This window comes from Xiphophorus maculatus, chromosome 16, assembly GCF_002775205.1.
Source record: "Xiphophorus maculatus strain JP 163 A chromosome 16, X_maculatus-5.0-male, whole genome shotgun sequence".
Lineage (NCBI taxonomy): Eukaryota > Metazoa > Chordata > Actinopteri > Cyprinodontiformes > Poeciliidae > Xiphophorus > Xiphophorus maculatus.
Window position 1 is genome coordinate 8592504 of NC_036458.1, and position 144179 is coordinate 8736682.

Below are 144179 nucleotides of genomic sequence, written 5' to 3' on the forward strand. Positions count from 1 at the left end.
ACAATGCATCACAGTCCTATATAAATATATTTTACACACACATACACGCACATATACGTATATATATACCTATATATATATATATATATATATATAGATATATATCTATATATATATATATATATTCACATGGAGTTGCCCCCACTGGGAGAGCACATGAAGGGCAGTTTAACATGTCTTTTATGTATTATAATACTCGCAGGATGTACCCCGGTGCCCTGACTGATTCTAAAACAAGCCGAGGGTATATAAACCCAAAAGGTGTACGTGCATATATGTTTTTCTTAATGAGAGGTTGGATTCCACATTTCACTTTGGAGAGAAATTCCCTCAAGCGTGTAATCCTGAAAAATGCAAATGACAGCAAAAGTGCATATTCATAGAACGAAAATGAAGTCCTCATCTTTCCTAATAACACTGTGGGGGGCCTTTTGTGGATTTCTTTGAGCATATTTACACTGAGTAGGAGGGACTTTCAGGGTTAGAAGGTGGTTTGTACATGCTCTAAACCACAAAGAGACACTGTTATTGAATAAATTATGACTTTTTTTTTTTCTAAATGTATGATTAATATGTCATCCTTGCAACTCGGTTATCTTCACAGCGAAGCATCTTTGTGAAGCTGTATTCCCGCATGCAACACCAGCTACGAAGAGAACGTGTGAGCAGAGAGACAGGAGGGGGAAGAGAAATGGGAATGAGGTAAAAGTGCTGAGAGATTGTCAGGAAAACACCAAGGGAGGGCTGCACAGAAAAGCCTCAAAGTGGAAGTTGTAACTCTGCAATGGCGCGACTCCGAGGTGAGTGTTCAGGCTTGGTGCTGTAAAGGGCAGCGCGGAGCTTACTTTGATTGAATCAATTGCTCTGTGTAAGTAGCTGCTGGTGTCGGCCTCCCCGGGGTGACAGAGAGGTCTGCAGAGAGTGAACCAATCCAGCCATCCATGGGAAGAGAACAAGAAGAATTAAGAGAGCAATGCATCATAGCTGTAGCAACCAGTGATGTGAAGCAGACTGTATTTATTGACTCATTGACTGTATTGATTGTCTCAATTGATGAAAAGTTCAGAGACAAAGCACAGACACACAGTGAGTTATGCAAAACAAAAAATAATAAGGTGATGGGTTATGGTGCTTCAGTGCTTGGGCAAATGGCTAATTTCACAGCAAAACCCTGTTGATCATACCTTTGCTAATAAACTTCATGTTACACCACATTTACCAGGCAGAAACTGTCTTGTTCAAGTTAAGCACATACAGTAATGGCTTGGTAATTTACCTGGGCCTGTATGTGGCTTTACCTTGACAGCAAATTCTGTCTGACATTGACTTTGTTCCAGCGGCAGCAGTTTATTTAACACACCATTAATCTCTAATGACAGAGGACCGTGCTGCAGCAGATGTTTGGTAACAAACTCCTGCTCGGTCCTGCGGTGTTGCTTTTCCCTCTTGTTGACATGTATTATGTGACAAAAGAAGGGTCATAAGGAAAACAGAAGGATAGCAGTTAGCTGGCTAGGTTCTGGCAGATGTGCAAGAAAAGTATGGACTCATTTCTAAAATTAAAACAGGGCAACAGAAACTTTTGCATTAAAGTGTACGGTCATCAGTATGCTAATGTTTAATACTGCTCTGAAAAAATCCAATACTTGAAAGATGGCCAGTGTGATCTAGCTAGTCACTTGAATTTTTGTGCAATTATTAATTGCCAAGCAACCAGAGCAGTGGCAGAACAGAGTAAGTGAACACTTTAGTAAACTTACAAGGATTGTTTCCACTCACAATATGGTCAACATGAAGGATGAGCTCATGTCAAAGTAAAATAGTACTTTATATGTTCTCCTTTCTGTCTTCCAAAGCAGCAAGACCTTGTAAAAAAAATAATACAGGGCACTTCATGGCCTTGATAGTTGAAATAGAATATCTTTTTTGTGCTGGATGCTGGTGAGTGGGTGTGAGGGCAACAAATAGCAGGAAAGTAAAGGGAGAAGAAACGGGCAGAGTTTACCCTTAGGGCTTATGAGGTAAGGACACTTAACTCATCACATGCATTGCCATAGTCAATGTGATTTTTATCAATTATATGCTTTAAAAACAAAATGAATAAATCATCTCATTTACACAAATATAAATATATTTTATGTTTAGTATACACAATAATGATTTGCCAACTTCAAGAAAAAGCATGTCAGTAAACTCTTGCTAATGGATACACAAACTGCAAGGAGAGCCATGATTGATTGGGGCACTCAAGTACTCTCTTAAGATGAAGTGGGACAATGGTTGTTTGAGTGAGAAGGCTGGTGGTGTGGCTCAGCGGTGCCATGCTAGTCCTGAGAGCTACGAGAAACACTGTCCTCCTCTAGCTCCCATTCAAAGTTCTGGCCAGTCATTTGGTAGAACATCATGTTAAAGGGTTTGTAGAACTTGTGCAGCCGCCGAATCACATCCGGGTCTATTTTGGGGTGAGTTCTTCCTTTGGACTTTCCAAGGCACCTGGGGGTGCTGCTGTCCTCTGGCTTCTTTAGACATGGGAATCCCTTAGTTTTATTGAAGTAGAAGTGTTTATCTGTGACAATCCGCTTTAAGCCCAAGAAGTCCTGCACTTTAGCCATTTCTCCGGCAGGGTCCACGATCAGACGCTCCCCACTTACAAAGTGCATCTGGGAAAGAGGGAAATACTGCATCCAGCTCTCCAGGTGAAGTGCATATATTCCAATACGCAAAGCACTCCAAGAGGCATCAATAAGCCCCAGCGTCCGGTTCTTAAAAGCCAGAACCTCAAAGGTGGGGATCTCGGGTTTCTTAGATAAGGTCTGTGTATAGTCTGAAATGGCTCTAGTGACAGGATTACGCACAACAATAATAAGCTTGATGTCCTTGGCCATGGAGTGGATGCGCTTGGGGGCATGGTTAGTCACAAAATAGCTGGGTGTCTTCTCCATGGTGATCTGCCCCTCCAGCGTAGAAGGCATCAGGTCTCTGGGAACAGAGAGAACACAAAAAAGAGCAGCTTAGGATAACATTATTCCCAACACCTCTCGCAGTGTAAATACAACACCCAAGGACATGGTGAAAGCAAATTTTGTACATTTATTAGCAGAGTATTATTTGAAATTACAAGGGGAAAAGAACTGGTATTATCACTGGACATTATGTTGTAAGGAGAAACATACAGCTAATTACATCCATGGAGTAATATGCCAGAGATAAAAGAAGGAAGATGAAACGGCAGGCAAGCAAGTATGCTCATTGCTTAATTGACTCCATCTGTGTTACTCCAGGAGCTGTTTTGGAACTTTAATAATGAGTTCACTGCATATCATTAATACTGGGGTGCCTGGGGTATTGTTTTGTCATACATTTATTATGCATGCCAGGCTCAAACTCCGTGCAGGCAGTTTTATTTCTTACCCACATGTACTTCCATTGCAATAGGTGAAAGCAGCTCCTTCTTCCCCCCTGTACTACATATAAGGTTACATGGAAGGCAGCTATAATTAATTATCAAATTAAAGGAAATGATTCCTAGTTTGCTGGCAATGGCCTGAAGTTGAGATATTTATTTGGGGGGTAATGGGAAGCTATTTGCAGTTGCTCTAAATGTTCTGTTCAGCTCACCAGGCCTGTAAAATGATATGTACAGCATGACAGAGCAAGGGAAAATGTTCTTTCTGTGGTTTACATTTTTATATCAATAATAAAGCATAGCGATTGCCATGGGCAAAACCTTATCAAATGTTTACACTCATGTTCGTTTCAATCCGTGTGGTTTTCTTTGTTTGTAGGCTATGTGATTTAGTGCTAAATTGGTACACTAAATCCTATGTGAGACATGCAGATTATTTAACAACTAACACATATGAACACAGCTCCTGCTTCATTTTTTGATGTGGTGTAAAATGAAGCAGGAGCAAGGACTGTGCTTTTGAAAATGTGTGCACAACCAGCCAGCCATCCTGAAAGTCTGCAAGAACTTCTCCATCATTCTAGTATTAAAGCTCCCCCCCACCCCCCTCTTGCAGGAGTATGTTTTTTCCATTACACTGCCCTGCACCACAAACCCACAGTTGTTACCATATAGTCACATCAATCATTTGCATCTTGGACATATTCTAAATTAACTGTTCTCCAAGAAAGAATCCAATTTAGTCTGCTAAACATAAGAGCTGTTATGCACATATCGACCCCCCTCACACACATTCATCCATGGACACTGGGCTGAAAGTCTCACAAGTGGCCTGGTAATTGCATCTCAGTAGCAGTATTGCCTTCCTGATGGGTAATTTCCCTCTGGATTATGTTTGTCTCTTGACAGTATAGAACTGTGGTTACTTCTGGGCCTGTAATGGGATATCAAACATATCTACAGATAGCTTGGTGACTAGAAAGAGTATTAGTTTTCATTATATTTCCTCACTCGCCACCCCCTTCCCTCTAGAGTAATGAATGGCTAAAGATTTTTGTAACCTTTCAAGGACTTTGGCGCTGTCTGCTATTCAACTCCAAAGTACAGTGGGAGGTCTGAGGGTGCAACATCAACATGGAGTGGAAAAATAAATAAAACTCTAATATATCACCTCAAATCACCTTGAAGCAACCAATATGGACATGAGGTGTAATATCTCACTGGCAATCTTTGGAGCATGTCCAATTGACAGGACAGATGTGCACTGTTCAAGGTTATTTTTTTAAAGCATGTACATAACAAGGCCCTTTTCCTAATCATGCTCAGTGCTTATCGTCAAACATTTAATTATACAACAATGGAAACGGCACAAGCAAAGTACTTTGTCATTGTGCTTTTGATTGGGAATCAGTCATGGATCATGTACGTCTAAAATGTCAGTGGGATGGTGAGGCGGGATGGAAATCAAAACGCTGATAAACAAGCTAATTTCTTCATGCATGGCAAATGTCTCCTCTGGCCTTGCAGTCTAGTGGAACTGAAGTAAACACGAGCAAACAGTTAACTCTCACTTTTTTCCTCTCTCTGCATCATCTGCTCTGCTCAAGCACAGGTCATTCAGGTGGGTAGTTAGATAAAATCCATAGCACTAAAGAGGCCTTCGTGGCCATCTGCTGTTTACTGCTTCACATTGAGAATATAACACACAACATTTATTTTCTTACATTCACATGTCCATATATTTATTTACATAGCAAACAGAAGTGTGAAGACACACTTATGGAGCCCCATGCTCTTTAATGAGTAATATTTAATGCTCAGTGCTTTAGAAGCATGAGTCATTCATCAAGAATTGCTGGCAAAAACTTTATTACATTTAGGAAAATAATAACCTAAGCAATACATTAATATTAAGACTATGTTACTCTTTTAAACTATATTTCCCCTGTTGAATTAGGGTTGTGTACAAGAACTTGGCTGGAAAATCCACTTCACACCTACTGTTTGTACAATTCAAACCTGGAGGATGCCCAGTCATCTCCAAAGGCTGATTCATCATTCAGAATATGCAATAACTGCAATTATATTACATTTTTATGTTTGTTAAGAGAGATTTTTGGTAGATAATCAAGGTTCCTCCATGTCCAAACACCCACACCAAAAAGGATTGTGGAGGATGCCCAAGTCCTTATTTACAGACATGCATAAATTTGTTGGTACCATTCCACAGTAAACAACAACAAACTACTTCCTCAAATCACAAATCACATTTAGTTGTTTTTTATTACTGATTTGGTTGCATATTATTTGCATACAAAACTACTGGTGTCACATTTTCCAGTTTATGTATTTGTATTTATGGGTAAAAAGCGTATATTGAGGAAGATCACGTCCTGTCAGGTTTTTAAAGTATGTGTGTCATCTTTGATACACTGTAGGTTTGAATAGTTTATGTATATAAGGATCAAGAATGGAACATGTAATATTTCACCGTGTCACTATGGGATACATACATTTTTCCTTAATCTTAATGTTTTGCTATTTTAATATTGAAGGATCAACTGATGGAGTGCAAATAAAATTAACAAAATGGTTTAAAATGACATAGATAGTGACAGGAAGTGACCTTGCTGCTAAGCTTAGAAGGTCTTAGATGGCTTGCTTAACTCTTTTTTTAACCATCCACATTATGCATCTCCTCAACCTTGCTCCATGAACAACATAGCTTTTAATAATAACACCAGCTGTGGCAACAGGAACATGAAGCTGCTTCGGATTCCTGAAGTCTTTACCTTGTACGTATATGGACATTTAGAAGCATATTTCTTATGCCCTCGCAGAGCTCTCACCTAGACTTTCTCTAGTCCGTCTTCTATGATCTCTATTGATGCCAATAGCTCATATTTACTTGTGAGTAAATGATAAAGTAAGACAGGGAAATAAAAATCCCCCTCTAATTTGTATTGATCAAATTTTAGCTGTTTAATATCAGTGGGTTTAAGTTCCTCTGTGTAATGTCAACTAGAATCCACTTTTCTACAGGAGAACACTCATAACAAGCCTGAAAGTTCATGAAGTGCATAACTTTGAGAAAGTTTCACTGAAATACAAGCATCTCATTTTAGTAAATGTAAATAAAAGTAAATATATACTGACTCAGTAAAAGAGAACATCTTATTTTTAAAGATAGAATTACATTTAAGCCTGTAGTATATAATAAGATTGACGTGATGAAAGACATTTCATCAAAAATGAAAAAAAAAAGACATTTCAGCAATTTTATATACAAAATATGTTTCTTTCTAAGCTACACTGTCAGTAATTTTTTTTTCTTTGACTGCAGGCAAACAATTTAGATTTAAGGAGTATGTGAATTTTTTATTGTATTATCCAATGTAGTACTGACAGTATCAATTGGGTTTGAACATCCATTTCTAAACAGAAGTCAATGTGGACATTTGAAGGGAAAGATATGGTGGGCAGCTTGCAATGAATAACACAAATAATTTCCCAGGAGTGACATGTTTGTGATTAGAGCAGCATACGTAAACAAACAAACAAAAAAAATCATTTCAGGGCAAAAAGGAGAAAACCCCTCTCCCCCAAAACCTAGTCAAATGAATCATTTGTTCCTTAGCTCTCGACGATGGATGCGTACATGTTTGAGGAGGAAAGTTATCAGAGCGGGGTAAAGTAACAGCACATCTGACCTCAGCACTTGAGCATTGTGTTAGTATTTCTTTGGGGGTCAAGACTTAAAGCTACTCACTAGATATAATTCTGTAGTATTCTGAAAGGAGGAGAGCTATTGAAGATTATTTATTTGGTCAATCAATGAATAAAAATACTCTTGTGACTCCAGGAATGAAACTTGGACCAGAGGGAGGTTTTCCAACTCTTGCATTACCAAGATTAAAAGGATACTGCCTCGCCGATATTTACATTAAGTTTTTTTATCCTTATTTTCCATCGCAATCTTTACACACTGTCAATTTATTTCTTGGCTTTTTTAAAAACTGCATCTTCTATATAGCATCCTTTGCCTTAGTAGTTTAATCCTATGGCCTTTCAAACTAAATATGTGTAAAAATAGATGCAAACACTGTTTCTTTTTTCTTTATTTGAAGACATGAAAAGAGGCAATATGATAGAGCATATTAAATATTTTATCAGCGTGCTACAGCTTTTGAGCAGCAGTGAGAAAGAGGCAGAAAAATCAGGCCAAGACCGCTCGTCATCCTTCAAGTACAGGCACTTTGTCTTACACTATATATATATATATATGTATATATATATATATATATATATATATATATATATATATATATATATATATATATATATATATATATATATATATATATATATATATATATATATACTGTATGTTTAGTTTTTCTGTGTTCCATTAATTTTTTATTTTACATTGGAGGCCGAATAAACTCAACTGATCAAAAAACAATACCACTCTTGTGCATCATCATTTGGGCAATGAACGAACAGCAGCAAACCAGTTCTCAAATCACATGTTTAGGACATACTGAGCTTGCTCCTTTGAACATATGATCACAAAATCATTGGTATATGATCCTAGTAACAATGTAGATTTCACTAGAAGCAAAGAATTGTTATAGGTTTTCAGTTCCATTTTATTTCCTTGACCTACTTGTTTGCAATTAAACATGATTGCATTTGCTGTGTTTTAGACCTTCATGCAGTTTCTCTCCAGTCTTGCAAAAGATTCTCTGAACAGTGCAGCAAATTATTTTCACATTTATGCAGATTACTGTTCTCAATGGTGTCTGGCAAAGCTGTGTTATAATAGCAGCAATATTCCTTTTAGCACTGCCGTTTCTCTGGAGTTGACGTCATTAACGCTTTGAAAGATGCAGAAGACATGCAGTTACTGTCTGCACTGTGACATAGCTGTAAAAATTACAGTTCAGTTTTAAACCACATTTTTTCTTCCCAATAAAGTCACTTTTTGTTTGTCTTTCATATGAAATCCTTATTAAATGCATTGAGATATTGGGTATTTGACTTAATGAGAAAAAAGTTAAGGCATATGAATATGTTTGCTATCAATGCATGTATTGCATTTCTTCTTTTTTTGTAGGAAAAAAGAGTGTCAATCATACTGGCATAGACCTTTAAAACATTGTTATTTTTTATTGCATTTATTTTAGCAATGTTATACACGTTGCACTGCAGAAAAAATAAGAGTATAACAAATTAAAACATCAAAAACCTTCCTCTCTCTAAATATGCTCATAATCTTGTACTTCTGCAGAAACTGTGGACTTGAATATTTGAGGACAACAGTGACAGCTGGTCCTGATCAAAACCTTATTCCCTACTCTCTTCCTGAGTTTCCCCCAAAGACCTTCCCACTTCCAACAGTGGATAAGCCAGGTACTTCTATGCTCGCATCACCAGACTGTAGTGCTGAGATCTGAAGCTCGGCTCAGATGGCCATTGGAAGTAGAAGACTGATATAAATTAAGACAATTGGGGAAATAAAGCGAATGTTTAGGAACATGCCATTCATTTCCATTGTTCTGTTCTTAATAGTATGAGCCAGGAATTATTGTATTATGCAATCAAATCCAGATAGAAAATGTGAACAATCTTATCTTGGATTCCAGACCGGGAGATTTCTTCCTTTTTTAAACCCCTGTTTCTAATCTTGTCATCATTGCCTACAGAAGAGCTCTGATTTCTCCTCATAAATCTAGAAATAAACATAAAGCACAGATCCTTATATAATAGTTCATCTGTGCAGTAGAAGAACTTCAATGTGTCATTTTTCTTGAAGATTATCTTCTTTTTTGTTCTTTACTTGTTTGCCTCTTACTTTATCCCATGATGCCCTGATGGGAGCACTTCAGGATAAAATTCCCCCTGTTTGATCTGCATTGACCTCAATACTTACCCACTGATAGTCACAGCTAAAACGAAGGCTTTCATGACATCTTAGTTCCCTTGCCAGAGGATCACAAAACAACCACATTTGCTAATTTTGTGGTCAGAACAAAAACAGACACCTTCCAAGGACACATTTTAAAGGCTATATAGAAAATGAAATAGTACAATTAACAGGCAAGTCCATACAAAATACAGATTTTAGTTCTTTTGTTCTTTACACTGATTACAGTATTCCCAGAGCTACTTTATAGCATATGAAGGACAAACATTTGTTGTTGTTTTTTGCCTCCTCCAGTGATATTCACTTACAGCCTTATCAAAATGCATATTAGTTGAAAGAAAAGCACAAAAAAGCTACTCTAATTGAAAGTCACACCTGAGTACATCAGAGTCAAAGGCTGAAATTTACATCCTGGAAATGTAGCAGATCCTGTTCAGTTGAGCAGAACCAATTAATATGACAGTTTGGACATGATAGATTTGCTAGCCTGAGAAAACTGGCTGAATCCAATCATTTAAGTTGGCCGCTGACAGAACTCTGCACCTGTTTAACTGCAGCATGTGGGATACTGGTTCAAATGAACAATCGCGCAAACAATGATTTATTTATTTTATTTTTTTATGTGCTACCTTCATATTAGTTGACACTCTTGCCAATTAACTGTTATAACGGCCTGAGATATAAATCTTTAACATAAGAAGGTTTCTGGTATTTCTAAGGACACGATGCTCTGTTACAGAATTCCACATTACAATAAGATAAAAGATCAAAAATTGTGTATAAGAAAACTAACAAAACCATTGCACATTGCCAAATTAATTAAAATGTCCCCAAATGACACATCTGTGATTCACATTGTTTCTTAAAGCAGGTGATTAATTTTAAGCGTCACATGCAGATAAATATTAATTATTTGTACAGTATGTGACTCTACCAATGTACTCCTCATATTAGGTGCATCAAATGTTGGTAAAACTCTTTAAACAATGAAATAGAAATCATAGTCACTATTTTCCTATCCTTTTTGTGTTTCATTACTGTAGGTCAGTGTGACACTCAAAAGGAGAACGCTTCAGGGCGTTTTGCGGACAACAAGTGAAAATGACTAGAAGACAGATGGAATTATTTTAGCTGTCTTTGCCTTCACAAGAAGTATACAGCAGCTCACAAAAATACTAAAATCTCTATCACCATTACAGATCTTTCTCCATTTCCATCTCACATGGTTCTCTTTGAACTTCTATTATACTAAAGCCCTGACACCCCTTAAGTAAGTACTTTTACTATATATAAATATAATGTAAGAATATTTTTATACCTGGCATTAGTAGTGTAATTTAAATGAATCAATAATAAAACCATAAACAGTTTTATTACAGGAAGTGCTACAAATGTCTTAAAATTGTCCATAAGAAGACTCTGTGCACAGAGGTTTATGCATAGATTAAACTATTTCACTTGTGTTGCAGCTTTTCGTTCTCTGAAATAAAATGTAAAACAAAAAAAGGGTGTGAGATGTTTTCTCTGTGATTTTTAGCTGTTAACTGGTCAGCAACTAAATGTGACAAAACAGAAATGATTTTCTCTCCTGAGGAGGGGAGCCAGTCACTCTATCTGGCAGATTGCTGGTGTGTGGTGTTAGATTTTGATCATATTTATGAGACTGCTCTGATAGTCCTTTGTAAACAACATATTTCATTTTAAATATGGTGGGACTCGAATGATAAGTGCCAGTGTATCATGTTTATGTTGTCTTATATTCTTGCCACTGATGTGCTCACTTTGCTTTAACCTTTTTGATTCTTTGAATGCGATTTAGGGTTATGGTTTATCAAACGTAAGGAACATATATCTCATATGTCCTTGAGCACATGTTTTGCATTCAACAAATATTAAGGAAACTAATTAAGAAAAATAATAACAAAGAGTATTTTAACAATAAATACCTTGTTCCCTTGTTTTCTTTTTACAACATGTGCAGCAGTGCCAATTCACCTTCAGTTCAACTGTTTTGCACAATCCCAAGATGCTTTTCCAGAGGATTTAGTTCATTGAATTATTCACCTTAAATTATTGATATCCACTGTGCTGCCAGTAGTGGAATATAGTGAGGTAGGATTAAAATATTGCAAAAATGACACTGGGAAGAAAGTCTTTGTCAGTGTGTAATTTGGTATCCTTATCAACTTTATTAAATTTAGATCTCTGTTCCTAAACACTTTAAGTCATTGACCACTAATGGATTTGCACTCTCTGTCTCGATTGTTGGCTCACGCTGATAAGCTTTTCACATTAGTGACAGCATCAGCCTTTCAAGCTCTTAAGATCGACAGAACCAACATTAGGGAAACGACTTCCTTCCTAAACAGTTTTTATGGCAATATAAATGTTGGTTAGACCTTCATAAAAATAAATTTCAGAACTTTTACAAAAAGTCAATTTCAAACTCTTTACAGTTTTCTTCCATTAGACGTTTGATGTGTTATTAAGTCCAGATGGTATGTGTAGTTAGCTGAATCGAAGAGTGTCACAGTGGCATGAAGTCACCATTTATTGTTGCAAAATCAGCAAGAAGTGGAGCCAGATTACTCAGATTAAACAATAATGCTGGATAATCCCAGTTTTCTGATCCTAAAGAATTACACAAAGCATTCAACAGCACAATATTTATCTGTCTGCAGCCTGCTTTCACAAAGCTCTTGGCTGCCCTGCAGCATCTGGTTAGAAAGGGGTTGCTGTCTGTTTGTGCTGCTGGTGTATTCAATTAGCACCCAAACCACCATACCTCTCTTTAGCACAGGGGTCACCAACAGTCACAGAGCAAGTTCTCAAAATAGCCAATGTCATTAGGGAGCACTGCCAAATAAATAATTTCATTTAATGTTTTTACATTGAAGTAATAACATTTGTTTATATTTAGAATAAAAAAAGTAAATTATAAAAAAATTGTTTAAAATAAATTGCTTTATGCATAAAACTCTTTTCTATGGTTAAAGTTCAGAACTGTGCGCAGACGCCTGCAGGATATTATCGGAGGGCAGCAGCGCCTGCAGCTGTACGGCTGCACCCACTCTGCCTACCTTAAGATTTTCTTTAAAGTAAAAAAAGAAAATAATAATTTCTGAAATTTTTATTACCAAACCCTCTTTACAATTAACAAAGTTGTGGAGAAAAAAAAGACCTTATGTATCAAAACATCTTGTACCTAGCGCACATCTGAGTCTGTGGAGGTCAAAGGGCACGCCAAGACTTAAATCTTATTGGTCAGTTTGCTTTTGTTTATTTGGCGGCTTGGCGCTTTTTCTGTAAGCCAAAACTGAATGAGCAGAGTTTGAACCTCCCGTAGTTCTAAGAGCGGTTTGGATCCCGGCGGAACTTTTTACCGTGTTCGGTTCTGGCGGGTCGCCGGTTTATTAACTTGTTTGATGTTTCCCGATCTGGAGAGCTGATGGGTCACCCGCTAGCTGACATTTGCCGCTCTTCCTGAGCGTCTCAGACAGCAGGTTAAACAATTTAATTTAGTCTTAATGTTCCCCAAAAGAGTAAAAATTAAGCAAACATTGCTGCTTCACCTTCTCCTCCTTTGAACGTCTGATACCACCTGAACCTAGGAATCAATGTCCTCCTCTTTCCGTAGATCACACGAGTAGGCTTTGCTTCCATGTCTTTATTATTTAGCGTCGTTTGTGTAAAAGAAAAAAAAAGGGTGCGCTGCTTTAGTGGTTTAGGTTTGTGCTGGTTTTGTGCGACGCGCACATGATGCGCATTGGAGAGGTAGTTGTGCTCCTGTAGGTCAGGTGCAGTGATAGTTTTGTGCCTTCCGATATGTCGGACCTTTTTTCTCGACATCTGCTGGTGTCAGCCAATAGGTGACCCGTCTGCTTTTAAGTTCGCAAAACCACAAAAAAGCTAATAAATCGGCGACCCGCCAGAACTGCGCTCACTGTAAAAAGCTCAGGCGGGATCTTAGAACAACGGGAGGTTCAAACTCCACTCATTCATTTTTAGCTCACAGAAAAAGCAAACTGACCAATAAGATTTAGGCTTTGGCCCCCACAGATTCACATATACAAAATATTTTGGCACAAAAGATCTTTTTCTTCTCTCCACAATTTTGTTAATAGTAAAGAGAGTTGGAGAATAAAAAAATACAATACAATAACTTTTTTTTTATTTAAAGGAAAATCTCACAGTGCATACAGCTGTACAGCTGCAGATGTGGGCAATTTAGAATCACACAAAAAAGCTCCAAAAGGGAATCAAACTTAAAACTCTGAACTAAGAACTTCTGATCACATAATAGCAATTAACCATATCTGCCATGGTAAATTATTACTGATAACTATTTTCAGTAGTCCCTAACATTAATATGATCAGGCAGCATGTAATCATATATATGTACTATTGTTATAAAGGCTGAGCCAAGAAAATGTATGTCTGTATCAAACAAGTAGCCCTTCGTGTTACTCTGTACCCGTGAAGTAGCTCCCAGTCTCAAAAAGGTTGGTGACCCCTGCTCTAGCACATGAACCCATGAAGCAAAAGTGTGCTGTGTGGAAGATACACCCTAATTACAAAAAAGCAGATTTATTTTTTTTCTGTCAAGAAACCTAATCAAAGTTTTTAGTCAAAGTGATTAAGAAAAGTGTTTTAGGGTGAGAGTTGAGCTAAAAAAAAAGGTCATTGAAAAACCCCCCCACTATAGTTTGCATAAATTTCAGACCATCACATGCAAGAATAAACTATTGATTTTTCAAGTAATCTTCCTTTCAACTTATTTCCATTATTGACAGCACCATTTATGAACCTTTAACATCTCTAAACGTGTCCTGGCCTGTTGCACAGCAGTATTGATTGTAGTGAGGATCATCACATTGTGCTGAGAGGAGAACCATGTTCAATTATATTCAACAACAACAACAAAAAAAAAACACCCTTGAAACTTTAAGCAAAGGTAATTTCATTAAGTCCTTTCAAACCATCACACATGCATACACACGTAAATTCCTCCTGAAAGCTATGACACATATCTTGTTTTTGAATTGAATCCAGTGCAGAATGTGACCGAAATGTTTAAAAAAATTTTTATGGTGCTTTGATTCTGCATAATCAAATTGTAAACATGGTTCAAAGATAATAATATTTACATATTTGTAAAAAAACAGAAGCGGCAATGGAATCATAGCAAACAACACACTCAGTTACAATTAGCTTTTATGTCAAACTGTGTGTGACAATATGCTGTATGATTTTTATGCCCCTGTAAACTAAGTGATTTTGTTGAGACAGGGATGTTTGGGCTGTAACATCTGGATGTGAGGAAATAGGCTGCTAAGAATGTTATAATCACGCAGACAAGGACTAAGCTGCACCATTAGGAGCTAAGCTGACCTATCAGTCGGGCTTTTGCTAATCCAAATTGTGCTTTAGCTGGCAGAGATTGCTACAGTTCAGACAGACTGTTGGGAGGGGTGGAAAAAAAGGAAACAGTTCACCTGCCATGTGAGCTGCTATCACAGATGAGATATTTATCTTTCAGCATTATGCAAGCACATGAGCAGGGGGTATTTTTTCCCCACTTAGGAAAGCTCATTTTCGTGATGGATATTACACTTATTCTCCGTGTAAATACCGGCTATGGCCAGTTCAAAATGCCTAAAGCTTGCTTTTGCTTTATGCAGATTAAATGGCCTTACTTGTTGTAGCATCATGTTCCAATCAGTTGAGTGACAGTTTTATTTACAGCCGTGACATGAGCACATCTTATGTCAGATTGTGAGTATTTTAATCTGTTTCTGCAATTTAATGAATATGAAAGGCCAGTTCGGCTTGAGGACATCTTTTTTTTTTTTATCAAAATTGGACTTTTAAAAAAAGGCCAGCCTATAGGATAACTACTTTATCACAATTCTATGTATGACTACACCTAATATAAGCAGCTCACAGTTTGTTCCATACATGAAACGTGTTACCCGAGCTGACATGGCACTGGGGAAATTAATTTGCCACAGTCATATAATGGTTGGTTATTCAATCACTGTTAGATTTAATCTAACACTATAATCTCTGCGGGCCATTCCTCCTCGCGGAGCGTCGTAGCTGTAAAGACTGAGGGGATAAAAGAATGGATTAGACAGGGAGTCCACTATGAACAGGACCTAACTCTGCAGCACGAGTGGGCTGCTGTCAGAGAGAAAATATGAAAACAGCTCCTAAACAACCGCTCCACTAAATGCCTCTCTTTATAGCAAGAATTACTTCATATCATGGCTTCTGAGCTTTCTGGTTTCTGTCATCTATATTTAATAATTTTCAAGATCAAAGCAAGGCAAGTCCCTTCCCACTCTTCTCACTCAAAAACTGTTTTACCAGCCGAACAACATTCAAAGCTCTCACTGCACAGAACCCCTCTGCTAGACCTCTGACCTATTTATTATGGTGGTTCTGCTTTATTTCAGATGCTTGCAGCTGCAGCCCCCCAAAAAGATATTCTTTATCACTGAGGAAATGGACAGAAAACACCTCAGCTGTGAAATGGCTGTTATAAGTCATTGAACATCTCACTTGTTTTTAATACTCAAGATGGTGGGTGATATGAGGATGTAATCCTTGAATGGTTCTCGATATACCCCTCAGCCCTTTGAGCAGCTTGTTTGAGCACTTTCAGTAAACCCCGGTACACACCCTTAATCTCCCCTGCAGAGGTAGTTTTACACAGCAAGTGAATCTGCTATAAACACACAACAAATGCAGGATAATGTTTTGGAGATATACAGATTAGCTTCTGTAATCCAGACTGCCAAAGGGAGAGCTTAAAGAGAAAAGTGTCAACTGTTTATATATAGAATAAAACCTAGTATTAAACCTTAATCTTTAAAAGCTATTTTCTATTGTCACATGTTTAGGTTCATTCTAATGGAAGAATCAGGTTCATTTGTTCAAATTTAAGTGATACAGGCAACCCCAAGCTTCTTTTTGAAGATTTTCAACTTTGTTTAAGCTAGTTTTTGAATAAAACTTAATTAGTTTTTATTCTGTAAATCACACAAAAAATAAAACATCTGGCTTTTAAACAGATGCAAAAGTACGTTTTTTTTTCTTTTTTGCGGCACTCCCACCCAAGTTATTCTTTTGGGATCTGCTGAACTGCTAATTTAATTGGACAAGTTCATGTGAAAAATAAGAGTGAAAAACACATATCACTTCTAATAGTTATATTATTAAAGCCAAAACAAAACACTGTTTGCAACTACTCCTACTTGTGAAAGAATCCTGTTCTGTTTTGAAATGTTGTTATATTCCACAATGACAAATTAGAGGGGGTGTGTGCGAAGATTGGAGGCTAGTGGGTGATAGATTTTAAAATTTACTCTTTGATTAAATCCCGGCACAGAAGTTTTACTTTATTGTTCCCACAAACTGCTTTGAGCGTCACAAGACCTCATTTCACTGATTCATAAAAGCAAAGGCGGGCACAAAATAATGTCTGAATTTCAGCACACTTGGCCCACTTAACATGATTTATTTGCGTTGTTTGAGATGGTGGGTATTTTGACTCATGTATTAAACAATATTCATGCTGTCAAAGGCTGTAGGTTCTAAAAGGTCTGTGCATGAGCAGCCATGCAGTATGTGTAAATGGGACGGGCTCTAGCACCGTGGGATCAGTTTGCTGTTTGATAACACAACTGATATTCTGAATATGACAAAATAATTCTTTCTGGCATAGAAAACAAACTGTATAACTTTAGTTCTGCTTTAACCGCAAAAACAAAGACTATAGATATTACTTAGAGTTGTGCTCTGAAGGCTAGAGATTCTCCTGAAAAAAAAAAAATCTCATTGGGAAAGTTTGTGGCAAGTGACCAGGTAAGTGCACATCATCTGAGTAAATACTATAAGTATCTGGTTTCCCCCCATGTGTGACAATAATGTAGAACAAATGATGCTGTTAGATTTCTTGACATATTCTGTCAATAAAAGTGTTTAAAGTTTGTCTGTTTAAAAAAAAAAACGTAATCATGGTGCAGGGATTTTAAGTAAGTAAGCCACAGACTGCAGTTTTTAGATTTTCCTGTTAATGGGTGCATTTTATTCACAGACCTTGGACCTTTAGCTGCTCATATTAATATGTTTACTTGTAGCTTCATAATAATAACTTTATAAATATGACTTTAGATCATTAAGAAAAAAAAGCTAAATAAAAAACACATCTTACCTCTGGCATCTTATTCAGTCACAGTTAAATTAGTGTTTGTCACAGTTCACAGGAGTTTGTGTTTTGATTTTCGTTTGCTGTTCCTCTCTAATTACTTCCAGGTTTATTATTGTTAGAAAATGTCTTGCCATTTTCAGCTGTTATTACCATTAAAGTGTCACCATATTTGTCTATTCAGTTGCATTCAGTTTCTTAGTTGTACATCTGTTTGCCCTATGAAGTGTTTGTCTCACTATACCGTATTTGCAGTACCTGGAATCAGATTTTGCTATTTTCTTAAAACACAGAAAAGAAAAAAAAACAAAAAAACAAAGTGCACATTTACCTTTTGTTTATTCAGAGTTGCAGTCCAAATTTTGAACCATAATTGGGTTATTAATTGTGGCCGTATTTGGATCCTATCTCTGCCAAAGACAACTTGCTGACTGGATAATGCACCAAAAGTGGTACTGTGCTCCACAGTACCTGGATGCATGCACATATTAGCTGATAAATGCATATTTGCAAATTGATTTTGTGTGTCAAACTGAAGGAAATGTTGCCATCGAACCACTTCTGTCAACATTATCTGTCTTTAAATGCAAATCAACAGTACTTGGTTGAATCCTGATTACTTAGAAAGCAAAACAGGTGCAGCTTTATTGAAAAGTTGACTGCATGCTAATTTTCCTGAGAAACAAACAAACTGCTGACGTGAAAATTCTTTATCAATAGCTACTTCTTAAAACAGGTAAACATCTAACATGGTGCATAAATGAGTTAAAGCAATTTACCCACATAGGCTGAGTAACATGTTCTAATTACTTCGAAACCTGCTTCACTATTTCCAGCCTTCTGCATTTCACATCAGTATTCAATTAAGTCTTGTGATCAGATGATTTGGCAGAGCAAACTGCACTGCAGCTATTCTGAGCTTCTTCTTCTCTTGTGCAGGGACTCTTCTATTGAAAATACCCTTAGCTAAAGACATATTCTTCAACCAGTCCCAGCGCATGGAGATAAAAGCAAACAAAAAAACGTTTCAGACATCCCATTTACATAAAAAATATGGCATGTCAAGTGTTGGGATCGCTTTAATTCAACACCATTTTCTAAAACTGAAATAAAAAACCTTGTACACTTGTACTGTTGATATTCAGCTTTCCTTCAGTTCACTGATTTTTGTGCCTCTATACATCATTAAACCCTCCGAGCTGTTTACCGATTTATCATCCGCATAAAACAGTCCTGGTATAAACACCAATCTGACCAATCCTTGAACTCTTCATGTTGCGCTCCAGTGAATATGGACTCTCCCTTTTTATAAAATAAAAGCTCAGCTCATTTGAAGAATCTAATTTCACAATCATTCCTAGCTCATAAATTGAATAGGACCCTGGGGTGTGTAATGTTACACAATAAATTAATTTCCTAACGACTCTTGTACATACAAGCAATATATTCTCATAAAAGCAGTCATAAAGCAGAGAGCCCCACGTTTTATTTGAGAGCTTACAGAAACAGGGAACAAAAGCTCTTTGTAGCAGACATGTATTGTAATACTCAGTTGTCGCTCATAACATGATATATTATATCTCTAAATTCTTCAATAACAATCTACTTAAGCGATAAGTGTTAAAGGAAATAGAAAAATCGCTTCATTAGAGGAAATCTCGAGAGATTCTGTCACTCGAAAGCTAAAAATGCGTTAAAGAAAACTGTCATCTCTGTTTATTTACATCTGTTTGAAGCAATATTTGGGATAAACTGGGAATAGGCAATGCAGACTCAGAGAAAATTGCAACACTGGTCCCCACTGTACACTTTCACTGCTTATTTCTGGATTGTTTCCGTACTGTATTAGGTCTTCCTTCCCTAAAATCTGTTTCTGTCAGCGCTTGCCTGCACAATAGTCGTGACCTGCAGAAAACAATTACTTCAGGCTATTTTCCTCTGATATAAAACAAATGTAGAAATTGGTTCTGTGACTAATGGTATTAGTTTGAGGTTGCTCATAAAAGTTTTGACCCAAATGCTGATTAAAAACAGTCAATGGAATATATACAAAATTTTCAGGAAATAACAATAAAATCATTGTTTTTCTCAGAATGCCACTAAAAGTATTTAAATTCCAAGAAAATTGTGGCACAGGGGCAAAAGTGGAAGCAGAAAGCAAAGAGATTACAATTTCTTAGCAAAAATACAGTAGATGAATTCAGCAAAATGTGAACTGACCAAAAAGACAGAAAGATAGAAAATAAACATAGAAAAGTTGAGCTCAATCTCTAAAGCACATTTGGAAGCCCTCTGAAAATATATAATCTGTGATATTTAGCAATCCAGTGTATGTTTTGTAGCCATTGTCAAGTTTTAATTTTAAAACATCTTTTGCACGTTTAAGAAATCCAAGTGATTTCCCACAGTTTTTGCTACATCTTAGTACATTTGCATGGATCTTCATTAAGTTGTGTCATCTTTCTGGACAGATGCTGGTGTTATCAGCAACACGTACCACTTGGATTATTGCATCCAGTTTTCAAAGTGCAACTATCAGCTGACAGCCATTCGAACTGCTTGGAAGTTATGGAACCTATGGAACTAAGAATGCTTTCAGCACAGATAATCTCAGATAAAGTGAAATGGGTGCGGGATTATGTATGTTTTTAGTGGACAGTTTCTGTTTCTGGGTGGTTAAAAACCTGTCTGGATGAATTTTCTGCATTAATCCTCTTAATATGAACATGGTGTTAAAAACCTCAGCAATTTAGACGATATATTTTAATGTTCATCAGCTGCCCCGGAATGCAGTGTGTTTTTCTAGTTTTAACAAGCTGAGGAAGAGCAGCGACTGATTTTCAGGGGCATAAGGTTTCTAAGCCAGGAGAATTTCAGGATTTATTATGAGAAACAATATTATTGCAGACTTCACCTGATGATTGCCTCATTATAAATTGTCTCCGCATTGACTTTTACCTCACTGAGACAGAAGGCTATTAGAGAATGCTTTATTCTCTCTCTGCATGTTCATTATTTGTCAGCTCTCAAATAAAAATCCTGAACTGACCGGCCCCGGGCCTGTTAGGGAAAATTCAGATAAGCCTCGTATGCATATATTTGTTGGTGTTTTCACTTATTGTAAATGTCCAAAAAATTATGATGCATAATAATGATAATGACTTTTTGCAAACAATTGTTGTTCTTTTACATGCCTCATTTCTTAAACAGATCTGCAGTGTGCAGTAAGAAAAGGGAAACAAGGGCTTTGTTTCAACCGCTTGAGACATTTCTGGGACAGAATGATGAAATCTGTGAGAGATTTATATAATTAAAAAAGATGAAGCACAAAGCCATTTGAGCAGCTCTTTATTCATGACAATTTAATGTGCAGTTTGTGACAGGCACCAATCTCATGACCACAGTCCTGGACGTTTTCATTGAAACTTGTAATTATTCATGTTGTTTAAGTGCTTAAAGGGAAAGTAAAGTTTAATTTGACTGGCATTACAAAGATTTTCTTGAAGGCTATTAGGTGCGTTTCCTTCTCAGCAAAGCTTTGTGAGGTTTATGTGAAGCTTAAGGTTAGGGTTAGTGCTAAAGTGTCGGCAGGTGTAAAACAAATGCTTTATCTCTGAAAGTGCCAGAAGAAGCTGGTAATTTGTGTCTCTTAAAGGTTCATTTTGTTCCCGAAGATCAGTTTTTTTCTTGTGCCTGACATGCAGCTAATCAAATCAAACATTTATTAAGGTGATTTGATTACTGTATTGCAACATAGCCTACCCATAATAACAGCTATCACCTGAACAGCTGTTGGTGAAGTACAATATGGATGTTCTTACATTATTATTATTATTATTATAGAAATAGTTGACAAAATGTTTTGCACCAATCTGCTTTTAGACATGCGCCCCATTGTGCTGAGTCATGACTGAACGAACACCTTGACATGAGGTGAAGTTTCAGAGAAATCAGATGGATCATATCTCTCAGCAAATAAACACCAACACTCCAGACATTCCTGCATCATGATTTTCCTTACCATTAACTGGGAGATTATGGTTGCTCACTCATGCCAAATACGTCTTATACTAAATAAAAAGCAATGCGTTCAGCTCAGGCAGTTCTACACTCAATATGGTGCATTAAAGTTTAGGTGAATTATAGCGTCTCTCAAAAGATTGTAAAAAAACCCCCCAAAACAATCAAATCAAAATCAACCATAGCAATGTAATAGTTTGAGACTGCACATACAAATACAGCTTTTAAATTTTTTAAAAAATGACTTTTTGGTCTTGATATGATCTGTACATGATATATGTCACAAAAACCAATTATTTGCATCAGGTATTGCTAAGGTGGAACAAAATATATATTATTTACTAAGATGGTACAGAATCACCGGATTCTGACCGAATAATGCTGCTGCTGCGTGTTCCTGTGAATATGGTGCAGAGGTTTATTTTGTTGTTAGACCATATCAAGATATTTACACCTGCTCAGAAATAGAAGCAAACTGAGTGGTTTATTTGGATCTAGAATTCTCACACTGTAACATTTATGGATGGCACTATTTTGCGTTTCACGATTTCACACATGTTCTAAAGATTGATTATGACAATCTAAGGTTAATATTTAAAAAACATTCCACAGTAAATCCATGCATTTATGCATATTAGCTGCATATTGCGTTAACTTGTTCCAAAGTGATCAGTTACCAGTATTGCTAGGTAATATTAGCTAATGTTGTCATTCCTTTACAATAAAGAATGCTGTTGATGGTGTGAATAATGTGGCAGTTTCTACAACTGTTAGGGCGACCCATTGCCAAAAATATTTTCCTTTAGTGATACACCATATTAAGATTTAATAGTATAGCCAGTGGGCTGTCTGTCAGTAATGTTGTTTTAGATGCTTATACAAAAATGCATTGTCATAAGCTTTTTATTGGTCAATTTGATGCTTTAAGGTTTGTTTCATGACAATTTACTTTACTTAGAAGAAACGCTAAAGGCTGTACAATTCCTCCATTTTAAAGCATACAAAAATGTTTTATTTAGACCATAATACATATTGTCTAAATGCATTCCCTGTTGCTTTAAAGACATCACATTTCCTTGCAGGCATAGTGTTTTGATGATATGACACTCTCTTGCAGTGTTTTCAAGTGCGTGTTTATTGGCCCCAGACAATCCTCCACCTCTGCTGCAAGCTGATGTGACAGAGAGTCCCGTCTGGCTGTCATTTGCCCTGACCGTGACAGAGGAGCACATGGCTGTGAGCTGCATACACATCCCCATGCGCTGAATCTGCGTAAAACATTGACATTTTATCTCAGCCGGAATGAGAAGTGTGCAAACCCCGAAAGTCAACACCACTGTCTGTAACAGAAATAGTTTTGAAGTGGCTCTGAATACCTGTCAAGACGTATCATTGTTGTTCCTTATGGCCATTTTAACTGAAGCAGCAGCAACACACGCACACACACACACACCCACACACACACAAATCACAATGGAAGCTAATACAGCTGAGCTAAACTCCTTGCCCCAAAGCTGACAGTCTCGTCTGCCGGTACGCGTGTGTATATTTTAATAAAGACACAGTAATATCTACATAATACCAGACCTGAAATTACTTCCAAGGTCTATATTTTCTAATTAACCAATAAGTCATTGACTTAATTGCTTTTGCCGAAGCATTTTCTTCATTTTATCTAGACCTACTTTCACTACTGTAAACAAGGGCGTAAATCACATCTCATTATTGGGGGGGGACCATAAACAGGGAAATTTTTTAAGAGCAATTTTTTGGAGGGGGGTGGGGTCGGCAAAGTTACAGTCAAATGTAACGTAAAATGTGGTTTAAAATTCCCGTCCCCCAGGGATGTGGATTTTAATTAATTATTTTCATTCCACTTTCTTAAGTATTATTTATGAACATTAGATTTAATTAAATTTTTGAAAATTTTTAAAAATGTTTCACAGATTTATTGTTTACTTCTAGTGTGCTGTTAATGACTGTAAATATGTTTTAAGTTTAGTGCTTCATTTGACAACGCACACTGCTGTAAGCAGTCACCCTACACCAGGTTATTTGTCTCTGTTTTATAATAGTTATATGAGAAAATTCTTTTCAAAATTACTTAAACCTGCAGTATGTAACATTAACAAAAAGTGTCAGAAGGCTAGAGGTGGTGTGAGCAGCACATACATGAGGATTATCGACCGTGGTAAGACCTCCTCATGGCTGTTTCTGATTGAGCTGTGTATTTCTACAGATGGCTGCTGGACCCCCAGAAAAAGGCAACACAGATGTATTTCTTCACAGAATATCTGTCTCACAATCTACTGTCAGGACATTGTTAGAGTTTTAGCAAAATGCTTTTTTTTGCACATACTGAAGTTACATACTTCAGCTTTGACCAGTGACAAGATGTGAATTCTTGATTTTTTAAATTGTATTTAAGAAGCATTACATTAATTTTATTATTGTTTCAGATATTATGATATTATTTCTAAAATTATTTCAAAATTAAAAATTTGGGACAAGAGAAAAGCTACAACTTATCTTCTTTATTCAGTTTTGCATGGATTTCAAATATCTTTATTCACTGCTCTTACTTATTTTGTTTTGCTGTGATTAATGAACTTTCATACTTTTTTTATTGAATGTGGATTTTAATTAATCATTTTCATTCTGCTTTCCTACGTATTATTTATTATTAGATTTAATTAAATTTTTATGATTTTTAAAAATGTTTCACAGATTTATTGTTTATTTCTAGTGTCCTGTTAATTATCGTTATGAATTGAAGTAATTTTTTTCAAGCTCTCACTTCTATTTTCTAACTTCAGCTGAATACGTATTTTTCTTTAGTTTCCTTTTTTCATAGACTCTTCTTTTGTCCCACTTTGTGTTGACCTTGTTGTATATAAAAGTGCTGTGTAAATAAAGACTAGCAACCACCTTGTAATAAACATACCACTTTTGCTACCACAGGGTAATGGCAATGCACCAAGTTGTTTGCAATAGTGGAAATAGGTAAATATTGTTAGAGAAAAAAAAAGAAAAAGAGAAGAAAAATTCACTTTCTTTCCATATCTTTATTTTGATGCACTTATCTTGTAAAAGAAAGAAAAATACTTTCCAGGTAAGAGTGGGATTTTATTTGACGTTTTTGAATGTTTTATTCAATAAATAGCTCAAGGAGACCTTATCCATTGTCTAAAATAAATACTGTTTTCAAATTCTTTAATTTCATTGCACTCAACATTATGATGACAAATATTGATATTTTTGTCCTCTAATCCCAAAGCCAAAAAGTATTTGTAACTGTAATAAAGGTTAAAATCCCCGTTTAGTTTTTATTCAATCAGTTAGTGTTCATTTAATAATGTTCTATAGAAACAAGACGGCCAGTGAGATGCATCAAAACATTGTTTTAAAGGATCAGAATAAATAGAATACACAAGATGAATGTTTATTAATTTTAAGTTATTTATTAGCTGTTATTTTATTAATTATAAAATAATCTGATTATTTATCACTTTCCTAATGCAATTAGGAAAGTGATAAATACAATTCCACAATAATGGAAATGTGAGTTAAAAAAGAAGAATATTGATTTTGCTCTCATTTAAATTTCCCCAGAACAATGGCTGAGATTGAATTATTAAACAATAGCTTTACTATTTAGTGTAAACATCTCACTCTTTTTCCACGCTGGCTGATTTGTGGATGTAGTACAGGGTAGTGATCAGGTATTGTTGCAGTTGAGGGGTCTGCCATAGTAGTTCATGGTGACATCTGCAAAGTATAGATGTGAGCTCTGTGAATATGACTCATTTTAGTCTACACAGGTAGCATACATTACATAAAAATGAGAGAAATTCACAAACATTATAAGAACTCAGTTTACTGAGGTAAATGCATGTAGGTCAGCTACATATAAACATTGACCCCCATACAACTATTGAGGAAAAATTCTTACCGTGATGATGATTACATTTAGCATTGAGTGCTAAAGTTACTTGCTTTCACCTTTATAACTTTTCTGACCTTTTAAAACTGACAGGTCACTAAAACTATTCACTTGTAGCTAACACACATAGCAGGGCATGTCTTTTGTAGTTGTAGACTACTGTGGTTATGGTCTTCATGTGACATTCAAGTTATGTTTGTTTATGTAGAAAAACAATATATATGTTTGTTAAAAAAAAAGATTTTTGTGTGTAGAGCATATTTTCAACAAGCAATATGCGCGACTGTAAAATGAGACAGTTTTTTGACGGATTGTGCTTTTATGCTCCGACATACCTATCCCTTTTCAACTTCCTTTACAAAGTGCATGAGTGTACCGTTCTTCCTTATCAGATTAAGGTTGTATTCACATTGACAACTTTTCAACAAATATAGCCAGCTGGAGACACATTCTTTACCGTCAGATCTGCTGACGGCAACCTTCCTCCTTTGTCATCTGAGTGTAAGATATGCACCTTTCTCTTGTTAACCGTGTTATAAAGGTAAGGAATGCTGTGCCAGAACTAGTCTTTCACATTACTTGTATTCAACGGCAAGTTATTTCAACGGGTTGACTGCACGTCATGGAGATTCTTTGTCATTTAGAACAGCAGTCAACTGAGACTGATCAACTCACTCAGGATTTCTTCAGGGAATAGCGTTCTGAAATACCATGCTTGTTCTGCTTACCATAAACAAAACGGGAATATTTTTAGATTTGTCAAGACATGGCACAGATATGAAAATACAAATATTTGTGGGGTTTTTTCTTCCATATGAGCGACTTGAAAATGTTGTCAGTCTGTCTTTACCTGACTGACTCCTGGGTTATTCTGCCTTTTTCTTCTGTGAACCTGCATGAACTGCTGTTGTACCTTAACACTGGAATAAATTTTAAATAAATCTTGTCTAAACGGCTGTCATTCCCTCAGAGTACAGCTCTTTCAAAGGTTCCACAAAAGAAGATGGCGAGGCTATTACCCTCATAGGCAGAAGTGTTTTGATAGCTTTCTTGATAGGGTGGCCTTGTGATATGTTGTGAAGGAAAATAGGAAGCAAATGTCAGTCATTGTAGTTAAATGCTATCGAACGTGCAGCATGGATCAAGGCCTAAAACCTCACTGCAGCCAATTAAATATAACTCTGCCTCAGACTGATTTAAGAGATGTTAGGTTATCAGGTCACTCCTATTTTCAAGCAATTAGTCCGCTGCACTGTCATTGTGCTTGCAAAGGCTGAGTTTCTCACGTAACATTAAGAGTTTAAGACTGAGTGCATTACATCAGTTAGCTCAATTCAAAACGTTTGACCTTTACTGCCTCAAATACTATCGTGTTTTCTGCTCAGTGCATTTTACAGTTAAGGGGTTGTACATATCACAGTGAGAGCTGATCTGTCTTGACCCCACTGTGTGGCGAGGGGGGACTTCTCTTTAATAAGGACCTCATGCTGCCAAAGTTGGTCTTTTTGATAGATATAAAACAGAAAATACATTTTGAGATGTGAGTAATCTTCCTATATAAATGTAATGAATTAATTTTTTTAGATAATAATCATAATGATGATTATGATTGATATTAGTAATGCTCGCAGGGTTAGGTTTTGTTTATACTTTCAATTACAGAAAAACGTGTCACACTTTTTTTTCTTCCTATTTTTCTTGCTTATTTGCATGGGGACAATTATTTAGTTTAAGTTAGCTAATTTGGAGTTCTTGGCCCCAGATGGCCTTAGCATAAAACAGTTTAAAAGACAGCAAAATAATATAGCAAGTTACAATATCATAAAAAACATAAATCCTAAAATTAGCTTAAAACAGACCACAATGAAACAAGAAACATCATGAAATCGTTATGGGCAGGTTGTTAACCATGACTACAAGATTGATCTTCTTTAAGAAACTGCTTCAGTCTTAATATAGAAATGAATCAGTTTCAAGTCCTCATGTAAAGAATTTCACATATTCCACGTATTAACGGCTCACACAGTTAAAATTGTTTGTTATAATACAGCTTCTATTTTTATGCTTTATTACGCTTGTTAATGACTGTCACAATGTTTGTATCCTATTTCCCCGGATTTCTAAGTTCATAAAACGGGGAAAATAACTAAACAGATAATAATTAGCTGATGGAAATCCAAATCTGACCAGACAACAACTCGGGGCAAGCAACAGTTTTTAAAAAGATTGAACAGATTGGCTAATAAGCAGCAAACTAATGGCTGGAGGACTGATCCTGATAAAACTAATGAACCCTGACTGTTGGAACAGGAAGTGATGATCATTTAAATGTTAATGTGCAGACTCAGATGGCTGTTTTGCTTAAAGATATACAGATATAAAATATTATTTACTTTTCATGTTGCCACATAGAATTATTCAATGCTCTTAAATCTTCCTGTGAAACCATCTTTAACCTCACATTACTGTTAAAGTATCATTAGAAACACAACTGCTAAGAAAAAAGTAGAAAAGAAAGACTTTGTCTTCTTTATGTGACTTTGTGCATTATCACCCCTGTGGCTCTGAAGTGGATTTGTCGTAAAGTTTGATGTTCCCTGCACAAAATCAGATTTTATGTACTGTAGCTACAACTAAACAAAGAACGCAACAGTTCTTCTTCTGCTTTTGGCTTGCAGCTCACCAGTAACTGAATTATTGATGTCTTCATGTCAGATTTGTGAGGCAGCCATCCAGCTTTGTCTGAAGTTTACCAGGTTAATCAGTCTGCAACATTAAAGAACAGATTTTCACGCATTGTCACATAAAAATTACATTTGAACTGGGAGGATTCGGTTCTACCGGTGTAACTCACAAGACAGAATGGCACTCAAGAGAGAACAACAGACTCAGATACAAACAATATCATTAAATATGGATGCTTGTCTTCTTTTTGAAAACATTGTATTTGACCAAGTAATGGATTGTTCACACAGCAATTGAGGCATAAAAACGATAGCTATTCAAGCAAAACAATGCAGCCCTTTGAGATTATATGATCGCAGCAAAACAAAACAAAAAATATTTATATGTTGTGTTTTACTAGTACAACAGAAGTGTAACTTCAAACACTATTATGATTGTTTTTATACAGATTTTACATTTTAAACTTCTTTGGTTTCCCTATTATGATATTCAATATAATTGTCTACACTGTTGAAAAACGTCTGTAGCCGTTTTGCCTTTCTTACTGGAAAGAAAACCAACTTATTTTTCCTCTCTGTTCCTTTCAAGTTAAAGGATGAGCAGGCAGTTTTTGGGAAAGGAACAAATGTGATGTTGTTAAATGGATTAACATATGTGTCACCTTTAAACTTCGCTAGTAACAGTGGGTAATAGCTGTAGGAGAGAACACCTTCGCTAACACTGACTGAGCCATTTATGTTGGTTTGCTCTTCTCTCGGACAATTTATCTATGTATGTGAACTAATTCGCTGACAGTTTGATGAATTTTATTTCAGTGTGCAGTGAAGTAATTATTTTATGCCAAGAATCCTGTAGAAATGGAAACTCAGTTTGTGGGATTAACATGTCAATGATTTGTTTTCAAGCAGTAGAAGGAAATTCAGAGTAAGGTAGCACTTTCACACCTAGCAGGGAATCACAATTAATAGAACAATTTATTGCAGTTTACTAAAAGTATTTATGTAAACCTTATCATGTCCGCTAACTTCTACTGAACATGTGTCTTTTACATCCAACAGGGCTTCCATTACTGTTAATGGACGTAATGCTGAATGACTGACTCTTTGAGTAATTTGATTTCACAGTTGTGATGAGATGTAAATATAGACATCTGCTCAGCATAAAAGAAGGTGACTTCCATGTTGTAAAATAAAACTAAACAACCTAAGCAATTTCTGTGAGGAGTAAATACTACTTATGTATTTTTGTATTAAATTAGAATAAATGATTTTCATTTTTTTCCTTAATTTTGTCTAAAATCTGTTTATTTACATTGACAGAATAACATCTGTTCCACTTTTTTTTTGTTTGTTTGTTTTTATGTTAGCCAGCTGAAGCATTTCCTTACTTTTTTTGATAATAATTCTCATGTTAAAGACATTTATGTCTTCATGGAAAGATGAAGAAATTGAAGGAAAAGTGGAAAATGTGCTTGCCAATGACACCTACAGCAGCGACAGTAAGATGTGTCCAAATAAAAAAGCAGAAAAACATCTACTGGCAAGTGTGGGTGTATTTAAAGAAAGAAGCATGGCTTCTTTATATATCTATCTATATATATATATATAGATAGATATATATGTATATCTATATATATATATATATATTTTTTTTTTTTTAAAGAGCAGTTTATGTTTACATGATTTATTTGAAAAGGCTTGTGGACCTCATATCCACTAAGACCTGGAAGAGAGATAAGCTTGCCCCTTCAGTGTGTAGTTACCATGGGAACAATAAGTAAGGATTATACTGAGGCCATGTTTTCATTGGAGGAAAAAGTCCTGAAGAGAAAGAATGAAAAAAAATGACTGCTTTATATGCTTTGTATAAGTTTGACAAATTAATCTCATAGGTTCAAAACTTAGCCAATGGCACTCGGTTTAAAAAAGGCTCTGCTAACATCAAGAAGCATATTGACTATATATCAGTTTTAATCTTAGTAAGATTTTAAACTGTGAATGTTTCAGATTCAGTAAATCTCAGTTGTAGTAGCATAATTATGAAATTGCAGTAGCTTTTTGTAAAAGCGATAAGACATCCTGTAGTTATTTTTATTTTTTAATTTTAATTTACATCATGAAACATACATACAATTCAGCAAACATTATAAGGCGTTTTTGGCAACTGAATACCACAATACAGAGCATAATTGTGACGTATCAGAGGAAAATAATGTATAGTTTCCATTGTTCTTAAGCAAAGAGAAATCTGAAAAGTGTGGCATATATGCAGTTCCTGAGTCAATGCATTGTAGATCCACATATTTCTCCTCTTGCCGCTGCAAGTCTTTGGTCTCTATCAGTTTTGCACATTTACATCTTTCTTCTTACATATAAACATGAATTTAGAAATCTTGTCACAGATTCTTATGTGGATTTAGACTTGGTAATTCCAACACTTGAATATGCCTTGATCTATGTTATACCTTTGTATCGCTGGCTGTATGTTTAGGCTTGTTGCCCTGGTGATGGGTAAACCTCTGCCAGCCCTGTAAAAGTATATAAAAGCCTCCAACAGGCTCTCTTTGAGCATTGACCTATATTTAGCCAAATTCTTAAACTCTGATCAGTCACAACCATGTTTTAAGGGGAGAACGATTTTAAGGGTGTTTTTCCAACGCACACAGAGTTTTGAATGTAGGGTAAGAAGCTACATTGTTTGATCTCATCTGAGCATCTTCCACATGTTGGCTGTGTCCTCAACATGACATGCAGCGACTGAATAGAGAACCTATTATGGCTTTCTCTTAACAATCAAAGGATCTTGCACTCTTCAATAAAAGTAAGATTTGTAGACTGAACAACTACTAGTTGTTTTGATGTCATATTTTCCCAGCTGAGCTTTGTAGTTGGGTCATACTAGTCATTCTGTCATTTAGATGTTCATTGAATGTTTTTAATAAATGTACTCAACAATAAACATATTCACATCTTAATCCTTAACATGTCTGGTGTGTTTTTGAGGATCATGATGCTTTTCTCACTAACATTATACAAAATACCATTAAAAATGTAACAGAGCAGTGGTATTTAAACTGAGATTATAAAATAAACAGATGAACTCTGATTTCTTGAAGCAAGTAAATTTTATTTAGGCAAAAAAGAGTAAAAGAGGCTGAATACAAATGCACACTACACTTTTCTGATTTTTGCATGTAAAGACAAAATTGAAAATCACATTTTTTTTGTGTGTTCACAATTTTGCAAAACATTGTGTTATTTTGTCAAGAAAAAAGTCCTAGTGAAAAACGTTAATGGGACCTGGAGGTGGGTATTGTGTATTTTTCAGGCACATTTCATTGCACAATCAATTGTGTTAACTTCAATTGTTATAAGAAAAAAAAATATTTAAAAAAAAAATCTGACTTCGCAATTTGATGCCTATAAACCATTCTTAGGATCGTTAGACTGAGAAGCAGTAGTAGTAGTTTTGCTTTTAGTTTTGACTGTAAAACAAATTAATAAAAATTATGCTATGAGCAACTTTTGACTTTTCAATTTATAAAGTTGTTACTGTGTGACAAATCTTCACTCAACAGAACATGTTGACAATTTTCTCTAAAACTCAAACACAACTTTGAATTTACTGAATCCCCAAACTAATGTTGGAACATTCATAACCTGAGGCCTGTTAGTTGTGCCAGTCCCTGCACAGCTCTTAATTACCAACTGATGCCTAGATGTGAAATCCATAAATTTTTCAGTAACTACTAATGAGAAGGAGTTAGTGATCGCAATTAAAAGGTGTTATTAAATTCTTCTCTGAACCTTTATTACAGCTTGTATGAAATATAATGTTTCTCTGTACCTACTGTTACCTGGCAAGCTGATTTATTTCCAACAGCTGAAAGAAAAATATATCGACAGTAATTACAATTTATTCAGCTGGATGAAAATTATTTTTGCTGTTAATCTTAAATTCTTTGTTCCAAGAAAATTGTCAGGGGAGATGGTGCTAAATTTCCATTTCTTTTCTCATTCACAATAGGAGTTGGTTAACTAACTTTCTCTCTTCCACCTAATATACTGTGGTGTTGTAAATTGCAACACATTTAAGTCCATCAACAGATTCAAAACAGGCTTAAAAAAGATCAGCCATTACAACAGCAAAATCTGGAAATGGTACAGCGTCGCTAAGCCACATACTCTTTTAGTAATCCTTTAAAACCCAACAAATTCAGGGAATTTGGGAAACTAATGTCACGCTTGACCTCTCTCACATGGCTGTGCTGCTTTAGTTTAACAGGATATAGAGATGGGCTTTTGATGTCTAAATCAGTGCTTGGCACAAGTTGCAATGTGCAGCTTCACCAAGTTAAGCTGGTAACTGGTTGCTGGTGAGGATCACTCAGTCATTTGGTCTGCTGAATCAATAAAATAATGGTAAAAAAAGACAAACTAATTGAGAGTGTTAAGTGTTCTCAGACCAAATGAGGCACGATAAAATGCATCCTTAGAAAAATAAAACGGTAGCTTTTGGAACACAGAATGTCATTACATTTTTTGGGTAACCAAAGACATAAAGGCCCATGGTTGCATGCCCAACACAGAAAAACCATCAACAGAATCCCATGATTTCTAATTATACTGGAGAAATTCTAAATTTGCCTGTCTGCCATTCTCATTAAACTATGATGTGTTGTCTATTATGTTTCAAACCAGTGACAAATGCAGCCAGACCGAGAAAATCAAGATGAAAATGTTTGTTTGCAAAGCTTGTGTCAGACATCCGAGATAAATTTAAGATGCAGTCACTAAAAGAGTATTTTCTATCAGAATTCTTTGCTGCAAAATACAGCTTCTCTTGATGCATTGTGTTAGTTTTGCTTCTTGGTGACAATGAAAGACTGTAAAAAATAGACAATGATCAAAGGCACATCTGGGACTGGTGAGAAGAAAAAGAATTCATCAGCAGTCGGAGAAAGTGGGTCTGCAGTACACGCCGTCTAAAAGCAAAGCAGAAACTGCAGAGTCGTTCCTCACGCATCTCCTCTGAGAGCCAGGTGCTCAAAATCACCTGAGGTCACCAACTGTCCTCCCACGTGGAAATTTGTGCCCTCTGCAGGCACTATCAATGTTTAAAAGCTTTGTAAGCGTGGAGATACTGAGAGGCAGAGAGGTTTGTCATAGAACACTAAAAGCAAGAGAAAAACAGTGCTAGAGTGACAATCAGAAGACAAAAAAGCTGGGTTTGGGGAATGGAAGCTGAATTGAGAAGAGGTGGTCATTTTTGCTCACTTTTCAGTAACTATCTCTAAAACCTCTTATTGCAATACCCCACAAAGTGGACCATATAATTTGGCCAGTTTGTCTCTTACAAATCGGCTAATTGAAATCTGTAGTTGACAGCTGACCAAGACACAAGTATGAAAAACTGACAGGAGACAAAACAGACTGCTTCAGGAAAGCCAAATAAATCTATAGAATCTTAAACCTGCATCCACACAGAAACATAACTCAGCCTTTCCACTAAAAACTCCATAATAGAGTCTTCTAAAATTATTTTGCACTTAAGAGTCATGCCTATGAGTTAAAGGCTGGTATAATTAAACACTTAGTGGCAACATATGCACCAGATTTAATTATTCCCCATAGCTGCAGAGAAAGAAAACCTGATGCCTTTTTCAGTGATGTGGCACTTTTAGGGATAATGCTCAGCTCTGGTAGTCAGCCAAGTCACCATGTTGTAACATCATAATACTCTGTGTGTCTGCGTGCACACGCATCTCACAGGGAGTCACTTTCAGCATGACTGAGATCCAGAAACCTGGCGTGTAAATTACAACTACCTCAGCTACCGGCTAGAAATGGGCTTGTAGGGAAAGTCTTGAGATGATCCGCGTCATCACTTTGTGTCAGGTTATTTTTGGGAGAAAACAGCAGGTATGTGAAAGGATGTCCCTGATTTTGGAAATCTGCATGGACAAGTGTAGCGAGGTTGACGCCTGGTGAATGTTTTCTTTGACTAAGGCTGAATCTTTGTACTGCTGCAGATATTGAATTGATGAAACTCTGACACTTATAGATAAATTCACAAATCTGTTTGCAGGAACTAAATGCGTGTAGTCCAGAGCTGGCACACTTTATACTCTATTTAGGTGGTTTTATGATACCTTCAGCTTTGGATTCTGAAAACCAAACACTAGTTAAACTAGTTTTTTGCATGACACAAAAAACTATAGTTTTCTGTATCATGCAGACTGTATGAAAAAAATATAGTTTGTTAAAAATTGGTAGTAATTCTGATCTAGGAGACTAATAAGTGACATTACTAGCTTCACAAAAATAGAGCATGAATGTCAGCAACAGTACAGCTGATCCTGACTATCTTGCAATTGCAAATTACAGCACTGGACTAAATAGAACAGACTGTTTCTGTGAAATGTGAATAGTTTTTAATTATACTGAAAAAAAATCTTCATATTATGTATCTTTGTGGGCTGCACAGTGGTGCAGTTGGTAGAGCTGTTGCCTTGCAGCAAGAAGGTCCGGGGTTCGATTCCTGGCCCGGGGTCTTTCTGCACAGAGTTTTCATGTTCTCCCTGTGCACGCATGGGTTCTCTCCGGGTTCTCCGGCTTCCTCCCACAGTCCAAAAATATGACTGTTAGGTAAATTGGTCTCTCTAAATTCTCCCTAGGTGTGAATGTGTGTGTGCATGGTTGTGTGTCCTGTCTGTTTCTGTGTTGCCCTGCGACAGACTGGCGGCCTGTTCAGGTTGTACCCTGCCTGTTGCCCGGAACGTTACCTGGGATAGGCACCAGCACCCCTCCTGACCCCACTAAGGGACAAGGGTGTAATTAATGACAACTAAATATATTTTTTTGATTTCCAGATTTAAAAAAAAAAAAAAACTTAGGTAGACATTCAGCTTAATGACATATACAGTGCTTTTTTCCTCTCAGAATAAACCCTAAAAAACATTAAAATGTAAGCACATATGCAGGGCACCCTGGGGTTCATTTTATGTGATATCTACATGCCCAAACTAGCTCAGATTATAGGAAATAATAAAATAAGTTACCATAATTACCCTTTTCTACAGCTCTACGTCACAGTTTCACCAGGTGACTATGAGGCCATTCAAGCAATCATTGAGCTGACGCTTAGAACAAATCAATGAATAGATGTGGCATAACGTTCCCCAGGTGAAGAGAAAATAAATCGAAGCAATTATTTTTAAATCAAAACAGTTACAATCAAGATTCCACAAACAACTATTACAGCTAGAATCTACTAGTCAGGCCTAGAATCTGGGAATAGTGATGGACTCAAATCTGAACCTTCAGAGTCAGTCTTCTAACACCTGAAGAATATTTCCAGGACTAAAGGAATAATGTCCCAACAAGATCTTGATAAACTCATTCATGCATGTATCTTCAGTCACATTGATTACTTCTACAGTGTCTTCACAAACCCACCTGAAAAGTCAATCAGACATGCAACTAATCCATAATGCTGCTCAGTGAAACTAATAAAATAGAGCACATCATCCCAGTTCTAAAGTCCTTACACTGGCTTCCTGTAACTCAAAAAATGGACTTTACAATACTTTTGTTTGCTTATATATCACTGAATAGCTGAGCACCAACATTTATCAGATACTTGTTATAGAACCTTTTAATTCTCCAGAATAATCAGGTTTTCTGGTTCAACACTGCGCTCCATTCCCAGAATCGGAACCAAATATAAAAAGAAGCAGCATTCAGATTTTATGCTCTTCTAATCTGGAACACAATTCCACAAAACTGCAAAACTGCTGAAACAAAGTTGTTGTTTTTTAAATCAAGGTTAAGAAATTGCCTTTGATTAAAAAAATTGGAGCAACTTTAGCTTTACTTTGTGTTCCAAGTTTTCATATTTTGCCTCTGCGATGCAATGTTTCCTGTTTGTTGTTCATGTTTTCAACATGTAAAGCCCTTTGAACTGCCTTGTTGCTGAAATATGCTAATAAACTTGACTTAATAAAAATACATGATATCTAAAATAACATTTTTTTAATGTTTCTGTTTTCATACCATGTCTATAAACTGCATGTGTTGTGTGTTCATATTCAATAGATGTTGAGCAGTGTGTCATCAAACACTGCCTCATTAACGGCAACATCATTAGGCTGAACGGTGTGTGAGTGGCACTCAGCCATGTGACAACGCTGTCAGGAAAAGTGAGGTGTAACGAGACTTAATGAAAAATTTGCATCTCAAAACAAATCTTTCAGTGGGCACGATGGAACGCCAACTCTCACTGCGTCTTATGTATGTTTCAAGCAGTCACTGTTGGCCAGGTCACATTTCTGAGCGTAACACCGTGAAAGCCACCCACTGTGCTGTAAACGAGATGAGATGATTCCTGTTGAGGGGTGGCTGTGTGATCAGTCTCTTGTTGTGTGGCTTCGACCTTTTAATAGTCAAGCCATGTGGCCCAGGACAGTAAACTTGCCCAAAAACCACAACTCAAGCCCGAACGAAGAAAGGAAACATGAGCTAAGGCTAGAGCTCACTGAGGCTCATTTTATAGCACTTTGGGAGAGTGATAACAAAATCCCTTTGACATTAGAAAAGTAGCTGCCCACCCATTTAATTACTTGAGAAGCTGCAAGCCAGACACTATTAGCAGAGTCTTCTGATTCTTTGATGGCATTTATCATTTTAGAAACAGGGAAAATAGTCTAGTCACGCTAACCCTCTCCAGACTGATTTACAGCTAATCCAGGTGGGACGGAGTAATCAAATTGATAAACACTAAAAAGAACTGAGCAAGCAAACAATTTTAGCTGCGGCTCAGATCATGTCTTAAAATAAACATTCCTGTCAAAATACGATAACTGTTTTTAAATGGCTGTACTCCATAACACAAACTGCAATGAAGAGGTTTAATAAAAGAAGCATAGTGGACAACAGCATGAGGTTTTATTTATATGGTAAAGTCTTCATACCCCTTTAGCTTTTATACATTTTTTCATCCTTATAAAAATGTATCTGCATTTAAATAACATTTTTATTATCCAACTGATCACGTAAAGCCTTAAAGTTACATTCACCAAGTTCCATTCAGGCAGCATTAAATTCATTGGTGTAACATTTGGGGTGAAGACTCTTATTCAAGAGTACGTACTGTACATCAACACGTAGCAGAGGAGAAAACTGGAATCAAACCCACGATGTTCCAGTCACAAGAGAACAACTCTTCCCACTGATGCAATCAGCCACAACATTATTAGACAAACACAAAGTAACACATAGCTGAATCAAATGAAAAAGGATGGTTTAAAACACAAAACCGTGGAAGTAATGTATCATTTTGTGATTGAGAAATAGTTTAAAAAATATTCTACTACTGTAAATTTTGTAATCTGAGGCATGTGCTACATATGCATTCAGTCCACTGGTTCCTAAGAAACGGAGGTGGCCACCAATTGACTGTATGCCTAAATAAGAACCTCTGGCCTCATCTCAGGTGTTTCGCAGCCTGCAACTGGTTTTCAACCAGGATTGTCCAATATTCAATACAATCTTCACATCAACTATGACAAGCCACAGTTATGCACTGCTTTGTGTTGGTCTATCACATAAAATACCACTAGCACTTATTTAAGTTTGCGGTTGCAATGTGACAAAATGTGAAAGATTTTATCTTTACTTCTGTAAGATACTGTTTTTTTTAATAGTTGTTGCTGTTATTTCATAAGAAAAACCATTTCAAAGAAACCCCTGAAATAGTGAAACGCTGCACATTTATGATAGAATCTTTTCTGGCTCAAGTATTCTGTTCTGCTATTGTAAGTGATATGCCTGGGGTGAAAAGGCGCTAAAAGCTAGACTTTTAGCTAAGATAAGGTCTCCTCAAAGATCTTGTCCATTCCAGTGCATGTTTACTGGCATGGAAACACTTAAGGTCATATGTTTGTATAGTAAATGGTCTGGCATTTCAACTCATACATGCTTGAGTAATTAACGAGGTCATACTTTTTCAGTTTGTGAGGTTTCAAAATCAAAAGAAATATGAATCAATCTGTGTTTTGATGTCAATTTATGGGTTCATAAAAATAATGTTTTTCTTGTGGCAAAGCCAATTTTTTAATGTTATGCCAACACCCACGCCTGCTCCTGTCCCTTGGCACTACATTTAAAGTCACAAAGAGCAACGGTTAAATATTTCTGTGTAAAATGGGGCACTGCAACTGGTGCCAGTTCACCATTAATTATCAATTATTTCTTGTACATAACAAGACAAGTGGTCAATATGTGTCGTGTAAATAGTTAACAAGCTCGTCACAGACTACAGAGAGATTTTTAAATGATTTTTATGGAAGAACAACTGTAATGGAATGAAAGTGACACAATGGAACACATCAGAATAGACAGCAAGAATAAAATATTATTTTCCTTTTCTAAATTACTAAAGTATTCTAAAACAAATTTGGATGTATGCACTCATACATCGGTATAAACAAAAACTAAGAAGTGAGATACAAGATTTATGTTTCAATGTTTTCAATATTTTTAAAGGCAATTAACAATTGGTCAAAATGATTTAAATTTGCTCTGGTGTAAAAATACAGTAAAATGAGAAAATACTCATTTTTGTGAATCTATTTGTAAGTGTAGCTTCTATAACTTTTTTTTCCAAGTGTGCCCCCGAAAGAATTTTGAGTTCCTGAATTTAAACCAGGAAGCTCTGGAACAAGACTGTCTGAGTTGATGGAAAAGATATTAAATGGCGTTTGGGTTTTGGTAAGAGTAAGGACAAGATTGCACAAAATGTCATTGAAATGCACTTGAACTTTTAGTGCCACCAGGATGCTACACCTCACCAGGATATACAATTTAGAATAAATAAGTCCAAATTAATGAACTTAGCACCTCATAGTTCACATCTGCCTAGTTCTCTTTTTAACTGTTGAGATAAAAAGGAAAGTTTTGATATTTCTAGTTGAAAAAATTTAAATCCAGCAGAAACATTAGGTTGTGATGATGTCCAATTAAAAATAAAGAAAATAAATAAATAAAATCTCTCAACAGATGATACCTTTATATCTGTTACATTATGTCTGCCTTTGTCAGTCAACATTCATTGAGTGTGTAAACAATCTCACACCTCTCTGGCAGAAATAAAGTAATTTATAAAGCTTCTTCCACTGATATATTAATTGACAGTCTTGAGAATCCAGTTTTTTTTAACAGTTGTGTCTTTTAGTCTTTTTGATGTGGTTTTTGCTCTTACTATAAATCTTGTTTATTTAGATTATTTTTCTCAAACATCAAAGGTCTAAAGACACGGGTGCTCACAAGTTTTTTCATAATACATTCAATGAAGAAATACTCTTGGAGCTTCGCTCAAACATCATTGGGTCATTCGGTCAACAAAAAAAGAAGTATATACAAGCCCTTCTAGTTTTCATACAGGTTTTTTCAGAACAAATCATTTCTTTCAAGACAGTTTTCCTCCAAAGCAGTGTTTATTCTGCAGTAAATAACAGCTTGAAAGCCTCAATAAATCTGTGATTTTCAGAAAACTGAAGCAAAATGTGTCTAAGAAGAGAAGAAAAACAGAACCACAATCAGCTAATTTACCGGTCGAGACTAGAAAAAACAAAAGAAAACGAAAACTTGAAAGACGCAAGTTTGCCAGAGTGAAGCAAAGTGTTCTTTAGCACACAATAAATTCCATCTTTCACTTTGAAATGTGGAAGCACAGGTGGAACGAGGGGGAAGGATGGACATCTGTTAAAGAATGATCTATTTATATTCAGAATAAAAAAGAATGTTTAGATGCCAAGACTTTTATTCAATGTTCTGCATATTCAAGTGAAAGCCCATGCAGTGATACATGGCTATTAGTTTTCATAGTGTATGGTTTATTGTTTTACAGCTTTTGTGTATCTTCAACATTTCACTGTGCTTTGAACCCTTCAAAAGATTTACTTCAACTTACACTATGTTACTATGACATTTCAGTTGCCTATTGCTTTAAAAGTGTGCTCCGAATTGTGTAATTTGTGTGCACATCAGCAATTATTCAAATCGCCTTGACTAATTACAGGTTTGCAACACTAATTTCAGAACCATGTGCTTTTCAAAGATGTAACATTAAACCATACCTTGCTTGAAAGGAATTACATCCTCTCCCAAATGCACAATTTTCTGTCGCTGATAAAGTAGCGGAGAGCCTTCCAGGCATAAAGCAGAGTTTTCTCACAACTTCACATGACATGACAAGGTATTGGTGTTGCAAAAGGTATTGCAAAAAAGTGGAATAAAGCTGGTCCTAAAGACAAGCATGCATGTCCTTATATGTTGAACGATAATTTTTCTGAATATTTACTAACACAAATATGAAACAGAGAACAATCTAGTAATAGTTAGAAATAAATCAAATATACTGTATATACATGTCTACTGAAACACACTTTGCTGTCACATGTTCCATTTTAAAAAAATGCAACCTGTTTATTTTCCATATTTTTAAACAAATAAATTCAGTAAATACAATCTAAATTTCTGTACATATACTGCAAGACATATCAGTAGAGAGCTGTGCATGTTTTTGCAAACAATAATTGTTCAGACATTTCTATTGAAACCAACCAAAACCAACGTCAACCTTACAGAGAAAACATATGAAAAGCCAGATCATCTGTACAGTGCTCAGGACTCAACATCCAGGCATAATGAATGCTTCCATTGTTCTCTGTTACCAACTTTGGACCGAAGAATAAGATAGACATGGAAAAACAAACTCTACATTTTCTGGAGATATGGAGGCAAAAAGTATAATTTCAATTGACTTTTATGATTTCTTTTTATGTATTAGTATTTAGTTATTACATTGTTTTGTTGTGTGCTATGATTGATGTTTTTCAGTTTATTTAGATTTTTGACATTTGGCTACATTACTTTTCAAAAGATATTTTTCAAACTTGGAAGTCAAGATAAATGTGTATCCAAAAAACTACTATGTAAAATCTATACTGTTTTAAAATAGAAATACCAATGAAAAACTATCCTTAAATCTTTTCTTTTTTTTAAGTAAAAAAGAAAATAATTAAAATAGTTATTGTACATTTCTCTTTCTGCTAAATCGGAAATATATTCCAAATGGATTGAATGCCTTAAATTAGAAAAGTCTTTACCTATTTGAGAGAAATTCATTTAGCTCGTGTGTTTGAGAACGGTTTGAAACTTCAAATCTAAATTAAATGTATTTCCTGAAATGAAGTCATTTTTTTAATATGAGTAACAAAAATTGGAGCATTTTCACTACAGTCAACCTTTTTGCAGATGAATGGTATGTAAGTTGCATACATACAACCACCAGAACACATCAACCTTCAGTTCTTTGAGTTTTCTGAGGAACTATAAGATGTTCATACATGAATTCTGAAGAGGTCTGAGTTTAGCTGATGGAAATAGGTGCATAACAGATTCTCTGATTACTGTGCTGCAGTTCTATAATTATTATTTAGATTAGGTTAAAAGTCCCTGTTCCTTTCATAATGTGCAAATGTAGGTGTGATTTACTAAGTGCCTGTAAGTAAATGACACTAAATGCATTTAGAAAGACATTGACAGTGAAAAGGGTTGTAACTGTGATCTTGAAGCTTGTCACATATAATAGTAAAATACAAGAGACTCATGCAAGCACCTAGAATAAATATAAAATTTTGAAGCAACCAGTTTTACTTTATTCCATTAACTCAAACTCAAGATAATTATTTTTTTTGTTTATTAATCTCCTTCACATTTGCATTCAATTTGATAGAATGTCACACTCTGGGGCGGGGGGTGGGGGGGGAAGCTGAGCTGAAAAAGCCTTGTCATTCCAGGATGCAATAATTGTCAGTCAGTTTGGTAATTCAAACCAGGAAGAGTGAGACAGAGTACATGTAAACAGTATAAAGATGTATCATAAACAGCTCATATTTTCTGTTGTGTAAGAGTGTAATTAATTGTCACAGAAAACCATCTTGTGTGCCTACGCCCCTTGATGGGAACAAAAAAAAACACAAAGGCATAACAGAGCTAGTTGTCTCCGATATTGGATATTACTCGCCATGCACACAGAATCACTAATGAACTTCATCCTCTTTCATGCTAATGGTTATCAGGGTGAATTCATTCCCTCTGCCTTTGTATGTAATTATTGATTTTTCCAAGAAGGTGGGGTGTTTAAAGCCCAGTAAACAGCAGGTAATTAGTATTTCTGGACCTTTGGCAGGATAATGTCCTGTGTTACTTCTATTTGTATGCATGAGGACAGAGAATGTAGGAATTCTTTTCACACCTCAAGATAACTGCGCCACAAAGAGCTGCTACCTGAGGCTTCACTTTATCTCCACTCTAACAATTTGAATTTACAGCTGGACATTAGTGCTGTTTTCAATTAAAAACCAAGAAGCAAAACAATCTTTCACGAGAATAGCTGTGCTGCAAGATAGAAGTCTCCCTTTATTCCTCAGTGGGTCTGTAATGTGGGAAGGAATATTATTTCATCCTTTCCCAACACACTGACATTATTCTAATGATTCATCTGAAGCTTTTCAAGAAATACAATGTCTGAGTCCCTCTATCTCCTTGGATAAATGGTACAAATTAAATGTAATCTAGCAAGTTGGCTCTCATATTCGTGCAGCTCCTTGCAGCTTCAAGATCCAATGATGGTTCATGGTATAAGTACTGCTGGTGAAAGGATATGTAGATGGAAAAGCAAATACTCACTTTCCCCTTACTACTTTATTTCAGGATAAAATCTGAACATATGACATAGTACAAGTAATTCTGTAATGAGTGCACTTTTGCAGACATTCAAAAGGTGGTTATTAATGAGGAAAAGAGCATTTCCATTCAATTGACTGACAGAGCAATTGGCAAGTGTGATTAAAGTTTTTGTTTCATACTTTGCATAATATTTGTAGATATTTTGTTCCGTATCATAAGTAATCCACTTGCAGTGTGCCTTAGAACACGATTTCTTCAATCGTTAATTAGTCTGTTAATGAAGTTAAATCTTAATCAATTAAACATTTTTTTTAATTTGTGGGAAATGCAGAAAAATTTTAATTAATCTACAAATAATTTCTAGAAGCTCAATAAATCATCACAGATATTTTGTCCAGGACCCATTAATGTTTTTTATTAAATCTTTTCAGATCAACAAACAGGATTATAGCCATGTGTGAAAATGTAATTGCCCCTTTTGGTAAGTTGTGAATAAACTGATATTAATAACAAAATCTGAGTGCAATCCAAAGAATAAATCAATTATTTAAATGTAATCTAAACAGTATTAAGTAGGCAAATAACTCGTTATTTGAAAAAAATCTTGGACTTCAGTGAAGTTTCAAGAGCACACAGGAGACCAGAACAACATCTAAAGCATTGGGTCTTATTTGCCCCAGTTAACATTTGTGATTAGGACTCAACACTAGAAAAAGAGACAAAAATGCAAAAATATTATCTACAAGAGTGTTTCAAGGCAAAAAACCCCTTACTGAAAAAAGTAAATGTAATAGTCCATGTGAAATTTGCCAAAAAATGATCAAGACTTTTATGAAAATACTCTGGATTGATAAGACAAAAGTGTAATTTTTAGGAAATGTCTGTTTCATTATGCTAAAAAATGGCAGTACCTGACTGAAATCTACATAACACTGCTCCTTTAAAACTAATGGCTGTGGGCAGGAAGGAATTCTTGTAGCAGTCTGTATTACAGCAAATCTGATGAAGCCTCTGATTGAAAATGTTAAATAAAATAGTGTTTTTGTATTATCTTTATTTAGAAACTGGGGGATCTTCTTTGTTGATAATAGTCGGTAATGCTTCTGGTGCATTCTTTGTATTTCTTATGTTGTGCACAACAAATTTGATCCGTTTCTGCCTGAAACTGTTAAGTTTACAGGATCAAATGTTGTGCCTTGTTGTTGCTAGCTTATGACTAGCTTTAAATTGGTTGGGTGGGTGTGAGTAATTTTAGACTGTTCGTCAGATATCCAAGATTTGTTGCCTTTTCCATTTTAAATTTAATGTATAATGGAGGCACAGTTGCATCTAAAAACACATTCCAGGAGGTTGCTTGTATATTAACCCTAATTTTCTTGTGGAACACAAGGGCACTAATAATGTCTTGTTTCTTATCTATTAACTTTAATGACTTTCTTTCTTCCAATTCTGAGCACTGACTACAAAACACTCTGTAGGTGGAAGGCACAAACACAATAATACTGAAAAGTAAGGCTGATGCTGGAGGAAGTGTCACTTTCATTCCCATCAGAGAAACAGGTACTTATAAACCAAAATCCGATTTTAAACAGCATTTCATGCAAAGTGAAACAGGAAACTGATTTGTGCAGCTTGGTGGAGCGTCACCTTCGCTGACTGAGTTGGGATGACCTGTGCCATGCTGGAAGAATGCAACAGACTTCCATGAAATGGAACACTCCATTAATGGACATTCGTTGTGGATCACTCACTCCAAAATGTCACAACACACTTCTAGGCCTTCCTTCTTTCCTTTCTCCCTTTCAGTCCTGGGAGTGAAGCAACACAGGGTCACTGTTTGAGAGCCCCTGCAGCTCTGCATGTGTATGCATCATTCATGGACTAGTGGCAACACACACACACCCACAAAGAATAGTAATAAAAATCCTGAAGGCAGGAACATTAAAGCAGCATGTGAAAGCAGACTTAAGTTTAACAGCAACAGACGTTGGTACTTCTGACAAAACAGCTAAAGTGAATGTATTTCTTTTAGTGAATAAATGTTTGCTGTAGTCTCTCTGATATTGTTTGTGATTGCTTAATTTTAAAAATGAAAAACTGAACCTGCTCCAAGTTCATATAAATAATTTTTTTACTAATTAATTTTTTTTGTTGGAATCTTCTAGAAGGAAGACACATTGTATACATATTTATCATAATACTCTTTCATTTTCAGTATTTGGCTTGAGACCTTAAAATCGGTATTACAGAAATTTTAAATAAGCACCGCCGTAGCTTTGACAACATCACTTGTTGAGTTTTCCTTTCTAGCCTAAAGGTGTATGAAAGAAGCATTTAATCAAATTGTCTTTGTTGTTACTTTAATTTGTGTTTGTGCGACGCCAACAAAATGAATAATAAATTTGAATGAAATTAGTTTTATAGGCCTGCTGTTGGACACCACCTGCAGTAGCATATGTTGTTTCTATTCTTCTTCTACAAGACTAAACAAACTGAACTAACCTCAAAATGGAACCAGTATGAAAGTTTACATAGCAAAGGTTGGACAATATAAATATTCTAAAATGTTATGCAGAAGTTCTCTGGAATGAACCTTGGAGAAGTTTGTTTTCTTTTGTTGCAAAAGTTAGAATATTTCATGTCTTATTATATTCCACTAAATAAAGTTTACCTTGCATTAAGACCCATCAAAAAAAGAAAATCACATAGGGGGAATAGAGACAATGCCAATGAAGCCTATGGAGGCATATTGCTGTCACAAAGAAAAATACGTTTTTAAACACCTGTTTTACATGATAATTATATTGAACAAACATGACAATATCTTGTGTTAACATGATAATATATTGTACAAACGTGATAATTATATTGTATAAATGTGATCATTCCTTCCAGATGACAGCGGTATATGCTTTTAGGCTGCATTGAAAATGAGACTCAACAGTAGGGAGAAGTTAGCATACAATTTTAATTTGGGATACATGTAGTGAGGAATGATTGGCTAAATGTATGGCTGGCGCTTTGTTGTGTTTCCTATGGAAACCATACTCTCCAGCTGGTCAGTGAGAAATGTCACCACATCTAGGGGATCACACTGTTTTGTCCTTCTCTACGGTGCCATTTTGTTTAGGATCCCTCACAGAATGTGCATAATAATAATGATTTCACCCACAATGTGGAGCAGCATCAGTATCTCTCCATGTGTTAGACAAAATTAAAGTAGAAGTTGACTAACTCATGTAAATTAGCCACCGTACTAGCCTTCATTATGCATGTACTAAAAGCACCTTACTGCCCCCATCTGGAAGAGATTATTACGTTTATACAATTTAATTATCACATTTTTGCAATTATCGTGTACACAATATATTATCTTGTATGCACAATATATCATGTTTGCATAATATATCATCACACTAGCACAATATAGTTATGTTATAACGTGATAGCATTTAAAACATATTTTCATATGACAGCAATACGCTGCTGTACAAGTTGACTTAAAATCAGTAAGAAAAATTAGGCACAAAAAGTGAAATATGTCATACTATTATATTTGGTTACTAGCTAAGACTAGGGAAAAGGCTCACAACAGGGTTCATGTTATTTCATTCAACATGAAAAAATAAATAAATAAATAAAAAGTTATACTGATTCACTTAAAAAAGCACATGTCTCCATGAGATTCCTTTGACATTGCCTGAACCCATCCTGATGTAAAACGTTTAGATCCCTGAACTATTTCATCTCTTAGGCATAAAAGCTCTGAGTTGGAGCCTGTAAAACCTTTCTCGGTTTCTGCACCTAATACATAATTTAAGCAACCTCAGTGATATTGAAAGCTTCATAAAACTAAAGAGGCATTGCACTGGCTAATCTACACAACCTATTTATTTGCACTTGTGTACTGCAAGTGCTTCAGGTGCCTTGTCCAGTAACCTGGGGTGTCTTCTTCACTCCCAGATTAACAGGCCATCTCTGGTCTTGTCTGTTTTCTTCTGACAACAGATGACCAAACTGATTACAGCTACTGTCAGTCTCCCTGAGAACCGCTGTTCAATGTCCTGCCAAAATAAAAGCATCAAATGTGTCTCTATAGTTACAAAGTTTCAAATATTTACACATTATTTGCAGATAACATTCAGTGTCTAAAATTTAATTTACTGTGGGTTTTACCATTCTCTTAAATTTTGTCTCTTTAAGATTAAGGTTATCAGACACTTTGATGCTGCTTCAGCTACAGTTAAGAAAGTGCCAGATGGATGGAAATATAATGACTGATCAAGGCAACCACAGAATTCAGATAAAAAATAATAATAATAAAAAAAAAACCTGTTCAGGTTTGCAAGATATATGATAATTACACCAGCGAAGAAGAAAATACTTTTAAAAGGGGAAAGCTGGAAGACATAACTGTGTCTTAGACTCATCTAAGAGCCACATGAAGGTAAAATTAAAAAGACAAATGTCAGGAGTTGTAAATTAAGACCAGAAGTATATATGAAGACAACCCATTTTTAATCAAACAGTTTCACTCTCCTGTGTCTAGTCTAATGTAATTGGGTGCTAAAAGTTAGACAATTATGTCTATATTTTGTTCTCCACAGTAACAGCTACATAATCATATGCAAATTAGTTTTGATTACTGTTATCACTTAAACATCTGAATGGCATGTGCAAATCACCGAGAATGCAATTCTCAGCTTACTTATTCACCCATTAGTGATAGAATAGGGATTATGTACAGGAAACAAAAACCACAAACTTAATATTAGAAATAATTGGAATAATTGTCTTGATTCATTCAAATTTGCTTCATAAAAGATCGTCATGATATCTTCTGTCAGACTGTGTACAGTAATTTGCAGGAAAGCTGAAATGAACAGAATCTCAATAGGCTTTTTAAATGTTACCATAAATTTGACAAAATACAGTGAAAAACCCCCAAAACATTTTATGGCTTTGAAGTTGTTGGTTTCAAGCAGCTTGACCAGTGACCAGAGTTCCAAAGCAATCCAAGGCAAGGCAAGTTTATTTCTATAGAAAATCCCACAAAAAGCATTAAAAGGCGTCTTATATGATAAAAACATTAACAACAAACATTTCATTTTCACAAATATCATCATCAAACTAATCAAAAATCATAATCTTGAAATATTGGAATGAAGGTTAAATAAAATTTTTGAAGTGTTTGAAATTAATGAGCATTACTACACTTAGAGGAAAAACAGGAAATCTTCCTGAGAATATTATCCCAATAGTGCAGTAGGGATGATATTGGGATATTGATAGTAGGATGGCGGCATCATGTTGTGTGGGTGTTTTGCTGCGGGAGGGACAGATCCACTGCTCACAAATAAATGGCATCATAAGGAAAGAAGAGTGTTGGGACATACTGAAGCAACATCTCAAGACATAAACCAGGAATGCTGGGCACAAATGGATCTTTTAAATGAACAATGACCCTTAGCATGTTACCAAACTGGTTACAAAGTCAATGTTTTAGGGTCATCATCACAAAACCCTGTTCTACAACAAATAGAGTATTTGTGGTTAGAAAAAAAGCAGTCAGTCTACAAGTCAGTTCTTACAAAAGGAATGGCCCAATGATTTTTTTCTTCTTTATTTTGTTTCCTGAACATTTCAGCCCTGAACATATGCGAGATATGTTCGGGAGTGGGAAAACATCACTGAAGTGGGAAAACATCTTTTTTCCTAAGTGAAGGGAGGTTGAGAGTATCCTGGCAAAGGAAAGACTTCTTTTCAGTTGCTCCACTGCACCTCATGGGGATCACTTATCAGCAGGCAAATCAGCTTAGTCATTGACCTCATGCCCTCTGGCACTCATTAGTGCAGCATGTGACAGTGATGGAAGGGTGGGCTTGTCCTGGAATACACTACTCACGCAGGGAATACATGGTTCACAACTAGTGGGTGGCCAGATTAGTGTGTACCATGGAGAGCTCTCTGGTGTGCTCTGCCCCAGGCAAGCTTTCTCGTTCTTTGCCTCCCTCTGCCAAAACCCCCTATTCTACCTTTTTCTCTTCCAGTTATTCTATTCTTGTTAGTCTGAATATCGAAGGAGAAGCTAGAACTGGAGAATGGCTGCACTGAGCGATGTCATGAGCTCAGGCAAGCACTCAAGGCATTATGGGCCCAATGTGCTGAGTGCACTGAAATGAGAGCGGATCATCTGTGGCTTTCTAACTTTTTCTATAGCATCATGGGTTGTGCACAGTGCCATCTTTGGAGACCCCCCAGGGTTCCGGTGGCAGAACATTTGTGATGTAGTTGCTGTGAGCTTAAGCCTGGCATGCGCCACTGTTTACCTGTTAGTCAGGCAGCAGATTTGAATAAATTATTTCAGACACCTATAGCACCATACATGTAAAAAAAAAAACTTAACATATATACTTAATATCTTCTGTGACATTTTGAAGTTAGATTTTGTGTGTCAAGTTTTTTCTGTTTTTAGTGTATTAAAATCTGTTTTATGATGAAGTACATCATTTCTATTTTTGTACTGGTTTAAAGAGAAATAAAAACCAGGAAAAGAGTAAATGTTTACATTTCGCCAGACCTAGAAAAATTATAATCTGCCTCTGAAGCTGCACAACCTCACCCTGCTGCTGTTGGAGGCACAACCTTGAGGCCTTCATGTCATCTAATGTCTTTGGACGCAAGTATGAATGTTTACGGTAACGTGTAAGGAGGCAGAAGAACTGTTAAACCACCCAAAGACTTTGTGATGGTTAGAAACACATGCACCTCATGTCTAAGGAGGACAGTGTTACCTGTTTGGCTTGTGAATTAGGCACAAGGAGAAAAGGTAAGGGGTTGCTTGTCAGGTGCTTCATTTCTCTTAGCTCATCAAGTTTCATCCACTGATTACCTGTCCTTCAACAAGACTGGGACTGAATACAAGAACATGAACAAACACACATTTTGAATGAGATGATGATCTTTTGTACAGTTTTTGATACAGTTTGTTGATTATTTTTAGATTTTTTTATTTAATTGTTTTTAACATCAAGGTAGAAGTAAGGAATGAAATCACAATGAATTTTACATGTGTGCAGTTTGTGTATCATTCTAATTTTAATTTACACCAAACGAAGATTTGCCTACAGTAACACCTCTGTGCAAAATGTGTCTGTAAGTGATAAAGTCTCTAAGTGAGTCTTAATTGGTATGGCAACAAATTTATCCGCAGCAACCACCAAAAACTAAGAAACTTACAGTGATTGCTTAGAGTAGCAAAGAATATCAGTAATAGAAAAGAAATAATGATATATAATAATATATTAAACATAACCTACCCACAATGCTTTGTCCGGGCAAAGATAGATAAAGATTAAACTGGATTGATTAAACACATGGGTGACATGAATCTAACTCAGCTTGGCTTCCTGGCCGAAGTCACATGACATGCAGCTGGGCTGCACCTCTAAAAGGGAAAGCCCCACACATACACACACACATAAATCCCCAACAACACACCCTCAAAAAAGTGAGGAATACGCTCACTTTTTGTAAAGCTGATACGAGACATTTCAGCTTTCTTTCAACAATGGCTTTCATTTTGCCAATTTTCCATGGCTAATAATTTTCCTCTCAACAGTTTTTCTGTGTATTGTCTGTTTTCTGTATTTCACGCTGCTGCCACCCAATAATTTCACAGTTCTGGGACCAATAAAATACACCTTATCTTATCTTTATATTCTTTTCCCATCATGTTCATCAATCTCTGCAGCTACTCCAGAGTTACTATGGGCCTCTTGGCTACTTTCAGTTCGATTACGTTCGGTTCATTTTCAGATGATAATCCTTGGTTTTTGTGGTGCTGTTTGTTCTAATTTATTACCAAAACAAATCTTAGAGACATTCACATAGCAGCTATATTTATATTAATTTACATACACACAGCTGAAGGTTATTCTCTAACATGACATCTAAAGGCAGTTGGTTTTATTGAATTAGCAATGTCTCAGTAAAAAGGGATACAAACAAATACATGCCACACTAAATAGATTTTTGTTTTAAAAAATCCCAACAAAAGTATGTTTTTCTTTCACTTTACTGTTATCAACTTTTTGTCAAACATTTGTCAAAGTTTGTAGTTTTAACCACATAAAATGGGGAAAATATATAGGGCATGAATACTTTTGCATGACATTGCACCTATAAATATTCTTAGATTTGCTCAGTTGTGTTTTTCTTCCGCCCCAAAATAAAAACAAACAATCCATCCAGCTGGATTTTTTTATTGCTTAGGGACAACAACTGAAACATTTGAATAAGTCTTCATTTGGATTTCGCATTGATGTAAACTGTCTGCTTTGAGAAAGATTTCTGCAATGGATATAGTTGCTGTTTGCAACTAAAAATTGCAGAAGTAAATTGCAGAGAAAGAAAAGGCTTGAGGCTGTGGGATGTGTGGCTACTTTCATTCGTTAGCATAGGCGGGTGTTAGCACTTTGGAACACTGTGCACCAACTTACTATATTTCCTGATTAAACTGGTTGGACAGCTGCTCCCATGATATTTAATCGGCTTCCTCAGACCATAACCCCAGAATGGGAGAGTGCAAACACCCAGTATTGTCTTTTCTTGAGCTCAGTACTATTTCTTATTCAGCTAGCATGGCAAGAGCAGACATGGGATCAGCAGCAGTGCTGATGATAGTGTGTGAGTTGTGTGGGGGGGTGTACGTGTGTGTGCTTGCAAAGAACTGCTTTCATGCAAAGCTGTAAGGAATGACAAGAGCATGGAACTCCTGAGAGAGAGGATAAATAAAGGAATATCACAACCTCTAACAAGGATTTTAATTAGCAATTCAGAGACATAATTACAAATACATGACCTTCATTTCTGTTAATGGTATCCAAATTGACATTGCAACTATTCAGTTAGGGTGCCCTAATTATTCAGTAATGGAATTAAGCTATACCAGAAAAATAAAGCATTGTAAAGGACAAAATGTGAAGAGGTACAAAGGGTGCCCACTGCTTAGCATCACTTAGACTTAGTTTCACTTTGCTGCTTAAATGCCAAGAGCTTAAAGCAACTGTATTAGTTCTAAGTAAGAGACCTGTTTTTAGGTATTTTTTAAAATAAATTTAAAAAGAGGGATCTCGAGAGCATCAACTCCCTTTAAGGTTTTAACACAGAAAAATCCCTCTGAAATCCATTTCTATTACCTCATTAAAATAGAGAAGGACGTCCAAATGAAATCAACCTTACGCTGTCTAATTGGAAAGTCATCACTATTTGCCTCTTTGAGGATAAATATAAATTACAATGAGCAACAGGGTAAAAATGAGTTGGAAGATCAAACTGTCATCAAAGCGAAGATGAAGTGATAAACTTCACCTCAGAATATGCATTTTGCCTACAGCGGTAGTCAAACCTTTGAGCTATTCCTTGGCTCTTTGTAAAACAAGCACATATCCGAGCTACACAGAAGACTCAGGAGGAAAAAGTCTGAGGCAGTTAAGATGTTCTGGCAGAGCTCACTCCACAGATCAAAGTGTGAGGCTTTGTCCAGAGTGAGATCAGTCGGCGAAAATGGGAGCAGGGACGGGCAGACTCAGCTCTTTTCCTCGGTAATGGGTTAATGCAGTTTTGTCACTAAACCTGTCAGAGCCTGTAGCAGCGGGGAAGATGTACAGCCAGTTGTTCATATGTGCTTTTGTAACGGTAGTGCAAATGGCCAGAAAAATATTGTTGCAAACACAAACTGATTTAATAAACCGACTGTTCCAATGTAGGCACTTAAAATAACTCTATATAACATTTCCTTGTATATATTAGTATGAGTTAGAGTTGCTGCTGTGCGACACCCTGCTTTAGAGCACAGTGTTTCTCGCGTACGAGATGATACTCTCTCACAAAAGTTACATCCTGGCAGAACTGGCACTCAGGGTGTCAAAAGGAAATGAAACGAGAAAGTTCCCATTATTCCCATTAGAAGTCGGTACATCATCTGATAATTTTGAATTTGTTAAGTTAAAAATACAATACAGTCACATAGATTCATTTAAAATGCAGTGTAACCTGCAGCATGGATGTTTTCTCTGCCATTATTTTCAGTTAGAATGATTGCACTAAAACTGTATCTGCTGCTGGTGATTGTTGAGTAGTACATTAAAGTTTTTTGTTTTTTTTGGAAAAGTTCTGCCATGCATTTGTACCCCTTCTCAGCTTTGTAAACCTAATCATTGCTGGTTGATGTGAAACATATTATGGCCTTATGAAGGTTACTGCAGTAATAAGATATACGGACAAAAAAGAGATATTTACCTGCAGTTAAAAGTCATAGTACAAAGTCTGAAACTTAATGCCAAGGGCTTCAATGTAATAAGCATGAAAATACTGCTGTTATTTGAAAATCATTTTAACGTTCAATACTGCAGTTTAAAAGTAAAATGTGTTTCAGTTTTGAGTATAAAAGACTGACCTGTGATTTTAAAAGTTGAATAATTTGAGGAGACGTGATTGTTGTGGGTTAAATGTTTTAGCAGCAATTTTTGGTAAAAGTGAAAAGAAAACGTTAGTGAATATAATTTTACACTATTTCTTTTAGAATATATAAGCTTTATCTTAATGATTTCACACATGTTGGAACTGGGTAATTAAAAAAAAAATTATGCTTCTATTTTCTACGAAGATCATGGAGTCGATTAGTTTTTTTTCCTCCTGGGGTATGAACTTACACAGAGGCCAGTTTCACTAAGCTGCTGTTTAAAATCTGAAAAACAAATGACATGCCATTCAAGTTAGGCAGGTATGCTGATCTTCTTAAATCAGGAAATAAATAAAAAGCTACTGACCTGAACTTGCCTATGTTTGCAGTTTGAGCAACAATTACAACATTTTCAAACAACTGGAACTGTGACAAACAAGGCTGGATAAGCATTCATTTACATTTCAACCCCGTAGAGTGAGGAGGATGGTAAGGACCATTAAAAAAAATAAAACAGAAGCTGTCTTTTAAAGTAATAAGAGCAAGGAGCAGTAAAGAATGGGATATTTGTTTACATATCTTTACCATCTGTACCAATAATTTGGGAGGGCCCTTCATAAAGACGTCAGTTTTACTACAGAGTCCTGTCATATAGAGCTCTCTACAAAGAAAAAACTCACAATGCAAGTGTTGTGTTGTACAATTCTATCTCCATGTGTAAAACAAGAAAACATGGTTTTAAATATAATACAGACAAACGGAAAACAAAAAGAGATGCACAGCAATACTATTTCTGTTTGTATTCATTATGTTCAGATTCAGAAATTCTCAAAGGAGAAAATAAAGAAGATTTGCTTTGTTCAGTAGAATGTAGGTTATAAGCCTCAAAGCAAGGGTCAAGCCCCGGAGAGTATTATCTGACCTGCTCTGGAAGAGAATCAGAGAAAACCACTAAACCTAGACTTATCTAGTGGGATTTTGTACACTCCATTGTTATTACATGCAGTGGTAAAACAAACAAATCCATGAGTGAACAAACATAATTACATTATTTTGTTATGTAAGGCATGCTTCTTTCTTTTGTTTCACCTCTGGCCTGTTTTTACATCAACTCTAAGCCAGTTTTTACAGTGAAAGGCTTGTTCTTGCTTTTACAATTTCAAATCTGTGTAGTGGGCAGTTCTAACTGTATTTATAACATTATCATATGATAATTTTGAAGACAGTCAGGGATTCAATTGTAGCATTTTTTTACTTGCATTATTTTTGCATTCAACAAGAATACATGGAAGTGAAAATATCTTATTAAGGGACTTTTAAGTATCTTGAAGAACTGGAATATTCCTAAATATGGTATCGGGACCACACAGGATGTTTAGTGGTGCTTTAATGAAAACAACAGAGGCCAGAATACCTAGAAAGAACCCACATATGCACAGAGGGAACATGCAAACTCCATGCAGAAAGACCCCAGGCTGGCATTCAAACCCAGGACCTTCTTGCTGCAAGGGAACAATGCTATCAATTGTGTCGCAGTGCCGCTCTGTTTGTAAGACACACATATGGCAGGGCTCTGTTGTGATTTCGATAAAATTGATAGGCAGGTGCCATAGTTCACTTTAGATGGTGTTTATTGTGCTCATCTTAAGGTGAAAAAAGTTGGAGAAGCTGTGCAGTATATTACAATGGGACACAGGCATGTTTTTTTTAATAAAAATAAATAAATAAATTAAAAACATCAGTACCTTCATACCTTCAAAGATCCATCACCTTCAGCGTAACCTCTTGGGAATCTAAAGTCAAACTGCCTCCCTGTGGTGTAGAGCCCCTTTTATATTTACAGGCTCTGCCCACAAGACAAAATAGAAAATACTTCTAACTCAAGTAGACACCTACCAAAATAAATAAAATAACATGAATACGATAACCATAACACACAAAAAGAAATCTGTAACCAAAATAAAATACTCAATTTAATAAATAGGAAACACTCAATTAATACAACGTTCTGATGATGTCACTCGTACGACAATACGAGTGACTCCCTAGCTTCAATCCAGAAACAGCATGGCTTGAATACGTAAACCGGGGAAATGTTTGACACTGGAAACTAGAAGCTAGGATAAACACCACAACTGAAGCAAGAAGCAATTTGTGCTGAAACCAAAAAGTAAGTTATGTCGGGTGTGTGTGTGTATGCGTGCCCAAGTGCTTGCATGTCAGCACGAACTGTGCTGTAGGGACTATGTCCCAGTTTGTGACGGCTCCTCTGACACACACGAAAGACTAATTTAAAAAAGACATGACATCAGAAAATGTATTTATTTCAGTGTTTTGACTCTAAAGTAAAACACATTTTATATTGATTACTTAGAGTGATATACAGCATGTTTTTTTCAAATATTTATTATTTCAAGGTCGAAAACCAAGAATTCTGTGTTGTACAGACGAATATTACAAAGAACTAAAAAGTTTATATTTTAAACAGAAATAAAAGCCCTGTATGGTATATGCACAATACCTGGTCCAGATTTCTTTTGCATAATTTACCACATGGATGCAATCAGCCCGTCTCTGGTGAAGAGTAAAGGAAGCCCAGGTTGACTTAATAATTGTGTTTTTTTGCCATTTTGTTTTCCTCCTGATAAAATCCTGGAGATGCACTGTGAAATTTAGGTCAGGCAAATTTGCTGGCCAGTCAACTACAGTGATACTATGATTATTAAGCGAAGTATTGATATTTTTGGCAGTGCAAGAAGGTGCCAAGTCCTGCTGGCAATTGAGATTAGCATCTCCATAAAGCTTTTCACTAGGGGTAATTATGAAGTGCCCTTACACTTCCTGGTAGACGGCTGCCCTTACTTTGGATCTAAGAAAACACAGTGAACCATCATCAACTGAAGCAAAATTAATTAATTAACTCACTTCAGACCTTTCTGATAGTGTCTCTGATTGAGGAAGGGTCTAACACAGCTGCAGTCTACCTCCTAGACATGTTTGTGCTTGGTGATTACGAAAGCAATGTTTTTCTGCACAGTTCACACCAAAGGATTCCCCATCACTCTTGAAAAGAATTTTGATCACAATCCTCTCAAAGCTGTAGGTATCCTTTTTGGTTGTGCATTTTTACTGTATTGACTTTTTCTTTTTACTTAATTTTCTAATAATATAATTGGATATATCACTTTGTGAACAACCAACTTCTATTGCAATGACATTTTTTGGCTGATCCTACTTGTGGAGGGCGTCAGAGACTGTTTATTGAACAACTGCCAAGTCAGGAAAATGACATAGTTAGTAGATAACATCTCTTTTAAAAAAAAAACAAAAATAGTTTTTATTGGTTACATGATTTGGTTTTGATTAGCTTTTTGCTTCCTGAACTGAAAACTGAATAAGTAAAATAGACCTTTTGGTAATTTCATGCTTAAAATATAAGTGGTTCAAAGTCTTATACTGTAGCTGATCATTATGAAGGGGAGTACCATTATTTAATGATAGCTTTGGTTCATATCATATAGTTTCAAAATAAACTAATGAACTGAGAAGTAAAAGCTCCTCATGTCCACAGAGAGGTTCTGACCTGACAGGAATTTTGCAAATGGTGACCTGGCTGACCAGCCCTCATCAGGAGGCATGCAGCGGACATTAACATGGACAGGAATCACCACAGCCAGGATGAATGAGGAAAAGAATAAAAGTGGACATTACCATATCCTCTCATCACCACATTAACTGCGTGCATGAAAATGTGCCTCAAGCACATCCCTCAATTAAATTATGGCAAACTTCCAAGGTCATACCCACATTACCTCTAAATCTCAAAAAAGAAAACAAAGATGTCAGTTTTTTGTTGATGGGTTTCAACAATTGCATCTTGTGTTTTTAGCTTGTGCTGTGATTAGTGTCAGGTTTACTTGAAGACTGAACCTCAGCAGACAGATTTTCTTGTAAATTAATCAAGGAAGTGAATATTTAAACAAATTGCAAATTACTGACTATACAAACAGTGCACTTTAATCAGACTCTTGCATGACATATAAACATAGCTTGAGTAGACGATGCGATGGAAGCTATGTTAAAAGACACACCTGCTATCCATTTACTGGAAATGGCATGTGTGATTGCAGTGTGTCTGTCATGTTCTAGTGAATACTGAGTAAGCATATTGTCCTGTAAAGTCCAAACCAAACAAAGAATAATTGGCTAAATCAAACATTAAATGGGTGTAGATGGATGTGTCCAACAAATTAGCATCAGTGAGTTTGCAAACGACCTTAGATTCAGGCACATATAGAGCTCTCTTCCTATAGAGAACCTATCTATTCAAGGTAACTGAAAGGCAAATAATAAGATGCTTAGGGGTAAACTGTTACACCGAATCTGTTCATAACAGGTAGCATGATGAAATTTCTCATTGAATATGTTCTTAACCTAAGAGCCTTTACATTCTTTGAAGTGGGATTATGTGGTGTTAAAAGGAGTCAGTATTTTGTCTGCAGTGGAGGGTTGTCTGAACAGCCTCTATTTGGAGATACACATTACTGAGTGGAGCAGGTTCCTACACCATTAGCTAATTTTCTTCTTGCATTCATTACCAGGCTAAAGTTACTGAGAGATTGGTTCCTGTTTCATAGGCATAGCTTAGTTTAATATTTTGGTTTAGCAATAAGATGTATCCAATGTATGATTCATAGTTGTCATGTTTGCTTTAAAAATCTAACAGTGATGTGTGTACGACTTTACAGCAAAAAGAATGTTCGGCACAAATTATGTACCTTAGGAATACAGATATTGCCTTTACTCTCTCAATTGCTATAATAAAGTTGAGAGTAACATTGAAATTAAACTATTATATTTTATCATTCAAACACAGAACACTGTTTTATGAAACAAAGTGGATATATTTCAGTTTCTATGAAAAACAGAGAAGAATATTCACCATCAGTTCCTGTTTCTAATTTTACAAGATTCAAATACTCCATACATTGCATTTTATTTGCTTCATATATTCAGTGAAATTACACATTTGTTGATATGCTGCTATGGCTGGCTGTCAGTTTGAGGAATGGCTCATCATAGTCATGCCCATGGGCAACGTGAATTGAGTTGCACAGCTGGAGTTATGTTAAACATAAGGTGAAGTGACAGAAATGCTAATCAAGTATCAAAACTGACACTGCATTTCCATCGATGCACATAAGACCATCAATGATTTATTAGTCAAAGTAAATGCATGTGTCACTTCGCTGAGTGGCTCAGTAGTAAACAGCTCACACCAAGGTGCAGCATTTAGCAACTCTCCCCTTCATCACCTCACATGAATGAAAAGCACGCTCCACAAGGGCCAATGATAGTTAAAGGGTAACTTTCAGAACAGATCAGGCACATGCAATATATCTGAGGAAGTCACTTAAAGAGTACACTAAAGGAATGTTTTAAGAGCGGAAGTATGGTAGTGTGTGTGTCCCTACTTCAAATAGTTTATTCTGCTGAGTAAGCTCTGCTCCTTTAATCCTCCATGAATCGTATTCCTTTCCTGTCCCCAGATCAGCAAGAGGATGGAGAGCAGGACCAGACCCCAATTATTAGACCGTCACTCACAATCCTTCATTTGCCTTCCCGATTGCTGCTTTCTATCCTGCATTAATTTTATTCAGGAAAATCCAGCTGGAACCCCGGGGAAGTGTGGGTGGAGAGGTAAAACACTCCACAGACCAACTGCGTTTTGGCATTACAACCGAGACGGATAAGACATAAAACGCAGCGAGCGTTGCTTTTTTTTCTGTTCTGAATATCATTTGCATCATGGGGAGAGGAAGAAAGTTGTCTGTTTGCTGTGACTCTGCTTTGGTGTTGCCAATTAATTTTGAATTTCTTTGTGAGTGGATTGCTGGAAGAGGGCCTAGTTTGATGGATAAACAATGCTTCAGTGCATAATTTGGTTAAGCATGGGAGTGAATAACGTGAGATCCATTCAATCTTCCTTTACCTAGTTGCTTTCTTGAAATCCACTCAAGTTGACTGCAGACTTCTAATGAGTTTGCTGTAATTGATAAACTGAAAAGTAGATAATTGGACCCTGTTTCTGACATTAAATTCTTTGGATTCACCTGTTACCAAGAGATCTAAACATGTGACGTCATACCTGCTACCTCCCACACATGAAGGGCTATCACATATACAGTTGTGATAAATATTGGAATAGCAGCTTAATGAATAATTCATACATTTTAACATCTAAGAGAATGCCCACCTACTCTGAGACGTTTTACTGGCTGCTTTGCAAATCAAGACAAAGTCCCGACTGCCATGTTTTGCAGCTATGGTGGCTTTGTACATTTTTAATGGTGAGTTGAGAAAAAATGGAATAGCTAATGATCCCAATGCTCAGTATGTCAGTTTTTTTTCCTGAGAAATGCACAAATTCACCATGATTGTAATTATTATTATGCTTGGCCCTAAAATCATGCATGTCTTTTTGTCAACAAGCGTATAAAGACACTTTCATAGCCTCTCTCCAAGGACCCTATTTGCATTAGCTTCCTTCAGTAACTTTGATGGTGTTTATCTTGAGAAACAAGATTCCTTTGTTCATTTATGTAATTAATGCAGAGTCTTTGATTACTGTGGCTTCATTTTCATCAGAGTTTGATACCAATATCTCGCCTTGGCAAAATGCATCTCCACAAAGTCAAAATTATGTGTGCAGAAAATGCCTTCAATCACAGTGTCCACTGTTTGTATATGTTTAATTTGTATTGTTTTAATTTTAATGTTTGTTTTATCTCAGAGTGTTTTGTGAATATCTCTGTTGCAGCTTGGATCATACAAGCTGCTGTACAATGAGAGTAGCCTGGAGCAATATATGCTTTCATGTGAAAAGTGAGGGGGAGAATACGGTGTGAGCCTAATGGTACATAAACAATATAGATGCCTCAATAACCATAGAACTGGTGTCCTGTCTTCTTATTGTTTTTTTTTTATCTTTATGCATGTATTCATTTAGACAGTCTCAGTCAATTCAGTCAAGCATTAGCTTTGCTTAAAAAAGAAACAAGATTTTTACATCCCAAACGTATGTATGTGTTTATAAGGGCACCACTTCAGTAATTCATGATATGGTGTGAATATACGCAGCTAAAATGTAGTCCGTACATAGGCTGTATTAATACGGTTTTCAAAACAAACACAGCTCCAAATAAAACTTTACATACACGTACACACATACACTTGTGCTTTATATAAAATGAAATCTTATTTTTTAAAAGGGGTTTCTAATATTATTTAATCATCTTATTTGAATACCATTACTCAAATGAATAATTTAAATGGCAAACATAACTTTCACCCCCATACTGAGTGTCTCTCAATAACAATATCCAAACACTATTTTCCTTCAGGAAATACAGAAATTGCATAATGCAACACAGGTGAAAATAATTACTCAAAATTAATCCCCCAAATTTTGCAACTATATAATGAAACATCCTTTCTGGGTAGACTACATTACACAGAGCAAAGTCCCATATTGACATTAGTGTGCGTAATAATTCTGTGTAACCACGCCATTATTTTGGATGATGAGCAAAAATTTGACAAAGAGCTTCAACAAAAGAACATCTCTGACAATTCACAAGAAATGACTTCTGTGATAAACCATGCAATTAATAAAGACTACAAAATGTTTTGCTTTAGGTACATTTGTTCAAGAACTTATTGAGCAGAGCTCACATTGCACCACTTACAGGTTAATCAAGAAGCTTAAAAAATGCACACATAAGAATACAACAATTAATCAGAGATTTGATTATTCGGGACATGGACCACATGTTTTCAATTGGGGATTGAAAAACTGCATGCAAATTAGGAAACTCCTTTTGGGCCTTGATTTATTTGCGGTTATTAATAGAGTAGTGTTAAAGCAAGTGGTTTGTTGTTGCCAAAACTATATCTGACCTCTGAGAGGACATTAAATCAAGGCATTATGGAATAGAGGTATAAAGACGCAAGGCATTGCACTGAATCAAACACTCTCCTAGATGAGGCAGAAATTATACTCAAGGCCATGCAGCTGTTGTCTAATCATTCTCAAATGTTAAAAGGACTGGCAAAATGAAAATAATTTTTTTCTTGCTGCATATGTTGGCTAATTTATGCTGCATTATAATTTCATACCTCATTACCTGTACTAAAAAAAGAGGACTCCTTTATATAAATAACTTGAACAACACATCCACATCTTATTAGGCTCTTTTATTCCTTACCACTGACTGTGCATAACAATAAAAGACAGATTTTTGTTTATTTGTCACCACTCAGTATGAGTAGCTGCTAAACAAGTGAGACAATTAGACAGATATATGTATAAATTGTGTTTATTTGTGATTGTAAGGTAGAATACAAGAAATAAGCCCCATACAAGGGAATGAGTACTGAAGAACATACCCAAAAATAAAATTCATAGTGTCTGTGTCGAAGACCTAAAGTGTCTATACTTAAACCAAAAATAATACGGTATATAGAGTGTTATTTAGAGTTAGAGAGCACTACAGAATAAATTTTAAAGTGTGTTTTTACATTCATCATTCTAAAGTTTTTCCTTTTTTGTTTCTCTGGTAATGCATCACAGACTGCAGTTCAAGAACTGCCATGCTCTAAACCTTCACATGACCAGATCAACATATGAAGAGCCTGCAAACAAGCATATAATCTGATCTGAAACATTTGGAAATAACTATCCAATCACCTAAGCACTCCAATCATTTCCCCATGGCATTTATGTAAGGTAAAAAGTTCACCAATAATTAGCATATCAATCAAGTGGCATATAAAAAAAAAGAATGTATACGGCATGTATAAGGTATAAAATGGTTTCTTTTGGTGCAGAGCAACAGAGCAGGACCTTCCAATTAAGCTTGTGATATGAGTCAGATCCAGGGTTAAATGTCATTGTAACACAAAAAGCAACACTAAATGTCCTTGCAGAGTGGCCGTTTTATGCTATTCTTGTGATATTGAGATTTAATATGATGCCTTTTCTGTTTCAGATGTTATAGCAACATTATCAGGGTTTTTTGTTTGATTACAGATAAGCAGAAGAAAACTAGGCATAAAACCCCAATGAAAACTATCATGTGTGTCCTGCCATAGCGCTCAATCTGTCTTAATGCAATTGCAGTCTGTAAATTTCACAACATTTTTCCCAAGACACAAGGAGCATACAAAACATTATATTATAAGCAGGACTCGCATTTCATAGGCATGAAAACAGGTTGTGACCCACGTAACATTACAAGGTACACCACATTATGTGACAGGATTAGAACAAATGTTGGATTCTTCACAGTTTGCAGAACTACTAGATTGTGAAGACCTGATTCTAAAAATGTTCATGTACTTATGACTAGTTGTTGTCAACTGTGAGTTTCTGGTTCGACTCCAATATGACTAGGTGGGGTTACAAATAGAAGTAAAGCAAATGTTCTAATGGTGTTAAATTAAAAACTTTTTAACCATAAGAATAGAAAACCATGATGCAAATAACATCAAAATAAGTTTCTACTCCTCTGACATATTTTATATTGACCACATAATGTCATTCGTTATGATTTTCAAAAATTACAATAAAATTAGGTTTGCATTTTAACCTCTTTTTATGCTTGTTTACTATAAGACATTGCGTTTGAAGTTTGTTTTAGTCACCCTAACACATATTTGACTGTAATAAAATAATACAATTCCTCAACATTCTGTAGGAAAGTTGCTCAAAAAATGCACTAAACTTTCCGTTCTTTTTTTTTGTAATTGTGTCAGAACAATGGGTGGCTGGATAATTGTGTTCATTTTCACTGCATGATTTTTCTGGCAACTTTAGAAAACGACAGAACATGTGGTGGACATTGTTGTGCTTTTCACATTTTGAGCTTCACAAAAAGCTAAGAAAAGAGGAAAGAGGTCTGAGGACACAAAAACCAATGGATTCATAGAGGGAAAAAAGAACCACATCTGACTCTGTGGGTTAGCACTTATACAGGGCAGGAGGCATAGCCTGTCTGATGTCAAAGAGCCTGAGCAACCCACTCTCTCATTATACGTCAGAATATTTTTCTTCTGCACCTCCACAGACATCCCTCTGTGAGGTAAAGAGTGTCAAGCCTAAAAAATCTAAAATATTCTAGTTCCTCCCCTCCCTCCTCAACATTGTTCAGGCACCAGTATATGTCAAATAGTACAAACATGTATTTCCTAAAGACAAAACTTGACAAGTTAAGGGAAAAGAAGCATTTTGAATGTGTAATCAGGAGTCTGTTCACATCTGGGATGTCAGGTGAAAGAAATTACCTGCAATCAACACAGTAGTGGAGAAAAACAGCAGAATTCTGGGTCCTCAGAGCTTTATTCCTTGTTGTCTGAGCCGTATAATGGTTTATACTGTGAACATGCTGGAGCACTGACTCCTCTATCGTACGCTTTGCCTTTATAGATTCTACACAGCAACAAACATTTATTTATTCAACATACAGATTCAAGCAGATTCTTGTAGCCTATAATCCCCTCACAGAGATTAGTTAAATAAAAACATGCTGCCGCACCAGCACCCTGTGTTTTTGCACATCAAGGCCATAAAAACAGCATGAAGAAACATGTGAACATTACAGCCTAGGAAATTTACACCGTACATTATTTAAACTCAAGGTGTGAAATTCCGTCCTTAAGCACTGCTCCATTGCTTACATAATTATCATGGTGCATTAAATTTCGAAGGCCCAAAGACCCCCAAAACAGTGTACATGTTTATTCCTGTAAAGAAAAGGTATAATGCAAAATAAGTTTAAGAGAAAGCTGTTTGCCTTGAGCCAAGACAACGTGTTGCCAGAAGCTCGGACTGCTTCATTTGTATTCTACAGCTTGTATCTGAAATTTAGAAAATGTTAATTGGAGACAATGTGTTTGGAGGGAGATATAGCTTGACATGTATCAAACTTAATAATGTTAAGGATTAATTAATTATTCTAGTATGCTTAAAGCAGAGACAGAATGCCACACTCAATCCATAGAGATAAATAATAGATGAAAAAGATAGCAGTGAATGTTAAACATGGGCTAGAAGAGAAAAAAAATGTGCTGGAGTGCCTTTCAGCTGACACACTGAAATCAAAAGACTCTGCCTTCCAGGATCCAACAGTGGACATGTTGACAAAGCCCTCATTTATTACAGATTCCCAGCCCTGTGAGCATAGCAACGGCAGGATTCTGATTGGTCGGCTTGCCCACAATAAGCCTAAGAGCCAAAATTTCACCACAAACCTATATTCATTTAGTTCTGCAGATTTACATCCGGCTTTGCAGGCACCAAAATCCAGCATGACATTAGACTATATTCTGCCCTTTTCAAAAAGGGAGTAATCTCTCTTTCTTTTATGAAACCTCAATCCTACAGTGACCAGCATGTCTCATATGATGTGGCAGCAGAGGCAATAAATTGAATTAAATAAACCCATTAGTTACAGCAGTCACCTTCTCACCTCAGCCCAGATACACTTTCATGGTAAGTTGGTCCTTTATAAAAACCAGAGGACACTGCTTAAGTCTGCGATGACAAAATGACCTTGAGTCAAAAGAAGAATGTGTGTTCGTTACTCAAATCAGTTAAGACAGCGGGGTTGCTGCACTGCATAGCCTCAATGAGTCATGCAAGCATTTTAGAGTAAATGTATGCTCATTCAAAAATCAATTCATAGTTAGGATTCTGTCTCCTTCCTACTTGTGGACATGAAACAAACCAGAGGTCGATTAGAGTACAAAGCAACTTTTCGTCGGTTCACTATGGTCGTACTTGAGATGCAAGGAATGAAAAACCAACTGCTGTTCACATTTCATATAAAAGAGAAACCAAGGAGCAGTCAAGGATCCTAATGCAAAATGATTCTAATAGAATGCTTAAAGCTTGCTGCTTTATGAGGTGGATGACTTGAACAGACTTCTGGCCAACAGTTTTATTACTCTGTAGCAAGGTATTTGATCTGATTTATTCTGTTTCTCTTGCCTAAATCTGAGGAACACTGTCTGTTTGGGTGAGCAGTGAAGTTCCAACAAACAGACTGTGTTTTTAATAAGCGCAAGATACTGTGTGAATTAAAGGTCAATTATTCACTTAGCATATTTTAGGTGAGAGATGTGTAAATCTAGGAAAAAGGATTTGTGAGTAGTCTTTTTCTTTTCCTGTAAGCTTTGTAACATATTGCAAATGTGGCTATATGAGCTATCAGCAGTAAAGGTGCTATTGAGTTTGTGATGATGTTAGCTGTTTTCATGAGATTTTTATCATTGTAAATACAGCATTTGTACTTTGTTGCTTCACCTTTCAACACATCAAGTTGACTACTTTAATTTTTATTTTTTTGGTCTAGCAAGGGTCTCTTTTTCTTTTTCTCTGCATTGGGACAGATGAAGTGAATGTTTTGATACAGTTGCAACAAAGCAAAATGCTTTACTTTAGTAATTACAAATCTATGCATTAATATTCCAAATAGAACATGAATATTTTAATTTTTTTTTCCTTAATGTTAATTTTCAGTATATTTTATAGTCATACACAGATTAGAAAATTAAATGCAAATGGAAACTTGCATCATAGCATGGGGCAGTTAGACACTGCTAGACGTTAGATCAAATTAACAATCTTAAACTGTGAAAGCAGTACTACCAGTAAGCCACAGTTACTGATAGAAGTCAGTGAGATTGAAAGCAAATAGAAATCTGAACTCAGCAGAGAAACTTCTGTGCTTCCCTCGACTGAAACGTGCCAAAAATACTTCTGCAATACACTGCAGGAGGTAACGAAAGGTGGTAAATCTAAGTTGGTAAAGATTAAAAGTGCACATGACTGAAAAACACATTTGTCACAGAAAATGTAGAAGTTTCTCCAAGATAGGAAGCAACAAATATATATTAGTTTGCTAGCTAATCATTTGTAATTTCACACTGTTTTGCTCATGGTTAATTATCTAGAGGAGAATATCAGTCCCTTGATATTCAATGTTTTCAGAAGTGATATTTTGTCTTTCCCCATTCTGTCCGTGGGGAACGAACATGTGTAGATGTTGATTCCCAGTACAAGTACTATGTACTCCGTGGCTTTAAAGTGCAGTAAAATGAAACCCTATGTGGACTACAATAGCACTGTTATTGTTTCCACATTCGTTCAATAATCAATGATGTTGTGGATGATGCAGTTTCAGTTTTTCTAAAAAGTGAGAGATGTCTTGTTACAACATATATTTTTTTTCTCCAAAGACGTATCCGATCCAAACCAACAAAATGAACAGATCTCCTGCTCCTGCTAATAATTTCTATGTGGTACATTTTGCTGAAATGCTGGGATTGTGTTCAAATCGTTCTCTACTGTTTTGATAGGACTCGTTTATAATTTAACTTTTAACATTTTTGGATAGCGTTTTAGTTAAAACTCCTGTTCTGGAAAAAGGCTACAGAAGTCACTTTCTACTGCTTCTTAAATTAACACTTTTCTGCTGCTTCATAAATTACACTACTAATTAAAATGCATGATGCAAATTAATTGGTAGTGTTCTAGCAAACAGAATACAAACCAGGCCAGACAGACAGGTTGCAGAAGCACAGATCTTCTGCATCTTTTTCACTGAACATCATGGCAAAGAGTGAAAAACACTTTGATTGTTGACAAAAACTTAGATTGGATCGATGAACAACACAATTTTCAATGCCTTTTGTTCATCAAGACATGCACTGTGATTTTTTTCTTACAAACTGAAGGCCTATATTTTGTATCACTTTCTTGAGAAATTATATCAGTCAATATTAACCATTGAAAAAACAACTTGATCAAAATGCTGAGGCCATGGCATCAAAACAGGACATCCCTAGTGTCAGGAAAATGTTAGTGCTTTTTAACTAATTTACCCTGAAAATCAGCCAACCAAGCAACTTGAAATCATGGCATTAATTTAATTTCTCACCAATGGATCCAAATTGATGCTCTTTCATAATATCCTTAAGGCCATATAATTGGCCTTTAATTAAAATATTCCAAACTGTCTCTTGTGTGTATATTATATATTTCACAGTGGTAAGGCCAGCAGATAAAGTTGGAGCCGTTCAGGTTTTTTGCTACCAAATAAAGCACCTCAAGAGTGGTGCAATTTTCAGATGCTGCCCTAACTGCACAAGAAAGGTCAAAACAATGTGCTGAAAGTTCAAAATCAACATCTGCCCTGTGATCACTTTTAAAAAAATGCACATTTTCTATACTAATGCAAATTTTTGTACATGCTTGCAAAAGATTTTAAATTATTACACAGATTTGTATCAGTGTGGTGATCAGTCTTGGTCTACAACTTCAAACTTTGGAATTATTTGTTAATTTTTTTTTTAACAAATGTTTTTATAATAGTAAAACTGTCTGGTGGAAGACTTGCAATTAAATATATTTGTCCAATGACAGAGGCAAAAAAAAGGCATATCAGGCAAAAATAAGTATTACTAATCTTCATAAAATCTTTTCAAAAAGTAATCTTAGGAAGATTAAAAATAAATCATTTCTGACAATAGTATTCTGGGATGTTTATCTTCACTTTACATTAAGACAAGTTAAATGAAGACACTGCTAAGGCAGGTTGCCTCACTCTAGAAAATAATTGATTTCTAAAAGGTGCAGTTGCTGGGTGACAAGGTTGAAGAAGGCCCTCTGTTGGTCACAGACACAAAGCTTTTAGCATTTTTTGAAAGTGATTATACATGCAATGTTGTGATTCTAACATTTTAGTTTTTAAAATAAAAAAAAAAAATATGTAGAACTCATTTGATGAATATTGACTATGAGAAGAGCCAGAGGAGGCCAGAAATAAATTCTTCACAGTAACCCCGGGGCAGGACTAATGCTGTTACATGAGCACTAATTTAAACTAAAAGTGTTTTCAATTTGTCTGCAGCATATTTTATTGTTCATTTCATTGTGTGTGATTGTGTTGTCTACTGTGCCTGCACAAGCTTGCAGACAATATTTCACTGATGTTAGAGCCCCCACAAGGGAAGAGTTGGCTTCATGGTTGAGAGCAGGTAACAACGTTATTAGAGAGGCAGAACACATCAACTTTCTTCTGAATCTCTAATGCCAATAATCCAAATTACCCAGGAAAAACAATCACATCCTGATACAGCAATTAGCAATTAGCATAATCCCTAAAAGCATCCTTTTGCATTTCAGTGGCTTAATCCAAAGTCTCAGGGGAGTTTGGCAAATGCCACAGCTTGTGTTAATGACTTCCAAGTTACCAAATGCTTTGAGTGTCCGTGGCAGAGATGTCAGCAATATGTTTCGCTGCAGAGCTGCGAAATCGGGATTGCACTGTGAAGATTTCCAGTCCAAAGTTAACCCATCACCACAGCATCTCTCAGCTGCATGTTAGAAGGGGAGTTCACGCGTCTAATACATAGCTCATACAATGTTTCACACTGTGCTAAATTTATACAGAACACCACATGGTGATTTGAGAGAAAGAACATAAATGGGCAAACAACATAAAGCGATGAAAAACTTCAAAGATGGTGGGACAGGCGTGCAGACAACATCCTGGAAGCCAATGAATGTGTTTGTATTTGTTTGTGACAGTGACTCAGGGGTGTAAACAGAGGAATTAGCTCACACCTCTAGAGTCTCAACACATCACACAGCTATAATTGAATTAAGTCTGTCAGGTTTTTTTTTTTCTTTTTTGTGAATTATAGCAGTTAAAAATAAATTAAATGTGATCTGATAAAGACCACACATTTATGTTAATTTGTTTCAAAACATTTTTTTTGTCTTGATGAGAACAAAGATGTTCATTCAGCATTTTGGTGGATATATTTAGTGCGTAATGGTCATACTCATGTGATAATGCTCCCTGTTCCAGAGGGAGAGGCAAACATTTTCTTTCCACCATCTTTCAGCATAACATACTACAGAAGCACCTATCAGCTCCTGGAAACACATTTGAAACATACTCCCAGAGGCCTCTGCATCTTGGCTCCATGACCATTCCTGTCAGGGTTTTCCCTTTGACTGAACAAATGCATCAGCTTGTGTCATGAGACCAGATCCCTCCCAGCCAATAAGGAGCACAGGCAGCACAAGTGCTCCAGGAGATGTGGAAGGGAAATTGGAATCCTGACAAGTATGATTGACATGCGTATTTGTCCCAAGGTAGCCTTATTTGCAGAGATTTAAAGACGTCTGTAAACCAGCATTCTGCCGAGCAGAGTCATTGTTTCTCCAGACTGGAAGCAGAACACTCCAATTCCGCCGCATGCAAATAATCTTTTGGGAGAAATGAATCCCTTTGAGCATAAAATGACTTCAGCTAATACTTTATTTTGGGGCTAAAATAAATAATTTAACAGATGAAGCAATGTCATTTTATTTCAGAAAGTCTGTCCGTGTTGTGGGCAGAAAAAAACACAAGTGTGAGCCCTTCCCACTAACCCAGGAGCGTTAGAGGAATAGGCAGCTAAAGAATTTGATCCCACAATGTTGATGGACACAAAAACGTGGATACGAGACTTGATGGAAAACCATTACTCACGGCTATTTCAAAGGAACAGAAAAGAGGAAACTGGTGAATTAAATTCTTGCCATAAGTAAAATAGACTTTTACTTGAGGGATTGTAGTGTAGCTACAGCAGGCTAAAAGAAAAGGACAAAGGTATAAGAGAGAAGGAGGAGCAAATAAATAGATTTCAAAGGCAGGATGAAATTGACTCTGCCCATTAACTTCTCCAGAGGGTTTTTTCTTCATATGCAAATACTATGGTGTGTTATTACTTCTCCCATTGATCTCTGGAAAAAAAAAAGATCAAACTTATCTGTGGTTCTGGAAGCAAGGGCACTTTAATTTAGCAACAATGAATCAGTGGTAAAACTAAAAACCTTCAGAATGAAAATGTAACTCCGTAGCCTGCCTGACATGAAACTATCCCTATCAAATTGTAATATTTCCTGCAGATCAGATGGAAACCTTGTGTACTGCTTGAAATGGTTCTATGTAAAATAGATTGAGCTTGAACCTAATAAAATGTGTAGGTTTCACCTCATACTGAACAGAAAAATCACACATATTTACACCTTCATTGCACATGTTTTAGTGTGAAATGTTTTTTTTCCCCTTGAAATAATCAACTCCGCTTTCCGTTAATGCTTAACATACCACCACCACCACATAGCGTGCCATTATAGAGACTTTCATATTCCATGTGTTTTATATATAAAAAAGAAAAGCTTCATGGATGGTGTGGTTCCTGTTACATCTAGTATAAAACTAACACAGCATATCAAAAAGATCCATCATTGCTGGAACCTTAAATTCTGATCTCTGTTCATCAGCTTTTGACCGTAAGACAAAGCTTGTCAGGTTATACAGCTGGATAGTTTTTGGTCCAGGTTAAAGTCTGGACTTAAATCTGATTGAGATGTTGTGGAATTATCTTAAATGTAGTGTTCTTACTCAAAATCCTCAATTGTGGCTGAATTAAAACAACTGTGAAAAGAAAAGTCCTGCACAAAATCCTGTACACTGACATAAAAGATGCACTGTCCAAATGATTGATGGCAGTTTTTGCCACAAAAATTAGAAAACCCTACTTTCATGCTTAGGGAGTAATTAGATTCTTAAATAGAATCACATAGGTTTGAATAACTTTAACGCCTTAATGTCGATTATTATTTGAAAACAGTGTATTTACTTGGGTTTGGTTTTTTTCTATACATTTTTTGATCTTCTGGCACAAAAGAGCTAAAACTGCAGACATCTGTAAAGGAGCAATTACTTCTTCACCGAATTGTATATGAGAGTTGCCACTTTTGCCTTTTAGATTGCAGAAGCACTCATTGGTACTCTACTACACTTTGCAATCAGCTGAATGTTTGACAATCACCAACCAGTGCCCTTTCACCACAAGAAGTCAATTCTAACTTGAAGTACATGACTTCATCATAATATTGATCTAACAAGGAGGAAAAGATGATATAGTGGCAGAGTGGCTGCCTGATACATTATTTTAGAAATTGGTGTGTGTGTACGTGTGCAAGGAGCAGATATAGTGTCTGGCTTACTAGTGATTTGAAATAATGTGTTATCTTTCTGAGCTGTGTTGAGTTTAAACAGACTGGCAAACAGGAAATAAGAATGATTGCTTCTGTTGTAGCTTAAGTCTCTCAGCTCTGTGGCGTTTGTTAGTTGGATCAAGTGGGAAGGGGGTGGGCAATGAGGAAAACCAGAGAGATGTGGTCCACTCTCCTGACAGTTCAGGGGTGTTCTGCTAATTAAAAAGTTTAATTCCACAACTGCAACATCGGCATCAGAGCACTGAGAGGTACGTCCTTGTGAGTCTTGGCGCCGTCTTATCAGGCGTCGGCAGATTCTGCCACGTCGGGGAGCTGTGGGACAGGAAGGCACTGCTGCGGCTCATAGGCCCAGCTGGAGAGGATGGCATCCTGCCTGCTTGGGGATCTGGCCCACCTTACTCCGTCTCATCTTCTTAGTGAGTGGAGTCCTGGGCTACCAATCAGGTGGAAGGAGTCAGGGGCTAAGCTGCCCCCATGAAGTGAACCAAGAGAGGTAAAGAAGGGCTAAACAAGGGATAAATGTTGGATTTGGACTTTCTGCTGCTGGGCTTGCCCATGGATTCCCATCTCCATTAAAATCCTCCTGTCACTAAGTCTTTTCTAATGACCAAAGAATGATGACACACTAAACCCAATTCTTCACAATGTTTTCTTCGACAATCCACATCTGCTTATTTCACCGTAATACACTGAAGTTTACCAAGAATAGGTATTTACTTTTAAACATATATTCTTGCTGTGTGCAAAGAAATATTCTATCTCAATGATAAGGTATATGTGGAATGAATAAACCATATTGAGCAACCTTCCCTGAGCCAAAAGTTTTAGTTGTAAATGATCTATTGATTACAGAACACTGCAACTCATATAAAGCAAAAAGAAATCCTTGGAAATGGCAACACTGTGACATCTATTTACAAAGGCCATGTTTAATCATGAATAAAAGATGACTGGAGAACTGGCAACAAAAATAAAAACATATAGTAGTCTGTTGAATGGAATTGGCTGAAATGAAACTGGAGTCTGTGTTAACTAAATTCCTCTGGGTTTAGCACTACTGCTGGCTCCTGTCTGAGCTCAGGGATGGCAGCAGTGAAGGGGTAAGAAGATCTCTTGCAAAAGATTTATGGGAACATCCTTTTGGCTTTTATTGCAAAGGGGTTAAAGTGTCATTTTAATAACATAGAGATATTAGAGCTTGCAGACCTCAGTAAGACTCTGACTCTGCTTTGCAGGGAGCTGATTTATCTTGTGTTTAAATGTTTTTCCACTGGATAAATTTGATTCCCTAAAGTGAGCACATTTTAACCTCCGAGGCACTAGTGATTTTCTCGTAAATTCTCAACATGTTATTGTTATTTAGATGCAGTTATAATTCTGTGCAGTGTACAAATCTCTTTTTGACTTTTTATTTTGCCTTTTGTGGCAAGTCATTTTTCAACAAAACCTTATAAAACCGCAAATAACTTTTTTATTTTAGACCACGTTTATTCCGTCAAAGCTCACATTTTTCTTTTCTTTTGCAGGTTTATAATTCAGGATCTATAGTCCTGTCTAAGGGTGTTACAATTCCTCCAGGCTGCTGTTACCTTTACGTGTCAAACCCCTCATAGCACCAGTTATTTGATGAAGTCCAGCACATATATTGATTTTTATATTCTGTAAAGCTTTATACTGATAAATGTTATGAGTGTATATTAACTTGCCACTTTTGCTCAGTTTTTGTAAGGAGCAAGTTAAGAATTGTTAATTTATTATAAATAATAATAATAAATAATTTATTCATACGTGAGAATAGTCAAAAGAAAATGTTAGGGAAGTTGTTTTTTAACTTTTCTTCTGCAGAATCCTCTTTCAGAGGTATGTGTCCATCTCGCCAACATCCATTGGTTAAATTGTTAATTGCTTGATTTGCACAGTGCGGCGCCTCATAAAGACACCACAAGGCCAGTGGAAAGCTACCTGTAACAGATGCTTCATTCTAAAGTGGAATATTGGCAAATTTAACTTTTTTAGCTTTTTCAAATTTCTGCTTTCGCATTAATATAGTCAGATTTGTTAATTATCAATTTTACTTGTAACACATAACACAATTTAAAAAAAAGAAAAGTTATTAGGAACTGCTTACAATTTCCAGCCATAGTTACCAATAATTAAAAAGTACATTTCCGAGCACAGTTACAAAAAAAAACATTCTTACACCATGTGAACAGCCTAATAACATGTTCCAGACTGTCGCTGGCAGACATTAATGCTATGCAGAAGATAATCTTGGATGACGAGAAGTCCCCTGTTGTATTGTTTGATCATAGTCACTTTGCTTTCCATCCCACATTCTTCTGAAATGGACAGCCTCTGTCAGTTCTCGACAGCATGTTATTTTTAAAATACAGGAAGGATGGTGACAACCATATCAACTGAATAAATATGTTATAATATGTACTGATTTAATTAATGTATGTTTTTTTTATTTTAATTGAATAGATTCATTTTGTTTTACTAACAGAATGAATACCAAAGTAAGAATTATCTTACTTTGGTATTTTACTTTGGATAAAGTAAAATACTTCTTACTTTTTTATTCATTCTGTTAGTTAACATTTCAGTAAACACTGTTGTTTGACATTTACCTAAAGTGAAAATACCAAACAGTCAACATGTCTAATGCATTACATCCTCATTAAACATGTCAACACAGAGTAACTTCCTGCTGTGAGTGTTCACCCTCGGTGGGCACACATCTTCATGTATGACTGATAATCGATGGCATTCTTTAGTGCAATTTACGACCTACATTATCTTTCCACTAAAGCACAAACAGCAAAGACTTGAGAATTGGTGATAAAAACGGCTGTATTGATTATCATGCATCAGGAATTTTCGATTGCAAAGTGAGTGAGCATATGTACCAGTTTGAGGCAAAAATAAAGGGAAGAGATAAAGTACTTGCTGTGATGACTCATTCTCTTTACTGAGAAATAAAGATAGAGGTGTTGAAGCGCTATTGGAAGTCCGGTGTGTGTGGTGATGATGGTACTGCTTAAATATGGTAGATAAGCTGTTCAAGAGAACAAAGTAAAAAAAAACAAGCACTGGACTCTGTCTGTGATACCTGATGCAGACTTGGATTTTTTAATATTTTAATAGAAATCTGTGGATCTGTGCCTTTTTTATGAACATGTAAGTTCATGTTCTTTGAAAAAGCTAAAGCTGTTTTTACAAGAGTATGAGTAATCTCAGTGAGAAATACAGAACTGTCCAAATTTCCAACTTGAATTACTTTAACAAATATCTTGTAGCTGCCTCCACAGTTATTGAAATTTCTAAAATATCTTAAAATTAATTTTTCAATCTCTTGTGGCAGCCACCCAGGGATGTCTTAACGTTTGCTCATACAATGCACTGCCTATTTACTCAAAGCTCCGTCTTGGAGCTTCAGGCATCAGCCTGTGCTCCCGCTGCCCCCCATTCACCTTGACCGCAGAACTCAACCAGAATAGTGGTTGCAAAAATTTGCAAAAATCGGCAAACACCTGGTGAAATCTGTGTGACTGCTGAGATCATTTTCAGTCTGGTGCTCTTTGAAAACGGCATCAATGGACACCATGGAAAAGCGTTGTTATGATGGTGTGTTGAAGGGGAAGAGTCAGCATGGTTATAAGGTTCTTAAAGAGACAGAGCACAATTTTAAGGGTATATCAGATATGGCTGTGATGCCATGACAAATTTCCTTTAAGTCATGTTTGATATATGTATGATAAGTGAAGATAACATAGGTACTTGATCATGCTGTAAAATGGCAGTTTGTGCCTAGAAAAAAACAGAATACCTTTTAACTATTTTATAAAAGGTTTTCATATCCTGTTTTTAAGATGATTTGTTGGGAAACTTTCGGTTAGTAGTCCATGGCTTCCTGTTTTCCTGGGGTTCAAATAGAAAAAGACACAGGAGCCCATTTCTTTTTGCCCTTGGCCACTGGGCATGACAAGGACTCACCTTTATCCTGCCACACACACAGAGAGGAGGACAGTAAAGAAGTAAAACATGCTTCTAAATATATTTTTAATGCCATGCCGGAATAAAAAGGTTCTTTGTCCTACCATCAGAAATGCAAAAATGCGGAGTTCTCTAAATGCTACTGGGACTTGAACTGAAAATGTGCTCTGGTTGGATGAGACTAAAGTCACGTTCACACTGTTTCCTATTGTGCCAGGTATGCATGTTACATGTCTGCATGTGTTAGGATTTTTTTCTCTAAAAGAACAGTTGAACAGATGGTATGCCAAGTAACACCCATTGTTAACTACTGAGGAGGACCTGTGATGCTTGTAGCTTGTTACCTTTCTATATGCACATTTTACCTCATTTGAATAAATGTCATCTTGACATGTTTTTGAAATACCAGGACATTGCAATAGAAATCTATTAGTTTCTCTAAGAAAACCTTCAGTGTAGCAACCAATGAACTTACAATGTAGATCTACTGTAGATGGTGCAGAGGAATTGTCAAAGATCCCTCTCCCTATGTCCTTTAACTTTAAATTTCTATAGAAGACAATAACTGGCAAAAAAGGAATGGTACAATAAATGTGTTCTAATAATATTTTGAAACACTGCTTTTCTTGTTCTCTACAAAAAGAAAATAATACTTTAAAGGTAGTTTTTGTTTTTTTTAGATAATTCTAATTTAACAAATGAATAATTTATTTTATTATTTTTTTATTTTAGTATTTGGAGATAGAACTGTAAGTACAAGAAATATAGGCAGGTCTGGAAACAATATTTTGCCTGCAATGCGCTGCTGTATCACTGGTGTGATACAGCACTTACCTGCACACACATTTTTTTCCAAGATATCCCTCACAGGGAGCTTATTCAGATACTGGACATAGAAAACAATATCAATTCTAAAGGCTTTCAGGTTTAAAAGTTTTAGTTTCTCTTCTAAAAATTGTTCACATTTTGTTTGTCTCTAATGATGAAACACTTCAAAGCATTAGGTTAGAATTTGAAATATTCTTTTTTTAAAAATTTGAAGTTAATTGTGCAGTTACGTCTTGTATTTTTTTGCTTGCTTTATACCATCATTTAAATTAAATTATTCCAAAAATAAAATAAACATAATTAAATAAATAAATATAGTCCATTAATACCAGTTCTCTCTTGAGATGACTAAAACTGGATATGTGTAGGACTGTGTAATGAGATTAAGAAACTGTGCCAAACAAGGTTAGGATTTTGGGTAAAAAAAACATACACATACACGCACACACACACATTAAAAACAGCTACAGATGAAGTGTTAGGGTCATATTCCCTGTAGTTTATATATCATCTCCATCAAGATGTGGAGCAGGTGTTACTTAGACAGTCCTAAATTTATGAATCACACTTTATGAGATCACTGGTCTCATTTAACTACACTGATGTTTCAAACATCTGTAAGTGATCATAATTTCACTTCCATTAAGTGCACATTAGCCAGAGCATTACCAGCTGAGGAGAAAGATGTCGTGTAATGCATCATTCGAGGCATGCTTTAGTCAAATTAATTTCTTTATCGATGAAAAAGAAAAGTGGTTTTCTACTTTTTAACCATTTACCTATGTTCCTTGGCAGCTGAAATGAGAAAATAAATCTTGATTTCTTCAGTGTTTCCTTTTTTATTATTAAGGAATGTTTATTTTCCTTCTCTGAGAGTTAAATCCTTTGGTGGATGTCCTAAAACTGGCAAAGTTGAAAGTGAAATGAATCCTTCTTCTCAAAGTTTGTAAGCTCAGGGACTCAAAAAGCAACAAGCACATTTGTTATTATTTATGTAAGCATGTCGTCCTCTCGTCTAATGAGCCTTTCACCGTAAGCATAATGAAACAGCTTGCACTAGCACAGGCTAAATGAGCAGCCGAGAGTTCCCGTGTCTATGCAGCAGGATGAAAGCAGATGTTCCATAACCCAAACATAACAAACAAAGTTCTACAAAGGAGCAGAAGGGACTTAGAGTCAGCATCGTTCTCATCAGCTCATTGACTCAATTTGAAGATGTGTGTATGGTAGCAAATGTGTGAGAACACCTAAATGAGCCATGGCCAACTAACCACAAACAAGGCCTCAAATTGATTTTTTTTCTTCCCCCTATGAATGCATCAGACATGTACAGCTAATAAACCTGGAGTCAAAGTGAATGTGTTGTCAACGGATCAAAACGATTTGAGAACTATTTCCAACCATTTAGGTAACAAGCTTGGAACGTGTGTGTTATAAAAGTGTTTAGTTATTTACTATTTTAAATATTCAATGGATGGATATAGCAATATAAAAATAGTAAAATTTTTAAAAATCAGATATACGACAACATTTTACTCTAGAATAGCTCAAATATTATTGGTGTCAACATTGAGGCATCTGAAAATAACCGTAGACATTTATTACAATATCTACAGAGTATAAATGTAGAATGAGGGACTTTAAAGTGACATTAAAGAATAAAGTTACAGGAAAATAAATCCACTGGCACTTAAAACATCTATCTTGTTTTAGAAATCGGTAACAGCCCTGAGCTGAAAACTAGTCTTGTGTGCATTATTTTAAAATATTTATATTTTAATTGACACTTGGAAAAATTGAGTTGAAAATCTGAATCCTATTTGGACTTCTGATGAGGTAAAACAAATTATTATAATAAAAACAGGATTTTGGAGAAAAGTGTATTCACTATTATAAAACAAGTGTTTTATAATATAAAAGAAAAGTCACAAAATGTGTTAATCTTTACAATGGATGTTACATTACACTGATAGGATCTGTAAAAGTTATTATTCTCCTTTTGGTGCTGATACTGCACACTAAGTTTAAGCCAGATAACGCAAAACTAATTTGTGAATCAAACAAAGGATAATTGTCATCATCAATCATAAGCCAGGTGCTAAAAATTACGATTCACAAATCTTATTTGTGGTGATTTTAATTAAATCTGCAAAGCATTGTTTGAGCCCATTAAACGGTTTGATTTGAGAGCTCACCTGTACCAGTCAAGTCCCTTCTCGTAGTTCCTGTCAAAGAAGTGTGGCTCATTCCCAACGGCTCTCACGTCTGGGTGCACCCTGAGAGCCTCCAGCAGGGCTCGGGTACCCCCTTTCTTCACCCCGATTATAATGGCTTGGGGAAGTTTCTTCTCCCCGTAATCCGAGGTGCAGTTCACCCTGAGTTCGCTGTCCGTGGTGCTGATCTCCTGGTGCTCCCTCTCCGGCGCGGTGGGGCGAAACGCCGCCGCAGATTTAGTTGGAGATGCCTGCGTCCTAATCCACTCCACTGTCCTTTGTTCGGCCTCATCGTTCTCTCCTACCGTCGGAGCCGCGGTTGTTCTCTCAGCCTGTGTGAATTCCGTGAAGCCTGGCGAAGCCGAGTAAAGTTTCTCCCTCAGTGTCACAAAAGTTGTATCCTCCGTCACCAGCCTGCCCTGAAACACATAGTTCTCCTGCAGCGGGAACTGCAGCGAGTTGTAGCAGCTCATCAAGCTGTAGAACAAGTAGGTGACAGAAAGGGAGAGGGTGAACATGAATAAGATTTTCCGGGGCACTTTAGAGGTGAAAACCGAAGTGCTGGACCAAAATGCCATCTCTGATAGCAGCGATCCTCTCAAAGAAGTGGCCAGACATGTTTCCACCCCGAGTCTTGCATGGACAAAATCAACAGTAAAAATCAGTCCCCATCAGCGCTGCTCCAGCTAAAAAAGCGCCAAGCTGGACCAGACCACCCTAATCCAACCAAAGCGCATATTTATCAGGATGGCTGAGGGGGGGAGAAGGGAGAGGGTCGTTAAAATTCCGGAGGAATATCACGTCTCTTTTCTTGAGTATTGATTTCTTATTCCAGTGCTGACAGACAATGACACAATTTATTGGACTGAACTTGCATATTTGAGAGACTGAAGGTCTGGCGCCCTTCCAGATGAACAGCCCGGCTTGAAGTGGACAGTGTACGATAGACGGAATCTCGGCATTTTATGAAGAAGGAAGAAAGAAGAAAGCAGAGTGTTCAAAGTACAGCCTTCTTCCTATCAGCCGCTGAGTCTGAAGTCCAGTCCCGTCTGCGATGAAAAGAGTGGATTTCCATTCAGACAGAAAACCTACAAATCCACCGAGTCTCTCCAACGTGAAACAAATGAACACAAGAGCATTTGTGCTTCTCTCTATTTACTTTGTGCTGCGGAAAGTCGACAGCCTTTGCACAAAAGCTTACACACTTCCCACTGACTACCAGGCTGCCGCTCGGTGTCCTTACGCCTTCTCACATTGGTAGGATCCTACGATGTGCGCATCGGCTGTGTGAGCTCATCTGAGCTGAGGCACAGTAAAGCCACACAGTACAACTAGTGTGTACACCCACCTTTCCTCGTGTCCGCGCAGAAAACAGCACTGTAAACGTCAGATTTCCTAATCTGAGAGAGTTTTGTGATAGAGAAAATTCCGCTCATTCCTGTGGGTGCTGGCGGAGATTAGACTCCCGCTGCTGAGATTTGTCAGCGCTTACCATGAGGTGAATTAACTCGGAGTGTTTGGAGTTCACAATTAAGATCAATCTCAGAAACATCATTTAGATATGTATTTTTTTTTTCTTTTTTAGAGAAAGCTCATGCCTGCACCCTGCTGGTTTTTTATAGAGAATTGCACTAGTTAAACTTACAAAAAAGTTGTGTTTACAATGCCGAATTGAAGTAGATAATGTTAAGTTGTCTTGTATTCAATTTATGCTTTATTCAATCAGTGGACTTTTGAATCTCCTGTATGCACATCTACGGACACAAACTGTATAAGTTAAATAAATCACATGTACAGTAAATATTATACACATTATAAAGCAGAAAAGATCACCGGAAATGTTAGCAAAACTAAAAACAATCTCAATGGCATGTTCAAAAGTCTTGTCAAATAAAATAATCATCAAAATCTTGTCATACAGAAATTAGATCCTTTTGCACACAGTGAAAGAAATTTGTTCAAATGCAAATGATTTCAAAGCTATCTCCATGATTGAGGAGCAATGTATATTTATATATATTTTTTCCGTATCTCAGTAGTCTATGAGCACCTGGCCCAGTCAATAGGAACAGAGTGTTGGAGTGAAAGATTTAACTTGCTGCATTTTTGTGGAAATAAAGACTTTACATATAACGATAGAATGCGAAGAATATTTTTCATCTATTTTCAGAACATCTAGTGCACTAATACAAAATCAAAAGGCGAGTCAGAGCTTTGAAGTTTATGGTAGACCGTTTCAAGATATTTGACTGTAAATATAAACTGTGATTTAAATTATATCTCTGAAAATACAAATACAAAAACATAATGTACCCATGAGGCTTTTCAGCATCAAAAGATGGAACAAAAACTGTGTTTTAAAATATATATTTTTTTAACCATTTGCTTTATGTCAGACTTTAAGGAGAGAAGATCATCAGTAAGAATGCATCAGTGTTTTCAATCAGTCAGTACTTGGATCTCCAAACCATTAATTTGGATTTAGGCATTAACAGACAGTTCCCACCAGAAGACGCACATCCAACATCTAGGTGCTCTGCTCTGACACCATCTTGATAGGGCAGAAACAGCTTTCCACTTCACTGATCACACAAGAGAGGATCACAATAGTTGGATATTATTGGACTCAAGTACGTCACATGAATATGGGTAATAAAACAGGAAAGAGAAGTTTTCATTACATCACATGAAGGTGAGAAAACTTTACTACTACGCATTGAGCGCCGATGAGTGTAGCTGGCTATTCAGAGGGAACAAACACAAGTCCATTATGTGGCATGGATATACTCCGATCACTTTATTAGCTGCAATCAAAATTGTGGTGCTAGATGCATCTCCATTGCACAAATATTTGTCCACATTCTGCTATTGTAAAAAAAAAAAATTGTGGCGTTTCCGTTCAATAACAAATTACATTAAAATCACAAATTAATACATATGTTCACATGATAAGTAATCAAAAATCATGGCAGCAACAGACGTAAACAGCTACATGAGACATGTTCATATTTCAGCCTTGGCGCTAGCACTCTACATATGCAGCATTTGGGGAAATTGTGGTTTTCCCGAAGAGCTATGGATTCAATATGTTCAAATGACACACAACTGTGCGATTTTTGTGAGAGCTCTGGTGGATCCAGCCGCACATTGTCCAAAAAAACAAAAACAAGCCATCATCCTCCTACTACTTCCTGCCATCTTCTTTGTGCTTTGTGCCAGTGGCCACATCCGGCTGTTGATTACCGCACTCCTGTGATGAAAAAAAAAAGTGTTTCCATTGCAGTTTGGTGAGATACATCTATTTTGATACAGCCACAAAAACCACCTCATCCTAACACAACAACTTTTTAACAAAAAATGTGATTATTTTATTTTTCGAAATTGCCATGTTTTCATTTAGCAAATTTATTTCCACAAATTAAAATTTTTGTAATTTCAATTTGTGGAATTCTATCATAAATGGAAATGCAGTTTATAGTGTGTTGAGCAAATTATTATAAAAGATGTACTTTGTAGGTAAACCTGCAGAATGTATGACAAATCCATTACCACAAAGTATGAAACAAAGTTAAGTTTCATACAAAGTATGAAACGTAACTATAAAATCTTGATGTGCAAATGTAAAAATATGCATTTCTTCTTGCTGCATACCTGCACTTCAACAAAAAACAAATCTAACATTCAGAGCTGCTGATGTACTTCAGCACATATGATTACTGCTTATGTGACCATATTTATAATCACACTATGTTAATAAACAATACTTGCTAAAATGTACATTCCATTTGCTTTTTATGTGTCACAGTTGCACGTAGTACAGATGGAGGCAGTAGACAGTACATTCTTATTGATACTCAGGCCTATATGTTGTTACTATTGCTTCTTTTGCTGTTTCTGGAGTTTACGCTTACAATCAGCACAACACAAAGATCCCCTCAGGACACGGAACAACTTTATCCACTTAAAATGCAACATGCAGACAATTCTTATTGATGCAGCCAGTCACATCATCATTCTCCTCATTGCTGTCAGAAAACACAAATGACTTGTTGACTATTTCATAAGTTCTACTTTTGCTAGACACTGAACTGGTTCTCCTGAAGATTAGAAAAAGCCTGAAAAAAATGCTACTTCTATATAATACTGTTTCCTATCAAGATGGTGCATTTCTGGGATAACTTACTTCTGGTTTGGTCTTGTGGGAACTATCTATAGTGACAAATGTTAGGTTTAAATTGGGTAGAGTTGGAGTTTGGCATGCTCCAACTAGTCTTCCAAAATAGTTCAGAATAAGAAACTATCTTAAAAGTGTTTTAAAATAATCCTGGAGCTAAGGTAATTAACAGGGAGCAGTACAGTATCATAAGCATAAAACAGAAATTAGTGTTTAGTTTAGATTACACTATGTTAAGATTGTTGATGTATAACACAAAAAAAGAGTGTGCTGTAATATTCTGATACCAGAATGAGAGGTCAAGAGGAATGTTAAGTTTTCCTCTGTAAATATCAAAGAAAGCAGTCATGTATTCTGTACCATGCCTCTGCTTTGGCACATCATACTCTAAACATATTACACATTTATGGGCACTGACTGTAATTACTGCCTGGAATATTCAGTGGACCTCAACTTGTACACTCTGTTCCCACAATATGATGATCTAAAATTGCATGTCACCCACATGCCTCCCTGTATTAGTGAATCTAATTCATCACACACCAGGAGAGTCATCGTCACAATAAGTAATCAGTCACAAATAATTTGCAGGGCCTGGTTGTCTGGACAAAAAAGCTGCTAGGGTTTCTGTGTTGGGAAAGAGGAAATATTTATATGAACTTGCTGCTTGATTACATTTGTCAGTTCTAAATGCCTGTTACTTACTGGGGATGCATTTGAGGAATGGTGCAAAAATCCTTGATATCTTTGACAAAGTTAGTGTACTGCCATTACACATTGACATTCAACAAGTGTGCTCCCACTAAATGAGAAAGCCTGTTGCTTTTCAGGTTTTCATACAGAGCTGAAGAAAACAGTATTACTGCAAACCTTTCTGTGCCTCATTGTTGTGCTCAGGTTAGAGGAGGTCATGTTTAAAATCTAAAACTAGTATTTTTACTAAGAACAGCTAAGATCCTTTTTGGAAGCAATATCAAGTAGTTATGAAATAATGCTGATGCCTGAAATGAAATGAAATATGGGCTTACATAATGCAAATTAAACTTCATCAAATATAAATAATATGTCAAGCAAAATTCAATGTGTTAAAAACAGTTGTTTATATGTGATCACCAATGTTTCCGTGAAGAGTAACTTTAATCTTTTGCTGAATGAAAACAAAGCAACATTCTAACAAAAAAATATAAAATGTGAAAAAGTCTGTTCTGACTCTCTGTTCCAACTCCGTTTCTCAGTTTGAAACATCTCGTGCGTGACAAACAAGAGCTTTCCGTAGCAAAGCAGGTGATTGGGTGAGTGGGAGGAGAGCACGGGCAAGTGTTTAGAGCACAATGGTTCCTGGATGTTTTGCTGTCAAGAGAGCGTAGGAGAGCTCAATGAGTTTGTTGAAATTGTTGTATTCGCAAATTGCCACTTGGTGTAGCAGAGAGCTCTCTAACACCAACTGCCACGTTTGTAAGGTCCTGCCGTTTTCTGACTACCTGTCTAAGAGCCACCCAGACACAGTTTTGTGAGCATGCTCAGACAGCCATGATATAAAACAGCTAAAGCAGAATGTCTCCATTTAACAGTAGGAATTATCTTTATTAAGATGGCTTCTCCTCCTCCCCACTGATGATAAATTACTATCTAAGCACGAGAGACAATATATTGAGCTGTTTGATCTTCCCTTTGTTGCGCCTGTTATCTCAGCCATTCATAAATCGCTCAGACATTGTGCGTCCCCATGGACGCTTTGTGATGAGATAGTGTCTATTTGCGTTAACAAATAAGCAGTCACTCAAGAAAAATTGTGTTCAATGAGGATGAGGTGGGGCCAGACAGATCTGTTGCATAAGATTCAGTAAGTCGAGTTTAAAGGAAAATGTCAAATTTAGCTTCAGGCAACAGGTCTTCGTAGGATTAAATTATTTAATGTTATTTAAATACGTTTTTGACCAGTGCTACATCAAATATAGATAAACAGTGCTGGTTAAATTTATTGGCACCCTCAGTGAAGTTGTATCAAGACCCTTAAATAATTTTATTGTTTATTGCAGTAGAATCCAGCCTTTAATTTGAGTACACTTAATAGAGTGGTGGGAAAAATCCAGTGATTGAAAATGAAATCATGGTGAAATTATTGGTGTCCCTCATAATTCAAAGCAGAAGAGTAGTTAAACATTTTACAAATTTGGAGCAGAGAGAGATATTTCTTTCAGAACATCCAGGAGCCAGGCATCTCTCATGCTCTCTTCTCCTCAATGTATCCACCAGGGTTTCTATAGATTTTAGTTTAGGGGAATATCATAGTCATGGAAGTCGGTCTTTGATAAACCATTGCTATATTGATTTCAGCAACCTAATGAAAGAGTCAGTAACAACAGATTTTTTGTTTACTGGTAAAGTCCAAATAATTTTTATTTGAAATGTTCTGGTGCTTAAAGAAGTTTGAGATAATATTTTTAAGCTTCCAACATAATGAGGTGAGTGAAGCATTGCAATAGTTTAGAGTGAGAACAACATCACTGAATATAATACGACACGTTAGTCACTCCAGTGCAGTAAGTTAAAAGTAAAAGATCAGGTTTTAACTTTGAACCTCATGTGGCACTGTACCTCCAACTTGAATTAAGATTAAATTTGCCTGATGATATTATCTAGTTTGTTTAACAGATTTATTTACCTGGTTTGTTGGAAATATAAAAAGGCAATAATCTTCAGCAGTAGGTTGTTATTGTTCAATATATGAAACCCATGCTCCTCATATTTTAATGAACCCACTGTTTAATTTGACCAAAATAAATGAACTGAAAACAAATGTATGGAGTCTTTCAGCTGCACACATCATTTGGTCAGCAGTTCTGTTGTGGGAATTAAACTTGGTTATCCTGAAGGTAATTAGCATCTTAAACAACAGCCACACTCTCATTGATATGCTAATGACGTATTAATGTGAAAACAGATTTCCTTCATGATGTGACTCTGCTTCAGAATGTATAATACAGAGTGTGGAGAAATCATAAACCCCTAAGACTAACTCAATTTCTGTCCAAATTTGTAGAATTCAACAAACATGATGTTCCTATGCTGTCAGTGTAAAATACATCAGCCCCGAGGCACCCTCTCAATATAGTTACTGCTCAGGAGCTGCTGCAGCACCTGTGAGATTTGGGTCTTCTGCTATGAAATGACCTGATTCTGAACTCTGATGGAATTGAGACAAACAGGCACTGTGTGCATCCTTTAGCAGGTACAGACATACTGATACCTCAATCAATTATTTAAATCATTAACTAAAGCTAAAAAGCAATCACCTGGGGTACAAAAAAAAAATAATGTCTAGAACAATCAAATTGAGTTGGCGTAGACTATCTCTATATCTGTGAAAAATTAATTGTTAAGGGACTTTGTCCAGTAATGCAATTGAACATAGAAAACAACAATAAAGGAACACAGGTTTATGAGCTGCAAAACACAACAATCCTCAGACTAAGAAATGACGAATCAATAACACCATGTTATTTATTTTCTCTCTTTTCATTGCGCCCTCTGAATTGTTCATAGGCTTTGTAGTCACAAATAAAAGTGCACGTTTTAGTCTTGTGAAGAAATGTATAAAGTGAAAAACAAACTGAAATACACAGCAGAAATATAAAGTGTATTGCACTGTTTCCGATTGTGTTAGCTTTAGCTGTCTATATTTAAGCCTGAAAACAGAATTCCCGTGGAAAATGCTTCTGAGTATCACCTAAACGCATATTTCCATTCTTTCTGCAGAATGAATGGATGAAAGAATACTTTATTTCATTTTATGTGTTGAGAAACACCCTGAAAAATTTTTGAAATTATCATTTATAGTATTATTAAGCATAGCAGCAAAGAGCAAGGACTGCTACACAGCTGAGAATAGGAATTTCATTTAAGCCAACAAAAATAAAATGCCTTGGGCATTTTGCCAGTTTTGAAACTCCTTGTCCATGTTTTATTGACAAAAATCTCTGGTGAAATCATTTTTTTTTTTGTTTACTGGTATACAAATCATACAAGCAAGAATCTGGTTAATGTTTATATTCATGCACGATACGGAAAAAATGGAGCAAGCAAAGTCATGAATTCTATCCATCTAGAGACAGGAAGCCTCAGGGTTAACACATAAACAGAGCCAAGATGTAAACACATAAATATAATGTGTAAATACATGACTTAGTCTGCTGTTGCATGCTGGAGCTTGGTCTGATGCATTTTGATGTTTTGAATGATGTCTATTGACAGGCTTCTCTTAATACAAGGTATGTCACACCGTGGTCACATTATGGGCTACAAGAAGAGATTATGTGTTCGTATTTACAATATATGTAATCATAATATATGTTTGTAATGACTATTTCTGGAGTCTGGTCTATCCTGAATAATTCAAATAATATAATAGGTTTTATGTTCAGTTACAAAAAACCCTTCCTTGAAAATAAATGCAACGAGTGATTAAGTGTGACATCCGGAGAAAATTTCTCATTTAGTTTCATAAACTAAATATTTAGTTGGTAAGCTGTTATTTTTTTATTGTGTAACTTCATGAACAACATCCCATAGACACAAAACTGCTTTCAATGTATGAAAGATGAAAGATCAATGCAGGGCCAGCTGCCAAGAACTTAGAAATGTATTTCCCATGTTAGCCACATGGTTATAGAATCAGGAACAAGTCTATTTGTGAGTACAAACAAAACGTTGTGTATAACATTCATGATTCACATCCCGTGCTGTTGCAATGATATTGTCTTCCTTGTTTTTAAGTGGCTGGAGGGTCAATGCTGAGGTGAAATGATAGATACTGTCCTTTACCTGATCAATAATTCTGCCTTCTTCCAGTGTTGCGCTGGCTGCCACACTGTAGACTAATTAGATGATAAAAAGTGATGGATATGTATTAAATTCAGGAGGCCCTTAAGAGAAATCCTGAGGGCATTGTCCAATTTTCAACCGACCTTTTGAACCAGCGTGTTACTGCGATGCAGTTTGATCAGTTTTCGAGGGGCTTTTGTTGTAAAAATTACGGGTAGACAGAAGAAATAAGGAAAACAGCATAAACAACTATTGATTTACAACAGATGTTTCTGCATAGGTCACAGTGGCTTTGCTTCATTAAAAGAGACAAATGATCCTTTTTCAAGTGTCGTGTCAGATATCCCAATAAGTTATATGAATTAAAAAAAACTCTGATGATGTGTTATAAAAGCATAATGATCAGTTTCCCATTTAGTTTGAAAAAAGAATAGTGTAACGAACATGAATGTTCATAACAATATTACAATATTACTAAGCAATGCCAAGAAACATTCTTTAAAAGCCTTAGGATTTTGAATCAAAGAAGGCAACATGCATTTTTTCTTTCTATTATGGACAAAAATATGACTTCCTTTTTTTATGAACATGACAAAACAATATTCAGGCCCCAGAAGCAAAAGCTAATTCTTAGATTTTCTACTCCATATTTTTCTCCCTAAACATTTACTACCTTAATGTTTTTTGATAGAAAATGGAGTCCATAGGATTAAAATAATTAAATAAAGATATTTAATTAATATTTAGTCTTTTAAAATACCATAAACTAGTTTTCCCTAAATAAGAGCAGCTTATGTCAAAGTAAACTTGGAAGAGAGTGGTAGTGTCTTTCTTTTTAATGTTTAAAGAGGACATAGTATTTTCTTCCCATTTTCTCAAATTGTTTGCTCATGCTTTCTGATTGCACTCTCTTCTTTGCCGTCCTCCCGTCGCGGCAGTGTGTTATCTTCAGGGTGTTGATGTTAGACTGATGCAACACTTGGCCTGCTGTGCTTTGTGCTTTTTTCTTTAAACATGTCGGAGCACAGTCAGATAATAGGGTACAATTAGGGCAGAGGTGAAAATGTTCAGTGGGAAGCATCATCACAGAAAAAGCAACTTCTCAAATGACTTTCATTTGAGTCTGGTCTAAGAGTCACTTTTCTCTAATGATCTATCAATTGAGTGTCCCAAGCTAATGACTTTCTCTTGCACATTGTGCAGTGTGTCCTCGTTCCAGCAATAATGTCCTCTTTGACATTGTTTTAAGGACTCTCTCTTTTACTAAAGTGATACAGTGGAACTTGGGCTGATCTGCATGGAACACTCTGTCTGTGGACCAGAGGTCTTCTCCTGAGTCGTTGTTTCTGAGTTAGCAATGTCCCCCCGGTGTCTCCCAGGTGTGGCTCTCTCAGCATAATTAAGGTGGGATCTGCCAGGGCTTCTGGGCCAGGGTCATTCATCAACTGGATCACCCGTAAGATTAATGCGCTCTTGCTGCAGCGCTCCAATGGATTGCTGCCACTTGCTGAGATCATTAGCGTTGGCCTCCGTATGACTGCGGAGGGCTCCACTCAGTGTATGGGAAGATTTGCAGCTTTGCATACTAAATGAACAGTCCATCATTGCCTAATTAAGGGATTATTGGAGACACTTGTGTCCAGTCCCCCGGACAGTAAACCATAACTGAAGGGCAAACTAGATAGATTAGCTCCACCTGCTTGGTAGCAAAGTGCAAAGTAATGAAACTGCTGACAAGAGTAAGCTCAAAGGAGGGAGTGTGTCATCACACAGCATGTAAATCCCAAAGGAACTTAAATTAATAACTTATGCTTTCATTGCATATAGAGCGAAAGCTAAAATATTTTGCCAGCTTTCACTGATTGTGCTTAAAGTTAAGTGTTACTTGTACTACTAGCGGTAGGTAAATAGTTTGTAGGACTTGGTTAGAAGTCTGATACAAGTCTAATGTGAGTATTTCCTGTATGCTAAAATTTTGCTTTTGACTCTATCTTGTGGTTTCTAATGTCACATCTGATGGCTCTTTCTCATTTGCTTAGATGTGTCTGTTTAATTTTGGTTATTTCTTAGTGTTAGCCAGTGGACACCATCCTTGAGTTTAACTTGTTTTCCAACTGTCCTTTATGGACACTGCATTTATTGATTCCTTCCTTCAATATACAAAGACTCCATAATTTTCCATATTAGATGCAATATCCTTGTTATTATTTATGCTCAAAACATTCATGTATTTTGGATTATTTGCAGTTTTGGTAAGCAGTTTATGTCAGTTTGTTATTGGTTAGCTACATAATGGCTGCTCTGAGTTATATTTGTCTCCTCCTTTAGGAATCCGATTTTACATATAGTGATTCCTTCCAATGAAATATACTGGAAGCAAACATTCAATTATTGCTTTGTGTTATTTTGACAGACCACTACGACTGCATCTATACTTTGAATAGGAAGATCCGTCATTGCCTCACCTCTTTTAAGTTAAAATCAATAAGTCTATTCACTCAGTATTTATATATCCCGCAGTTATGTAGCACTGTTAACATTCATTCAAACGCAGTAGGAACATAATTACAGTTCTTTCTGATAGCTCTGTTTATAGTCTCTCAATCAGCTAATTGCTAACTGTGTCTGTCTCCTATTTGGCGCTGAGCACATGGTGAGCTGTGGGTGTTTAGAACTTATTTGCTATATAGGAATAACTCGCACACACGAACAAAAAGCTGGAAATCACTATAAAGCTCTATAAAGTCAAGTAATAATTTTCTGTAGGTCACCAAACGACCTCTTAGCAATAAATAAGCTCAATATTAATACTGGGAGCACAGTCTCTCCCCTTCAGGTTGCCTCATAATTCTTTTTCCTGTCTGTCGTGTTTGCTGGCTCAACAGTGCATTCATGTTAGCACACAGGGATCTGGTAGGTAGCACTGAACAAAGGAACTTACAGTTTTTCTAAATAAAATGGGATTTTCAACTAAAATCTGTGAACTCAGACAGATACAAAATGTATACATACTGTAGATATTGCAATATAGGGAATAAGAAGTTGAAATACAGTATTCAAAGAATTCTGATAAAGAGGACTTTAATCTTTTAACATTTAAACCTTCCACACAAAGGTTTTCTTTTACGAAAACTAAATCTTTGTCATATTAACCTAGGTAATTTTTGTTTTTTTATCTCTAAGCCAATCATTGAAATACACTAGGTTTAAAAGGTTCCACAAATGCAGGTCAACATGTGTACACTATGCCTGCGTGTAGGCTGGGAAAAGCAAACAACTGATATTTAGTTTGCAAGGTACTCAAAATTTTAGTTTGTCTTCTGATTTGATGATACAAGCCACAACTACATGTTCACCAATTAGCATTTATATTTAAAACGTGGTGAAATATAGTATTACCAGTTGTACGGAGAAAAATCAAAAACAAAAAAAACTTGCACACATAATAATTAATGCAAATCTGAATGTGCCAAAATGGAATAAAAATCTTGTGTAAAGCATTATACAGCTTCACACTGAGATATGAAGGGAGGGCTGAGTGCCGCTTCTCCGGCTGTAAGCCTTCCTGTATATGAGGCTTGTTTTTCATTGACTGTGTCAGGAATCAAGAGGGCTAATCCCTCAGAGACTTCAGATGAAAGTTTCAAAAGAAATAATGAAAGGCATACTGCCTCAGGGTGTGTATCGGGGTGAACGTACAGCAAGCTGGAGAGAACAGCAGCAGCGCACGACAAACAGTAAAGGAAGAACATAACAGCTTCCCTTGCTGCCACCCCCAGCAGTCTAACTATAAATCACATATTCTGTCTCCAAGACATAAACAAATACACAGCGGAGCACATCAAAAACTTGGCACAGCATGAATACTTACAAAACGTGGTATTTTGCAGCTTGTACTTTTAAAATATCTGAATGATCCATAAAAATGATGAGAGACTTTATAAAAAGCAACATGAGACCACTGCTTTTTGCAGCTGGCTTTCTGTCAAAGCTGCCTCCTCGAGTATGAAGAAATCTACCAATATTAACAGTTTAATAAGCATTTTATAGAGTAGAAATACTACTATTAAATCATGGCTTGTAATAGTTAAATGAAAAGAATCTGTGTCAGTTTTGGTATCAGCAATATGGGTCCTGTATTTACTTCTTTAATATAGCATTGTACATTTCAAATTCACACTGGAAATACATAGATGTGAGTCTTAAGATTCACGGTCTTACAACTTGAATAAAATGAAACAACAAACAGAGTTTTTTTAAAAATTGATAGAATTTGCTCATTTCTGTGGAACATGTGTCCAGCTCTTTGTATTTTCCATTTTTACCACACAAAAGCGTGACTGTGCCTCTAATATACCTGTTAACCAGCTTTGCTGTGAAATGTGACAAAAGACTCAGTTAGTCTGCAGAGTGCTGCAAGCCTGTGAGAATTCTCGCTAAGCTATCTCTATTTTCGTTTATAAGAGGAAGATTCTGAGAGTAGGAAACTAAACCATATGTTTCTGTTATTCTTTTGACTTGAAAGATAAAATGAGCTACCACGACATAAGTCAGAGTGACATGATACTTCCAGTTGATTTTATGATAGGTTTCCCAAACAAATTATTCTTATGGCCTTGGCTCCTGCAGTAGATGAGACATGCAGTCTCTAGCTCCAGGGCTTGAGCTGCAGAGAGTGTGCCCCATACGTCTGAAATGAAAAAGATTAGAATGCCACACTGTTCACAAAACATGTGCAGTGAATGGAGAACACCCTTAATAGTGCTGGCACAGAATTACATCTGCATTCTGTTGGTCATGCATATGTAAATCCACTCCCTCTCTTTCTCATAGTAATGACTTCTTGGAAGGACCATGCACCTTGGTCGATAAACCTTGCAAGTATTAATGTGCAAATGAAACATATTTTTTTAAAAGATCTTAATAGAGTTCTTTCAAAAATAAAACACCACAAGGCATTTAGCTGTCTGTCATGTGCAAAGAAGATCATGGTGGTCCACTTATTAATCAATCAATTACGTTTATTGGTATACCACATTTCAGCAGCAAGGCAGTTTAAAGTGCTTTACGTAATAAAAAACCTATCACACTTCTATCACATTTCTTGGATAAAACAGTGAAGCTCTCAAATCTTAAACAGTTCAGTTTCTTCAACACTGATGATTGACGAACCCTCAACCATAATCCAGTACTATGAACAGTCCTCAAAAAATTGTATCACACTTTGGTTAGGCTACTCCTTAAGCCTCTTGTATTGCATTGATGTTTTCAGTGAGCATTACATATTTTTTCCTTTCCTTGACATACCTTTTTAGGCTTTTAACCTCACAGTTTTACTTCATATGCTTTAATTACAATGTTGGTTTTTTAAATCCTCTCCTCCTTTCAGCTAGTTGATTTTTTTGTAATTTAATTCCTTCTTAGAAGATCTTAATTATACAGTTCTGATGAGTGTGTGGCTAAGCAGTTTTTTCTGAGTATGCACTATGAATTAGACTAGTAGAAGGTAAAGATTGCACCACCATCATTTGTTCTACATGTTGTAAATTATATTCCTCTATACTGAAAGAAGTGGAAGGAATAAAGCAATGTTTCTTCCTCTGAACATGCACGGAATAATTTAAAGGATTTATCATAGGCAAAGACTGGTGTAAAGAGAACATTTGTCCACATGGGTGATTTAGAATATACAGTAGCTTTCTACTCGGGGAGGACCAGAGGGTAAATGTTCACATGAACAAGAAATATGGTCCTGCTCAAAGGTGCTTGATAACACTCAGGCAGAGGTTAGGTTTATCCACTATGTCGAGAGATAAAGATTCTGGTTTGGTTTTTCCATTTTTTCCAGGATATAGTGAGTCCTTATCACTAAAGGGTGGCTCAGTGAAAAACAGAAGCTAAACTTGTTGGAACATTGGAAAAGCAACATAGTAGACAACATATTAGTTATTACTCAGATCAGGCCATGATAATTTATGAGGCTTAAAAAAAATCCTTGGATCTAATAATTCTTTATTTGTCATTTTCCTTGACATGGGAATATTACTGTGTATTCTTTCACCAGTTAAAATACAGCTACTATAAACTGGATAATTTTTATTCATTTGTATGACTGCTCCATCTAACCATTTATGAAGGCAAACTGATGGCAGGTTGTCTCTCTAGTTAAAATGTGAACATAAAGGCAAGCAATATTGACTGGGGGATTTCATTTTCTATGTTTTTTTTAGTCATACATTTAAAATAACTTTAGGTTTATTTAATTAGGAATAATATCTGTAATATTGTGAGAATTTCTGACCATTTCAGATTGTTCATTCATGCCCATATGCATTACAATAATCCTTCTATTAAAGTTAAACTGCAGACCAAAGAAGGTAGATAAGTGAAGTGAGTTTTAACTTTATTACTTTTCTGTTTTTCTTTCAGAAACTCCTAATTGCACTGTGCATATTGTTTGAGGGTGAAAGCTAACCTTTCTAACATTAGCCTTAAGCTAAGGATGAGCAAATTAAAGTTAGCAAACCAGAGATACTGAAGTTGACATGTGTTTCTTGGCTTCTTCTTTGAAGGAGAGCAAATGCTTGTCACTGTAACCTGAATCAACTTAGTAAAAGTAACAATAAAAATTGTGTGTTTACACTGCTAAAAATGCTTTCAAATATCACAATTTATGTTAAAACCTGACAATTGTTTAAACTAATATTCCCAGGTTTAACAAGCACAAGTATTGAAAGTTACATTTTCTAGGTATCAAGTAGTTCAGATGTGTAAAATATCCATTTACATAACCAAAAAATTGGAAGCTACAAATCACCTGCCAACTCAAATTATATATTTTTCTTCTAATAAAGTAAAAACAATACAAGAACAGGCTTTTCAAACGTTCACCATTCGAGTAGTTACTCATTGTATTTTTTATCTTTTAATTTCAAGGAGAATTTGTGACCAGTAACAAGAAGGCATTTGATATGGATATTACAGGCAGTAGCCCAGGGCAGCATTAGCAAAAAGGGATGAAGATGCAACAGTTAAAAAATATATAACCTATTTGTCAGTTGCATCTTAAACAAGTTTTCTATTGCTTTTATGCATGTGCAGCCAACGCGAAATTTGCCACTCCCTGCTTTAATCGTTTAAAATGCTGTGTGAGGAACTGCACTGTATCTCACCCTGCCTCAGATAGATTAACCCTGCATGTCAATTGGTTTGATGGTGGCTGACAGAAGCAGGGCCTCGCCTAGGGCGCAATTCATGAAAAAGCTGCTATTGACTGTGCAGCCACTTTCTGTGGTATGTATATGTAATTAGAATATTAAGGGATCAACATTTAAAATTGGTTATTCAATAAACATTACAAACAACACTGGGAAAACTTTAGAAAGAGAGAGAGACATCTACTTTTGTTCGCATACCATTTTGGTCTATGGAAAATCAATATTATACTGGAACCAATAACGTTTGTCTCCAACTTGAGCAATTTGTTAAGGGTTAATAAATTAACAGCTATAATATTTCTCTAACTTTCTGTACCTTGTTGAGTGTCACAGGGAATAAGTAAACTGAAGAAGAATCTTTATCAATTCATGCCATGTTCTGAAAGAAAGCAGCTCAAGCAATACCATCAATTCATAGGATTAAACTGTCAAATTAGTTTTATCTTCACTTCACAAGAACAAAAACGTCACTTAATAGAAAAGGTGATAAAAACATGTGACTGCAACTGTCTAAAGAATCAAGAACTGAATGTATCACCTATTAAATAACCAATTGAATAATGATTCCAAAGCTCTTCTTGTATTACTGCCTCTTTTATAGGGTGTCATGACTAATTGTCACTTAAATTACAAAGGAATCGTCCAGTTATATATCAGCCTTTAAAAAAGAAATTACATTGCTGTGTGCTTTAGACGCGGTGTTACACAACAAATGGGTGTGTTACAAAATCCCTGATGTTGCATCAAACAGCAAGAGAAAGTCAAACACAGAAATGAATCAACCTCCTAATGGGCAGCACAACAATATGAGAGGAGTTATTTTTAGTTTGCCTCGCATTTCTTTCAGATGAATTTCATTTGAGTTACAATCACAAGATAGAGGTTGTATAATGGCAAGTAGAAATTTTAATTATGTAGTCTATAGTGTATGTAATTGTGATTAAGAGGCAAAGTAATGAACCCTGAAAATAAAACTAAAATGAAATTAAAACAGATCTGACTAGTAAAGAATGACCGGCACCTTTTTAGTGTACTTCTGTCATCTTTAAAAAAAAAAAAGCATGTGAGGCCATTTTTTGGTTGCTGACACTTTTTAGAATCTGTATTATCAAAACTAAGATAAAAAACAACAACAACAACAAAAAAAAAAACGTTCATTGTTATGATGGAATCAAAGACAAAACTTTAAAATGTGAGAATTAAGGTTTGGACTGTTAAGGTAAATTGGCCTCACATGTGATTGTTCACATTTTGCATCACAAGTCCAGGGAAATATGCCTATACATATTTAACATAGATTAAATGTGGGTGAAAAGTGAGATTCATGTTGATCCTTGAATTACTGGTAAGTTTAAAAAAACTTTCTTAAGTTCCCTTTTTAAGATGTACATAAATTAGCTGAGATGATTCATATTTATTTAATCCAATCAAATGTCATACAGGAAGCTCATTTTGAGCTGTGTGTTTAAGTAATACATTTCTGTCATGAGTCAGTTGCAGTGATATCTGCTGCAGTCATAAGGTGAAAATTGTAGACATAAACACAAATCTGTGACAGCATGACTTATTTGGTGGTCAAATTGTGTATACTACAGTGTCAAACATATAGTTAAGTGATGTTTGAGAGTTATTGATTATTTATTAATTGATTATAAAGGCTCTTGCTTTCTTACGCCATGGAATGATGAACAGAAAACTGGAAAAGCAAATATCCCGAGGAAAGTAATCAGACATAAACAGTGTGTAAGAGTTGTGTATAATCAGAGAATGAGATCATGATGCGACTCGGCTGACCAAGATGGAAAGGTAAAAACAAATGCTAGAATATGACAAATCTGACCTGAAGCCGGGACATTCATCTAAACCTACAAAAACACATGAAAACATAGAGATAATAGAAATACTAACAAATAGACAATAAAATGCTACAGATACTTGGAAAATACTATTGTAATTACTTTAAATGCACACTTATATTGACCGTTAATCAAATAACTCAAAGGATGTGTGACAAACATTTTCTGCATTTTAAAGTGCGACAGACCATCTCTGAAAAGCATTAAATCAAATTGCTGCTGTCTTGCTGAATTATTGTCACCCTACATTTTTTGTGTAGAACAACACATGGTGTGTGTTTTGCCTCAATTTTCATTAATATAACAGCCTTGAGAGAAATATTAATGTGAAGCAAACAACCAATCTTTGGGGCCCCGCTCGCTTGTGTTGATAAAAGCCTGTGCCACATTACAGTGTGATGTAAACTCACTGCAATCAAATGTTTTTGTGCTTTTTTTTTCTACCTCAGTGCTGCTGGCATTTGTACCTAAATTTTCCAAGGAAACATTGCTATGATTTTAAGTGCTCCACTTCAAAGCATAAAGCTTTTTTTTTCTGCCTGCCATCTTGAGAGGTTCCCCTCCAGTGAGGATGTAGACAATGCCTAGAGCACTTGTCTGTGATGGTGAGAGCTGATGAAGAAATACAATGCCATGGCCAGCGGTCAGTAGAGTTTATGAGGAGTGCCATCACAGTTGACAGCCTTCCTGTTCTATGATTTATACACATCCAATCACAGCAGAGAAGTAACAACTTGCCTGCAGAAAAGTGTTAAAGTGTTTGGAGATTGTTGCGTCCTTGAATGACTTTGAATGACACAGTTCAATATTTACATTGAACAGCTGGAAAATCATGGAAATGTTTGTAGAGACACGTTTTGTCAGGAAATTATCTTATTTACAATTGGACACTTCCATCTACTCATATTTGTCATTTTATGTTGCAGTCATATCGCTAAATAGTTCAAATAATTCCTGACTTTAATGCAATATTACCTGTAGGTCGTTCTTAGATTTGTCATGTTATGTAGAATAAATGTTTCTGGAACTCTGTGCCCAAAATCATTTTGATGATGTGTAGAGTTGAGTTTGGCGAATGCATCCATAGGCTCACATCTAAACGTTTTCATAGAAAACAATTTACTGAGAGGCTAGGTTAATGCTTGCATGTCTACTCTATGTTTTGATGTGACCAATTAATATTTCACCTTGTAACATATTTTGGGATAATTCTAAATAACAGAAAAAATATTTTCTTCTAATTCAAAGAATTAGCCTTTTGGGCTATTGTCCAAAAGGCAATAGCCCTTTCAACAGTGAGTGTTTCATCTGTGCTCTGTGTGGAATAAAACACAAACAGCCAATGGTCTTTTTTTGTGTTTATTTTAAACTGCAAATGCCATTGTGAAAAATAAAAAAAAAACACTTTGATTGGTCTGGACAAAGTCAGATTTGAGAGAATGGTATCTAGTTTTGCAACACTTTTCCAGGTAACTGAAAATGGGTCATGATTTGTAAAACATGACTGAAAGAGAGAGGGAGACATTAAACAGCAAGTATTGAATGGGAGCAAATCTGAAAGGGATATCGCAAAAAAAGCCTTATTTTTGATAATCAACTATTGTAGTATTGTATGTTTCATTACTGATCATCTTGAAAAATCATTATGTCTGGGAATCGATGAGATCATTTGCAATAGTTTTGAAACCATGCCTTTGATTTGGTACCTAAACTAGATTACTTTATGTGTAACATTTCCTATTTCTATAGGACAACTGGTAGTAACCCCACAGCCAATTTTAGCATGGTGCCTATATAAACTTTGCTAGATGCATGCTCTGCATGCTAGATGCTTGAGACTTACTGTAAAATTGATGGAATCACACATTTTCTGATAAATCTGGCTAACACAGTTGAAACCAGATATTTAAACAAACCTAATAAGGACATATGTAAATTTTTTCACAAATCTTTTGAGTTTCCTTCAACAAGTTTCAAAGTTTGCTGGAGTTCTAGCCCACTCACCCTGACAGAACTGCAATAACGTAGGTTTGCAGACTGCTTCACTCTCACAAATCTTTTCAGATAGTAAAATAAAAGGTGTTTGTGTCTTTTTTTTTTGGTGTATGTAAACTTCTGGTTTCAACTATGAACATTATCTTTACTCTAACTAAAGCTACTAAAATGTTTTGAATCTGGTTTTGACATTAATTTCCAACTTGCTTACCAACCATTCTCTAGTGATTACCAACTCAACTATGAAAACTTTTATAAGCATCTTCTTAATTAAAAGCCTTGCTTTGTCTTAAAGTGTCCGTTTTGTTGCTACACGATGTTTGCCGTAAAATAAAAATCCATTGAATGTTTTTTTATTTCATATTGGATGTAATTTTGCTGAATAAATCAGTGTTTTCTTTTTTTTTTAAGCCCAAACTAGGGAGCACACATTTGTAGTTTTTCTTTGTGCCAAGTTAATATTAAATAAATACTGAATAACTTTCCTTAAAATTAATGCAAAGTAGATTGGGTTAGAAGTAGCAGCTTTTCCCTCCGGGTATCATGGACAAAATGTGGATGATTAATAATTCATGTGATCTGTTTGATCCCATCATCATAGAAAGAATTTTCTCCATCCTAATCCTCATCAGTCCAAAAATTGATGTCTCTGGAGGACAGTACACCTTGTTTCACCTCAAATGTCTCTGTTCTTGTAACTACTTTGATATGGACTGCATCTCAAAGATGATGTATTGTTAGGTGGCGGGGAGAATTTCATTTCAGACCAGACTTCAAGTAGCTGGATTAGATTTCACAGGGCAGAGTTGTTAACACAAGTACCCTTATTGTGTTGGAGGCACAGAAGGGAACTGATTGCGAAATGAATGAAGGAATAACCAGGTCTCTGCACAACATTTATTCACTTTGGGACAGCATTTCATCTTGTTTACCTCAAGGACTCCATTCAAAGTGAAGGGGTTTAAATGAAATGGACTGTAGAATTAAAAGTAAAGTTTCATTATGATATGCCCTCCTTTATACTGCTGACTGGTTCCTTTAAGATGTTGCAGTGCACCTCTAGTCCTATGTGCCTTTAAAGGATTCTTTTCTTTGTTCTAGGCTATTGTTTCCTAGAACAACAGCCCAATTGTGATTAATTTTCCAGCTGTTACAGGAAAACAGCGGACTTAATGTCTACATTTTTTGGGCCCAAAGTAAAGACAAAACTGTATATACTACTGGTACTTGAGGATAAGAAACGTGTTGACTTTTTCTGTCCAAGATGTTGAAGGAACCACAACAGTAATGTGGAGATTCTTATTGCTGTATTAGAATCATGCTTTGATCTGTAAATAAAGGAAGCATAAACCTCCATGATTACAAATGAAAGTTGCGGAGCAGCTCTGATTTCTACAGAAGCGGATCGGATTCACCAAAGAAAAAAAAATCCTTTCCACTTCAATTTCAGAAAGTAAAGAAACTGTTTGCGTCATTGTGTGGAGTGTATAAATAGTTGATCTTATCTGTGTGTAACAGGGAAGTCAGTAGATTGTGAATATATATCTTTGCATTAATATAATACATGTGGAATGTCAAAAGTTGAACAGGAAACCAACAGGGCAAAAGTTATGACATGTTCTAAGAGCCCAGTAAATCTGTGTTTGTCTTGAAACTGAAAAAAAAAAGACTTTTCAGATTAGTCATTTTTAAATTTTGATGTGCTTTCTTGCACAATGACAATAAAGGACTTTTGAATGATTCAGTTGGATGAAAATAATGAAAAGTCCTCAAAATCTTTAATTAAGTGTGAAAATGACCTAATCATCTTTATATTTTAGTAACTCCTAAACAGTGTTTGTGAGTAGTTGCTTAGTCTGAAAATATGTCTATCTTTTTATGTTTTTAGAGATGACTGGAGACTTTTTTTGTTGCAGATAATAAAGGAAGGTAATGCAATGCGTGGTCATTCCACATTGCAAAATCAAGTTAATTGTTTATATGCTTAGACATGTGGCGCTCTGTGATGCTTGTAGAAGATGTTTTGCACTGTGATTATTGATTTAGTTTTTTAGGAACTGATATAGTTTTCTTTTTTCAATTTGAGATGATTGACTCACTTTTTAAAGGTTTACCATGTCTGACAAGTATTTGCAGACATGATAAACATTCATTAATACGTGAAAATGAACATGAATACCAGAACATGGTGTGATTTAATGGCTTATCCTTTATGAAATGACTCAACCAACTGCCACCTACACATAGTTGAGAGCAAATATAAGCTTGTGTCACTAATGGGGGAAAAAATATATCCTGATGTTGTAATCTAGGTCAGACAGATATTACTTCCAAGTGTTTTATAAACTGAGTGAGGTTATATTAGCGATCTTGTTGTGTAAAAAACTGCATGTAACAAGACCATATGCACATATTTACGATAAGCTGTTGAACTGATTTTTGAAATGTTAGCAATTTGTGTAGAGCTATACTCTGAACCAGAAAAAAATGAATTAAAATACATACTTAAAATGTAAAAAAAAACAGAAAAACACATAAATGAAGATTTTTTCTTTATATACCACCTTATCAAGGTATTTGAAGAGAACTGTTTGTGCTGCTACTGCTAGCGTCCCACTGCAAAGGCATTCGATCCTGTGTGTTAGGATTCAGCAGGAAGTTGATTCAGTTGAGCAGCAGAGAGGAGCTGACATGCACCTTTATCACTTGGCTTAAGGAGACTAAGGCTGAGGAGTAGACAGGGGTGGTGATGAATGGGCTGCAGGCCTTGCCTCCCTTCTTCCTTTGACAGAGCTGCTGTAATCTGTTACAAAACCACCGTTGCCTCTATTAACTTCTGACACATGCACACCTGCACACTCAGTACCACTGACCTTCCACTCCTCCATATTCAAGCCCATTTATTCTGACTGCAAGGCAAGTGAACGAGACAAGGCGAAGCCAAATATTTTAATGTGTTTGCTAACAGTCAGCTTTGACACTGGCATTTGTCACAAGTGTTGTGACACATTTTTCTTGTATGCCAAATATTTTGTCAAAGCTGGTACATGTTCAGTGGAAAGGAGTAGCTACTTAAATGTCTAAAAGTTTAATTATTGTCAATCTACATTTACATTACACCGCCGAAAGCTGATTTAATAATTATTTTTCTGACATTTAAGATAATACATGATAAATCTAAAAAAACAAAAATCAACATTGAACTGAACTTTCATCATGACAGAAAAGACTGGCGTTTTCAAGGGAACACTTAAAATCTAAAAACTATAAAACTACAAGTTTACACACCCATAATATCTACAGTTACATAGCCTGTAATTGTTTAATGTGGCACCTTTAAGCGTTTGTAAATTGTTCCCAAGGATGAACCAGAATTGTGCAGTTCCACACTTCATTTGACTTTCCACAGGTGTCAAACCAAAAATCAGTGTGTTCCAGCTGTGTTCTTAAAATGCGCCTAGAATTAACTTAAATGTGTCAGTTATCATACCAGGCGTTTCCAAAGATATGCCATCACCATCTGTCCCTCATTGTTTAAATCTGTATATAAACTTCTGATTTTGAAGACAATAATAAATGAATCCCTGACATATTTTTTCTCTGACTGTGAAATTTAGCAAATAGGAATAATGTTGGTAAGTTCAACTGATCTGATTTAACTTATTTATTGGTGTATACATATCTCGTTTAAGCTGTAATGTAATTTTGTGGATTCTTGAGTTTAAAGATTGAAAATTTATTTCAATTATATTTTGGAGTAAAGAAAATGAAAATATAAATCATAAATAAATAAATTTTAATTTTTTTAAGTGATTAAATAATCTTAAAACACTTCTCTAATGTTACAAAAGGTTGTTTGAATCATAACCTTCATACCTGATATGTACTTTCATATCAGGTATTTAAAGGAACAATCATTCCCAAGCTGAGGGGGGAGAAGAAAATACAGTTCTTTCTTACCATGTCTCTTCTGTCAGCAAAAAATGTCTGCTGATGTCTACAATATGGGCTAAATCAATGAGCGCTCACACCACAAAGCAGTGTCAGTTCCTGAATGTATGGCATACTGGGTGAAAACCTTCTGCTGCCAACCATGAACCAGTCAAAATGCAGGAATCCTATGGAGAGTTAAAACAGCCAAGTACTACACAAGACGTAAAACTGTCTTTATAATCTAGGCCAGAAATAGGTGGTGTCAACTCCCCATTGATTGCATACTCATTTAAATCAATCATTTATTTATATGGTCCACATTCACATACGCAATATCCGGTGACCAAACTGCTTAACAAAATCAATATAAAGAAGAAAACATAAAAAGCAGGATTAAAATAATGTAAATAAAATAAAATAAACTGAACAAGGCAGATAAAACCAGAAATTTCCACCACATTTTCAATGCCTTTATATAGAAAACATTTTCAAGGCTGAACTCACAGATCATTATCTTTTTCTCTAGTGCTTGCATGCCTCTGGTTGTAATGCTTCCTTGCTTAATCCCTACACAGCCTGCTAATATAAGTTGAGCTGTTAAATTCTCGGGTAGTGTTAGTACTTTAGATCTTGAGAATAAAGCTCTCAGACAAAATGTATCCTGGCTTCCACATACTCATTAGATAAATAACCATATAAATTTTTACTTATGAACTTAACTTTACATTCTCCCTCTTTAGCAACATTCAGCTGCAATTTCAGGTGCCTTGTATTCTTACTAGGAATGCTTACAGAATGGAAAAAAAATAAGTCCATATTCAAGATTTGATTAAACAACAGCTAGAATAATCTCCGTAGGTAATGGATAGTAATGACCAGGAAAAATATAACCTAACAGTACAAAATTAATAGTTAATTTTAAGCTGCTATCTAAACAGAGAAAAGCCCTGCATGAAAATAGTTAATTGCTGTCAAAAACTATGACAAGACAGACTTGTTCAATAAATGGAGTCCTGATGTCCTGCCATAATTACACTACTGAACTATGTACAAAAAGTTGATCCAATTCATCTTACGGGTCAAACTAATCCCCTAAACCTACAAAGAAACCCAATCACAGTCAGTGGAAATGAGATGCCTCAGGTTTTAAAAGTGACAATCTGTGTTTATTTACACAGAAAGACACAATTAACCTGAACATGAACTCCGGTTGTTGAGTCTATCATGACCCAGACAGGCTGTAGCTTTTAAGTGAACTGTTTGGCTGATAGAAATCTGTCTCATCATTTTTTTATTCCTGACATTTGATCTCATACTGGCAGAAACACGAAGAGCTGAAAAAGAAATACTGTGCTGTCTAGTAACTTCAAAGTTTATGATAACATTATCTGATTTGCTGTTTACCTGAACATTACTGCTGTTTACCTGAAGATCAAGTCAATCGAGCCTAATTGTGATTTACTCTTAGAGAAGTATTATATTGTGTTCAAATCTGGCAATCATTTTTGCAGTTGTGGTAATAGTCCTTTTCTCACTTTAATAAGGACATGATGCTTTATTTATTTTTTAGATTTGTTTCTATTCTGTTGCCTCACCAACTTGGTTTGATACATTCTCTAGTACTTTGAGGCATTTGCTGACATTCACAAATTATTTGAAAAATCTTCAAGACTTCAAGACCCGTTATCTTTTTAGTGCTTATTGTTTCTGCCAGAAGTTGTCATTGCTGAAGGAGTAAAGACACACTTTTCTGACAGCAACACATAAGTTAATTGCTGGTTACTTGAGTGATTCTGCAATTTTCTAAAATGTCCAACAGGATGAAAATCAACAGCTGTCAGACAAGCTTTTAAACGGACCGCCCGGGTTGGTTAAAATTATATGGAACATAAACAAGAATTACTGCTCAAATCATGATCACAGCTTTTACAGCTGCAATACACTATAAAAAACTTAATGGAAATAATCTCACACCCTTACTTTTAAAAGAAATGGATTGAAGTAATGACTGTTTGCTGCACTGCTCACTTTTTTCCCCGATTGTATTTTCTGTTACAGCCATATTATAAAATGCCACGCAATAAAACCCAGAAGTAGAATAAAAGAGCTCATGCAGCTTTGTTCAATTTAAAAATAAAAAAGTAACACAATTCTCTGTTTTGAATACAACATTCATAAAATTCTGTTGTGGTTCAGATTAGCCATTTTTTATATAGAAAACACAAACAGGATAAAAAATCTTTTTAGGGTTGACAGAAAGCAATAGATGAGAGTCTGACATTCTGTTTCTCTTGGGCACTGTAAATGTTCACATAAAGATGACAGACATGTTTCTCCCCACAGTGTTTCAGCCACTGGCTGAATAGAAACACTGATAAAGACTTTAAAATCAATAGGTCACCCACTGTTTTACGATCTTTCTGCATCACAAGTGCTTATACAGGAGCCAGCCTCTGACCTAAAATGTATTTCTTAAACCAGCTTTATTCTGCTGTCTTTTATCTTGTCGGCAAACTTTGATGGCAAACAGCAGTGGCTATCATTGGTTAGGAAGTGCAATTCACTTTTATTTATTTATTCTATCTTCTCAATTTTTTTTTTTTTATTCCAGTCACAACTGCATAGATGTCCATCGGAACCCTAAGGCGCTGGTGCTTAAGAGCTCTAACAACACTGACAATATACAAGGAGCTGTTGCCTCCAATGATGTTGCATGCCTTCTGGCTGCAGCAGCAAAGGTGAGAGTTCATTTGTTTTCATGAGGTGTATCCAGAGGAAGGGGAAGACAAATTGCAGAGCTGTGTGGCATTGCCGTTCAGCTGAATGCCTCATCCTGCTGAAGCCTCCCCCGAGTGTCCCTCTGCCGGTGTCAGATTCCTTACAAGGAGGGCAGAGAGGGTATTGGCTCCTGCCCACACAATCAAAATATAACATGCAGTATGGCTTTCAGTGGTCAGCTCAAGTAACGTGGTAATTCAATTCTGTGTTTCACAAATCATTAAGGTCAAGCTCAGATCTTTGAGATGAGATAAACAGTGGTCTTCTACAATGTGGCATTAATTTATTGGGACAGCTTTAGCTTTGAACCATTTGGCAGGATAGTCAAACTTTGACACTAGATGAGACTGTAAATCTTTGGTGCTCTCTAATATAAAAATCTTTCATGGGTTGACTTAGCTATTCTTGCAGGGACCCATCTTTTTATTCAAATTTGCCTTTCAGTGGTGGCTAATGTTGACTTGCCTGATTGGCTCGTCATGACCTGTTTAGAAATGTGCTCTTAATCAGCTTTGCTTTGCAGAGCAGCCGCAGAGGACTGACTTCATCTGGATCAATGTTTAATGTGTCTGTCCTTGCACGGCACGGCAATGTGTGAATGAATATGTCAAGTGTAACCTCATAGGAGAGTCTCCAGAATAAAGCTATGATGCAATCTCTGTCATGGTTTGTGTTCTCTTCAAGCAAGCAGCAAGTTATTTCTCTCTCTCTCTGTCTCTCTCTCTCTTTTTCTCTCAACAGATGAAGGCCCAGACTTTTATGGAAATGAGGAACCCAGCCACAGGGTGAACATGTTGAATGAGGCACTAGATAAAGTAAATGTATATAGGTTGTTCATCATCTCTTTTTCAGGGCCTGTTTTAACTTCCAATTTGAACTTTCTTCAGGTTCTGCCTTTCATCTCTCTTGGTGTTGCTGCAATTTACACTTTGTCGTTCAATTCATTCCTGTCCGTTGTGGATCTTCGGTATCTGTTCACCTCATGCTTTTCCTTAGTCAAACCTCTAAAGGTGTTGGGAATGAATCACATGAGGTATTGACTTTGGCGAATACTGGGCAAATTATTTCCAACCAAAACACCCTCCTCCCTATTTAATGTCTTTCCTCACTCTCCATTTCATCCCTGACAAGGAGCAAGGGAGAATTTTCCCTTGTTGATATCATAAATCTGAACTAGATTAAAAGTACTACTACACTGTTGGGGAAGCTCTGCGTTCTCATCTGTCACTGCAGGAAGAGTTAACATTGGAGACAAGAAAAAAAAGGAAAGAGCTTATCAGCTTGTGCCTGTTCAACTACTGCCATCTGCAGCACATTGCGGTCACAGCTGCCTTTTTCCTTTCTCTATTCAATTACAGCTTCAGGAAATATGTGTTGGCTCTGTGATCGCTGTGTGTTGTATGCAGAACCAACAAGCATGAAATATAAAACAGAATAATTACAGCACAAGCCAAATAGACCCAAGGCATAGTTTGCAGAGAAATACCTTGAAGCTACAACAAACATTTAGTCTTGACTTTGTCTCCAGAAGAGGATGCTGAAAACAAACAGTTCCACTGTGTCTATTTAGTGTGCCAGGTTGGTGCGATTTGTTAGCATAAAGGGAAGAAGAGAAAACATAACATGTGGTGGCGTAAAAAGGTAACTTCCTAAACAAAAGCTTCAGCACCTGTACACATCCTTGTTTAGACAATTTAAGTTATATATTTACATGCATTATATAAAATTATTAATAATTTTTTCCTCACTGTTAGACAATGAATAAGACCAAACCCTTCCTGTTTTTGCGAAGTTAGACTTACCAAAACTATTTCCTTTATATGTTTGTTTCTATTTTGGAAATTCATACTTCTATGTACACTAAGATTATTAGACCTTTAAGAAATTTAGCAAAAACCCTACAATAATGGTAAATAGTCTGTACATGTATAGTCCAATAGACTAGACTCATTTAATCACCCATTCACACACACACATTCCAACCGGCAGCTCACCGGTTACAGGCTAAACCCTGACCTCCCTTTTGTGGATGTGCATTTTAGGGCAAACAATATATTATATATATTATGATATATATACTGTATGTATACATATATATATATATATATATATATATATATATATATATATAGAGAGAGAGAGAGAGAGAGACTATGTCTTATTTATTAAGAGGACAAGAATAGAAAAAAGCCCTACAAAAAATGACATTAGCTTTTTTCAAAAGTCACAAGATTTCTTTTTCACCAATCAAACTCTAGAGGAGAAAACAATATAAATTCTCAATTTATATTCCGTCTATCACAGAAATGGGACGAGAGAGGCAATGCTGTGAAGACGCACAAATCAGAATATCTGTCTGTAGAAAAATATTCATTCCATTTGTCCAGGCCTGAGTATGTTTTTCTTGCTGTGGAACATGAGTCCTTTGCTTCTAGTCAGATTCCTCACTTATACCAGCTAATTGTCAATGTTAACTCTTTTTAACATTGACATTATTGTTGAAGCCTTTTACTTCAATAATGGTAGAATATATATATATTTTTTTTAAAGCCTGCAAATAGTCATTAAAATTGATCTGATCAGAATAACATCTCAGAAAGCAGTATGTAAGCTGATGTGTGTTTAAGCCTTGTATGTTTAAATGTTTGGGTTGAAAGAGCAAGTTAACATAACCTCAATTCCATCCAAGACTAATAAATACTCACTAGAGCCTGCAGCAGAGATGCAACATTTTTGGTTTCTGGTTATGGTTGCTGGGATTTAATCCTACAGCCTGAATATCTCCCTTTATGCAGGAGTCACATTATGCATGTTTACCTCCGAACAACTAGCTCTTATAAAATCTAAAAATAAAAATGCTGCTTGATGTGAATGGTGAGATGTGAGTGGTGGATTACAAAGATATGATCTATGCTATTCATTGGTTAGACACTTCAAGTCATCAGTGGAGCAAATGACGGGGAAATAAATGAGCAAAAGGAATGTTGAAAGATTCAAGAAATATATACATTTGTTTATTCTTGTTTGAAACGTGTATTAACCTTGAATACTCAGAGCAAAGCATATTTAAAGCAAATTTTCTGTTGCAAGACTCAATCTTATTCCGATGTACTGATACACACATAGGCACCAGTTTGAACTTTGCTCATTGCCAGTTTATTCAGGCTTCCAGATATAATCAAATTTCTCAACGAATGCCAGCCCCTGCAGATTGAATGAACAAGCACCTGCTGTGCCAGTCTGGGAAGGGGACAGAGAAGGCAGCTTGTAGATTAAATAAAGCTGTCTAGTGTGTGCCAAGGTAATGGCTTCTCAAACCAGTGTTAAATGAAATACTTATTCTGTGTCAGAGTTGTTTTGTAGAATAAGACTGCCTCATCTTTTGAAGGAAGAGAGAACTTTCTTGTTGCTTTTAGGGCTCAAACAGAGTTCACATAAATTGTGGGCCCCCTATAAATGTGCTTTTAGTGTCAGTTGTGCAACAAACAAACAGCACAGGGGTTCACTGAAAAAAGCTGTTCAGCAGAAGGTTAACAGCATGAAATAGAAAGAAAAAAATCATGCTTCATAATTCCCAAATTGTTTTAAAGAATATATTTTGAGTGTTCAGATTTGATGAGTATTTTATATTTTGCTAGAAATTATTAAACCACAGATTTCCTAAAAATTAAATAGCTGTTTAAAATGGCACCCAATAGGAGTCCTGAATTACACAGCGACTTTAAAATCATCAGCCAGTTTTGAGCACAACAACAAAAAACAATAGAAAAACTAATTTGAAGCAAAAGTGACAAAGTTATTGATATAATTTTGGGATTTTTTTGTGATAGAATGGGTGAGCCAAATTGCCGATATATATTTAAAAAAAAAACAACTTTCACAGTATGGTTGTTTGGTTGTGTTAGATTTAATTTAATTTTGAGGTTTGTGGTTAAAAATGAAGAATTTAAGGAAAGCTAGCTGTAAAACATAAAGAGAGAAAAGGCTTTTTTATAACAAAAAATGAATGGACTTAATCCCTGTCTCTTTACTCATGAGAAATGGCTGCTTGGCTGGGAAGTTTTACTAGTTGTTCCACAGCATGACTGTGTGCGTGTTTGTATCAGGTTCTGAGACTACCTGAGGGGAATGTGATGAAGAGGAGGTAAAAGGGGCCCTGCAGGATTCTCTTGGGTGATGTGAGGAATCAGATCAAGAGCAGGTCAGAGGGCAGCCAGTGACCCTCTAAAACCCTTTGGAGATTCTTTTTTTTCTGCAGCAGCACAGCTTGAGTACCACAGAGTGTGGCAGTAGGTTAACATCTCTCAGTGGTAGAAGCTGACCATCAGCTTCCAATGGTATTCTATTGCACTTTAATTCCCCTTTCTAAGAAAAGCCTGTGTTGATTTCTTAAAGGGGGAGTATTATCTCAGTCCAACGCTCCAAAGAATGCTGTGAAAGGCATAATAAGAAGCAATGTTGTGATGATGTGCTGAATGCAGTGTCAGAAAAGCAGGAGCTTCTTAAAGTAAAAGAGGCCCAGTACCAAGGCGTTATAAAACAGCAAAGTCAGTTTTTTTTAAGTAGCTTTATAAATACAGAATCTAAATTGAGACATACAGGCATATCCATGAAAGTCTAGTCTTTGGAGGGATATAATCTGGTAAATGTATTGCAGACACTGACTTTATCATATGTATATTTAAATATATTTCATTTAAATATTAGTAAATATATCTCTGTGTCTATGTGTTAAACGTGTGACAGACTACTGCTATGTCCTTGATGTTGCATGCCTTTCAACTCAAGTCAGCTGGCACTTGAGTCCCTTACAATCCTAAAGGATAAGCAAGTATAGCCAAAAGATGAGTGGATTGCATTAACGTCATAGGTTCCTGTAACTAGGCAACCACAACACTATGACTGGTTAAATAATTTGTAAAAAACAAAAGTGTGTTTTACATATCCATTCCAGAATGCAACAGAGACATGCAATTTTATGAATAATGACTTATGAGAGTTCTGAAAAAAGTAAAAATAACTGACATGTGCGAAAGTGCACCAGTACCCTGTCACGTATTGATGGGAGCATTTAGTTTTAAATCAATTTTTGCTGAGATGATACAATTTTTTGTTTCATGACCACACAGTGGTGGTTGCCATGACAAAGAATCAATCCTAAACTGTAACAAATGGCCACAGTTCATACAGGGAAATGGTTCCTATTTTTTCCCTGAGCTGGTCAATACACATTTGAGCTCCAGTCAAGAGCTCTTTAATGAATGTGTGCTGGCTTGTTTACTCAGGGAGACAGAGACATAATTTCTGACAACATGTCCCTGGCTACATTTTGCCAGAGCTTCATGAAGTGATTGCAGCAAAGCCAGTTTCTTCCAAAATGCCCCAGGCTTATCAGGCCTTTCTATTTAGCATTCTGTGTCAAATTCACCATTAGGGTAAAGAATGGAGATAATCACTTTTGCAATGCTGTGCTTAATTCACCCCACCTCCCCTTTTTTCAGAGAGCTACCTAAAACCAAATCAATGTAAAGATTTAAAACAAGCCACAGACTCAAAAAACAGATGGAGTTCTATTTCTTTCATATGGCACATGCAAATCTATTAGTTAAGTGATCTAAGGGCAATATTTTATATTCAATAACAACACAATATTCTACTTTAAAACAATGTTCATGTTGGCTTTGTTTGAGTTTTTTTTTTATTTTTATTTTTTTACAAAAGTACAATATCACTGGATTGGCATGAAAGAATGAATAATATGAAGGGACTTGATAAAGAAAGCACACTGGTCCAAAGAGGCCAAATGGGAACTTATCGGCTCAGTCATCATGAAAAGTCCGGTCTCCTGTTACTTTCACTCTATTATCTCATATTTGCTATTTTATTCCATCTCTGTTCACACAGATTGAGAATTGAAATGTCTCAATTGCTATTATTGATCTCTAATGTCGAGGGTTGCTCCTCTTGGCAAGGAAAGTATGGACGTCAATAAGTATCCATTTACAGTGGCACCCAACAAATGAGGAAGGAATTCAATTTGCCAGTATTCATTCAAAACCTATTTGTTCTGTTCTCACTGACATCTACCATCAAGCAAAACCAATGTGGTGGAACTCTCAGACGGTCTGGAGGGCGACAGAGAATACTCTCTCATTACAGTAGAAACAGATTGATCCACACCCACTTTGGAGGGAGTGCACATAATTCACTGTCAATATTTATTTTAAACCATGGTGGACAGTTGAACAAGTATTTTAAATAAAACAGTGCACTAGTATATTAAGTTAAAGGTTCGTCACAATACCACCATACCAAGAAAAAAATCTTGATAATATAACTATTTAGAGTCATGTTTTTACACAGACAAAACAGCAAAAAAAATTACTTTCTATTTGTTTCTAAACCACAGCAAGGAATTCATATATTGTAACAATATAGTGTTTCAATTGTGAGATGAATTACATTAACTAGGGTTTGTGTCATGGTTAAACCTTGGTTGAGTATTTATTAGCTATGAGCAGAGTTTGTATGTTTTCTTATACATGTATTGCTCCTGGGTTTTCCACTTGCCTCCCCCTGTCCAAAACAGGGATATTAGATATAGTTTAGATTATGTCATGATGAGCAACCATATCAACTGTGCAACATTGTTTTAACTTTCCCCCTTTATAGTATGGTGTGTACCTTGTAAGGAAGAAGAAAGTAAAGAAAACAACTCCCACAAGCATACATTAATTCATCATTCTCCTCTTTGAGTAAACTGAAGATATAATATATTGACTTGTTCATGGATGATAAACTGAACAATAATAACTCAAGATTATAATGGATATATTGTTTGGCCGACAGGAGCTGCAGTGTTATAGCCCATAAAAATCAATAAAGCACCCTGTTAAGTCACTTTGTATCCAATAATTTCAAACATTTATTGGCCTCAGAGCATGGTTAATGGATGGTCTATTATAATTTCTTTTTAAAAGGATCCAAGTGAACAACAGAGAAATGTTTTTGCCCTGTGTTCAGTTTCCAGAATGAGTAAATATCTAACTTCTTGAAGAACTTCTGAGAAACGCCTAAATTGCATTGCACTTTTTGTTGTTTGTGGTCAGACTGTATTATGAATTTAAAAAAAGAGATAATGAAAAATAAAACTGCACTATTTTTTTATCATATAATCCCATCTGGGCTTTAAAATGCAGGATGTTTAAGACTTTGTCCACATTCACTGAAAAAGTTGCCCTAAAATTGCTCAAACAGGGTCAAAAGGCAAGTCATGGCATCTTTCATCTCATTCCGTCACAACCAATTGATTTCAGCAGTGCTGTAACAGCTTCAATCTGTTACATTATTAATAAACAACATTTTAATGTTCCATTATATGCATAAAACCCAGTACTGCATGAAACACTCTGGATCGATGGGAAAGCAGCAGTGGACGAAGGGTTTTTGTGACCATATACTTTTATTAATATATGTCCTTAGGAAAGCATAGGCCAGCGATGAGGTTGTAGGGGATATTTCCTGCTCAGCTTGCTTTGATCTGTGAATTGATTAGTCATGAATGAATCCCTGCAGAGGCCAATGAATGCAACACAAGAACAAGAACAGGTGGGCTCTTGCTTCTAGATCAATAAGGTTTCTCCAGTTTCAAACAGTGGAAGGGTGCATCCAATAATTGCTATCAGATTCAAGGAACACATTTTCCTGTAAGGTTAAATATGTTGTACAGTGTTTTTCTTCCATCCTTACTATTTGTTGTACTGCAGTATTACTTCAAAGGGGTCAACGGAAACCTTAATGAACACATGAACCATTCAAGAGTAAAATGTTTTGCTTATGTTTGGATTTAATTCTTATTAATTTTTACTACAGCAATATGGTCTATTTGGCCAGGATTTATTACCATTGTTCGCAGGTGTATATGTGGCTTAAACAGTCATGAAGAAAACTAATTAACACCAATTAAAATTAATAAAAATGAAGCAAGGCCAAATGTATCTTATAGAGTCACTGGCGCACTAAGCAGTAGTTCAACTCTCTTCTTGTTGCAGCTAAGTTTTTAATGAGCAGCACACTGAACCTTGAAGCAGGCGGGCTACAGTAAAAGACCACTCCAGGTGCCTGTCTGAACATGCACCAGTCTATCATAGGGCAACTGGGTGTAAAAAAAAAATAAATAAAAGAAACATGCACCCTACTAATCACTCCTGAGGGTAATCAGGAGAGACAAACTACCCTAACATGGCTGTTTTTGTACTGTGGGAGGCAGCCGGAGTATCTACAAATAACACATTTATGGGGAGAGCATGGAAACTCCATGCAGAAACACTCTAATGAGTGATTTGAACCCAGGACCTTCTCATTAAATGGTAACAGAGCAGTGCACTGTTGTTAGCACCATGCAGCCTGTGGACAGTAATATATTGAAACAATGTTGTCTGGTCCGATGAGTTTCAATTTCATCTGTGACATCGACATGGTAGGGTCAAATTTTGGCACAAACATTATAAGAGTATGGATCATTAATGTTTTCATTTTAAACGTTTTAGCTGTTGACACAAGATCACAATGCAAAGAGAACGCCTTTGGGATAGCAGATTATCGTCAACGATATGAAGTCAATAAATGAGCAGCAACTGTGTGATGCTGTCATATCATTATAGACCAAAATCTCTGAAGTATCTTTTTGACAACTTGTTGAATTTACGTTTTAATAATTTAAGGCAGTTCTAAAAGCAAAAGAGTGTCCAGCCAACTATTAGCAGGGTGCAATAAATACAGTGGCTAATAAATGTCGGATACATGAAAGTTGTTGTGTATCTTTGCTAAATTTGGGATTCACCATATTTTATTCAGTGCTTATAATGTTGGAACTGAGAGTTTTGTTTTGACAAAACCAACTGTACCGACACAATTATCTGGGAATACTTGAAAAATACAAGAGAAAGTAATAAAATCTTATAAGAGGCTTGCAATATAAAAACTTAGTTGCTGCACAAACAACTGTAGTTTATAGCATTTGCAATCTCTTGATCTATTTGAGCAATATGATTGCCTGTTTTAATAACTTCATCGTAAATGTTTTTTTAAAGCCATTTTAGAACCTAACATAATTACTTTCACGAGCATAAAAACATTTTTGCTGGTGTGTAGATGCCATTATGTTGTTAGTTGTGTAGAAAGCACTTTACTACAGATGGCCATTTTCCACAGAGACCGATAGCTTCCCTCGTTTTATTATAATGAAGCTCTGTGTTTGGCAGTGGACTCTTCTCCACCCACAGGAAATGATGAATCAAACTTTAACAGTCTCTCTTCACACAGTAAGTGTGTGCCCCGCTCACAAACAACATTTTTTTTGTCACAAAAGAGATTTGATCGGCCAGGCCCAAATGTTCACAGATGAAAGTTTTTCAAAAGTGGTAAAATATTTATTCAGTGGCTCTTATGGTGCAGATAGCCAACTTTGCTACAGTGTGGAATTCAAAGCAAGTGTGCTGTTTGGACCGGGAATTTAGGCTCTCTTGGACAGAGACGACCACATTAATCAAAGAGCTACAGTTAAAATGATTAAATCATCTACAATCTGGTGAGTTTGCTTTTCCATTTAGGACCATCACGGAACTGAACATGCTTTCTAACAGCTTAAAATATTGTGTGGGTTTCTGCTTGTTCTTTGATGAAAGATTTTTATGAAATTAATTAGCATCTGAAATGGGACAGTTAAAGCAACACAATATGACATGTCTCTTCATTTTAGGTGTGTCAACAGGGTGATTGTTTGGTGTAGTCTCATGATTTTATGCCATGATTGTAATTTATATGTTTTATGTTTTGCCTGCCTTAGGGAAAACAGATGGAAATTATAAAACAGCAAAATCTGGTGAACAACATTACTCATTCATTCCGATATTAATGTTCCTGAACATGATCTCAAATAACTAAGCTCCAACAAAAGTCATAGCAACAATATATGTGACTAATCTGATGAACTTGAGGTAGAGTGTCATTTTGAACACATACAACAGAATTCATATTTATACGTTTTTATTAAGCTATTTTATTTATTTCAAATGTGGTAGGAGTATGAAATCACACAAGGGGCGTATGAACAAGGAATGCAAAAGTCACCTATTTTTGTACCACAATAATCTTAACATGCTCCAAAAATAAATACATGAACAAAGTCAAAATGTGTTAAAAGTATTAACTATTTCATGAATTAAAACAGTTGCTATTGAAGGATTAAATGACAACTGTTCCATTGTGTTTTGAAAGATATAAGGTAAAAGCATAAAGACATGTTAAAGAAAAATGACTGAAAAACTAATTAGTTTTTCTGATTTAATTCAAAATTAAAACCTATATAATGTAAAATCTTACAGGGTGATATATTTCAAGTGTATAAATCTTAAAACTTTGAGGATAATGCATACATGTAATGAAAATGCAAAAATCAATTTCTCAGAATGGATTGGTCATGTTTCATACACAATTATGGGGCGAACCATCGCATTGATGGATGTCTAGCAGATGGTCAAAGACATCCTCCACATAAGGGTAAGCCACAAAAAGGTTATTGCTAAACTGTTCACAGAATACTATGTGTATGCAAGCAAAAAGTTGAGTGGAGTGTGGAAGGAAAGATTGTGGTTAGAGAAAATCAAAAGGGTACACAAGCAACATTGACATACAGCTCTGAAATGATCATCACGCAAACCTCATTCAAAGGTTTGAGTGAGCTTCACCACTGCCTCCAACTGGATGTGGTCTACCACTGTCACATTCTTTGGGTTTGGCCATTCCCATCCCAGAGACAACAACAGAAGTGCATTACAAAGGCAAAGGAGAAAAATGACTTGTGGTCTTAAGTCCCCTTTCAGAAGAAAGCAAATCTTGCATTTACAGGTTGACTGCCTCCATGATGCCCTGAAGTAATTCATGAAAAAAGGGCTCTGAGCAAATATTGAGTCAACGCATGGACTTACTTTTAAAAAGGGTGACAGTTCTGTATTAAAATCCTTTATTAGTCTTTTGTGATGTTTAATTGTCATTCGCTATAAGCCAGGATCATCAGACTGAACAGAAATGAACCCATGAATATATTACCTTGTGTCTATTGAATCTATACGAGTTCCACTTTTTGAATTAAAGTACTTAAAACGGAGGGGGGTGTGTGTACTTTGAAACTTGAACTTTTTCAACTGTATATCATGTCATAATGTTAGTCCCTCATCAAAAACATACCTGGAGTTTTGCTTTTACTCTTTCATGCATGTTTGAAAAATCCTTGAATCTCCCTTGGCAGCCTTCAAATTACGAAGTCAAAATTATTTTAAGTCAGCAATTTTTGTAACTGAAGGTAACATAGTTACTTGATCGTACCTTAAAATGGCACTTTGTGCCTGGAAAATATATAATACTGCCCTTTAAAAGAAATCTTTGTGAATATTCAGTTATTGAGATCTTTGTAAGAAATATCATAGAATTCTGATGTTTTTGCAAAAGTTGTATGTAAACTTTTTTAAAAGTTAATTTAATGTATTTGTGAGAGTACTTGTAGGGTGATATTTTCAAAATGCAACAGAAAAAAAGATAATTTTTTTGAAGCTCAAAAGCTATGTAAATTAAACAAAACATATACTACCACCTATACTAGTGTAGTATATTTTTGGTTGCTGTATTAACCATGCAGAGATTATGTAGAGGCACCAGGTTTAGTTTTTTCCTCAGAAATAAGTTCCCAAAAATTCTGAGGCTGTAAGATTAGGGCAGTGATCGCAGGAAATGAAAGTAATATTTCACTTTTTCTGTGGGTGGCAGATAAATAAATAAATAAACATGGGTACAAATAAATATTATGATAAAAATAACTAAGTCCAAAATAAATGTGCTAAAGGGGATGATTTATTGATTCCAGCATGTGAACAAAATATATGTTAAAGAGTTTTGTAGCATTTACAAATCTTTTCAGCCTAACATGTGGCCGCTATAAGTAAAAAAGATGAAACATTTACATTTTTGTTTATGCCCCTATTTTGACTTAACAGTAAATTCACACTTTGTCCACTAAGGGGCTCCCTTTCCACATAATCAAAAAGGTATTCGAGCTAGTTCAAACGTTTCAGGTGAGTTCAGAAACAGGATGTTGATTGATTATTGTCTAAAGATTCGGAAATAAAGTTTTTATTTATTCATTTATTCTTGCATTATAAATTTAAAATTGAAAAAAATATTTAGATGCACCAAACAGTGTGGTGGAAAAACCCTATTGTGAACTGACTGGAAAAAAAAGATGAATTAATGTCCATCCATCTACTTTCTAAGAGACTTCATTGGTATTTGGGGTTGAGGAATCTTTTTCCAGGAGTCATATGGCAAAACATGGGGCAGAGATTGTAAGTTACAGTCCAGATAATACCAAACATACAATACTTGAAAGTCAGAATTATGTTATTAAAGTCATAGTAATTGAGCATAACAACAAAAGCTACCTCTGATTTAAGGAGCTCATTGAAACAGTCAACGTCCATATAAAAACATTAACACATCAATGTTATATAAATTACAAAGTAATTAAAAGTGCACTAGTGTTAGCTATACCGGCATGCAAAGTCCGTTGTTATGTCCTGGTCTGTGTTGTCTGTAAAATCCCATCCTAGAGCAAAGTCAGTCAAAGTTTCATGTAATTGTGGGCAGCAAGAAGGAAATAAAGTTGCACAAACAACGAACACAATATAAAAAAAGGCAGTTTTGCATGGGCCCCACGTCCACAGCTGACCTTTCTTGATTGAGTGTAATAGCACACCGAGCAAATGCAAAAAGGTCACTGGTAGAGACAGCTTTAATATTATAATTGGCACTTCTTCCCGGAAGACAGCATAGTTTTAAGGAGCTACACATCTTCCCCACAGATAAACCCATTACATATTCAGTACGTATTGTTTGCAGTCTTGTCATACCCGTCAAAGATGGACTACCTAGTTAATCACAAAGACTTCATGCTGTGATTTGAACAGAATGAGCTGCCCCAGCACGATTGTAGCCTGGGTTCTCTATGGCTTGGGATTCTGAGAGCCGCCTTTGTGTATTTGCCAAGGCTGCTCCTTCATTTTGCATGGCAGTCAAGGATAACGTGTTTTCACTTTAGGTGGAATAAGCTTGCTTGGGAATTTGTGCTAAAAACATGGAATTATGGCACTTGCCTTTAAATCTTTTTCGAGTCATTGAGGTGCTGTCGCATTTTAAAATGTTGCTCCTATCATCTTGGTATGTCGCCCATGCTCTTCGGCACCATGTAAGCTAATCAGCAGAGAAAAAAATATTGTGTTCTATGACTGTTAAGCACCTTCAAGTGCTCTGTGACTGCCCTCTCCTTGCGCCATAATGATGAGCAAGCCGTTTGCCCAGTTTAATCACTGTTATTCAGACAGGTTAGTTTTATACGTGGGCTACATTGTTAAAGGGCAAATTTGAATATATAGAGTGAAGCACACAGAGGAGCCTTGGCTTGCTTTGTTTACATTGTTACTGACTTGATTAAAGACACTCTCTCTGTGAAATCAAAGTGTGGTATTCTTTTTTCCTCTTTTTTGGATATGTCACAGATTCAGCATATTTTTCATTGGGCACTAATGAGAATTTTGTCCTTAGAATTTAATAAAAACTTAAAAGTAAAAAGACATATTTTGCCACATTTCAAGGATGGTTTACATGAATACTTTTATTTTATTCCACAATATCCACCCGTTTTTTTTCCCTTGTGTAGCATTATTTCAACATCAACCAGAATCCATGAACAATTCAGGAAGTTCTGAAGCCAAAAGTGGCTTTAAAACGTCCGAATAAAGTTGTCAGTGCATAATTTTTTCCTTTATTTCCTTCCAACTCTATTTATTTGTCTTTTACCTTTTTAAATTAAATTTTATTTAGCATAGCTTTCATGACATTCTACAACTAAACAGACATAATTGTTGGAATTTTTTGTCATATTTCAGATGTCTGCTAAGTTTCCAGGCCTCCCTATATAAAAGACATATGCTAGTATTAAGTTATTAGCACACAATTGCAAAAAAAAAACAAAAAAACAATGCCTGTAAAAGACAACTTTCAATTTCATTAAAAGTTGACATTCCTTTGTGTTAAATATGACTTTATATTTCTCACCCAATTTTTTTTTCGGGTAGAAATAAGCCGATTACAAGCTGTTCCTAAAAGTTACTATGGCATGAAGAGACAATGGCAACAGTTTGTGGGTTAATTATTTTCACATGAGCTTAATAGGTTTAGCTCAATGGCTTATTTGTCCTAGGGGATGTAAATACTATGCATTCTAATTAATATAATTGGGTAAACAGAAGGAGATAATTGGGAAACATCACACAGAGTGGGTATTTACCTTGCTTATTAATTAAGTCACAGTACAAACTTTAATGGCGTACTTTAAGTTTGATTTTTGTCACAAAAGAAAATGAATACTGTGGGTGATCTCTAGAGATGCTCAAGAACAAAATGCTTTTCATTGTGTCATACTTGTGATTCATGAGGCACACTGTGAACAAACAGCAATGTGACACCATCTGAGAGATGGGATTTAGTCTTTGGATGACTTCGTAATGATTAATGGGCGTGCCAGAGGAGAATGAAGTGACTTCGTATCATGGTTCCCTGTTGTCTTTATATCTAAATAAATATTTATATCTTATTCAATACTTTTTGAAAATAAATGAGTTATTTTCTTTTGTTTGGGAAAAAAATAGACATTAAGAGCTTCTTGTGTTTAAAACAAACGCTCAACTATGTTCAAAACTGGAATTTACTTGGTGAATGATACTGAGTACTTGTTTTTGCTAAATGCCAGAATTGAGAGAGAGTGAATCATTTAGAGAAATGTTCTTTACTTTCTTGAAAGTCAGTCATTTCTACATATTTACTTAGTATTTAGTAGAGTTGCCTTTTTAACAGTATGACTTGTGTCAAACGTTTTGGGGTTTCTTCCACAAGCTTTTCCAAATAGTTTGCTGGAACTGTTTGCCTTGTTTGTGTTTGTGGTTTAGGTTTTGTGATACCCACTCCAAAACCTTGATGCTGTTGTCTTCAAGCCACTTTTTTTTTTTTTTACAAATTTGGCCATATACTTACTGTCATTGTAATTTTGAAAAACACGGTTGATGTGCTGTTGTTTCAATATTTGTTTCATAAAGCTCTTTGGTATGATTGCTGGACATTCAGATGCTGATGTCCTTGTGCATACCATTTTAAACAGAGGAATGTGGAGTTGGCATGCATTGAGAAATTGAACCCCAATGATGAATTGGATTTGTAGAGGTCCACACATTTTTTTTTTCTGATATTTTGGCAGATTTATTTGGATTTTTTTTTTCTATGGTGTTGCAAAAGAAATACTTGTGTACTGTATAAGTTGTTACCTTAAAAATGTCTTCAAGTATGGCTCTAAGTACCACAGCTGCTTTTAACTGACCTGTCAGAAGTTTGATGACATTATGTGGGCTTTCATTAATTATGTTAAGGTATTGTAACCTTACACGAAGTAAACTTTAAAAGTTTTAGAAGTTAGGAACTTAAATTTAAGACATGTTGCAATGTTATAAACATAAATGTTAAAATCTGAGCAAGGAAAAAAAAAAAGCAGCATCATCCCCCATTGGTAAATTATAGTTAATGCTTTTATTAAATGCATGACTGTACAACTTACACATTTTCATATATAAATGAATCTTTAACCTGAAACATCAGAATTATTCTGGTGATCAATCAGTTAAGGCAATGCATGTCTATGTGTATCCACAAGGTGATTTATTTCATTGACAGAGTCACAAGCAACACCGTATGTGATAAATAAGTATCTTTATGCATCTACGAACACACTCCCTCCAAATATAGTCCCCCCACACACACCCATGTTTTTTATGATCATAGCATTTAATGACTCCCTCTCACTAACACATTGACATTGTCCACATGAGATCCTTGCAAAGATGGCTTGATTTACCAAACCTCTTGAAAGAGGAAAAAAATCTCATTGAGGAGACGGATTGCTGAGAGGGCTCTCCAACAGGCCTATAAATCATTCTTTAATCAGAGCACCCCGAGAGTGAGGTTACACACTCAGGCCCCACATTAGCACCAAAGACTTTCACGCTGTCTATGGTTCTGTTCCTGAACTCTTCTATCCTAACTTTGTGTCTTTGCCCTCAATTTTCTCTTGTTTCCTGCACCTCACTCACAGAGCTGATGATATAATTTACATGTTAGAAAACGACTGTTCAGCTAAATACACATGGCACTGAATGAGTGATGTAAAATTTACCCAAACATTTTGATACAAACTTTTCCAGTCAGTGCACTGGATGTGGAGTAACAAGTTGACAGGAAACAGACATGTAGACTGACAGCTTTAATTTGAGGGTGCTGTCAGCTCAAAAACTGAGCAGACAAAGAGAAGTTTTTGCACATTTTGGCTCTCCAAAATGTAATGTAAAACTGTCAGTTACTTTCAAAATAATGGCCATTCATGCAGACAGCTTGACAGAATGAATACTCATGCAAAATAATTGCACACTTTTTTGACACCAACTTGTTTAAACATGAGGTATCTCACGAATTCTTGGAAAACTTGGTTAATGTTTTTAGCAGAAGAGTTACCAAAGGTATTGCTTTGCAAGTCACAATTAAGTTGGGTACAAAAGTCACGGTATGCAAGTTTCAAATCGAGTCTTAGACATTAAATCTTGAGTGTAAATAAAGAAAAGAAAAAAAAAGAAAAACAGCAACAACCTTTATTTAACCAGAAAAGTCCCACTAAGATTTAAAAGCTCTTTTCTAAGGGAGCCCTGACTGAGATTTAAATAATTATAACAAATAATTACTAAAAACAGTCACAATTTAAGAACTCCATCTCTAGGGCTCTTAGTCTGAGCCTAACTGTGCTCAATGACATAGGTTCTGTTATTTTCAGGCATTTTGCAACATTTTCCATGTAGACAGAACTGAGTAAAAATGGAACAGAGAGCAAAAAATTATCATTTGAATGCAAAGAGTAAGAATCAACGCTTGTCTGTGTCATTAAATCACACACGGAGAGAGGCAACAGCCCAAACATGGTGTCATAAATGACACTTTACCAATGTTCCAACCTCCTGGTGGAAAAAGGAGGTCATCCCGCTCGACTGTACAGATTACAATGATTGTTAAACAAAGACTGTTTATCAGAGGTGTCTCTGTAATCTAAGATAAAAATGTTGCTGCAACAAGTTGTTTATTCAACTTAAAAGAAAATTTGTATTTGTTTCCAAAGAAAAAAAAGCAATTTTAGTTTAAGTTTCTTCACAGGTTTATTAATGTGGGGATCTCTGCAGACTCTTCAGCTTTAGAAGCATTTAATCCAAAACTGTGAATAATTGTGTCATCAGCATAAAAACGCATAAATAGCACCTGACACATTTTGTCCTAAATAATCAATATACAAAATGAACATGAGGATACCTAATATGGAACCCTGTGGCACCTCCTTTTGGTCAATCAAAAATGAAGAACACAGACTATCACTTTATACAGTCCTGTCACTTAAATAATTTGTAAGAATCTACATGATTTGACTATCCCAAGCAAAGAAGTCGGTGCTTTAAAACACCATGGTCAACAGTGTCACTATCTTTTGACAGATGGATAAAAAGAGACGCACAGTACTGCGTTTGATAAAAGCAATAAGCATATCACTAATCACTTTTGTTCCTTTTGTGATGATGCTGTCATTTTTCCTGAACCCTGATTGCAGTTTTGAGAATAATTCATTTGAGTATGAAAACTCTTTTAGTGGATAGAAAACACAAGATTCAAGACACAAATTTGACACTGACCTATAGATAGTTAAAACCTGCTGTGTCACCTCTTTTTAATAAGGGAATAACAAAACCTGACTTCCACAATAAAGGGATTTCTTTGTTTTGGATCGAAAGATTAAAAAGAATTGTAACAGGCTTTGCTACAAAATCAGCTGTCATTTTCAAAAGTATGGCTCCATCAGGTCTGATCCATGGGTATCGAGTCAAAGGATTCACGTCTAAATAAAGTCACAAGTCTTTGGTGTGAAAGTCCAAGTCCAATGTCTTTCATATTGCATTCAAGTGAAATTTAAAGCGATTAAACATGTGACTCGAGTCTTACTGATTATAACTCAAATCCACACCTCTGACTTGTATTACTGAGCAAAAAATATAGCCAGTCAGTCGCATTTTTTAAGAAGAACTGTTCTTTGAATTTGATAGTAACAATATGATTTAATGATTTAACATTATTTTCAACAGCAAATGTCTGAATATGTTGTAATTGGCTTTATTTTTTGTGCCTTCAGACCAGAGTAGTGCATTTGTTCGTTTGATCCATGTAACAGATCCACCATACTTCATCTGTGCCGATAGCTCATGAACAGGTAGGATCATTACTTAAAGATCTGACTTATGAATATTGATTTAGAACCTATGGCTTCTAAAGTGATGCAATAGTTTCAGTCCTTTACTTGATGTGCAATAGACTGCTGTCCATGCAGATGGATATCAGCTTTCTAATCTCAGGCAGTTTCGGAGGAAATTTGAAACAGCAGCGTTTTCATTAGGTATGCTACGTACACACACTCATAGTCACAGATGAAGAGGTGCAGCCAGTCATCATCAGATTTAAGTTCTTTCAACTCACTTCAAAAGCCGTCTTACACTGATAGTGAGGCAAAGATTCAAGCTTCAGTGGAGTCACATCCCAGCCTGCACTCTGTGGATGTGTCAGCTCCAGCTTCTGGATCCTCTTAGTTGCCGTCTTTTCAAATGGGATGCGTTCGGCTTGACTGAGACAGGGAATAGGGAACTGTATTTTAGTCTCTACATTATGACATCAAGTCTACTCAATCTGAGAAAAAAGTGAAGGACTTTTTTGCCCTCATATACACTCCATTGCTTCTGTCTTAAACAGAAAGTCATTGTGGAATACTATTATTCCTAGAATGTTAAAGTTCATGTAAGAACCAATTTGATTGCATTGACTAAATAGATCATATAGTGACATGTACTTATACTAAATTACACTGGAAAATGCTATAATTACAGAGCAACAATTTCAAAATAATAATACTTACATGGACAGATACAGCTATGCCCCCAAATTATTGATACAGGTTTAATCTTTTAATTCAACCAACATATTTCTTCTGACTGTCACAGTTCGGATATTTGAATCATCTTCTCCATAGAAATGACAATGATGAAACCTCAGATTAGGTTTGATCTGGACTCTCTCAAGGGAAATTCACCCTGATTCCCTACAGTAATAGCCCTTTCTGAAAGTAAGGCTTTTACTACGCATAATATAATCACAAGTACTAAATCACTTTTAGTTTAATTTAATGATAGCAGAAGAAAAACTATTGTCTACCAGATCACTTAATACCGTAATTGGCTAATTTTTCCCTCTCATGTATTTTATTTTTCAGCCTTCACAGTAATCAGTAGTCAGCTCTGATGCCATCATATAAGAGGACCTGTGAGACCATGCCCTCCCTCCCCCATTATCTTATTGTTCTGAAGAAGCTTTTGCAAATTAAATTTTTCAGCACTTCAGTTCTGCCATGCAAAACACAATGAATCATTCAGTCATCAAGGTCCTCTTGTGTTTCTACATTACATTTGAACTTGTACTGCACTATTTGGAGAATCCTGTTTATTTAAAAAGTTGTTGATATATTCAGAGCTCCCACAGGCTTCCTTTTTTTTAATTCTGAAAACCCCATAAATATAAAGAAATGAACAGAATTCCTCTGTGAGAAACTGATAAATGGAACAGGATCCGTGTGACAGTAAAATGAAACACAAAAATCAATGCCATCCAATTCCTCCACCGTCTGTCTGAGAATATACGTATTGTTTCTGCTATCTGTTTTTCTCAGTCATTGTCAATCACATTCCCTCCAAAATCCTCCCCCAAATCCCAATAAGAACTTTAATTGAGACTAGATTACTCAAGGATAAAGGTGGTGAATCTGCACGGCTGACAGCAAATGAGATCTGAATATGTAGTGGGGACCAAGAAGGATTTAAATATAAATTATGAATACAGCAGAAATTCTGAGTGCTCTAAAAATTCCCCATTACAGTTCAATAATGGATATGGTAAAGTGCTCTGGCAGTCCATATGGATTCCCAGTTAAAACACTGATGTTTACAGGGATCATACAGAATACTTTGCTCCTTTTTTTTACATTAAATAAATTATGTTGTCGTTAAATATAATTCTGCATAGAAGTGACGCTCTTCCAACGATGTAGCTTTTGTATTAACAAGAGGGATATATAGATAATGAGTTCTGGGAGCTTAGCGCTGCACCTACTTTTTATGTATTGTGGTGTTATTTTTAGAAAAAACACATTTCCTGCATTTGCTGTTTTTAATGTGCGAATCTCTGTACTAGCAAAGCCTATTCCTTCTGCACTGACAGAACTCATAGCGCTGTGATGTCTGATGACCTGCAAGGCTTCTCAGGAAACTGTAAAATTACTGCTGAAGGAAGAGTGTGCTGCAGGGGAGTCAGTATCAGATATCTTTAAAAATTCATGTACGGATACGGACAGATAGGTACTGTGCTCATCTCAGTACCTATGAGCATATCATCATACCAGATGATATGCTCAGCATTTTGGAGAGTACACTGTTGGTAGAGTTGTGCAAGAGAAAAAAAAAACTTTTAATGGATGCATTCGGGACTATCACTTAGTATCATCTATTGAGAGCACCTGATCATAATGAATCCTCACTTTAATTTTAGCTGGAGGTAAACAGTTATTTTCAATTTTAAGACTGATAAAAGGTATAAAGCCATGAAAAACAAATGAACTCCAATGGACGGACTTCTGTTTATTGCCACAAAATTCAATGACAGAAATGTGACTGAAATTAAGGAAATTAAGGGAAATTTTTATGTCTTTTCCCCATTTTAAGTTGTATCATTAAAAAAATTCCTCAAAAGGCCATCTCTGTGCTTTGGCCAAATTTAAAGCCATACTGTATTTTTTTTAGTTGATGCTGTTAGTTCTACAATAATTCTTATATTGAGTCATAATTATTTTCTCCAAAATGTAAAACCCTAACCGGTCAATAAAATGCATTTACTTAGTCTGTCTGTTCTGAAAGATGTTTACTCGCATGCTTTTTGAGTGACTAAAGTACATTTAGTCATAGCTTAACTGCTACGGACAGGGGCAATCATAAGTTCATGATCTATCCTGTTTTGTTCTCTTATTACCGTCCTTTGTAAGGAGAAACTTTTCCAGGCCCAAAATAATGCAAATTACTGTGCTTTACAAACAAAAATCAAGAAAACATCTTATTGAGACAACCCTTTTTTTTTCTTTACAGATTTCTGCCCAGGTCCCTTTTGAAAATTAGATTTGGATCTCAATTGGGTTTTACCTACTGTAGTTCAATAAAAGAAGGAAAATTAAAAAACTTCCTCTAGGCACTGGTTGACTTTAATAACATATTAGAGCTAATAATTTACACTGACAGAATGAGGATATCCTGCACTACAGTATATTCTCTTTGTTGCCCTTGTGATGCACAAACAGAAACTTCTTTCACACCAAAGTGTAATAGTTCAGACGCATGCAATTCCCTCCGATTTTTCCCTGCTTAACATGCTAATTTGTTTGACGGCATGATTTGGAGAGGGAAACGTGTAAATATACTCTCTTCATGTGCTCACGCTCACTTCTGTGAAATTTTTTCTCAGCGGAACATTGCCAAATTAAATGTCCTCATCTTTGTTGGACATAAAACGCTACAAGACATTTCAATCAATATTTGTGGCTGTTAATTAACTCCTAGGGTCATAAATTAGACAAGAGGGAATGAAATATTGGAACATCCACAACAAGTGTGCTTTAAAGTACCAACTCGTGTTTTAAGCAATTGATGGCTTTTGGTTAGCAGTGGGTTGTAAATTTTAATTTAGACATAGTTTTTATTTATTCATTATAAAATGGCTCACATCAAAGTCATAGTGGAAGCAACTTGTTTATTTGCACCCAGATTTATAAAGTCTAATGTCATTAATGTTTTTTTCGGGCTTCCTCAGACTGAGTGCTCTGTGATATGCTGCTCTATAGAAGAGGGAGGTTCCTCATTTCAGCTTGATTCAGGATTTGTGAGCTTATCAATGTTTGTGTGTTTTCTTTGACGTGTTGGCCAACTGGAACGAAGATGCTGTGATGCAATCAAAGAACACAAATCTGAGAGGCACTGAGAGGACATTGAAATCCACTTCACCCATCAATAAAATGTGTTGGGTTCGGACCGCAGAAACAGGTTGAAGCCCTGTCTACACAGTGATCAATCATTGACCGAAGAGACTCTTTGTCTGTGACACTGAGATCCAAATAAAACTCACAAAAATCCATCTGCCCAGTCGTTTGTCTAAATCAATAAGCAGCTGTGTTGCGGAGTGCCTGAAGAAAATAGATGGCTTCATTTTTTACAACACCGATGTTCGCCTCTGAAGGCAGCTGTCCATCATAAGGGCTGCAACATAAAAATAGATTGGCTTTAAATGAGTAACTCAGAATGTATTTCTGGTGTAGAGGCAATGAACATTTCTATTAAAGTCGTTCAGTGGTGAGTATTTTTTACCTTTAAATGATTCTGTCGCAAAATGTAGAATTGTTTTATAAAATAGTTCAATTATTTTTTTGTTCTTGGAAGTTATATCTACTGAGCGTTTTATCATTTTTCTTAATAATTAGGAGTCTTTTATTCACCTGCTGAAAAGCAATTTTCTGAATCTCGACTTTTCCCCTCGTGCAATGGGATTAGACTTTACGTTTAGGGAAGCCGCTGAGCACTGTCAAAACCAACTGTGCTCTAATTAGCTGATTTTTGTCAAATATTGAATATCGCACCAGACAGCAAAGAACATGACATTTCTGAACTTGTGTGTTGTGTTTATGTAAAAAAAAAAAAAAAAAAAGGAAAAAAGGGGAAAAGATGCATCAGACAAGTTTGGATAAAAAAGGGGGAAAAAAACAAAGCAAAATGTCAGCAACAATTATCTGACACTGTGGTTGACAAGGAGAGCAGTAACCTGCTGTTCAACGGCCTTTACTCACTGCGTGGCTTTTGTTCATCTTGTCTTTTCTGTGCAGACCGGCAGCTAGTACACACAGGAGGTAGGAGAAGACTATGGAAGGCAGAAAATAAAAGATGATGGACAAACTGGTAGCATCAGTGTAACTAGTAAAGGAAATATGTTTTATGCTCTTTCCAATGTCATTGCAAAAACAGATACTCTATGCTATCCTTCTTTTTATTAAAATAAATGCATGCTGAAATCCATCGTATAGCTGTACATTGACATGAAATGCTGTGGCAGAAGACACTTTAACAATATAATTATGGGCTATCCAGAGTGATTTTTTTTTGTGTTAAGTTTGGGTGGATTTAATGATCTATATTAATATTAGTAAACAACAAATTATATCAGTGACCATTGTGAGATTTTGATCTAGACATGAACAAATGTGTGCTTAGACCCTGATTATTATTTGGTTGAATTTTTCTTGGAAAACTGCAGCTTAACCACACTCATTTTGTAGCCATCAACACACTTCTGGACATAATTCTTGAGATAGTTTTGACAGACTTTCTTGGCAGAATTAGTACAGTTAATTAAATTGGATGGTTTTCTGGCACTGGCCTGCCTTCTTAGCATAGTCAATGGATTTTCAATACAAATGAAGTTCGGACTACTTTATCCGTTCCAAGATCAGCATTATCGTATGTTTTAGATCACTGTTCTATTGGAGGACCCAGCTGAGTTTTAGTTTCAACTATTTGAGCCAGTATATCACCCTCAGAGACAGAACATGTATTTGAAAAATAAAGCCTCTTCTTGAAAATAGACACCATAAAGCTAATTTAAAATCTGTAAGTGATCACGTGAGACAACAGTTAAGCATTTTGGCCACAGTAAAAACAATTATTAAAGGATGAGCCATTCAAACCAAAGAACAGTGAACCACATCAAACATGTGGCAGTGGGTTTGTGTTGTCAGGTAATTTCTACTATTAGTTCTTTTTAGGTTCACAGAGTGAAAAAACTACATTCAAATTCTTCAGTTTCATCTCAAATCAACAGCAAGTGATTGAAACCAACATGACAGGATGTTCCAAAATAGAGAGTGATTCAATGTATATATTAAACATGTTTTAATGTGCAAAGTAGATTACCAATATGTAGGCCTGTCGTGATAAACGATAAATCGATTAATCGTACGATAAATTAAAACTATCGACGTCATTTCAATTATCGGCATTATCGTCTCTTCCGGCCTTTTTCTCTTTCTGTTGATGACGCCGAATAAAAAAAGGCTCAACTCCGGTGCTCTCCACTGACCCTCCCTTCCACATTTCCTTAGTGTAAAGCCCAGCGCACAGGACACGATCTTAGAGCTGTCAGCCGATTGTCGGCCCATTTTCAAAACCTGACAGATCACACATTAGCCGACAGAAATCCTAGGTATAACGGTTCGATCGGTTCGTTCCTGCCGTGTGGTGTCCAACAATGGGCACAAAATAATGGCTACAAGTCCAGTGAACTAATTTTAAAACCAGACATTAATCAATGCTTTACTACAATCTACCTGCAATGCATGTGGCTCTAGTGTCAGTCCTGACTGAATGAAAATCATTAGAACCTGTTTACGTCACGTTAACGAAGAACAGCTGAAAAGTTACCGGGTTTATCAACTGCGGTAGCAATTTCGCTCCAACTCCTCCTCTTGTCATTTCTGCATTCTTTGCATGTTGAATAAACATTAATGTTGTTTCCACGTCGGCTGGACTTCGGGTTGCGCCGTGTCAGCTGTTTGGGATTCCCCGACGTAATTTCCCCTCAGAAAACACGGAGGAGAATCCGCGCTTTCTGATTGGCTGCCTGTCACATTCAACAGGAAGCGTTAAAGATCCCAGTCGGGGAAAACCCCTGATTTAGATCGGAGCGGCAACAACGATCTACCGTAACACACCACACAACCTTAGGAAGACCAACGATCTAAGATTGTCATAAGGGGAAAAATAGGAGCAAAAAATCATGTAGTGTGAACTATTGCATCACGTAGTCGATGTGCCCATCTTCTCTATTTAAATCTAATTATTACTGAAGGGCAATATAATATACAGACTTCATAATCTGCACTCTTTAGGTTGAATGCAGTATTTATTTACACTTTGGCTTTATGTTGTTTAGTTTTTATCAAGTACATTTTTTATTAATGGAGACTGAGAATCCATTTTGTTTTTGGTTGTTTTGTTTATTTTGTTTATCAGTTCCAGTGTTAAATATTCTTTTGAAAATAAAGTGCATCTGTCTTTGGCAGGAAATCACATGCATTATTACGTCATTTCCATTAAATCGGTGTAAAAAGATCTTCAGACAATATTATCGTTTATCGCAATAATTTTTTGAGACAATTAATCGCTCAGCAAAATTTGCTATCGTGACAGGCCTACCAATATGCATCTGGCCTTTGACTTGGCTGCAGTTAAATTTACTAACATTTCCTTTTCCTTCCTGTTCTTATATAAAACACTTTCACAATTTCACCAGTGAAAAACATTTTCTTTTCAGTTTTGTTCTTTCCATCCTTTTTCTTTTTCTTTAATCCACCATTTTTATTTTTGGTAAGTTTGTGTTGAATTATAGTCAAGGCAGTTTATTTTTCACACAAAATTTTATTGTCTTTCAGTTAACCTGTTTTCTTTTTTTGTCAGATGGCAGACTTTCCATCAAACTGATAAGAAAGATGTAGCCATCTTTGAGTGTAAATCATAAGTGACACACTCAACTGTCTGCCTTGAATTTGGAGCCTTGTCATTTCTCACCTCAGATTTGTTTATTTCTCCAAGTTTATCTGCAAAACTGGACCTAAAATAATGCCTCTAACATATATCCTCATAATGTCATTTTTTTATATATAGAGTGGCTGGAATATTTTAATGATTTTGGGCTCCTAAATCACAGTGCAAATGTGATCCTACTCTTTTTCAGCAGTAATAAAGTAAAGAGAAGTGAAACATACTGATATAATTTGCTGTATTAGTGACGTGAAAGAGAAATATGATAATACATACTGCTTAGCAGGGTTACTTATTCTTTGTGGTTTATGAGAACTCTAAAATTCAAAGCGTGTGTGAATCACCCAAGACAAATTTCCCTGCAGGAAACATGAGTTTTAGCTAAAGTCCAGCTGGCTGTAGCACCACGCTCAAATGACAGTATAGCAATGTGATGCTAATTAGGACACAGCAGTCAGAGTCCAGCACAATAGGATACCTACTTTTAAAGTTAGCTGAATGCTTTTCTTATGTAGCATCTATTTAACACTACTAGATTTATATATGGGATGATTTTTAAATATAGAATATGGTTTCTTTTGTTGGAATGAGAACAAAAAGCAAAGCTTGAGAGTCAGTTTGCTGCCCTGAAACTGTCATGTCTCATAAAAACTTCCTGCAGTAGAAATTATCACAGAGAACCGCAACTTTAAAAAAAATTAGGAGCTTTTCTTGCAACACAAACATCTAGCAAGTATTTCACATTATACATTATGCATTCCATGACACACCATCTATCGTCATGGCCAAAAATGTTCTATTGGTAAAATGGGTTTATATAATAGAAAAGAATCCCATATGCATCAGCTTTTCTCTTTTAAAAATTAATCGAGGTTACAGAGCTAAAACAAATTTTTTAAAGGTTTTATTGTAGTTTATATTAGTTTTTATGTTAACCAGAGTTGCCAATAAAATGCAGAGAGGGCACTGTGCTGTCAATGAAGTTAATATTCTCTCAAAGTTAAATCCTAACCACGGGAGTAAAGGAGCTGAAAACTTTGCATTCCAGTCTGCATCCACCTCGCATCATAGCAAAACAGAAGATCAAATGTGATCTTGACTTTCTAAGGCTAGTAATACCCATGTGTGTCAAACTTTTTTTTATCAACATGAGGATACCTCTGAAGCTTGATGAATCATTCTGTTTCAAGTGAAAAGCAAACATGGATTAAGCTACACAGCAGAAATTAGATGACATATTAGTCTGCGGATTTTTTTGACAGACACAGGTAAGTTAAATTGGTGTTTTTACTAATTAACGGTCTGTAGAAAATAATATAAAGTTAATAATAGTAGTAAAATATCGGAAATTCAATTACAACACAAATTGTAAACAAATTGGAAACATTTACATCTCAAAGTTGAATTTAAAAGAATGTTAGTTTTACCAGGTTTATAAGCTGTGCCATAGGAAATGCAAACATCACATACCGTTTTTATAGCAGGATATCACAGATGTGTTTTAAACTCGTTTGTTTATTACACTTTTAATCACGTATACTCTGGCCCCAATGGGAAAATCTCTACGCCCAGATATTTTCAGGAAAATCGGCATGTTTCTTAAAAAAAAAAGAGAACGCCAAAAGATTTATGATATTGTGACGTCAGAATGTTGATTAAATATTTATACTAGGTGGTGGGAGTGTCTATAACTTCGCAACTTCAGAATGAGAGAAAGAGGAGGGATGAGCACTGAAATCCCCCCAGAGGCGCGCAGAAAGATTGCGCTGGTGAGAGTTTCGGGCGCACTGAGACGCAATCGATCTTTTCCTTTTTTCTCACTCAAAAAAGATGACTAGCAGGATTATGATGAACATAAAAAAATCTCCTCTTGTAGGCTATGCGTTTCAAGACCGATGGTTCCGCTCAAGTTTTTCGAAGGGAGCTACTTTCGATGAGGACTGACCCCATTTCCTCTGCGGATCCAAGTTTTCAATCACTTCATCAGTCAGCAGGACAAATTCACAGCTGGTGCCAGGGAAAAAACACCCTTGTCCACATGCGCTGCTCTGTCTCACTTTGGAATCTGTCCACTTCTCACCAGGTTCTCACCGCAGACCGACTGGAGAGGAAAACTCCGATGGAGAATCATGCAGCACTTTGAACCTATGGAGACATGGCGCAAAGGCTCCTCACATCTGCGAATAGAGTCAGCGCTAGATTCGCCTTCATATTTACTTTGTCCCTATCCTGTGCGTACTTATGCTACAATATTATTTTCTATCGCGGCGCAGTCATGACAAAGCAGACTTACGACGGGAAACGCTGCCCGCCGAGCAAAAACGCAGGAGGGAAGAAACTTCTTGGGAAGCTGGACAATTGTGCTTCGCTGAATGTCAGGTCGGCTTTTCAGCGAGGATCCAGTGATCCCCGGGACCAGAGCAAAGCGCAAGGTCCGCCTGGTGCTCACGGGACAGATGCGAATTTTAAAAATATGAGTGCTGCACAAAAATATGGGAACAAGAAGCTGCCCAATGCGTTAATAGTAGGCGTAAAGAAAGGGGGAACCAGGGCGGTGCTGGAGTTCATCCGGATACATCCAGATGTGCGCGCACTCGGAACAGAACCGCACTTTTTTGACAGAAACTACGACAGAGGGCTGGATTGGTACAGGTGAGAAAAATTTGAAAATGAAATGTGAACAATTTAGTCTTTCTGCACATGTTCTGTTTTTTCTTTCTCTTTAGTCTTACATGCTTTTATGGTCTGATTATAATTCCAAATGCTCCATCTGCAAAGCAAACTTAAAGGCACTTCCAACATTTTTAAATCGTTCTCCACTCCAAAAGCCATGGAACTCACATCAGACACAAAGTTCCTCAGTCACACATACATATGGCAAAGTTCAATATTGCTGTGTTAAGTCAGCAGAGCTTTATGTCCTGAAGGTTAAGTTAGAATGGTGCAGTTAATTTTAATCCAGTGTCACAGCTGACTAAAGTATCCCCCAATGTGCCTTCCATGCTTCACCCAGACCAAATATGCTCATTTTGGCTTTTTACATATGGAGATGATAAAGTACAAAAAATCAGATCCTCAGCTACATGTACTTTTTTTCTTGCTTTGCATGTAGATAGCATATCATTGATCATTATCTGGTTACAAGAACATGTGCATCCACCAGGGATAGCTCCTCCAGAGTGAGGGGCAAAGTCATAAGAATTTTACCTGGGCTAAGCACAAAAAGGACGAGAATGTTGCTCTGTAGTACAGTCTTCATTTCAGGTGAAAGGATTTTTTAAAATTAAGTAATTACGGTCCCAGAATCAGGAGGAAGAGTGAAGAAGCACATAATTCAAGTTGGTTTAGGTCCAGTGTGAAGTTTCCAATGTCAGTGATGATTTGGGATGTAAACCCTTGAAATAAACCCAACAGAGAAACTGTGGAGTGTTTTCAAGTGGAGATTGAGAGACATCAGATCTAAAAATCTAGACCACCTGAAGAGCCTAGGAAACTATAGCTTCCTTAACATCGTAGCAGAGTCACAATCTGCTTGTTCTTATGCTACATGATATTGATGCAGTAACTTATGTTAAAACATTCCTGACCAAGTATTGAGTGGATTTACTGTGAAGCTCCAGACACATTCTCAAGTGAATGAACATTTCGGTATCATAAAATATTGTTAATTATTCTCCTGTAGTTTTAAATATTATTGAAAAACATAATTTGAGGTTTTCATTGGCTGTAGGCTGTAATCATCAACATTTCTAGTACTAAACAGTTGACAAGTGTTACTTCATGTGTGATGAATCTATTTAATATTGCAGCAATCAAATTACAGAAATAATTTGATTACACTTCTATGATATTCTGAAATCCTGAGACACACCAGCTCTTGAACCTGAAGAGAGCACGTTTTTAATTAATTAGTTTACACACACACCATAGAGGAAAATAGGAACAAGGTTTCTAGTAAGAAGAAAAAATGTGGACCTGTGCTCTAAAATTCAGGGAGTTTATGTTGTGTCAGAATGACACACACATGTGCATATTTTGTACAGATACCAAAGTATTTCTATGCTAATATGAATAGATTTCACTCTTAACATAATCAAATAAATAACCCACAGACCAAAACAACATTTGGTCTGTGGGTATTCTGTCATGTTCGTGTTGTTAAGGAATTTCTGGCATTTTTGACATGAATCTTAACTAGTATCCGGACAATTAACTAAATACAAGGCAGAAATTGCAGCAATCTAGTTTTGTGGGTGGCATTTCAAAATTGCACAATGAACACAGACTCGTCCAGCTCATTTTAATACTGGCCAAAGCAGCAGAAAAATGCATATTACTAATGGGTGCAAACAAGCAGACCTGTTGATAATCAGGCACTTTATCTGTCCCTAGTTGAACTTCCACAGCTCCCACATTGTGTTGTACTTGTACAACACAATGTGTTCATCTGAAATGATTATAATAGTGGTAACTATTCAAGAACAGACAGCATAAATAAGGTAGAAACACATGTTACTAAAACCTGGATTGGTTTCAGCAACCAATCCAGGGTGACCACTGGTGACACCAGCCTGTTCTCCCCTTCAACCCATCAGGATGAATTGGCAATGGATGCATAGATCAATTTCTGGATATTCTAGGTAGTCATATGTAATTTTTTCTGCTGCTACTCATCCATAAAAGACAACAGGTCTAAACTGTAACAATTATGTCTGCAGATAGAACCATCATGGTCAACCTTTCCTCCACCCAGGACTTATACAGGGACTGGAAGAGAGCAGCTAACGTGACTGCAGACCCCACACATCCAGGACACAAACTGTTTAAACTTTTATTGTCAGATCAGCAGTACAAAATGCTTTTTGCAAAAACCAGCCATTAAAGAGACTGGTTTCTTTAACCAGTCTCTTTGATGGTTAAAGAAACCATTTGTACATAAAAGAAGTAAAGTTTCAGCTTTTATCGAACCTCATATTTCCTTCATTATTGGTCCATTTTTTTATATGAGGGGCATTCTGGCATTAAATTGACTGTTTCTGCCCTGAAAAGTGACAAACAGGAACCATTTCAACTGTTAGCAAACTATTCTTTCAATTCAGTTTTTATTATCAGCTACTTGTGTGACAGAAGTCTGATGCAGGGAATTGTAAACCTGACAAGTTGCTTACAGTTGCTTATGGTTTGTGTATGTACACAAACCATAAGCAGTCTTATTCTGTCAAGAATAAGACTGAATAGTTTGTCTCTCTAAAATAATTCCCTGCTCAATATACATTTCTTTTTTCCTTTGAGTTAATGAGTGGCTTTTCTTATTATAGTGGACCACTTACTCTTTTTAAGCAGCGTTTGATAAGTTTGTTGTTGATTTATGAAGAAAACAACACAGTATAAAAGAGGTTATCATTAGTCATACATCTATTATGTGCAGCAGGAAGATGTCTTAATAAGTTTGTAGAAAAGTGAATAAATCGTCCACATTAGTCACCCCCACTTAGGTGATTTTGCAAAATGAAGCCATATTGATAGGTGTTAGTCATCTAAACCTTCACAAGAGAATGTTTAGATGACTAAAACTTCTCTTTGACCAATCTTTGACAGGTTTGCCTACTGTTTCCCACATGAACAATGTCCATGTTGCTCCTTCGAATAACTTTCAATGAAACTGCTGGCTCAACATATTAATCTGAGTTAATATTAAACCAACTACTGGACCTACAAAAACACAGTACTATCTTTGATGTTGCTACACAAATGACAGCCTGTTGTAAAATCCAGTTTACTGAACTGTTAATGTCAGACTGAGTGGTTGCAGTGTATATGTCAAATTATACATCTTTCTTGAGTAAATTTTGCATACCTTATAAAACACGCAGAAATTCATAGATAACATGTAAAATCGTTGTAGTTTAAAGGGCTAATATTATGTAAAATCAACTTTTTGTGTTTGTTTTTAGTCCTTCAACAAGAACATACCTGGAGTGTTACTTTGATTGTTTCAGGATCCCTGGTTGGACCTAGCGCCACCTTCGAGACACAACTCCTTCTCTGAGCTGCAGTTTCCGAGTTTCTGAGCTTCCGTCTCACAAAGCACCCTGCCCCCCTCAGTTCCTTCAAACTAGCCAGTAGCAATTAGCAAACACCTGGTGGAACTGCACATCAGCTGATCTCATGATACTAACTACTTCTCAGTGCAACTCTGGTTGCAACTCAGAAAATAAAAGAGTTAGATATCTTTTTATTGTTGGTAATTTAACTATTGGTGATAACAGAGGAGAACGCAAACAAAGCATCAACATTTAAATATATATATATATATATATATATATATATATATATATATATATATATATATATATATATATATATATATATATATATATATATATATTGTATACACATATACAAAAAACACAACTGTTCTTTATTTAGATTATTTTTTAAGACAGCTGAATGTAACCATGCACATTAATGCTTGTGTTTGCTGGGTAATATGTTGGTCAAATTAACCGGTGTGCCCACAAAAGCCATAACAAGCACTGTTGCACAACAATTATAATTTCAGAAATTGCAGCTATAACGTATTTATTTAAGAGTTATTTTCATTTACTATACTATGTGGACACTAGGTATTTTGAAAATGCTTAATTTTTTAAATATGCAATTGTTTTTACTGTGTAACCTTCTTTTAACATGATTTTCGTCTGTAGCAGCTGCACTGCAGCCAGTTTAGGTTCCCTCTAGAATGATGTTCCACTCTCAAGGTTACAACAAGGATCCGTCGTAAAAACTGTGTCCATAGTCATGTCTCCCTTAAAATATAGTGTTTCAGAGGCAGCTTGGCCTGGAGAGTATTTTTAGTAGCACTGGTTCCACAGAATTATGAAATATTGAAAAAATACTCAGCAGCTGTCTTTACAGTTGTGTTTTGCACCTTTAACCGGTGACATAAAAGTAAAAATCTTATTTTTTTTTATATTCCAGTCTGGTTAGTTTTTTGTTTTTTTTCTGTTCAGAAAAACATTAAATTGTGACTTTTTACACCCATTTCTTCTGTTTAGCAAATCTTTTCTTCAGACATATTTGATGGTATTCACCATCTACTCAGTTCCAAGAGACAATGACTAATTAATTTTATGTTGCCTCGTCGATGTCCTTGATCAAATAAATAATTTTGAATGGAGTATTATACAAAATGCTGGAGAAATTATTCACATTTTGCCTTTTTCACACATTTCTGCCACCATCTTCCAAATACCAAGTAACCATCACCGTAATCTTAATCTTACCAACTCAAAGTGAGTCCGTTATGATTTTCAATATACATCAATGTACTGTATGTGTCCTTTAGAGTCAGGCAGAAATCTACAAACTGGAACACCAAATTAACTCGCCTAGAGTTTCAGTGTACTGTCCAGTTATTCTGCACAGTCTGTCTTGTTACATTAAGCATGTGACAGACCATTTAGGCTCAGAAGAAAAATGGTGCAGTGTTCATTACCGTGGCTCCTGAAGAGAACACACGCATGGCCTCATTTATTTTGTGTGCGGGTATTCACACAACGATAAAGGACCTGATGAAAAAGACATTCCTCTGCCACCAATTTCCTTACTCTTTTCCCTCTGCTTTTTCCATTCTCTGCAGAATCATAAAGATCAAACAAAAACACATTGCCATACACCATCAAGACTTAAAAGGGCATCTCAGCTCTATTGATTTTACAGAAGTCTATAGCACTTGCAGTTACTTCTTAGAGAAGTGTCGAAATTGTATGAGAGGATGCAGCTGCAAATATTCCAAACGTCCACATTAATTGGCTTGGGGAGGCAGGGTGCTCTGGAACAGTACCATCAGAAGGTTGATGAGGATAGAAAGCTGATTGGTTCTCAGTTAGCGTAGAAAACCGCACATTATAGAGTGAGCGATGGTGAGACATAACTCTGCATTATTAATGAGCTGTCTTCACTCCATTCCAGTCTTCGACATGCACTTGTTACCATTAATTACAAAACAACTCATAAGACATTTTTCCAAAGATTCAAGACTGAGACCTGCTGCTCATTATTTAATGCCTGCACCCTTGTACATCCCCCCCTAGTTAAAGTAGCCAGTTTGAACCTATATCTCTGCAACTAGCTTGAGTGGTGCAGGAGCTTTAGATCCCAAGATAATGTAATAATAACTGAATTGAGCTAAGTGCTAAGGACAAAATCGCACACTGAAAAGCAGCTGTATTATATCAAAATAAAATAGAAGCAGTCATAGATAAATCTTGCAATGCTATCATGCCAGATTAATATTAACATGTGTTGGACTTATGCTCTCAGTAATTTTATAGTAAAGCTGTATAGTGTATTTGTGTGGACTTGGAAAAGTAGATGCAAATATTGACTGCTTTAATAGTATAAACACCGTATAAACATTAAATGAAGAGCAGAAACCATCTTAGAGCTACAGGAGAAGCTAACACCTAGTCTTCTTTATTTTCCTTTTTGTTGGTACAGCAAGGGAAATTAATGGTGCTTCTGCATTGGCTGCTTTGCAAACACCAGCTAATAGTGTGTCAAATAGTATTGCTGCTACATGTGTTTCTGCTTTTCTAGCAAAATTTTTGTCCCCGAATTTTTTTGTTATGCTCTATAGAAAAAATTGGTAGATTTTCTGCAAATAATTGGAGTAGCTACAGTCCACAGAAAAATACTGAAGGTGAATCTATTAATGCCGAACCACTGCATTTATTTCATGCTCTGTAGTTTCATAATGCATTTCTGCCTATGAAGTTAGTAGTTCAAAAAGTTATGGTTTCAAAAACATACCCTATTAAGATTCCTGTATTATAAAGTCCTTTTTGTGATTTTTAGATTACATTGATGTCTACATGACCAGAGTTTTCTAAAGCTACAGAAAGCAGAGTTTGCCTGTCCTGCTTCCCCTTTAAATGTTTCGGTACATTTCCTGACATTCATGCACATTTCTCGTGTACAGAAAAAGGAAAATGTACTAGCTGGGAAGTTGTGGATTAAAATTAAAAGAGCATGAGCTATTACTGATATTTAAGGTAATACATCTGTTGAGCAGCATACTTCGGATTCGCTGTCTGGGCAGATAAACCAATTCAATTAACCAGCTAATATAAGCTTGTTAGACACTAAAAAGCAGAATGACAAAAAGGAATTTTCTGCACAACGAGCACGTTTAACTAAAACCTTTTTGTTACATTCTGTAGGTATTTATGCTACATGGTTGTTTTCCACTTCAGCTTACATCTGATTTGAAAAACTGACAAGACACAAAACTGTTCTCTTTATACCTCAGTGTATCAGAATGTAAATGAATGTTATAGATAACAGTATTAGAATGTTGATAACCAATATATTATTTTAGTAGCAGAAAGTAATAGAGTGAAAAACGATAGGCCTTCGCAGCGCTTTGCTGCTCGGGCCTAATTATTCTTTCTTTAGGCGATATATGTCACTAATCTTCATATACTGATGTGTATCTCATTGTAAGCCACTTTTATTTTTAAGTGAATACAGAAAAAAGTAACATCAAACTTTGTGCCACCCTTTTATTCCCCACTAGGGGTCAAAACTGTGCTAAAAACTATCCCCTCACATCATCGTGAAAAACATTCATGTTTTTACACCAAATTCTGAACGTTGCAGCTTAAATTGAGACTTGTGGGACCAAGTACAGTTTTTCTAAAATTGGTATTACAGTATCTAATTTTGGTGAGCCTGTGCAAACTCTAACCTCAGTCTTGGGTTATGGAGTTGCACCTTATATAGTTGTCTTTGATTTACCCCATCTGCTTCAAGGTTTTGGTCTCAGTGACTGGATTCTACAAATAACGAGACATTTTTTGTAGCTTTTCTATTATCTTGAGTCTGCCAATTCTGGGGCAACAATGGCATTTTGGGCAGAGCATTTGCTTTGAAATCAAATAGTGTTTGGCTTGATTTCAGCTTCCTTCTGCCACATGTTGACATGCCCTGGGCAAGGCACTTAACCCTAATTTCCCCCAAGCTGATGTGTGCACATTTGGGACAGCAAATGGGGTAATGTGGCTCTAAAAAGTGTTGTGAATTTAATCTGTTTCCTATTGTCGCTGGACATCAACAAGTGATTTTCATCCCCATTATTGCTTGCTTAGTTGTTATTTTTGCCTGACTGTCTTCTTTAAACTTGAGAGAATATTGTTATTACTTTCCTACTTATATGTAGATTAAATGTTTCTTGTAAGTGTTAGGTATTGATGGTGCACATTAATGCATGTTTATTCATGTATTTAACAGCTTCAGGTTAATTTCAAGCTGTTTCTGTTTGGTCACAGAAATATAAAAGAACATGCCTTTACAGACAATGTCTCTGTGGATATATTTAGTACTTTGGCATTCTTAGTTCCCTTTGGGAGATCTTCAGCTTGTTAACCTTCCCCTCTTGTCAGACTCAGTGCATGTCTATTGACCAAGGATCAAATCCTGTCTGAGTTGTTCCTCCTCTGCCTCAACTTTCTGCTCTCTTTTGTACTTTTCCACCATCCGAGAATGAAATGTTCTAAAGATATGCAATTTGTCTGTGCCCTATATATAAATATCCTTGACTGTCACATTGCTGGAGGCTTTACTATAAAACCTGAAAGAGCTGCTGAAGGCTTTTCTGTGTTTATCTTTCCATTTGTATCGGCTAAGATGCTGCAGTAAAGCTGCACACAAAATTCCAAAACTAAAGAGAAGAGGGTTTTACAAGGCAAGTTGTCATGACTATCACTGACTGACACCATTAGAATAATGAGAAAAATTAAGCTGTGTTTTCAGCCTAACGTTAGTCACCACAAAATTCTAAAAACTGTTGAAAAATTAATGGCATTTTCACCCAGCAGAATATTCTTGCTTTGGCCATGATCTTATGTGTTCTGTATTATTAAAAAGATAAAGAAAAGTCTCAGAAGAAGCACTAACACTCACTTGTAAATGTTTGGATTTCAAAGCCTTCTGTATTTCAGTGTCTGTGGATATTTTGCCTTGCCACATGTTAATGTGACAGCTCAGAGCTCAGTTCAATTGAACGTGTTATTGCTCAAGGAGAGCAAGTGTCAGTCATTTCCCTTTGCAGGCCAAACCATGAGTAATTCTTATTTGAGGAGAGTCCTAAGTTGAAATGACAGCAGTTAAATAGGATCTCGTTCAATGTAGATTTTTTTCTCTTTTTTTACTTTTGTGCCTCTCCATCACTGCGTTGTCAAACTTTTGATTTGCGTATCTGACTAAGAAGCTTTCTGATGACAAAAAGAAAGTCCTTTGAAACAACAGGCTCATTCTGCCTTTTATTTTTAGCCAATTTCTCTCCAATTAAATTAGAGAAATAGATGTGTGGCTCCCGCGGTGCTAAATTGCCATTCACCTCTGTTCCTCACTGAGCTGAAATGGGCGCAAGATTGCTGTAATCACCTGGACTGCTGGACTGTTAACTCCTAATAGACTTTTGGAGGTGGCAGGTTTCTGTTACTTTTGATTAATGATCAGATATCACATCTGTAATCAAAGTGAGTGATAGTTTAATAATGGAGCGGCCTCAGCAGTGAAGATTTATGCTGTCATATCAGGAGAGAGGGCGATGCCATTTTTAGGAAGTACGGTGCCACAGACATCATGAGAGTCATCCAGCTCAAGAACATTTTCTCTGCTCTGTGAATCTATGTTATGGATACTGTCAGTAGGTTTGGACAGCAGGTTGTCCATCTTTGTTTGAAACTCCCTTTTCATGAGACGTCATGATTAATAGTTTGAACTGTTATCTTGATTAAGAATGAAAATCATATAGAAATCAAACATTTACTTATTGTCAAATCTGTGTGATCATATGAATAACATAAGCAGTATTATCAGGAAATAAAATTTTACTTTAATAGCTTACAATTTAAAATGAAACAACAACAAAAAAGAATTGTTGTGCTTGTTTTAAAAACATGGTTTTCAAATTCCACTTACTTAAATCCTTACTCGCTGAATTCTAAGATTTGGTACATATGTTCATTACTTCTTATAACTGTATTCCAAATAAAGTGCAAACCGATGCCATTAGTTCTCTTTATGTTATTGTGTACTTTGGTAATGTGAACCCAGGGGAATTTGTCTTTAAAAGTTATTGTGCTGATGTTTTGTTGCTAAATTGCCCCAGAGAGCAGACAACCATGGAATGTAATGAATATTGTTTAATGGGTAAAGTTCATTATCAAAACTTTTTAATGGCAAACATTAAGCTTTTGTCCCATGAGAGGCAAGTGGCATTAAGTAAAAGCCCACTGCCCACAGAAACTTTGTGATTAACCAACCAGGGTACATCTGGTGATCAATGTTTGCATAACATTTGCACTCAATAAAGTTTAGTCATAAAATGTGAATTTATAGGAGCAAAATGCAAGCATGATTGAAGATGGTAGGTTGAAAGTAAAGGAAGTCTAATTATGGGAACTTATGTAAAGTCCAGAACAGAGAGGGAAGAAAAACAAATACAGAAAAAGTGTAAGTGAAGCATAAGTGGGGGTTGAAAGAAAATTTGGAGTTGTCATTTAAGCATGTATATTTTTTATGCATGAAGTTCAACGAAAAGCACCTGAAAAGGTTCTTGTTTTCTAGATTACCAGTTCTGATTGTTTTGCCTCTAGATGGTCACCAGGACATGTACAAGTTATGCTGAAAACAGCAGAGAGAACCTTTCTTAAACTGACACCATGTAAAACTATGTTTTAAGATCAAATCATTTTGGTATTGCTGCTATAAATTCAAATTTATTGATTGTGCACAAAGAGATGAGTCAAAGTTGACCTTTACATGTTCAGAAAGTGTGCATCACTGATGAGACTGCACTATTCTTAAGAGAACGAGGTTTTTCAGCAGTATACA

The 144179-nt window shown here is 36.0% G+C and overlaps 2 protein-coding genes across 2 annotated transcripts in view; one reads left to right on the top strand and one right to left on the bottom strand.

Moving 5' to 3' along the window:
• Positions 1–2110: 2110 nt before the first annotated feature.
• hs3st4 (heparan sulfate-glucosamine 3-sulfotransferase 4) lies at positions 2111–80066 on the bottom strand. The gene is made up of 2 exons (XM_005796791.2): positions 78572–80066; positions 2111–2979 (listed from the first exon to the last, which is right to left on the bottom strand). Exons 1-2 carry the CDS (start codon positions 79165–79167, stop codon positions 2325–2327), a joined length of 1251 nt encoding a protein of 416 aa, XP_005796848.1. The 5' UTR covers positions 79168–80066; the 3' UTR covers positions 2111–2324.
• Positions 80067–133013: 52947 nt separating this feature from the next.
• Positions 133014–144179, top strand: part of LOC102226871 (heparan sulfate glucosamine 3-O-sulfotransferase 2-like) — a 20666-nt gene continuing 9500 nt past the window's right edge. The window contains exon 1 of the mRNA XM_023348508.1: positions 133014–133928. Coding sequence (XP_023204276.1) covers positions 133432–133928 — 497 coding nt within the window. The 5' untranslated portion in view covers positions 133014–133431. The remainder of the gene's footprint in view (positions 133929–144179) is intronic.

Bases quoted from the DNA above. Each gene is read 5' to 3' on its own strand.
- hs3st4 (XM_005796791.2), bottom strand. From the start codon at position 79,167: ATGGCATTTTGGTCCAGCACTTCGGTTTTCACCTCTAAAGTGCCCCGG. The intron at 2,980-78,571 runs GTGAGCTCTCAA...CTCTGTTCCCAG, and splicing joins AAGGGACTTGACTGGTACAG to AGACCTGATGCCTTCTACGC.